The 144,179-nt window shown below is 35.1% G+C and overlaps 4 protein-coding genes across 4 annotated transcripts in view; 3 read left to right on the forward strand and 1 right to left on the reverse strand.

Moving 5' to 3' along the window:
* The first annotated feature begins 13,291 nt into the window (after positions 1 to 13,291).
* Positions 13,292 to 62,626, forward strand: LOC145668618 (mitochondrial 2-oxoglutarate/malate carrier protein-like). Its single transcript, XM_081736657.1, has 6 exons — positions 13,292 to 13,571; positions 25,088 to 25,330; positions 39,536 to 39,617; positions 48,520 to 48,733; positions 54,865 to 54,964; positions 62,241 to 62,626. The coding sequence occupies exons 1-6, from the start codon at positions 13,474 to 13,476 to the stop codon at positions 62,464 to 62,466; spliced, it is 963 nt and encodes a 320-aa protein (XP_081592783.1). The 5' UTR covers positions 13,292 to 13,473; the 3' UTR covers positions 62,467 to 62,626.
* Positions 62,627 to 87,424: 24,798 nt separating this feature from the next.
* Positions 87,425 to 117,356, forward strand: LOC145668619 (mitochondrial 2-oxoglutarate/malate carrier protein-like). Its single transcript, XM_081736658.1, has 6 exons — positions 87,425 to 87,768; positions 99,506 to 99,742; positions 101,584 to 101,674; positions 104,233 to 104,446; positions 108,910 to 109,009; positions 111,824 to 117,356. Exons 1-6 carry the CDS (start codon positions 87,701 to 87,703, stop codon positions 112,053 to 112,055), a joined length of 942 nt encoding a protein of 313 aa, XP_081592784.1. The 5' UTR covers positions 87,425 to 87,700; the 3' UTR covers positions 112,056 to 117,356.
* Positions 117,357 to 126,115: 8,759 nt separating this feature from the next.
* Positions 126,116 to 144,179, reverse strand: part of LOC145668620 (2-phosphoxylose phosphatase 1) — a 34,803-nt gene continuing 16,739 nt past the window's right edge. Inside the window, exons 3-4 of the mRNA XM_081736659.1 lie at positions 143,614 to 143,778; positions 126,116 to 138,321 (exon numbers count right to left, since the gene is read on the reverse strand). Of these exons, the coding sequence (XP_081592785.1) occupies positions 137,042 to 138,321; positions 143,614 to 143,778 (1,445 nt within the window). The 3' untranslated portion in view covers positions 126,116 to 137,041. The remainder of the gene's footprint in view (positions 138,322 to 143,613; positions 143,779 to 144,179) is intronic.
* Positions 133,639 to 134,085, forward strand: LOC145667814 (protein GVQW3-like). Its single transcript, XM_081735246.1, has one exon. It carries the CDS (start codon positions 133,639 to 133,641, stop codon positions 134,083 to 134,085), a length of 447 nt encoding a protein of 148 aa, XP_081591372.1.

Below are 144,179 nucleotides of genomic sequence, written 5' to 3' on the forward strand. Positions count from 1 at the left end.
AATTTTATAACAGTCAGTGATTACAATATGCTAAATTGGGAGGAACTAAAAGTAGAGCAACAAAAGGATGAATACTGTAATAAGTTAAGGAGATTACAGTTAGATAAGACATGTTTACATGAAGGAATATCATTCCTTAAAGATGATAGTAACAATAGCTGGTTGTTGGTAGTACCGAAAACTATGACTAAACAAATAATAGAAACAGTTCACAACAAAGCTCATTTCGGTTTGAATAAATGTTTAAATTTTATAAGGAGATTATTTAAGTGGAAAAATATCAGAGCAGATTTACGTCGTTATATAAATGATTGCATTGAATGTTCAAGAATAAAACATACTAATATAGTTATTTCAAAGGAGGAATGTCATATTACAGCCGTCAATACCCACGAAAAGCTTTGCATTGACATTGTAGGTAAACTGCCTAAAAGTGGGAATTATAATTATATTTTATCCATAATAGATGTCTACTCCAGATTTTTTAGTTTTCTTGCCATTGAGGAAAGCAAATTCTAAAGAAATAATTACAGTACTAAAATATAGATATTTTCACATAGTGCAATATCCAATGATGATAATCTCAGACAAAGGAGGACAATTTTCTTCTAAGAATTGGAAAGAATTTTGTAAAGTCACTGGTATGAAACATATAATGACATCTCCTTATTCTCCTTTCTCTAATGGAATTCTACAGAGAGCTCATAAGAATTTGAATCAATTGATAAGACTTCGATGCCACAGTGATCACACAACCTGGTCTAAATTTTTACAAGAGATTCAAGATATGTTAAATTATTCTATGTGTGAAACTACAGGAAAATGCCCGTCGGAGTTATTTTATTCCTACTCAACGGATATGCATCTGAGGAAAAAATATCCATGGCCAAAAGTTTTAGAACAAACACCATTGCAAGATAGACATTTTCAAGCAGAAATACATGTTCCAAACTTACAGGGAAGTAAGAAAAATAAAAATAAAAGAGAGGTAACCTTAAATGAAAATGATCTCGTGCTAATAAAAACGCACGAATTATCTTCTGCACTGAAACAAAAAACACATAAATATTGTTATTGTTATTGTGGTCCATTTATCGTTTATAGAATACTAAGGAATAGAGCCATTCTCAAAGATCTTAAAGGAAATGAAATAGGAACACAGAATTTTACAAACTTGAAGCTTTTTAACTGCTCAGAAGAGAAGAGGAATGAATTACTGAAAGACTATAAGCCCTGATTTAGACAGATAATCTATTGTATTATTGAGGAAAAGTACGTTAATTCTAGCTTCATAGGAATGCTGCTCTGAATAAAAAATTATTGTTATAAACATTAGTTTAGATTAGTTGTGTTTAAGATAACATTTATCGTGTATTCAGCGTTTGACAAATAGATGCAGTTAATGTTAGAACAATTTAAAATAATTTCATCAATTCACTAATTATGTTAGATTATATGAGAAATTATTTTTTCCCCCAGCGGGGGCTTTGTGGTTAACCTCATGGTTATTCGCTTTCCCACAATTGTTTTTACTATTAGTTTTATTTAATTTAAAATAATTTTTCTATTTTTCCTGTTATGATGACGTCATGTGATTTAATACAATGCCAGAAGTAGGAATACAATCAATTCAAATTTATTTAGATTTAATTTACCAAATTATTTTGCAGACTAATCAATTTTCCCTATCTTGAAAGAATTATTTATATAATTTCGTAACTAATTTTTATTTATAACAGCTAAATCAACCTCTGGAATTAAATGAAATATGAAATTATTTATTTAACTATATTCCATATGTTGCAGTGGGCGTTCCCTTGTTTGTACAGTTGTAGCCCCCTTAGCATCAGAATTAGTAAATTTTGCGTTTAGGATTACCGACTAATTCAGGAGATTTTTAAATGGATCAGACACTTAAGTTTTAACGGTATGTGGAAAAATTGAATTTTTCCCATTTTAGCTTCGACTTTGATACAAATACATATATATACGTGTTGAAGAAGTGTGTCCTTATTTTAGGCATAAGTTATTGCCTAATATTTGACAATTCACACAGTATGACGAGATAAACTAAGTGACTGAGTGTTCTACGTATGATCCATCTTTAACGGTAAGATTAGAACAATAGAAGCATTGATATTAAGAAGTTACTTGGTTGCATTTTAGTGTTTGATAATTATCGGTGGTGTTGACAGTATACTTGTCTTCAAAGAAGGAAAATACATTTACAGTATTTTTTCCTGATATTTACGTAATAAACACAATGCTCGGGTAAAGAAATTTACAGCCTCCCGTTTTCAAACCTAATATCGATTACCTGCATATTTCGTAATAGTACATCCGATTAATTCTGTAGTACGAATTTTACAGTATGTTTTCGATTAGTTAAACTAACCTAATAAGCAATGTGAAACAGAGAGATCTTGGCTATTTCAAAATTTTCTGTAAAATATATCTTAAGAGCATGAGTATTTACTAGTTGATTTTTGCATGTCGTTTTATTTCAAATTAGTATCGTATTCCAAATTATCTGAAATGTTAATGATTCAGCAAATACATACAGTCAAATCATTTCTTACGATTTCGAATCGCAGTTCTCTTTTGCTTAATGTTTTTCCTTATCAAATCTAAATAGCAGAATAATTCTTCGATAATAACATTTCTTTCTATTTCTGATTACCGGTAAAAATATGAACTTTGCAAGATATGTGGCCTACGATTATTTTATGGATATAATTGTGTTTATAAAAACAATAAGAATAATTAAAGAATTTCTTCGTGAAATAAAAATGTAGTTAATTTTTTATGTATGAAAAATGAATAATTTATAAAAGAAAAGAATTATGACAACCTAACGTAAGACAATTTTCGCGTAAGGTATGTATGAAACATGTTGTTAATAATTTAATGGCCACTGCAAAGTAAATCTGTACCTATAATTAGTATAAATTTTCCTTCTTGTTCACATGATTATCTGTACAATTGAATAATACGTAAATTCTATGAATTTTGAATATTGTATCAAAAGACATAACTGTTCTGTGTTTCGACTACATTATTTGGCAATAATTTTAAATCCCTTGAAAATTATGCATGCTTAAAAATCTCATTTATTTTTCCCTTTTGGAAATCTATAAACTAACAATTTCTGTAACTTCTGTTATGAAGTAGCAAAAGCAGAATTTACTGATTTTAATGAATTTCGACTGTCATAATAAAATGGTATTTGAAAAAAAAAAGAATTATATTATTTCTTAGACAGCATTGATTCAGTATATATATAACAATTTGACTTTCTTAAACAGCTATAGAGTACCCACTAAGATGTGAGAGTGCCTAGATAGGTAATTGAACATTGTAATCAATTTTGTCTTATTGTGTTATGTAGTCAGATTGCACAATTATTTTCCTTTTGCGGTAGTTATTTTCCGTTGCCGCTGGCGACCTATTTCTTGTAATCAATTATTAGTATTATTTTTCGATAATAGAAAGTAACTATTACAGAATGTTAAGAGAAATGCCTCGATAATTATTACAATCAATTTCGTCTCCTTTTTTGTGAATTGGAACAGTGATTGGTTCTTTCCACTCTTCTTAAATGTATTTCTTAGTTTTCCTTTCTTGTAAAAAAAGAAAAAAGAAAAGAAAAAGAAAACCTTTCGTAACGATATGTTGAATTCCTCTTGTTAAAAATTCAAAAAACTTCAGGACTGGATAAACCGTGATAGTGGTTATATATTCTAGAGCCTAGGAAACCACAAGCTCAGGTGAACAGTCTATTACGCATATGATACATGAACAGAAAATTCGGTACTTTCCGATTCTGAACAAGCTTAAGAATTCAGTGCATTTCAGAATTCGGAAGTTTACCTGTTTTGCGAATTCGAAACGCCTGATAGGTGGTAACAGATTATTACGTATGTGATCAATCAATGAAAAATTTGTTCGAAATATTCATACAATGTATATGACAATTAAAACTTGAACTGAAAAACTTCAAGAATGTACAGAACCACCCGAAACGAAGCTCTTGATGTTCAGCCTTTAAGAGTATTATATAAATGTATTTCTCTCATGTTTTACTTTATTTTGTTTCAGAAAGAGGGTGTGTGATATTTTGAAGTAAAAATACTACATACAATTTTGCTAGTTATTTGTGTATATTTTTTTTAAAAAAAAGTACTCACTTTTGTATATAAGAGGTTAAAAAATTATTGTATAGGGTGTTTCAAAACAATACTGACAACTTTTGGGAGGTGATTCCTGACACCAAGATAAGACAAAAAATATAGACGAACCTGGGTGCGCAAATGCTTCCTTCCGCAGTTATAGGCTGCCGAAAACATGAAAAAATAAATTTAAACGTCCATAGCTCTAATACTATGGGACCTACCGCAGTCAGGTCAAGACTTCACTTAAGTACTAATATGTGCCCTATCCAAATATCCATGTTTCAGAATCCTGCAGTACTTTCGCAACGATTTTTATAAAGGTAGTTGGTGAGTACTTCGAATTATATGCCTGTAGCCAAACTGACTGTATAAAAGTTGTTGCGTGAGTACCTTAGGATTCTCAAACATGTATATATTGGTTAATCCTTTGGAATTCATAATGTAAATGTTATGAAAAGTAAGCAGAGCTTCTGCAAGAAGTGAACCAACTAATATTGTTATGCATACAATCTAATGAATAATTAACATCGAGTTTCCAAATGAATTTTTCTAAGTTCAGAATCGAAAACTACACAAGGAGTTTGTGAAACAATTTTTCTTCTTTCGCAAATGAAATTTGCTGTTAGGAGTTTTGTAACTATTATTCTACATTACGCAACTATGTTGCTCGTAGAGTTTCCTATGGGTTTTTTGTAAGTTAACAGCGTAGCTGTTCTACGGATTATGCTCGGCATACGATTCAATAACTAATCAGAGCTCCAGCAGGAATTTTAAAATTTTCGCATTTTAACAGTGAGTGTTATACAAATAACACGAAAGAATCAATAAACTAATATTGTGTACGTTACGATCATATAAATAAATAAAAGCGAGTGTTCTTATGTGAAAGGTTTTAGCAGTGAACAAAATTACCAAACAAATTAAAGCAGTCATCTTTAAAATACCATTTTATTGTAGTCGTAATTGTTAATGCAGTATTTATTTATTACTAAAATGTTTTTCTTCATTAAGTATCAGTTAACGATATTTTATTTTTCTACTTAAATACTTTTCATAGTCATTTATATTCTGTGAAAATTAAAAATATCACCCTATTAGTAATTTACATAGAACTCTACTTTGAAATTGTTATACAAAAGTAATATATAATTCTTAATATGATTCCTTCAATGTATGAAACTCTTTGAATCTAAATTCAATTGTTAATATGATTGCTTGCAAACACGAAACTCTTTTATTTAAATCGCAGTTTGCAAAACAAAATGAAAAATGTTAAATAAAATGTAATTTTCAAAATTAAAAATACAAGTTGTAAAACTACAAACACAACTTGCAAATTAAAATTACAAATTGCAAATATAAAATGTAATTTTCAAAATTAAAAATGCAAGTTGCAAAACTGAAAATGTGATTTTGAAAATTAAAAGTGCAATTCTTTGTATGTTCCCTTGAAATGCGTTTCTTAATATTTGCACATTTTAATAACCAACTTTTTAATATTTCTGAATAATTTTAACAACGAGTGTTCTATCAACAAATATAAGCTGAGTTTGCACGGCAAAACGAATTATTTCTAATTTCACAGCGTAGCTGCTATTAGGACCTTGCTATGCAAGCGATCGAACTAAAGTTGACATCGAAGTTCTTGCAGAATTTAAATATATTCCTACTCAAAGAGTGTTCTTTTAAAAAATAAGCAGAGCTTCCATAAGAATTTTCATATGATCACAGCATAGCTGTTCTACGGAGTATGCTATGCAAGCGATCGAACAAAATACAAGTTGCTATGTATTTACTAACTATATTGGAAAGTTTTTCTGTTAAGCAAGTAACAATGTTCTGATTCGATGAAAGTGTTGCAAGATAATGTATTATAAGTTTTGTAATGTTCTGCAAAATTCGTAACATTAGTGTATGTTTGTTACAATATACTATAGAAAACGATCTTCGTAATATTACGGTTATCAATAACTTTAAACATATTTTGACGTAATTTTCAAAGCATCTGGGTACGAGATTACAAACTAAGTGGATCTGGATACGAGATTACAAACTAACTGCGTCTGCGTACGAGATTACATCTTAATGGTAAAATAAAATATTTTAAACAAAGGTGAAAGACATCTTAAGAAATAATAATAAAATATTTTTAACCGCATAATATTAGATTTACAAAAGAAAATTTTTCAAATAATTTACATACGATAAAAGTGATAACGTATATCATGAATAAAATTGTAAACAGTATATGGAATAAGGATATATAAAATGTTATAATCTACTTTAATTTTCTAATTTTGAATTCACGCATATGTAAATGATTTTATCATGATAAAACTTCTGTCTGAAATTCCAATAAGCATTATACACGTTTCACTAATACAAACAAATTAACAATTATAAAAGAAATCCTTTTCGAAGGAGTATTCTGAAATAAGGATGATATTTTCTACTTTTAGCAAAATATTATACAATGCATAAGTAAAATTCCAGTCGTCTGTTTCATTATTATGATATGATGAAAACATTTTATACAGTTCATCAGATGTTTCTAGTCGTGCCATAGCACGCCATGCGTTGTAGCACAACACTTCATAGTCTAAAGCAATGCATTCATGTTCATTTAAAACAATACCATTTTCAAAACAACCATAACACAAACATATATGTTCTGGCTTCCATCTTTAAAATAAATTCCAACACACACTGTTAATTCACAGAGAAAGAAGTACAACCATACATGCACTGGTTGTTTTCCATACACATTTTTATCTTTCTTTAAAAACAGTTTAACCAGATCACAAAGAATCTGAAAATGTAAGTTACTCATATGATAAATTAAATCGATTTAAAATCGTTTTATTTTTTCTATAAACCTCATCAAAACAATTACTGTTTCTTTAAGTAAAGTTCAAACACTGTCATGAGTCTTCTTCATAATTAGAAATTGCCACACATTTGTTTCAAACTATTATTAAACATTAACAAACATTCATGTAGATTTTCATCCGGAATTCGTAACGCACAAAGTTGGCAAAGAAAAGTTCACTTAGTTGATAATTCTCAAAAAGTTCTTTCACACACAACTCACTTATTTTTAGAACGATTGAACATACAATTCGCATTGTCTAATTCAAGAATTTCAATATGTGTATTAGGATACACTTTTTCAAAACGGATTTCATCATGATATCGATAATGTCTTCTAAACGATTCAACTATTTCCTGCCTAGGATATAATATTTTCACTTTATCTTGTTCTTCAGCAATATCGGAATCACATGGATGTTGAAAAATAATTTTGTTACGATTAGCAAGTTTGATCTCTCTCTTGGCGATATATACCCTCAAAAGAAGCAAATTCTTGTCTACTATACATCTTCACGAATACTATACTATTTAAGTAATGTTCGTATCTATACATAAATAAATCTGCGCATACGCACAAACATTTAACGAATGCTCATGCGTATAAGTTTCCTACAAAAGTTAAAAATATTTACTTGCATTCGTGTACACTCCATGCAAAAAAATCTTTATGTAAAAACATTTGTCACAATCAGACAGTACCAAATGAAATATAATACTTTCATAAATATTAAAATTCTACTGTATAAGAATACGTTCCTTCTTACTAAAAATATGTGATTCCATATATATTTTCATAATTTCTTTGCACGTGTCTTGATAAAATACAAAACAGCTTCGAAGTCCAACACATCTTTGGTTTTGGAAATACACATATGAATGGTATCATTTTTGAAATAATAATAATAATAATAACCAGCTGCACATAGCAAAACTGTTCGGTATGCACTTAATTAATGCTCAATTAACGCAATAAATGTGAATACTTGATTTCTCACATGATCAATTCATACTTTTATTAATGCACAAACACAAACTGAATAATAAACACGTTTCTTAACAGCAAAAACATCTAACAAGAAAATATTTTCAACAACTGAGACAAAGCATCAAAACCGTGCTTCTTTTCTGTACACCTGTTGTATGAAACAGTTTTACTTACTTATACAATTCCTTATACAGACTCTACACAAAATAGTGTTTGAATGCAATTCTTTATATAGTGTTTTATCTATGTTAAACTCAATAAATAAAATATTAATGTGAAAATTAAAATATGTTTATAAACAAAAAATGTAATTTTCAATACTTTGTATGATTCTTTCGTTATATGTACTCAATATTTCAAATGTATGTTTGCAAAATAAAAACGTTAATGTGTAATTTAAAAATGTGTATTTCTAGACAAATGTAAATTGCAAATTAAAAGATGTTAAACTAAAATATTTTGATCACTCATAATAAATTATTCGATGTAAACAAGTTTTATTTATACACTTCTTCAAATACGTGAAACTCATAAACTAAAATCTTAAAGTGAAAACAGTGTTACTTAGTTGTACAATGTTTTCCAGATAATTTTATTCTTTAACTGATTTCTTAAGATGAAATAAGATATAATGAAGATTTAATATAATACAAATATGCAAAATAAAACTATGCATCAAATAATATATGAAAATGAAAATAAGTATTAAAGAGATATTATATTGCAACATTTTTCTTCTTGAAATATTTGATAATATGAAAATCTAATATCGTTTTGTAAAAACTTCACAAAATGAATTTTCTTCTGTAATACAAATATTCTTACTAGTAATTTAAAAGTTTCTTCTTTTACTAAATATTTACAAACGCAAAATATAATAAACATTTTGACAAACACAAAACTTTCTTATGTACATGTATCGTTTTTATTCAACACTTCTATCTTTACCAAGAAGAGTATCCACAAGATTATTTAAAAACACGTTATTTTCAGTAATGTAAAGTATGTCTTATAAAATGATTCTCTTGTAAGCAAACCTTAAAAATGTGATTTTGCGAACGTATAAAATATATTTTCTTCCACATCTGTGTTTTCCATAATATCCTTTACTCGTGATTTCATGATGTTTTCATCCAAAAATAAGCATTCGTGTCCCATTTCGTTGAAATATCTGTAACTGCAAGCGGCACATAACAAAATGTCTTCTGTTTTCACTCATGTATTGCCTTCTTTATACAATTTATGTCTACTTTATTTACACCACATTTACACATTATATCCTTTTCCGAGAATGTTTATCATCCATATATGGTGTTATCATCTTATAAATTTTTAAAATAATTTTCAAACACTCACATACAATTTCACGTAACTGTACTAAACTGTCCAAATTTATTATTTTACTTTACCAATAAAAATACTTTAAGCGTTTTCCTTTAAACACCAAAAATACATTTCCATCACTAATCCAAAGTAAATGGTCTTTATAATTTTCAAAAATTCTTATTAAATCTTATAAACCATCGTTCGTATATTTTCGGTAATCTTCGTGTAAAATTCTTGGAATTAATTAAAAAGTCTAAGAAATACGAGGTCATTCATCTTTCTAAATAATTCAACCTCTTTTCCCGGAAATTCAAAACAATTTTCCCGTGCATACGTGTATCCACTCACGTAATCATTCCACCTACTTTCTTGAATATAGTCAAAACATTCATCCCCTGCGTACGTGCATCCAGTCACGTGATCATTGAAACAACATTCCTGTCAACAATATAAGAAATTAACATGCACCAGCGCTCCCTAAACAATTTTCTCCTGCGTACGTGACCATTCAAGGTCAAACGACATTCTGTCAACAAAGAACAAAGAAAGTCGACCTATCAATTATCCTAATTTATTACACATACAAACATCTATGTTAAATTCCATACATTGTTGCCACACGTACAAGTGTGTATACTCAAGGTCAAACGACATTCCTGTCAACAATAGAAAAAGTAACACACACTGTGTTCTATCTCTCTCCCTATCAATCATACACTTTTCTTAGAAATTCAAAACAAACTTCTGCGCACGTGTATTCAAAGTCAAACGCTATTCCTGTCGACAATAGAAGAAATTAACATGCACCTGCGCTCCCTATAAATTTTCTCTTGCGTACGTGAGCAATCAAGGTGAAACGACATTCCTGTCAACAAAGACCTATTGTTAGTATTTCCGGTGCAGGTGCTCATTTGCATATGCGTTTGTAGGAAATCTACTGAGGATTATTTAGGGCTACCTCTAATTGGGATAAATTAACCCCTTCATTGATTTAAAGATCAATGAAAAAAGAAAAAGAAAGAAACTCAAATAATCTCGAATTCCATTCTGTATTGTATACGTTTCTTTATTATTATTATTATTATTATTATTATTATTATTATTATTATTATTATTATTATTATTATTATTTTACGAAAGTTATCGTGCAAGTTCTTCCTAAGCAATTAATTTACTCGCTCATTCTTGATTGACTTTGAATGTGATGATTATGAAACCTCTGCGGCAAATTTTTAACATGTGTACACGTTTTAAGTTTCTTTTTTAATCAAAAAAGCTCCATAAGAATTCCGTACCATACTGATGTAACCAATTTATTATTGTATAGTTCTGCAACTGCATTCAAACCTTGAATTTTTACATTTAATATGATATTGGAAAAATACCCTGCTGGGGCAGTAGGTACACGTGATTTGGACTTTACTTCCACTATCTTTTATTAAAAACTTAGTTACTTATAAATATAACACAAATCACTGTAATTGTTGGTGAATAGGATGTCCCAGGGACCAGATGCTGCGAAGAAGTAGGGGTATGCTACCTCTCAAGTCCCAGTCGTAGCCAAGAGAGAAAATGGAATTATTAGGGCCTAGTCGCAGCCAAGAACAAAGAAAAGATGGCTTCTAGGGCCCAATCGCAACTAAGGGAGAGGTGGTAATCTCAAAGTCCAGTTCAGTCGCAACCAGGGGATTGGATTAAGGTAAATTTCTCCAGGCAAAGTAAGAAAGGAAATTTAACCATTGAAACTGATGCCGTAAATAGTCCTGGTGCAACTTTTATATCCTCTTCGTGGGTATTTTCCATCTCGTATTTTTGGACGATTAATTGATTACAGAAAATCCTTCTCACTATTTATCACGGGTTTTATTCTCGTGCGATCAACGTTAAAACAGGACGTGGTTGATTTTTGCCACTTCCGGTTTACATAGAGGGTTAAAAGTTAAGATGGTACCTATTCTTAGAACACTCAATCGATTCCAAGAAACCACTTCTCGCTATCTATTATCGTTTTAGCTTTATGTAAATCAATATTGAAACCGGAAGTTGTGTTGAATTTCTACCACTTCCGATTTCAGTAGAGAGTCAAGGATGAAGATGCAATTTATTTTTGGAATGCTTAGCCGATTGGAGAAAACAACATCTCTCCATCTATTACCATTTTTCTCTATAGACGTCAACGTTTAACCCGGTGATAGTTAATTTTTACTACTTCCGGTTTGAATATCGGCCTTGAAAAATAACTCGATTCCTAACTTTCGGTTCTTTACATTTCCATCAAAGAGTGCGGCCAACAAAGCATTAACTTTAGTCCCAATTTCATCTTCCCATAAATATGCTCGAACTTGAGTGCAAGCGATAGCGTCGATGCATAGAATACGACTCTGATGGAAACAGAGTGGTCAGAGGCACCGTTCCTGCGTTCCAAAGTGTTGGATGCCATGAGATGGTACCAGTATCGAGGCGCAGCTGCGAGATCGCCTCTTAACGCCTCGAGGGTATTTGTATAAAGTGTGAAGCTATCACGTTATAGTGGTCACAGATATAACTAAGTATAGTATTAAACTCGTTGATCAAGCTCGTTGTTGCGAGTCTGGAGTATGTACAATAGCATATTGTTCACACATGGCCAGGACGGCCACAACTGAGTTTGTTGTGTCCGGTCATCGATAGTCCAACGTTTCTCTTCTCATTGAAAATGTTTCCGATGATGAGGATGTTTCTGACTGAGTTTCACATACTAAAGGGCCACGTCAATCTCAACCTCGATGTTGGCCCACACTTATCCCACACTTTTGGAACGCGATATCTCAGGAACCGTGCATCTGACCACTGTGGTTCCTTCACAGTCGTGTTCTACGCATTGGAAACTATAGATTGCAATCACGGTCGGGCAAATTCATGGGGAGACGAAATTGGGGCTAACCTGGACGCACTCTTTGGTGTTGATTCAAAAAGAACATGTCTATAGTTCCGATACCTTTGTCGCACCAGTAATGACGTTTGTTTCTTTCTGATTTGAAGTTTGAGTTGAGTTAAATCAGTGTCAAAAAGTGAAAGATTTTGGTAAGGATAGGAAGCAAATGTAATTAGTTAAATAGAATAAAATTTGAGCAAGTAGTTTTGTGCTGTATAATAATAATGTATACAACACAACAAATTGAGTTTTCTTCCTTTTTTCGTTTTTCTTCTCTCCTTTTTGTGTGATTGGTAAGTGTTCCTGATGAGAAGTCTAGCAAAAGTTCGAGAATCATGGAGATATGAATTGCCAGTCGATAGAGGTCTGCACGGGCCAGAGCTTTTAGCCCGTACCCGGCCCGCCGTGAATTTATAATGTGAGGTCTGACCCGAGTCCGAAATATGTTTTAGCATTTAGACCCGAGCCCGGCCCGAGCTAGTGAGATAATCAAATGAGCCCTAAATAAGCCCGGATTACAGAAACGTAATAATTAACACGAAATTGTATTTTTATTTACAGCAATTAGAGGTTTAATTTTGCGTTTGTGCTTTAAAAGTTCTCCAGAAAGATCGGTCCAATAAACATCATTGTACAGTATATTTACAACGTTAGGCCCGAAAAGACCTAAGAACTATGGTTGTATATTTAAAAATTTACGGCCCGAGCCCGGCCCGGGCCCGAAGTGATTTATGCTTTGTCTAAAGGGCTTATAGAAACAAATCCTTTAGATATTACACTTCCTTTGTGAATTAAAAGATTTTTAGTAGTAAATTATTGTAAAAGTGGCTCAAATATTCTTAGCCTGCACACTTGTTTAATAACAAACCAAAATATAAAATTTGTCAAGGTTTCTTAAAATTATTCTTGATATATATTTTTTAAAGAGCATTGGTTTATGTAATAAATATTGACAGATATTGGCAACGCAAGACTTGCTTGTTCACGCCATTTAAATTGTCCCTTCTTCCAGAAGAAGAAAGAAAATTAAATTAGGACATGAATTTAAACATACTAACATGAAAAATGTCGTGACATATTTTTCATATTAAATCTCGGATTGACCGACAGGATGAAACCCAATAAATAAAACCATTAAACAATATGAAATTACTTCTCTTTTGGTAACATTTATAAATAGAAAGGAATAACAGTGAACTTCTACAATGGCTTCACAACTGGAAATACAACTGCTTACACAGGAACATCCATCTCCTAAACAGATACCTACTTACATGAAATTTGTGCTTGGTGGACTTGCTGGGTAAGATTTAATCCACAGTATTTGTTGTATTATATTTAAATTAAGAGCTTCCTGCTACATAAATAGTTCATACGAAGAAGTTTTGAATTTTATTAAAGTAAGTAACACGTTGTTTTAATTATTCCTTTCTGGTCTAGTGGCTAGCGCACATTCCTTTGTTGTATTGGGTCCCGAATTTGATTCGCGATGACAGAAAAATGAAATTCGAACTCATTACGGTGGTTCAGATTCCATCTTAAACTCCAGGTCCACGTCACATATATCCTCCATGGTGAAAGGAATCCAAACTCGAATTATTTCGTTTGATTTTCATGTTGTAATTGATTATCCCGATCAAAAGCTTCCTTGATCGAATTCTTCTGCGCCAAATAATATTTCATTTGGCTTGTGTATAGCCCGCTCCCCCCAGTTCTTTGTCACCGGAACTGGGAGAGTCACTACTACTACTTATATCGAGAACAGAACCCAACCAACCCCTGCGGGGCTTCTAACCCGTTCCTACTACTACTACTACTATTGCTACTAACTACCACTACTACTACTACTATTGCTACTAACTACTACTACTACTGATACTGCTACTACTACTACCGCTACTACTACTACTTTCACTAAAACTTACATCTTAAATCTTTATAACATGCGATTCCGATTCATTATGAACTAGTATGAATCGTTAGAATCACTATGATTCGTTAAAAATCACTGGGGGGAGCGGGCTATACTCAATCCTTTCATTTAAATAACATGTTATATGTAAGTTTATAGCACACATGATTCAATGTTACGACTCACTGATCTGGTTACAAGTGATTCGAGGGATAATGTTTAGCAGAAGTGATCCAGCTAATGGGTTAACTGCTGTATCGATGGAACAATTTTAGGAAATTTACCGGGTCAATTGGAAAATTTATTTAAGTTTGTGAGGAAGGATAAGTGAAAGTCAGGTAAGGGGAATAGTAAAAGTTAAGAAAGTGGTTGTATTTGTTAGTTGTTTTTGATGTTGTAAGCGGCACTGTATGTGCAGGCGGATGGACTATTTCGCGGAGAGGTGCACTTGTTTTACTATACGGGCCCATAGAATGTAAAATGTACAGAAAAAATTGGGCAAGTCTTTAATTTGCCCGCTTCATGTCGAGAAGAGACCCCAACCAACCTTTGCAGGGCTTCTAACCCATTCCTGCTACTATTATTATTACTACTACTACTACTACTGCTTATAATATGGATAAGTATAGTAAAACTGCACGCCTAATAGCGTAATCTAACGTAACTAAATGTAATCCAACAAAATATAATCGAATGTAGTATATTTTGGTACTTTTTTTCGATTTTCAAATTGGTCCGGCAATACAGCAGTAATGCCAAACTAATTTTTCTAAAAAGTGTTACAATTTCGGTAGTTTCTGTTCACATTAGGTTAGTTTAGGTTACTTCAGGTTATTTTAGGTTTTGTTAGGTTAGCTTGGGTCAGGTTAGGTTAGTTTATGTTAGATTATATTAGTGTAGGAATCAAGAATAATTTTCGAAAAAATTATAGAATTTCGTTTATTTCTAGAATTTCGTTTATTTGTATCAATATTAAGTTAGTTTAGGTTAGGTTAGTTAGATTTGGTTAACTTATGTTAGGTCTAAGTATTTGCATTTTCCATTTCTTCCATAAATTTTGTATTTTTTTTTACGTACTTCTGGACTCCTTCAGCTAAACATTAACCGATTCGAGTACATAAAGAATCACGTACATAAATCACAGTAATCGGAACAGTGAATGGGAACAATATAATCTTCCAGAAAACCAACAAACTTACAATAATTATGCATTTTCTAAATTGTAGATTCATTTCATATGAAAAAAAGAAAAGTAAACCATCCAAACCTAACCATAACCTTAATACTGAAAGATAATGTTCTACAGATTATTCAAATGTGCATGTAATAAGCTTATATTATAATCGACCCAATTAATCATTACGATAAAGAAAACTTTTTCCAACGAGAACGAAACTATAATAATTTTTGCTAATTGAAAAATACAAATCAAAGTTATAATATGTTAACTAAAAATACAAATTCAATATTCATTCATCATATTTCTCTTCATTAATGCGATCATGGAAACAGAAATCCAAATGTAAGTACCTATATTCATTACAACATTACAAAAATGCTAGATTTGGATCTTATATTTCGCGAATAAATCTGCTCTCTTAGGTACTGTCATCATATAAAAATTATTATTATTATTTTGCTAAATCGATATAATATTCTATATGGAATATATTACATAATAATAATAATAATAATAATAATAATAATAATAATAATAATAATAATAATAATAATAATAATACGCAACTTAACATATATAGTTACATTTTTATTAGGATTACGCAGTAGGACTTAAATATTGTACTGTGTTAGTATGTCCGACCATCTGTTACTCCACATGATAGCTCGCAACGAAAACGAGTTGAGTTGATTTTGAGTTTAACGCCCCATTCAGCAGCGAGGCTATATGAGACGTGACCTACTGATTAACGTGGAATCCGAACCACATGAGTTCCCGCCGAGAATCAAACCCGGGGCAACGAAAACAAATTTTTAAATTTTGTTTCCTTTTAATAGATAGGTAGCTCGATTATCTCGAGTGAGTTCGCTAATGGAGTCAATGCTTTAAAGTCTTCGTTGGTTACGGTGAGTATAATGTACTGAATCCATTATATTCCCTAACTTTTAGGCAACACGTACAACAGTAAAGCATTGTTGGTTGCCTATAATAAAATAAAATGGTAGCCTATTAACTTTTCCTATCGTAAAATGTTCACTAGCCGTTAATTTCGTGTGATCCTGCCTTGACCAGAGTGTTCTCATATGAACATCAACACATGAGCATCAACATATGAATATAGTACATGAGTATTAAAATATCACTAAAGAACTAATCATTTTGTAGCATATACAGAGATTAAGAGCAAATGAATTGATTAACTATTATAAACCAAGTTATATGATAACTAGAACCGGAACTGTATAAACAAAGAATTTATAAACTGAACAAATAGAACGGTATATGCCATAAAATATTAGAACCGAAATCAATGTTACAACAAACGAAGAGTTTTACTAGATGTCTTTTAATAGGTGTCAAGAAAAGTGTCTTCCTGTCTTAATTTTATTTCTTGTTTAACAATTGGCAATCTAGGAATTACAGTGTAGCATATTAAATAAAGTTATTAGGAATAGACAAAGCAATTGTCATAAAACCAATACTTAATATTAGAGTTCAGTGTAACATGAAAATGATTATTCATAGTATAAAACAATGCTGATTGAATAATCATATAGAATAACGATAAGTCATTGTTCATTTTAACACCGTAATAGTATCCTTGCTTCTAGTCTCCATTGTAATTTATAAGCTGAATCAAATTTTCTCGTCCTTCATTTGATTTTTCTGCCAGATTGGTGCGAATGAACTGTCCTTTCTACTACAAAACCTCGTTAATCGAAAAAGTTGCCATCTGTAACCACACACTTTTGCCATCGTTCAGCCAACTATTGATTTTAGGATTTAGGATTTAAATTTCTGGGCTTTCGACATTTAAGACCATGTATCCCGTCATGGTTTGAGGGATGACGTCCCTCGGCGAGGGAAGGAAGAAAGGATTGGCTTGGGATTTATGTTAGGTAACACTCCGGTATTTGCCTGGTGTGAATGAGGAAAGCCCAGGAAAACCTCATTCAGGGTGTCTGGCCTGAAAAAGCGTGTTACACTTTTTCGACCGAGTGCCCCCACTGGGAATCGAATCCGGGACCGCTTACACCGAAGGCGAGAGCGTTAGCGACTACGCTACGCGTGGCCACCAGCCAACTATTGAATCCCATGGCGAAAGAAGTCTGGAGTTTGCAACGTGAAAAAGTTTTAAACTGCATATTGCATCGATCAATCATCAGGGAAGGTTTTCCCTCTCGAGAAGTAATTGAAATGCAGGAAGACGTAATAGTCAGTGGGACAGATATCGGGGGAATATGGTGGGTGAAGAATGGTTTTATATTGCAACGCATGGCCATTCTTTTCGCAACACCATGATCGTTGGCCATTGCTGGATGCTTGCGGATAAGTTTGCGGTGCATTTCATGGAGTTCAACATGCATTGATGATTTCACGTCCTTAAGAAAGTCTTGATGGATCATTCCCATCATAGACAACTCTATCTTCATCAATACTGTCTATGGATGGAGACAGGGGTTTTAGAACGTTCATCACGATCCAACCATTGTCCTGAAAGTCTCTTGCGATTGGCATAGCATATCCATTTTTCACCTGAAATAAGAATTCGATACAGGAAACTTTCCTCGTTCTTCCTTGCTCTCAGAAAGCTACATACCTTGAGTTGGAGATTCTTGTTGGCCAACTCATGTGACAACCGTTTTACATTATCTACTATATGGAGCCGGCAACGACAGTGGTGAGATATATGCCTAACTCGTCTGATTGACAGAAACATTTCCGAGAGTCTGCTTTTATGGTGTTTCTGAGATACTCATCTGAACATTATGTTGATTGTGGTCAAATTCATTTTGAAATGCTGTGTCATCGGAACGAATGTGACAAACCAATGTCGAATGGTTGTTCATTTCATTCGCACCAACTAATGTTATATAATTCAATGACAAGGATAGTACGTAAATATTGTACACCCAACCACAAAAGTATCCCCCCCCTAAGTGCTCTAATTCCATTACTTGGGGTCCAGGCAATTTGCAGTTGTAAGAACGCCTGGACAGATGCAACCCAACGTACACGCAATTTTCCTCGGCACTGACAGCAGTTGGTAGTACTGAGTCAGGTCTTTATACCAGTAAAATTGTGAGCAGATGACGCACGAAACATTTCTCCATTCTGAGATGAATCTCTCTGGTTCAGAGCGTTTGTCCTATGAATACCATATATTAATCTCAATATTTCTGTGTATGTAATGTATTATTTCATTATATACTATATATTAGGGTAGAGCGTTTTGCACTTTTGTTGGAAACTCGATGACGGCTAGTGTGGAAAAGGTGCCATTAGTGGCACCGACCTCACTGATTTTTTTTTTTTTGGACAACCCCTTACCCTACCCCAACGGACTTAAAGTTTTTTAAGTGTTTGGTTAGGCAACACGCACAACACAAATGACAGAAAAGCTACTTGTGGTCGTTTTTAGAGTTACCTGATGACTATAATACAATTATTTTATTAAAAGAAACTTGTAGCAATGCCAGTAAATAATTTTAAAATGTTTATGATTCCAAGTACAACCATATTAGCTCAGTTGTAGGAATTAATGTCCAGATTTTGTTTGGAATGCCACGTTAACGATGATTATAGGCATATCTCTTGATATAACGCGACTTTCTTTGTGCAACTCTTCGCTTATTTTACTCTGTACGCAAAATAACCCAGAACTCACCACGTGGAGGTGGTTGCACATGGAGTTCCGCCCACCCACTCATCCAGTAGGCATACGTTGACTTTTGACCTTAGGTCACGTACTTCTTCTTGCTCTCGAAGCGAGGCAATCTTGTTCTAGACTTCAGTTTGGCTCTAACGTAGATATCTTTTGCGTTCTAGCCGCACTTGTTTGACTCTGCCTCGGACACCAGATTCACTGTGCGTTCCACAGCTTGACTATGGCAAGGGAATGTTGTTGTTAGAGTAGCTGAAGTTCGGATGTTTTCTTCAAGCTGCTGATCCGTTATGTTTCGTGTGATTGGCGGCTCTGTTAGACATTTAGGCCAATTAACCATGTCGTAGTATTTTTCAGCTGTAAAGTTTAATTTTGGAACAATGAAGTTACGTGGGCGGCTTGATTTCGGAGTCTTCTGGCTGCCGCACTTTTTTTTATCCTTCTCTAGCCTAACGTTCGAATGTGCGGATTTTCATCTGCTATCATCGCTATCAGCAGGTTTTCATGATGAGCGTAGTATCCGTTAGTTTATAGAAAAGAATGAACTATGTGTTATAGATTTTCTGGCAGAAAACGTGATAGCTTAACTATGATAAACAGATGCATGGCGCCCATTTCGCACGATGGATTTCGCCGTATTGAAAACCAGACGGGAGCGTATACTTTAACAATGTACTGGAAAAGTAGACACAAACTTGAACTAGGTTTGTCAGTACTGATGTAGTGGCGAAACATCCTACAGGCCAATGTAAGTCATCGTGAATGTGATAATGGTCCTGGTTTTCTGTTTGCTAGATCGGTAGTACACATTCCTGTAGCAACAGCTTTACAAATTTCAAAGAGATAATTCTGGTAGCTGCTTAAACCATCTGTTATTTCCATTTCAGGCACCCATTCAACGGGAATGCGTGTAAAGAGACGATAGGCGAACGTTCAAAATCCTTTAATTTCTTTCCGATGGGGCCTGAAAAAGCGTTGGGTCCGGTCGTCCCACCATCCAATTCGGTAACCAGGTGTCGAAATGGCAACTCGTTGGTATGAAGAAGGCAAGTGAGATGCTGCAATTCCTTTCCTAGGGATCTTTCTATCCGACTTATCACGCCGTTATCCTGTGTTCGTAGCTTTACAATCGCTGCCGACTGCCTCACGACTTGACACGTCGTACTGGTTCTTCTCTAAAAGCTCCAATATAGAGTCGGCAATATCCTTGCCAGTGCCTAACTTAGGTGTGGCATGATTCAAGTATTCTGGACCGGGCTCTGTGATATGCTTTTCTGTAACCTCTCGTCTTCGTAGTTTGCCGTTAATTTTTCTTGCACAAGAGTTGCATCATTTTTTCCGTCGAAGTAGATACTTGTAATCGCCCGACCTAGGTGAGCCTTTTCTTTCTGGATCTTCTCACCCAGTTTATCTTTTCCTCTTCGTACCTTAGATGTGTCAACACCAAGAGTTTTGTCCTCTGGCGTTATGAGTAGGCTTCGGATTTTTAGGTCCCAAAAAATTCAAATTAGGATTTTAAAAAGTGCATTTTAGGATTTTATAGGTTTTTAAAAACACGGTTTAGGATTTTTAGCGTTATATTACTGAAAACGGAATATTACTACACTTTAAACACTTTGTTAGCTATTTCATACTTAAATGGTAACCTTAATTTAGTAAGCTTTATGCTAACCAGTCTTCTGCGTAATAAAAATAATAAAACTCTTCTTACCTTGGATTTTTTTGATAGCTGAAATATAGTTTAACATATGTATGGCATGTCGTACTATAGTAGTAGTAGTAGTTTTTTTTTGTCAGTTTTCTTATATTTGAAATTTTATACACCACCACAAATATCACTTCACTTTTCTAACGATACACTGAGGAAATACGAATGTTCAAATATTGTTTTTCCGGCACTTTTCATGTTTTCTATAGCGCAAAAAGTGGTCACTTCATCCTCTGTCCATTGCTGACAGGGAGAAGAGGTCAATGCCATCAACTTGAACTTTCTATCGAATTTCCGCGCACCTGTTGTTGCTAAAAATAAACTTGCTGCCTCGCTTATTCACAATCGCAGCCGCAAATTACAAAGAAACATGCTGTGTGAAGGAAACCTTGTTATTGCATTGTTGAAAACTGGTTGACTACGTGTTTGAAAGTATTTTTCAAGTTAAAATAACTATAAAGAATCATTTAGGACGTTATAGGTTCTAAAAGCTAATTTAGGATTTTTTAGGTCCTAACCCCCCAATTAGGACATTTTAGGTCCTATAAAACTAATATCGTTCTACTTATAGCAACTTGAAATGTAAAGAAAATACGGATTTTTTGCATTCACTGTACAGGAATAAAATAGGTTCGAACCTAAGAATCCGGAGCCTAGTTATGAGTCTCGCCTCCTGAAGTACGGCAGAAGCTATCAAAGCAACCTGTCTTTCTGAAGCTCCAGTTCTAAACGCTGCCTCAGCTGTATTTTGAAGAGAGATGCGCTTTAGGCGATGTTTCCTCCTTGGTCGCGCCGCGAAGTCAGATCCTGACGTGCTTCCCGATTCAACAGCTTCGCTGGATTCCCCTTACGACGCCAGTATCTTTGAACTTTGCCTATGCCTATTCCCACTAGTTGATGGACTTGCTTCAACACTTCCAGCGTCTTTCTTGGTTGTCTGCCCCTTAAATCTGCTTTACGGGAAAACATCTTTGACAGAGATTTGCTTGTTCGGACGTCAATGTTACCAATGCTCATTTTCTGTGATGTTCTCTGGTCCAAAAGAAACTTGAATTCTCGTTTCGTAATCTTGCGTGTCCTCTCACAGTTGCAATCTTCGGCGGTTTTACATTTTAAAGACGCAATATCAAAAAGAGACCTTTCCACGTGTGCAACAAAATCTGCACGAAGTGTTGCTTCTTGTCTATGTCGACTGTATTACCGACCCCCAAGCCCATTTATCGCATCTAAGCCAATGGAAAAGACAATGTTAACTTTAAACTTAATTGACCAAGTCTCGTATATGAAAGAAAAATCCCGAAGCCTTCTCTCATCGCCTTGGTATGTTTTTGTATATGTGTTAGTGTGCATAGCTTCAATCCTACGGCCATATATGGTTAAAAAATGCGGACCTTGATCACGTGATCACTTCATTTGAGGTGACTATTTCTTTGTGTCTGATTTTCGGGACTATCACCTTCTACCCACGCTTGGCTGTATCTAAAAAAGCCATAGTAAGCTAAGGGAATCTCCAGTGGTGTTTCTGCTCGCATCGATGCACGAACAGTATTGATAGTTGGTCTGTAGGCTTCCCCTGCACATAAGTTAGGTGTGCCGTTCCAAGGTATTCGCGCGCCTGTGTTGCTTTAAGCCGGGCCCTTGAACAGTCCGTCCTCTTGGAAAGTGCTTTCTTCGTAATAGTGTATCAAGCGAGCTCTCCTTGTTCGGGTCGAGCATCAAAAGTTGGAATATTGTCCCATATTCAATAGTGAAGTAATTAACAGAACATTATAGGAAATGTGCTAGTTGATATTTGTTGGCACCTCAATACTCATTTGCATTTCCGGTTTCGAGTGATTAAATTCAACTCAATGCCCTCACAAGCTGGCTCCAGATTATTGAACGGGAAGGTGTAATTGCGACAATTCGGACGACCGTCAATCACTGCTAACGGAGTACCACAGTGGACCCTTGGAATCGTTCAACGTGGGACATTTGAGATTATTATGATCGCCACGATCCTGAAGGAGTTGACCAGTCGAAGATCATTGTGAGAAAAAATATAAATTAATTTATTAATTACGCCACACAGCCACTTCTATAAATAAATCAAAATGGCCGTAAGTGTATGGAGTAGAACGTTTGTTTGTTTAAGTATGTAATCCTTTGATGTTATTTCCAATGTAATGTAAATTGTGTTAAGTGTTATTACATTCTCTACTCATTTTAGTTAGGTTCTGTGATTTGCTCCTAAAGTTAATTTTGACCTATCGTTATTAGTTTAATTGCATGCACACATTTTCATTTTTACGGCACTTATATTCTTGTCTCCGGTTTCCCCAGCTCCGGGTTCGACGTGAGTGTAAGTATTGGTGAATCCATACTTCCCCGTGACTCCGCTGGGATGAAAAAGAGAAAGGGAGAATAAACAAAAATAAATGTTAAGTCTATGTTCACGGGAAATTCTAACCACGACGAAGACCACGGTTTTAACTGAAATGTTTTTCCTTGGTGCGAGACTTCTTATAAAATGTTTTCAGCATGTCAAAAACTCTCTTTTCTGAAACCACAGGAATGCATGTTTTACGCCAAATATGTACAACTCTTTGTCCAACTAGTTTACAAATGTCAGTCACTGGTAATTTAGTTACACTTTCGTCACCACTTAAACCACTTCAAAATCAATGATAATGTCGCATAACGCCAGCGTACGTGGGTAATTACACTTCACTCATTTCACTTGGAGTGCTAAATAAGCCTCGTTTCACACTTTCCCGCGTTGGTCTGCTATGAGGCTTTTTCTTTATCTTGCTTTCCATTGATTCCGAACTTGGAAACCAAAGTATACAAAATGTCTCTGAATCGTATCGCACTAAGAAGACTGCAACTTTAGGTACAATGCACAAACTCTCTGTCGTAACAGAAACAGTAGCGAACTAAAACCGTTAAAGCTTAAGCTGCAATAAACTGGCCTGTTGCATTCGTTGGCCGAAGTACGCAATATTTATACCACCGCCGAACTTCGAGCGAGAATATTCCAGAAACGTCGCCATAGGTTCTGGAGCCAACGAGGCGAGCGGGAGGTGCGCGAATCTTCTGGACGGAGCCGGACGTTGCGACGACGCTCGAAAAGCGTGGCCAAAGTAAGCAACCACGAAATTGTGTAGCCTGCCGCTAGATGAGATTTGCTGTCGGTGTACATCACAAGCGAAGAATTGCCAAAAGCAAATCATGTTATATCAAGAGCTATGCCTATAATCATCGTTAACATGGCATTCCAAACAAAATCTGGACATTAATTCCAACAACTGTGCTAATATGGTTGTACTAGGACTCATAAACATTTTAAAACTATTTACTACTGGTGGACCTTGAGTAGCGTAGTTTGGGCACTGTATTTTCTAAGTTACGGATCATAAAAAATGTGGTTTGGACTTTCGGAAAAAAAATAATAATCAGTAATTGCTATTTAGAACAAAAATGCATGGAAAAATCCCGTCATTAAACTTTAATTAGAGTCACTTCATAACAAAGAAAAATTATGTAGCGGTTGATTAGCTATGTTGGATATACAGTTTGTGCTCATAAAGTTTTGGTAAACATCAATAAAGGAAGATTATTTTTCTACTCAGGGGAAACTTACTAGCATATTAAATATTTAAAAAGCTACCATTGCTAATAGCTTTCAGGAAATTTTAGACTAAGAGGATATACAGTAAAACAACATTAATCCGGATCCCGATGAGTCGGATTTCGCTTAATCCGGACAGGCATAACATTCAGTGTATTATATATGGCTAGAAGTCATCAATCACATTACTCACCTAGCTCCTTGACTGTTAAAAATATTCTATATGTGCCCATTGTTGTGGTTACTGTATTCCAATTCCAAACTGTCCGAACGGCTCTGTAGGGCCTACTTCAAATAAACTTCCACAGCAAGAGTTCAAGTTATGTTTAGCTAGGTCCGCCGGATACATCACTATAATAGAGGGGATAACGTAGGTACGTACTGTATGTGCTATTTAATTTTTACTGTATAAGTATTTAGGTCTATGCCCTTTAATGCACCATAATAAACTGTTTGTTGGCTACGAACATAGTTTTAATCCACTTTCTACTGCTCTTTTAAGTTCTTTAAGTTAGTCTGTACTTTCGGTAGTCCAATCAACTTATCCTCCTAATTAGTCCAGATTAATGAAGTGTTACTGTCCTATTTTTTCTGAGTAAGTGCAAAGATATTCTGGCGAAATCTTTGAGTGCATAAAAGCTTCTATTGTTTTAGACACTTGTAACTTTCAAATAGAATAATTTGTTTTTCTGTCCCTTATTAAATTGCGAGTCAGTTAATATATTCTAGTTGTTTCCTCAAATAGCATGGGAGGAACACTGTTTGTTCAACCTTTGGATTTATTGAAGAACAGAATGCAGCTGAGTGGAGTGGGAGGAAGGGAAAAAGAACACAAATCAACTTTCCATGTTGCTCTGAATGTCTATAAAAACGAAGGTATTTTGGCTTTTTACAAGGGTCTTGATGCTGGTTTGCTCCGACAAGCAACATACACCACTACGAGATTAGGCATTTATACTTGGATGCTTGATACGTTCTCTTCACCAGGGTATGAAGTTTATTTGCTCTATTATAATTTATAGATTATCAATAAAAATATGATAAATACAGTATTTAACGAAACTATATTCTTAACATGACACTGACATAAAGCATAGCTCTGTATTAAAAAATGGAGGTGTATTGATTTCCATAAGGATTCTCTGGTAGCTAATACATGCACTGGTCTATTTTAACAAAATAGATTAACAAAACATCTAACTGACTTCCTAGTATTAGTTTATGTATTTTAAATGGGTGAATTAATCTATAGAAGTGAAAAGATTTTATTTAATACTAGGCTGTATAGAACGTTTATGATTTTTCAATAAAATGAAAGTCAATGCGTAAAACAAAATTGACTATATAAAGAACTATATGGTTTTTCCTTTAATGCAAAATCTGGTTCAGATGTATAGGACAACATATATCTCTTGAAATTTATCCTCTGTAAGACTGTATGAAACAAATAATATGATTCTGCATTGAATTTGAAATTCAATAACATGCTTGAGACTTTGCATATTAAAGTCAAATGTTGAATTCAGTTTTTTTTCCTCACGAGAAAAAAAACTGAAAGTCAAAGGAGAGGTTCTAAAGACAAGAAGTATACCAGAAACCATTAGTATTATATGAGGTAGTACACTGAACAGGTTTTCTGAGAGGGATAGGATGCTGTGTGAGTTCAGGGAGGATAAATTCCTGCATTTATGCTTGATTTAGATCTGTTTGGTCACATTTCTGGACCAACAATCTAAACAGCACTATGTGCACGATAACAGAAATTTCAGGAAATAGTATATATATGTATATATATATATATATATATATATATATATATATATATATATATATATATATATATATATATATATATATTCTGTTTACTTTAATTCAAAACCATAATCTAATTTTATACTTTTCGGCAAATGTCCCAACTTAACAAATTGGATTTAAGCCTTGCAAAGAGTGTCAAGAAATGGTAGAACCCACTTCAACTACAGTTCGATCAAGAAAATGGACTAGTCTTGTTCCAGATTTATGAATACTAAAGATGGTTTCCTTTGAACAAAAACATAGTTTTACATTATGGTATTAAAGATTCACCACATCATTCCTATCATTATAGCTATATATTATAAGATTAGATGGATATCCAACCCCCATATTAACAGTGGCCAAACTAGGAAAAGTTACATTAAAAATTAAAAACAGTATGTTGATTCTTTGAGTACGATATAATTAATAATGTATTCACAAATTCAACTTTGAATGTCTCAATTTCGTTCAAATGAAGATCTAAACTCATTATATTCAAGAGTTGTTTAATGGGCTACTAAACACAATTTTAAAAGATGCTTCAAAGTAATACCTCCGTTCTAGCCAGCGACGCAACTAGGTTAGAACTCGCCCGGGGCAAGAACTCGCCTTAGCGCCTCCCCCCCTGACCAACCAAACCAAAACGCTCCCCGACTACACCTGATATTGGCATTATACAGCAATTCTCCTATTCCATTTTTCTTCAAATGGTAAATCTTGATTTCAAAATTGCAGTACATAATTTAATTTTTAGTATTTAACAAGACCAAACATCAAACAAATTAAATAGTATTTGATTGCTAAATAAGTTGAGATATTCTTATAGTCTTATCATAATAACTGCAAATCACAATGCTTTTAGAATTATATCGGTATATGCATATGTGTAGAATGAATCAAGTCTGTTGCTTTAGAATATCATATTTAATTATGACAGTCAAGCTGTTGTCTCGAGTATTGTAACCACATATATTGCCTCAGTTCGTATATGAGTTCCATGTATCTTAATTATTACATATATTAGAAATAGTTACGCCGAAACATACACCAATCTCTATTCTAAATCACTACATTTGACAAGAAATTACTTATTTTGTATCACAGTTCAAAATCATACATCAAACTGTCATGGCGATTCTCTCATTTATATTTTTAAAACATCTCCTTGACAACTGTTACGTCACTATTAGCAACGTACAGAACTATATAGTGCTTACATTATTTCTTTCTTCTCCTATTTTTATGTCAAAATGCTTGAGCACTGCTACCCTAATTACAAACTAAATATATAAAATGCAATGTTATCGTTGTAGTACTATACTTGGACATTTTACAAATATCTTAAATCGATGTAAGTTAAATGAAAACACAAAGAGCTGGAACTAAAATTTAACTTTTGGCTGCAAAGGTTTTTACAATGTCTTAAAAATATAGCTTTGAAGCTAACTTATGCTCTATTAATATGATCCTAAGATTGGTGAATCGTTGTTGTCCTGTTAAGTTTCTGAAGTAATATTTTATGATCTTTAGTTTGCTAAAACTCTTTTCCTTGCCTTATAGTGAAAATAAATATTTTCCCAATTTTGCGCCCTCCCTAATCCGGTGCCCGGGGCACAAGTCCCGTTTGTCCCCCTTAGGTACGTCACTGGTTCTAGCATTTCAAACAATTATGGTAAATTTACTTTCAACTGGAAGAGAGTTATTGATATCGTACTAAAAAGAGAATGTAAACAATTAATTAGTGAAATGTTTTAATAAGCCCAACTTATTTTTATTTCAGAATTTCATAATTATTTCCAAATTTATTGATTCTGACCTCATTTAATATATTTTGAGGATTTAAGATGTAGCAGATGGACTGGTACCAGGTCCTTATTGTAAAAGACGAAATAAATACATAACAAGTAATCCACTAACAAAAAGAAATAAAAAATTGTTGTTCCTATTTGGGAACAGTGAGCTTAAATGGGTTGAAAAAAAGACTAAAGATGAAATGCATAGCTTACAGTCAAATTGTTAATAATATGAATAGTTAGTCAATTTAGAAGTGCCTTCGGATGCGAAGCTTATCTTTATTTCTCATCATGATTTTGTTTACCTGTCATATTTTATCAGTTCATGAAAATCTCTTATATCTTCAGAATACTCCTAGAGGATCTAATTTCATGAACACTACATACATCACAACTATATTGTGTCAAGTGGTAGATGCATTATTGTTAATACATAATCAATTTTATAAGAAACATTAGAAATCGTTGCTTCAATTCAGAATACGTTTCTGTTTCACCTCATTACATTAAATACGCTTAATACATTTTTCTTCGCTTCTATTATATTAATCTGCCAAGAAAGACAGGTTTCGCGAATTTCGTTTTACTTTACATTACCACCAGATTTATAGCATTGTCAATACAAGATAAAACTGTATTTTTAAAAAATAGAATTACGCAAGTTATTACATATTTCAATAACTATGTATTAAATGAAAACTTAATATATCACATGGTGTTATTCAGTACTATGAGCTAAGGATGCTACAGTACCACAAATACATAACCTCTGAACGCTTCTATTACAGTAATAATGTAAGTGAAACGGACATTGCAATATGCGCATCCAAATTACCTTAGAATCAAATATTATAAGGATTAGTCAGAAGTCTTGCAATATTCTGGTACACAACATACCTGTTTTTATTACAGTACATTGAAAGCAGGTTAAAGTATATCCCCTCGTGTTAGATTGTTTACAGCCACCTTCCTGCCAGTTCCTCGATTCCACGTCTTGTCCTTAGACGCAACGAAGTCAGTCACTATTGTTTCCACCTCCTGCTGCTTGTTGAAGCGTCGCGACTTCAGTAAGTGCACCATGAACCGAAATAGGTAGTAATCCAAAGGGACAATATCAGAACTACATGCCGGGTGTGGCATCAGTTCGACGCCATCAAGTTCCTGATTTTTTTTTTCGTTTTTGTTTTCCGTTAACCCATTGTAGTTTTCCTTTAACCTGTTCAACTGTGCGTGCTTTCGGTTCACTAATGCAGGATATTGTTGGCGTAGTGCAGTATATATGCGCTCCAACTGTTTGGAATAATGGTCGGCATAATGGCATTACCGCAAGGAATAAACTCGAAGTGAATCGCTTCGTAGTTCCATCACACACAGAGCACGACTTTATGCTCGAAACGTCCCTGTTTTACAACCGGCTTTGGAAGTTGGCTTTTGCACACTTGGATTTCGGAACACCCACTTTTCGTAGCATGTGACAATCTGTTACAGAAGACACACATCATGTGGATTTTGCAGGAGTTGTTGCCACATATCTACTCTTCTATGGGTCTGAGCTAGGGTCAACTCATTTGGTACAATGCGGCAGCTTCTGATGCCTTTCTCAAGTTCATGAATGTGACGCACTACAGTGAACTGGGACATGCCGAGTTGATTTGACAATTGTCGTGTGCTGGTGTTTGTATTTTCCTCAATGGCGTGTCATATGATCTTAGCAAGGATCTGCCCTTACAACAAAATCTTGGAGCCATACGTCACAGTTTCGCCACTCCTACCCTACCCACTCCGGCCAATAAGATTGCAATGTTTTGAGCCAACCATCATGGTGGAAACGAAAGTAGCCAATCAGACGATGGCATAAATGAGAGAAGCCAATTAGACGTGCCGATGCTCGGTTCTTTTTTTGAGCTTCATTGACTTAATAGGCTGGAGATACATATAGGGAGATTCTCTATTTTATAACATCCTTGGATCTTAGAATCTGTTACCCTGGGGCAACCGGATCTTGATCTTCAACATTTTTACAACCTCCACGAAATTTCTGGTACCAGCTAGTTGCTGTGCTATGATTCATTGGACCTCACTGCCACTAAAATCTGACTGAAGATAGTCACAGAGTGGCGGTTTCCATAGTAGTAATGGCGTTACTATAGGAAAATTTGGACTTTGACCCCGACCTTTGTGACGTCATAGGTCAAAGGTCAATGACCTTGGCCCGGGGTCAATGACCTAGGGGTACCTAGGACCACCCCCTCTAAATTTTGGCAGGGGTACCATGGCCCACCCCCTAAATTTTGGCAGGGGTACCTAGGACCACCCCCCTTAAATTTTGGAAATTGCCAAATCTAAAAATTTGGTATGGTAGCCTAGGACCATAGTATGTACCTCTATCAGTATTGGGGGTCTATGTCGTTCCCTTTTATGGGTAAAAAATTGCCAAAAATTCAAATTTCGGAGGTTTTTGACCTAATTTATCCCCTTTGATGAGGTGTTATTACCCTATATAGTTATATGGGCGTATATAGGGGTCCATTACCTTTTATAAGACATGGGTATATTAATGCATCCATTGAAAAATTTGGAAGGGGTACCTTGGCCCACCCCTTAAATTTTGGAAATTGCCCAATTTAAACATTTGGTATTATAGTATAGGACCCTAATATGTATTATGATAAATTTGGATGGTCCACCTCGTTCCCTTTTAGGGGTACCAAATTGCCAAAATATAAACGTAAGCAATACGTAGTACCACGTGTTTGGTTTTTGGTCGATTTTATCCCCTCTGATGAGGTGTTATTATCCTATATAGTTATATGAGCGTATACAGGAGTCTATTGCCTTTTATAAGACATGGGTATATTGGTGCACCCCGGGAGGGGTACCTCGGCCCACCCTTCAATTTTAGAAATTGCCCAATTTAAACATTTGGTATAATAGTATAGAGCCCTAGTATGTATCACTATAAATTTGGGTGGTCCACATCGTTCCCTTTCATGGGTACACAATTGCCAAATTTTAGTACAACCACGTGTTTGGTCTTTTGACCTAATTTATCACCTTTGATGAGGTGTTATTATCCTATATCGTTATATGGGCGTATACAGGGGTCTATTACCTATCATAAGACATAGATACATTTGTGCACCCCGGGAGGGATACCTTGGCCCACCCCTTAAATTTTGGAAATTGACCAATTTAAACATTTGGTATTATAGTACAAGACCCTAATATGTATTATGATAAATTTGGGTGGTCCACCTCATTCCCTTCTAGGGGTACAAAATTGCCAAAAATATAAACGTAAGCAATACGTTGTACCACGTGTTTCGTTTTTTACCTAATCTATTCCATTGGATGAGGTCCTATTACCTTATACATTATATGATCACGTATGGGGATTCATTTCCTATCATAAGACATAGGTACATTTGTGCACCCGGGAGGGGTACTTTGACCCACCCCTTTAATTTTGGAAATTGTCCCTTTTATATGTTTGGTATTATAGTATAGGACCCTAATATAAATTACTATAAATTTTGGTGGTTCACCTCGTTTCCTTTCATGGGTACGAAATTGCCAAATTTTAGTACAACCACGTGTTTGGTTTTGGCTCAATTTATCCCCTTGGATGAGGTCCTATTACCTTATATGGTTATATGGTCATGTATATATTGGTCCATTTCCTATTATAAGACATGGGTACATTGATGCACCCTTTAAATTTTTGGAAGGGGTACCATGGCCAACCCCTTAAATTTTGGAAATTTTCCAATTTGAGCATTCGGTATCATAGTACATGCCTCAACATGTATCATGATAAATTTGGGTGGTCCATCTTGTTCCTTTCATGGATAAAAATTGCCAAAATATAAACATAAGCAATATGTTGTACCATGTGTTTGGTTTTTGGCCCAATTTCTTCCCTTTGATGAGGTTCTATTACCTTATATGGTTATATGGTCATGTATAGGGGTTCATTTCCTATCATAAGACATGGGTACATTGACGCACCCTTTAAAAATTTGGGAGGGGTATCTTGGCTCATCCACTCGGTTTTAGAAATTGTTTAATATAAGCATTTGGTATCATAGTACAGGACTTCAATATGTACCACTATAAATTTGGATGGTCCACATCGTTCCCTTTCATGGGTAAAGAACTACCAAAAAAAATCAAATTTCGGAGGTTATTGACACCTATTTAGCACGTTATATGGGTATGTACAGAGGTTTATTACCTTTATATGTTTATGTTCCCTTTTAAATTTGGGAATTATCAAACAACAAAATTCGGTAAACGTTTTCTAGGACCCATTGGTGTTCCTCCTCATAGTATCTCATTCATTGGGTAAATCATTGTGATCACGTGATCAGTTATTAACCTATGATGGGATTAGGAGTCCAGGACATTGGTTCATTGAAACTTTGTAGGATAATTTGATAATGTGTCATTGGTTTTGATTATTCCCGCCAAATATAAACGTAAGCAAGACGTTGTACCACGTGATTGTCCTTGATGAGGTAGTGTACAGGGATTCATTTCCTTTGTTGTGGTACTTCTTAAGTTTGAGTACACACACACTTCTAGAAAACAGTTGGTTCTACTCAGGTAAACAATTGACGGACATTATTGACCTTATTGAACATATAATGATATGATTAACTCTAAGACTTAGGTATATCAAGAGAAGTATTCTTTAAATTTGGGAATGGTGATAAACAGAATTTTAACATAAGGTGCGAAATTTGAAACAATACATTGAACTTAAATCACAGCTCATAGTCTAAGATCATTGGTGGTGATTGATTTGAAATCTGATAGCTAACCTTATTGAATCTTATGACTCATAGACGAAAGGCAATACATGCTACAACAGTTTAAAATTTAATCATAAGGTGATGTAATCTGACACTAGCAAAGTTATTGTTAATGCAATTTGATTGGATGATCACTATCTTTCCTGCAATCTGATTGGTTGATCACTATCTTTCGTGCAATCTGATTGGTTGATGATTTTCAAATCTTTGCTGTATTCAGTTTTAAGTTTTGTTTTAACATTTAAAAAGTTTTTAAATTTTTTTTTGTTTGAAACTTTGGTTTGACATTTTTCGTTTCCAAATTTTTTGTTTAAAATTTTTTGTTTTGAAAATTTTCAAAATTTTGTTTGAAATTTTTTCGTTTGAAATTTTGTTTGAAAATGTTTGTTCGAAAATTTTGTTTAAAATTTTTTGTTTGAAATTTTTCGTTTCCAAATTTTTTGTTTGAAATTTTTTGTTTCAAAATTTTGTTTGAAATTTTTTAAAATTTTTTTCGTTTCAAATTTTTGTTTAAAATTTTTTGTTTGAAATTTTTCGTTTCCAAATTTTTTGTTTGAAATTTTTTGTTTCAAAATTTTGTTTGAAATTTTTTTTTCGTTTCAAAATTTTGTTTGAATTTTTTTCGTTTGAAATTTTTTGTTTGAATTTTTTTTCTTTTCAAAGATTTGTGTTCTAAATTTTTGTTTCAAAGTTTGGTTTGACACTTTTAAAAGTTTTGTGCACTTTTTAGTAAAGAACTGGAACTGTTTAGAACAAAAACCTTTGACAACATTGTGGTGCAATAGTACACGTCAGAACCTGGGGTTGTACTTGAAATGAAAAAACACAATTCATTGAAATGGATCATTTTATTACACTCCACATACATCCATACCAGATAGTGGTTCTGGATATTGTCGATACAATGTATTTTGAACTTCTTGCACTAGTTTGTCTTTAGCGTATAATTTTAATTCCAATTGAAGTCTTTTAAGGTCTAATGCAATATCAATTGGTGGAAACTCAATGTCCATTTGATCACAAATAAACTGTTTATCAATACAGGTATGCACCCACGAACGATGTTGACAACCATCACAATATCTAGATACATGTTGTACAATATGCATAACACATTTTTCAAAATAGTACTTTTTCAGGAATATACTAGTTTTGTTGCACACTTCCACTGCATGTTTCACACACTGAAATACGCTGATGAATTTGTTCCATTCCGTTTCCGTTAGATACACCATGTTGCGAGGGGCATGAAATGTACTCTTTTTACGTAACAGCACCATCTTCTCTTCGAGGACTGTACGCATCACCACTTCATGATTTGAGCCTAATGATTTGACTATGGTCACATTTAGCTCAACATGAAAATAATCGTTCATTTGGTCGATTCGTGAACATAGTATTTGCCATTCTTCACAGGTCAGTTGTACACCAAATTGTTCTGCTTTGCCCAATCGAATCACTGGTTCAAATGTTCTAGCACTGATACCAATCATCACATGTTTTGTTTGAAATATATTTATTGGATAATAGCTTGCGAAGATGAACTCTTTATCGTTAGAAGTACACATCTTTCCTCCTGAAAAGCACTTGCTCAAATGATTTCGTGGGATGACACTGTATTTGCTGGTTTATAATTATTGCTGACGTCATTGGAAAGGAATGTGCTGACGTTTGAATTCATGGTTTCATCACAGTTGCTGACGTCATGACGACCAACCACATTCATACAACTACGGCTGATGTGCTGACGTTTGAATTCATGATTTCATCACAATTTCTGACGAATCTGGCTGTGTACTAAATTCAAATTGATGACTTCGACCCAAGAATCCTTTGTAACATAAAGATACAGATCCATTATTTAAGAAACGCAGCATTTCTTCTTGTTTTGATGGTTCCATGGGTAAATATCTTGCTGGTAAAATTATATTCTTATCATTTTCAAGCTTCACTACGATTCTTAATCCAAACTTTGTAGGGATCATTTGGCTAGCTAAGATTCTATAAGGTACATTCTGTTGTAAATCAGTAATCTTGGTAAATGATTTTATCACATCACGTGTGTTTAGAAATTGCAGACAAGTAGCCATGATGACGTTATCGTGAATACTAACTCGAACGATACTTATATATGATGCAAAACTGATGACGTTGCATTATCATGTTCTGACGTGTACTATTGCATCACAATGTTGCCAGAGGTTTTTGCTCTAAACAGTTCCGGTTATTAACTAATGAGTGCACAAACTTTTAAAAATGTCAAACCAAACTTTGAAACAAAAATTTAGAACAAAAATCTTTGAAACGAAAAAAAATTCAAACAAAAAATTTCAAACGAAAAAAATTTGAAACAAAAAATTTCAAACAAAAAATTTGGAAACGAAAAAATTTGAAACAAAAATTTTAAACAAAATTTTGAAACGAAAAAAATTTTAAAAAATTTCAAACGAAAAATTTTTAAACAAAAAAAAATTTTTGAAACAAAAGTTGTCACAAAAATGTCAAACAAAATTTTGAAACAAAAAATTCAAACAAAAATTTGAAAGCAAGAATTTTCAAACAAAAAGTTTCAAAAAATTTTACGTTTCACGGTTAACCGTCAAACTTTATCCGGTTTTTAACTATTCGATTAACAAATAAACGGTTTTGATCATATCTATCAGTGAGTGCAAAATGTTGAACGAAACCAAGATTTTTAAATGTTAAACAAAACTTAAAACTGAATACAGCAAAGATTTGAAAATCATCAACCAATCAGATTGCACGAAAGATAGTGATCAACCAATCAGATTGCAGGAAAGATAGTGATCATCCAATCAAATTGCATTAACAATAACTTCGCTAGTGTCAGATTACATCACCTTATGATTAAATTTTAAACTGTTGTAGCATGTATTGCCTTTCGTCTATGAGTCATAAGATTCAATAAGGTTAGCTATCAGATTTCAAATCAATCACCACCAATGATCTTAGACTATGAGCTGTGATTTAAGTTCAATGTATTGTTTCAAATTTCGCACCTTATGTTAAAATTCTGTTTATCACCATTCCCAAATTTAAAGAATACTTCTCTTGATATACCTAAGTCTTAGAGTTAATCATATCATTATATGTTCAATAAGGTCAATAATGTCCGTCAATTGTTTACCTGAGTAGAACCAACTGTTTTCTAGAAGTGTGCGTGTACTCAAACTTAAGAAGTACCACAACAAAGGAAATGAATCCCTGTACACTACCTCATCAAGGACAATCACGTGGTACAACGTCTTGCTTACGTTTATATTTGGCGGGAATAATCAAAACCAATGACGCATTATCAAATTATCCTACAAAGTTTCAATGTACCAATGTCCTGGACTCCTAATCCCATCATAGGTTAATAACTGATCACGTGATCACAATGATTTACCCAATGAATGAGATACTATCCAATTACCAATTATTGATATGACAATAAGAAATGTACCCCCTCCCAAAATTTAAGATTGGTACACAAATACACCTGTGTCTTATGAAAAAGTAATAAATCCTGTACTTATTCAATAATAAAGCCGGTCAATAACCTTTAAATTTTGAATATTTGGCCATAAGAGGAACACCAATGGGTCCTAGAAAACGTTTACCGAATTTTGTTATTTGATAATTCCCAAATTTAAAAGGGAACATAAACACATAAAGGTAATAAACCTCTGTACATACCCATATAACGTGCTAAATAGGTGTCAATAACCTCCGAAATTTGATTTTTTTTGGTAGTTCTTTACCCATGAAAGGGAACGATGTGGACCATCCAAATTTATAGTGGTACATATTGAAGTCCTGTACTATGATACCAAATGCTTATATTAAACAATTTCTAAAACCGAGTGGATGAGCCAAGATACCCCTCCCAAATTTTTAAAGGGTGCGTCAATGTACCCATGTCTTATGATAGGAAATGAACCCCTATACATGACCATATAACCATATAAGGTAATAGAACCTCATCAAAGGGAAGAAATTGGGCCAAAAACCAAACACATGGTACAACATATTGCTTATGTTTATATTTTGGCAATTTTTATCCATGAAAGGAACAAGATGGACCACCCAAATTTATCATGATACATGTTGAGGCATGTACTATGATACCGAATGCTCAAATTGGAAAATTTCCAAAATTTAAGGGGTTGGCCATGGTACCCCTTCCAAAAATTTAAAGGGTGCATCAATGTACCCATGTCTTATAATAGGAAATGGACCAATATATACATGACCATATAACCATATAAGGTAATAGGACCTCATCCAAGGGGATAAATTGAGCCAAAACCAAACACGTGGTTGTACTAAAATTTGGCAATTTCGTACCCATGAAAGGAAACGAGGTGAACCACCAAAATTTATAGTAATTTATATTAGGGTCCTATACTATAATACCAAACATATAAAAGGGACAATTTCCAAAATTAAAGGGGTGGGTCAAAGTACCCCTCCCGGGTGCACAAATGTACCTATGTCTTATGATAGGAAATGAATCCCCATACGTGATCATATAACGTATAAGGTAATAGGACCTCATCCAATGGAATAGATTAGGTAAAAAAACGAAACACGTGGTACAACGTATTGCTTACGTTTATTTTTTGGCAATTTTGTACCCCTAGAAGGGAATGAGGTGGACCACCCAAATTTATCATAATACATATTAGGGTCTTGTACTATAATACCAAATGTTTAAATTGGTCAATTTCCAAAATTTAAGGGGTGGGCCAAGGTATCCCTCCCGGGGTGCACAAATGTATCTATGTCTTATGATAGGTAATAGACCCCTGTATACGCCCATATAACGATATAGGATAATAACACCTCATCAAAGGTGATAAATTAGGTCAAAAGACCAAACACGTGGTTGTACTAAAATTTGGCAATTGTGTACCCATGAAAGGGAACGATGTGGACCACCCAAATTTATAGTGATACATACTAGGGCTCTATACTATTATACCAAATGTTTAAATTGGGCAATTTCTAAAATTGAAGGGTGGGCCGAGGTACCCCTCCCGGGGTGCACCAATATACCCATGTCTTATAAAAGGCAATAGACTCCTGTATACGCTCATATAACTATATAGGATAATAACACCTCATCAGAGGGGATAAAATCGACCAAAAACCAAACACGTGGTACTACGTATTGCTTACGTTTATATTTTGGCAATTTGGTACCCCTAAAAGGGAACGAGGTGGACCATCCAAATTTATCATAATACATATTAGGGTCCTATACTATAATACCAAATGTTTAAATTGGGCAATTTCCAAAATTTAAGGGGTGGGCCAAGGTACCCCTCCCAAATTTTTCAATGGATGCATTAATATACCCATGTCTTATAAAAGGTAATGGACCCCTATATACGCCCATATAACTATATAGGGTAATAACACCTCATCCAAGGGGATAAATTAGGTCAAAAACCTCCGAAATTTCAATTTTTGGCAATTTTTTACCCATGAAAGGGAACGACATAGACACCCAATACTGATAGAGGTACATACTATGGTCCTAGGCTACCATACCAAATTTTTAGATTTGGCAATTTCCAAAATTTAAGGGGTGGGCCAAGGTACCCCTCCCAAATTTTTCAATGGGTGCATTAATATACCCATGTCTTATGAGAGGTAATGGACCCCTGTATACGCCCATATAACTATATAGGGTAATAACACCTCATCAAAGGGGATAAATTAGGTCAAAAACCTCCGAAATTTGAATTTTTGGCAATTTTTTACCCATAAAAGGGAACGACATAGACCCCCAATACTGATAGAGGTACATACTATGGTCCTAGGCTACCATACCAAATTTTTAGATTTGGCAATTTCCAAAATTTAAGGGGGGTGGTCCTAGGTACCCCTGCCAAAATTTAGGGGGTGGGCCATGGTACCCCTGCCAAAATTTAGAGGGGGTGGTCCTAGGTACCCCTAGGTCATTGACCCCGGGCCAAGGTCATTGACCTTTGACCTATGACGTCACAAAGGTCGGGGTCAAAGTCCAAATTTTCCTATAGTAACGCCATTACTACTTCCATGTTAAATAGTCCCTTCGCTACACTATCTCTTGGACCACTGTAACCTTGTACGGTCGATCACGGCGTGTCCTAACCTTATATCATTTCTATACCTAATTTGTGGACAATAACTGATTTCAGATTACGTGAAACTGATTTTCTTAAATAATAGCAGACGAGATTTTGCTTACAGGTCTAGTACATAATCTCTATCAAAAGAATGCAGTTAAATACGAGGAAGAATCAATTACTAACCCACAATATTTTTTTCACGCGATAATATACTGATTTACAACATAAAAATTGAAAGAGAAATGTTTTGAAATTTCCATTGTAATCAACAGCTGTTCGAACAGATGTACCTATAGCAGCAGAAGTGTGAACTACTGAGCAAAGACGATGCGGTATTACACTCGTCTACTTGTGAGAGACAGTGAGCAAAAGGACAAAACCCAAACAACATTTGTACAAATTCTTTGAAGAGAACCGTTGGAACCTTGCTGATTTGTCCCTTAACAGTATCAAGCGAACAGAATTTTACGGCCATTGAAGAAGCAGTTCGTAATGACCGACAAATTTATCTCGAACATGTTCAACATTTCATACGATGCAATGTATTATGTGCGAAATCTGAAATTTCGTCAAAAAATCGGTTGTGAGCAGATGACTATAGTCTCAAGAAACTGACTTGTATGAACAGGGTATTTTGAAACTTATGCCACGATCTTTTCTTCTTCAGCGTACCTCCAGGATATCTCATGAAAGCAGCAATTGCAATGACCGCAGGAGCTTGTGGAGCATTTGTAGGCACTCCAGCTGAGGTAATTTCTCTTAATAATAATAATAATAATAATAATAATAATAATAATAATAATAATAATAATAATAATAATAATAATAATAATAATAATAATAAATCTGTGTGTGTGTGTACGTTGTATATGTAGAAAATACATATATAGGAAACAGTATGTGCAATGAACATCTACACAATTTTCTTCTATTTCAACTGAATTTAGTGAAAGCCGTCGTGAGTTGTTACCTTTTAATTTTAGTTCTATTATTTTGGCGGGGAAAAAATATTGTGGTATCGAGTTCATTACAACAGAAATTCGATTAACCTTGCAGAGTAGAGTCCAAGTCCTTTCTGTCCAAATATATATATATATATATATATATATATATATATATATATATATTTATATATATATATATATATATATATATATATATATATATATATATATATATATATATATATATATATATATACACCCTCCATTCCAAAAGAAACCGAACTTTTGAAAACAAATAGTACCACTAGTGCCATCTGTTGTAATATTTTACCGGTAGATGGCGTAGTCCCTCATTGACAATTGGTATAAATGTCGTGACATTTGGATGCACGGCAACAAAGTTATTGCGTTTCAACTGTCAGTGTGTTGTGTACATCGGTCGGAAAATGAGTTTCAAACAACGAGCTGCAATTGAGTTTTGTGTTAAACTGGGTAAAACTTTTAGTGAAACGCACCAAATGCTACAAAATGCATATGGTGATGAGTGTCTATCCCGTACGCAAGTTTACGAGTGGTTCAGGCGATTCAAATCGGGTAGAGAGACGCTGGATGATGACGAAAGATCAGGCCGTCCCAGAACCGGATTATCGGAAGAAAACATCGAAAAAGTGCGTGAATTCATCAAACATAACAAAAAATCGTCGGTGAAAGTTATTGAAATGGAATTAGGCATTCCTCAAACAACCGCATACCGCATTTTGACCGAAGTTTTGGGCCTTAAGAAGGTTAATTCGCGGTTTGTACCACACAAACTCACCGAAGACCAAAAAGTTGATCGAATTGCGCATTGCAAAGGCATCGTTAAAAGTGCTCGGCAGGATCGAAACTTCTTGAAATCGATTGTAACTGGTGACGAGACGTGGTGGTTTGAATATGAGCCCGAAACAAAGCGGCAAAGTGCTGAATGGAGAGCGCCGGATGAAGGAACGCCCAAACAAAGTCGCTTGGTGAAGTCAAAAGTTAAGGTGATGCTGATTTGTTTTTACGATTCAAAAGGAATTATCCACAAAGAATTTGTTCAGCCCGGACAGACAGTCACTGGAGAGTTTTACTTGGGCGTCATGAAGCGTTTGCTGGCAAGAATTCGTTGTATTCGGCCCGAATATCGCGAAATCGGCAGTTGGACTCTTTTGGACGATAATGCACCATCACATCGTTCGCGACTTGTAACTGAATTTTTGGTCAAAAATCACATTATTCGGTTGCATCATCCGCCCTATTCACCACATCTCGCTCCGTGCGATTTCTATCTGTTCCCGAAACTGCATTTGGCGATGAAAGGAAAGTGGCACGCATCGATTGATGCCATTGAGAAGGCGACGACCACCGTCCTAAAGACCATTCCAATAAAGGACATGGAGAAGTCGTTTGACAACTTGTTGGAGCGTGCAAATATGTGTATCGATGCAGAAGGGGAATACATTGATTAATAAAAATAATTTGTTCCAAAATGTACATTGCTTTTTTGTTTTTTTAAAACGTTCGGTTTCTTTTGGAATGGAGGGTGTATATATATATATAATAAGTGGTACTGATGAATTTTAGCGATACTTTTTAATTTTTTTCGAAATGTCTCGAAAAATTAGAATAATTGTTTCAAATATTGCTTGAGTGGCTGAGTCATCCCCTACGTATTAGACAATCCCGGTTTACTCTTGAGCAAAACTGATTTCATACGATAAAGGCTCACATTGATATTGAAAATCAAGGATCTTATCCGCACAAGCGAGTACCGGTAGTTCAGTAGGTATTTTCAATAGGTATTCATGATGCAGGCTACATAGAACGCAAGCTGAAAAAAGGCGGCTAAATATGCCATGTTAGGATATTATTAAACTGAGATTAAGAAAGCTGTGTAATTATGTAAAATGAACGACAGAATATAATTAATTACCCTTCCCGCTGGTTTAATGGCTATTGCGTGTGCCGTTGGTCCCGGGTTTGATTCCCAGTGGGAGAGCATCTAATAATTTGAACACTTTACAGTGATTCGGGTTTCACCGCGAACTGTAGGTCCACGTAATCTCAGTGCTGAAAATGGACACTAAACCGTAACAAATAAACAAACGTAAGTAACTATAACTAATAAAGGAATATTGCTTCGATATCTTGGTACAGAGCATTTATACGAGGGCTTACTAGCAGACTTTTGTTCCTGAGGCGATAGGCCTTTAAATGTGGCTTGCCAACCATACGATAATTTAAGCTTTAATGCTATATATGATAATGCCTTTGCGATAATAGGTTAATATACGATTATTTTAGAACAGTGAGATTTACCTTCTTAAATTTTGAGTACATTTATTCATATATTTATCGTACATTCAGTTATGTATGTTGACTATGTTAAAATAATATAGCATGTGTACAATATTTATAATGTGTTTATATTGGTAATTTGTGAACTTGTGTTCTTTCCAATTCCTTTCCGCATTCCATTATCCGGTTCACTTTCCATAGAAATCATAGGAGCAGTTTGTGTTTTCCTGAATGCAGAAGGATATTGCACTAGATACATTTGTAACCTGTTGATTTTGAACACCCTGGTTTATTGTTTATGTGTCTGTTCACTCTTCTCTGGTGAAACAACCAGAAACAGTTCTTTACGATGGACATTCGACTAGCTACTGGCGCGCTTAGTACTAGTCCTCTTGCCAGCCTTTCTGTTGAAGCCAACGAACGTTCATTAATATATCGTCGTAGGAGGCTTCTCCTTAGTTATTCTGCACACGTGCTCTGTATTTCTAATCACCTCTGTAGATTTTTTGTGTGATGGCTGTGTTTACAACCTCTATGCTGTACGTCGTCGCTGCACACACCCATGGTACAACCATGTGTGTGAGAGTGTCCTTTCTGACGAATTTGTGTGGCTCTCTCTTTCGTTGCTTAAATTTATTGTTGTCCCGCCAAGGCTGCATCGATCACCACGGTCTGAATTACGCTTGTCTTCACACCCCAAACAGCATACTAATTTCCAGGTGTACCAGCAACAGTTTGCCGTACTCTTAGAACAGTACCCTAATTTTAATGTGTTCTATACGGATGGTTTAAAGAGGGAAATTCTGTTGGCTGTGCCTTTGTCATTGATGAGAGCAACTCAGAATATAGCTTACATCGCCTCTATACTGCTGAATTTGCTGCCATTACTTCCGTATATACTGCTGAATTTGCTGCCATTACGCTTGGCCTGGAACACCCTCTCACGCTCTCGTTCCGTCGTGTGCTGGTTTGCATCGATGCTCAGAGCGTAATTAGGGGCCTTCAGAAGTCTCGACTAAGCACGCCCTCTGAAGACATTCTTCTGAGATCCAGCCATCAGCTCTAACCCCAGGACTGTGTCATCGTTGTCTGTTGGGTGCCGGGTCATGTTGGCATCAGGGGAAATGAACGTGCTGCCACCATCGCCAAGAACGCCGCTTTGGCTGAAGTTGTATTGGAGCATATTCTTCCTTACTGCGATCTTCACTCATTTTTCCACCTTGATACGCACTCATTGGTAAGTAGTTTGGGACCAGCCTAATGAAAATGAATGCAGTTAAGCCGCTCCTCGGAAAGTAACATACATCTTCTCGCTCTAGTCATCGAGATGAAGTGTCTTCTGACGCGTTTTCGTATCGGACACTCTCACCTGACACATGAGTATTTGCTGCGTGGTTTGGGCCGTCCATATTGTGAGGATTGTATTGTTCCTCTGAGTATCCAGCACATTCTTGTGGAATGTCCTGAATATTCAGATCTCAGAGAACGTCACGGATTACCTTGTACATTTACCCGCGCTTTGGTGGATGATGATGGTATTGTTAGCTTGGTACTTCAGTTTCTTCATGCTTCTGTGGTTGCTCACATTCTCTGTGCTTTCTAATCTCTATTCTTTTAATTGCTACTACACTTTTAGCTATTGTTCTATCTTTTTATTGTTGTATCTATATTGTTCTTGTTATCTATTTTTATTCCATATATTTATTCTTTCATCATTTTTTGTTTTTAATTTTGCAGCACTTTTTGTTTTTGGTATAGCCTATTCGTTTTAGTTTTTCCTTGCTCTTCTATTGATGCAGTACTTGTGCTAGCAGCCGTGTCGGTCATGACACGGACATATGGCCTCAATGCTGACGTCCTCATTCGTCCCCCCCTCCCCAACTCAGTCATACATACAGATTACTAAACTGGTAAAATAGAAATATTAGAAAGCTGGGTACACTCTTCCCCTCAATGAATGCAGCCTAAATTCAAAAATAAAAAATGTGGAGCAACATTATTTTTACTTCTTCCTCTTTGGAGCTAAATATTTGAATACTAACTGTTTCTCGACCCATTACTTTCATAAGCGTCAATATCACTTTCATCAATCATTTGAAGTACATCATCCTGGTCAAGGTCTCGACCTGAAATGGAAATCGAAACAAGTTTCCTCTTTAATTAACCAGAATTGTCAAAGTTCTAGAGAAAAAATAGCTAAAAAAAACACGAAACTAACATTTAAATAATTCATACAATTAAATAAATACAGCAACAATTCCAGCTAGTTAAGCATCCAACCCTGGCTACAAGCCTAAACAATTATACAAACAATTGTTCAATATTTCTAGAAAGTAACAACAAAAATCAAATACGATTCAGTAGTACAAGGATTAGCCAGAATTTTATCAGTTGCGTACGATTGTTCAGCCGGCTGAACACGCCAACAATGACGTCTTATATTTACACACGTTAGTTCATATCAATGAAATGTCTTGCTAATAATACATATCAGACATTTTTTGATAAGACAGAAGCGAAATGTATTCCCTAAAACAGGTTTTATAATGAATAGACGTACCTTTGTGAAAGGACGATGCAGCTTCTCGCTTCTTTGGACGTCCAGCCATACTTCCGAAAACAAAACAAACAAAAGAAAAGCGAAACTCGCATGACTCACACATACAGATAAAGTACAAAGTTCAACGAGCTTGATGACGGAACTTGAGTGCATTTGGCCAGTTTGCAATAATACAACGTGACCTTGAAATTTGTTCAGCGGGCTCGACAAGGGGACTGAAGAGGTTATACGAGGGCTTACTAGCAGACTTTTGTTCCTGAGGCGATAGGCCTTTAAATGTGGCTTGCCAACCATACGATAATTTAAGCTTTAATGCTATATATGATAATGCCTTTGCGATAATAGGTTAATATACGATTATTTTAGAACACACACTTAATTTGGAAGGAAATTGTAGATGTGCATTAAATAATTATAAAACACATACACTGGTTTTTAACAGTCACTCCCACTAAAATAAATCAATAACGATTTAAGAATAGGTAAATAGCAACCCTACATCTAACGACCCGCTCGGGAGAGTAATGCTCCCGGAAGTACGTTTTTTCGCGCGCTACTCTAGCCAGCTGTTTTACGCTCTATCCTAGCCAGTTGTTTTAAGTTGGTCACAAAATTTGTATCATGGAGTACAAGGGGAACAAAACGAGCCTTATATCATGGAGTACAAGGGGAACAAAACGAGCTCTGCAGGGTTTCTAACCCCTTCCTACTACTATTACTACTTATCTGCACAAAAGTAAGTAAATCACTTTTTTGAGTATTATTTTCATATTATTTTAATTTAAAAAGTGTTATAAAAATGTAAAAGAAACTTTCCTCGGGCCGGGTTTGAACTCACGCCAAAACAGACATTTGTTATTAGTATATAACGCTAACCCACTCAGCCACGAAGACCGACAAGGGCAACTGTTTGATATCTGCTATTTGAATGCAACGTGGCAAGAAATGGATAACGTTAACCAATCAGAACTGTGTTTTTCGTTCCTACTTCCGTGAGCATTACTCTCCTGGGCTAGTCCTCTACATCTATTCTTTACATTCACCTACGTTTACGAAAGGGTGAAAATATTGCTGTTGTTCAGAGTAATGTTAATAAGGGCAAAGAATGGTGAGGACAGTGACTCCGATTTGGAGTTCGAAACTAAAGATTACTAGATAAGTTTATTATATATTATATATTATTAGTAGTATTATACTTGTTTCTACAATTATCACGTGCATATCGAATATACGATAATTTCTTGTAATATACGATAATTTTAAAGACGAAAATCGACAACGCTGTGTTAAATTTCTTGAATGTATAGAGGCAGTTACTATTTGCTGCAGGGGCGTCATTTAGGGGGGCAGGGAGGGGCATTTGTTCCCCCTGAGTTTGAGATTTATATAGATTTTATCAATAGAATATGGTAAAGGCGGAGCAAACGGACATGCTAAGCAGTTTTCTGTTGCTTGTATAATTACGAATGACCGAAGAGAACTCAAGATATTTCTTACAAACCAGTAAGCTTTATACAAAGTAAAAGTATAACAAAGAAATCAGTTTGTCAATTAGTCAAGGATATATTGAACAATTAGTATACAAGAATGCAAGATGTCCGTATGCCCCATGGGGTGGGGCAGAAGGACAAAAATAGTGGGGCAAACGGACAGTTACAGTTACAATTTATAAGCCACTAACATTGTTACAATGAATGCGTACAAAGTATGCATCATGACCATTTGGATCGCACTCTACATGGAACCAGAAAAAAACAACCTGTACACATTACCCAGTCTTCTCCCTCGAGATATCGTTTCCATGAGTTAAACTTCTAGCTGTAGCATAGGAAAATGATTGCGCTACACGCGCACTATATAAGTGTTTTGGGACGTTGTACTAAACCATGCTCCCAATCTTTACCAGCCATTTTTGCATCATTATCGAATATGTGTTTGTATTTGTTCTCAACAGCAAAGTTGTAGGCCATAATTCGCGTAGAGTTAACCCAAATCCCATTTCGTCCAAAGCAAGTAGATGCTTTTCCAATTCATTTTATGCTGCGCTGAAAATGTTGTATGATTTCCAAACTTTCAGATTATGTGCGATAACATAACGCGTCATCGTAGTGTATTACGAGGGACATTGAAAGTTGTCGCTGCAGTTGACAGGCATCTTGTCTTCACGTACGGCTCTAACAGCAGCGGTTATGGACTCATTTTCCTATTTGCATCTGTGTGTTGTGCGAGTTTGATAACGTACCATCTTTGGAAGAAATGGTAGTACAAATAAGAAACAAGCTTCTTAAGTAATATACATACACAGAAATATTGTTTTTCTACTTCATACTAACCATTTAGGTCACTGTCCGTTTGCCCCGCTAATTGCGTGTCCGTCTGCCCCGCACACACATTGGTTTCAAACATGTCTGACCCTACTCAATAGATGGCACGTAACATTCATTTACTTTAGTGGTGCGTGTGACTATCCATCTATTGTCTGCTGCTCCTCCCGCAAATGTTCAGCAGCTTTCCTTCCTTGTCAAATATTTAATTTCTGAAGTCAAGCTTTTAGAAATCACGTTTTGGGACACTTGCTTCTGTGTAATTGTTGCCAATTTCTTCGCAGTAGTGCTGTACACGTACGATATTCAGTGAATTCTACTCCTACGATGTGAAGCACGAACCATAACCAAACACCATACATGACTCAACTCACTGTTGCCAGGTTAGCATATTTCCTATTACTATATTTCTTAACTCCTGTCCGTCTGCCCCCACCGTCTATCTGCCCCGTCCTTACCATAGTAGTAACTTACTACTACTAGTAAGTCAGTGAAAAAAGCGAAATTTTACTTAGATCAAGGGGTCTTGCCCCCCCCCCCCCCGAGCCAAATCTGAAATGACGCTACTGATTTGCTGTTGTTCTCGCAATGCTTTCACATCAAGCTTACTTCCAGGAAACATTATCAGGAGAAGGCAGGAAAAAAAAATTAACCCTTATCCGGGCAACCGGGGCCTCCCAGGCCCAGTAGCTTCATATTTATTTTCGAATTTCTCAATAACCATACATATTTCGATGACATAAAATTCTGAATTCTTCTATCTTTAGTCGAAGTTAAAGTCATGAACATATCGAGTTGGTAAGGCTAATAGAGTTGGTAAGGCCCCAGTTGCCGTCTACGTTACAAAAATAGCTTGCCCGGATAAGGGTTAAAAGGTCAGAGACCTGTCCTAAATAGTACTTGCTAAAGGTTGTACCTTGTCAGCGGCGCAAATCTGTCTTCAACATTGGGAGGGGGGGGACAGGTTAGACCGTTCCCATAATCTTTTTTTTTTTAATCGATATTCAAAATATTTATGAAGTTGAAAAACAATGCTGTGGAGGATCAGGGGAGCAGAGTTGTCTTCAACATTGGGAGGCGGGCAGATTTGAGGCTTATTCTGCGGAGACATCAATTTCATCTCACTTTCCTTTGTGGTAATGGGATACAAATCATCACATTTCTTTCTCCCCCCCCAAAAAAAAACACATTTGAAATGGGGGACAGTGCCCTCAGTTCCAAGATTGGAGGGGACATGTCCCCCTCATTCCCCCCGGGATTTTCGCCAGTGTACCTTGCATACGAGTTACACGTAGTCGCAATTTAATTTATTTTAGCTGTGAGGAAGAGAACTCTACAGAAATATGCCTTGAAACACACTGCTTCGTATACACTAATATTTACTTTCTGTCTAACTTAACACTTAATCACCGTTAAGTCGAAATTAAATTATTTAAATATTGCCTTAATATCTAGGAAACAACTTCTCTGAACATTTAAATGTGAAAGGTTTCCTTTCTTCTAGGTGGCGTTGATTAGACTGACAGCAGATGGAAAATTGCCTCCAGAAGAACGACGTAACTATAAAAATGTAGTTGATGCTTTGGTAAGGATTGTACGAGAGGAGGGACTATTCACTCTCTGGAGGGGAGCTATACCCACAATTACACGAGCAATAGTTGTTAATGTCGCTCAGTTGGCAACCTATTCACAATCTAAGGAATTTTTGATAAATACAGGTGAACTGAGTAACAATATATAGAATTGTGATAACTCAAATATACGGTCGTACCTTGTATCGTGAAGTAGTTGTGTTTTAATCAAATAGTTTCAATGCGCGCTGATACTTTTCTCGATGACTTCTAAATGAATTGCTAATTTGACACAATATGAAGGTGGACCTTACTGAAAGAAAAGCAAAAAGAACCCCACATGTATGGAAGAGTATCTTCTCTGAGGACCAAATTTTGTGAGCAGCCCTTTATTTTTTTTCTTGATAATAATTTGCATATGAGCGTGGCTAAGAGCATACAGAGTGCGTAAAAAATCTACTACGGAATCCCCTCGCCCTTGAAATAATACGAGTCAGTATTTTTCCTGGGATCAGCAACGAATTTCTCCCATCTTACTTATGTGCAGCCAGTGTAGCCGCATAATCAACATTACATTGTATACAAGGATAGGCGTTTGAACGACTATTCTGTGAGTCAGGCTAATGCAAGAAAGAGCCAAGCCAGAACACGTGAATACGGGGTACATGAAGCATCATTGCTTACGTTATATTGCCAAATCTGTCATGGACACTAGCCAGGGTTGCAGACTCCATATTAAAAAAGCTAAAATTATTGTTCAGTCATTCCCCATTCCTGTACAGAAATAAATGCCCATATATATATATATATATATATATATATATATATATATATATATATATATATATATATATATATATATATATATATATATATATCTTCATATTAATTGGGGCTTTGTGCCTACATTAGAGAGCCTCCTCTGGGTTAAAGATATAGCTTCCCGGCAGGAAGTTTGCTGAACATAAATGACTATACAATCATTGTATAATATTTCGAAATAAGACATTAAAGAACTTCGTAACATTAGGGACCTCAGATGCAACATACTGCATGCAAGCATAATTCATTTTCAATATCACTGTAATGATAGGGGACTTCATACAAGTTAGAGACCTGCACGGACCGGGCTCGGCCCGGTCCGCGGGCCGGGCTTGGGCGGGCCAACTCTGTTATTTCTTTGGGCCGGGCCGGGCTTTTGCGGGCCTACACTGATTTCTCTTCAGGTCGTGCCGGGCAGGGGCCGATTAATTGCAATTCTTTAATAATTATTGACTTTCGTTAAACGATAATTAGAATAAAAGCAAACGTTGAAGAAGTGTGTCCGTGAAAAATTTACAAAATGAAACTTTTAAAATTTATCGGGCCCGGGCCGGGCTTGGGCCAAGAATTTTAAAAAACTTATCGGACCGGGCCGGGCTCGGGCCGAAAATCTCCAAAACTTTTCGGGCCCGGACTGGGCCGGGCCTAGGTACATTCGGGCTGGATTGGGCTCGGGCCGAGGTCTCTAATACAAGTATACCCTTTGCCTACGTCACTACGAACGAGAATAAATGTTTCAAGGTTTATCGTTTGGGGTTCCAGGTGAATCAGATAGTGACACAATTAAATGTATAAAACAAACTATCGTTCATAATCTTGGTAATGTGTTGGTTTCCAAAAATCGATTGTGGAACTAATTTTTACATTGTAGCATCATTTTTTCATCTCAGTTTCAAATCTTTGCCACTTGTAACACAAGTAAAGAGCCATGCAGTCAAACACAACGTAGTAAAGGATTCGTTGCAGCAGATAGAAGACATAGAAGAGTATACAATGGAGGAAATCTGTATGTATTACCTATTAGTCTGCGTATGAGGAAAAACAAAAATCACCAACAATTAACTGACATTTTATTTGGCTGAGCCTCTAATAAGATTTTAAGACAATTTCCTGAAGTGGTGGGCCGCAAATTGTGACATGGTTCAGGATTTTGAAAAGAATGGCCCATACAGAATCAGACACATAAGAATTTTTGACACGATAAGTAATTATTTTCAAAATGCCCCGTGGCAATGTTGTTGGTCATATGAGCTGTTTTCAAATATCTTCGTGGATCTCTGTTCGTAGAAGTAGTATTCTGTGTTATCTTTTGCTCACTTCTATAGAAGAGTAACTATGATTTTATGCGCGAATTATTCATAAAAACGCAATTTTTCCGAAATCCAGATTATATTCAAAATCCGGATTTCCTCCGAAATTCAGTTTTAATCCGAAAACTTTACTTTCTCCGAAACCTGTACTGCATGAATTTCTATTTTCAAATAGCCGAGATATGTAAAATGAGAACTATGCATATTTAAAAGTATAATTTTCGGTTGGTTACTATGGTTACAGAAAATTTATATTGCACCATCTGTAGGGTTCCCATTCATTCCGGAAAATCTGGGACTGTCACGGAATCGAGATCTGCGTCCCAGCGTCCCGAAAATATTTCTCGGGACGCTTAAATGTCCCGAATTTCAGCGAAGAAGAAAAGAAGGGAATATCATAGTTTGCTTGTTTCACCTTCAACTTCTGAGTGTGGCAATTCAAAAGTAGAAAAAAGCTTGAATACATAAAACATAAATTTAATTAAGTTCACGATGTAACTATTTCGACATTGAACGAAGCATTCGTTTCATTGGGCCACAGACAAAAGTTTTTACTCCTCAATTTTATTGTTATCTTCAGTACTCTGTTTCAATTTGCATTTTGCTTCTGAAATATTTTAATCAATAATTTCTGATCGATATGTTTGGTAATTTTTCGCTAACTATTCAAGTAGAAAAATGTATTGTTTTAATAGAAGCTTATGAGGTGGGAGAAAACACACTGAAAGCCACGAAACATAACAGATCCTGAGAAATTAAAAAAAGAAAATTGCTTACCAGGGGGAGGGGGTAAATCATCTGCTTAGGTTTGCTTAACTAGGAGGAGAAGGTCTATTAAATGACTAAAAATGTGATTACATAATACTTGAACAATCTATCTGATAGAAGAAAGTAAATTAGTATATAATACTAGTTTTCATTTTAAGCATTTCTAAGATTTTCGTAATTTAGTACATTCCGGGATTTTCATTTTTGAAATATGGTAACTCAAACCATATGTTATAAGGTTATATATTTTATTGTAATAATTTTCGCATACACTTCTTTGGTTCTTTTTTTTTTTATATAAAATTTTAACTCTTATAATACATTTTGATCAAGAAAAAGAGGTATTTTATTTGAAATAAAATAATTAGTACTACACAATATTAATTAATTATTTTTTTAAGCAGAAGTAGATGGTCCACCCAATTGTGAAAGTAATTGGAGAAATTGATTACAAGTTTTTATTAATGAGAAGAATTTGATATAAATAAGGAGGGTGAATGTATTTACTAATTTGTTAATCGGAAATTCATTTGTATGGTCAGATTGCATAAACATGTTGAATTTCTGAATAAACTATTTGAATTATTGGTGTTACGTTAGATTATTTCCCGTTGCCGCTGGCAATGCGTTGTTAAGTGATTAATTAATTAATTAATTAATTAATTAATAATAATAATAATAATAATAATAATAATAATTCCTATTTCTTTCTATTCTCAATGATCGAGGTACAGTTTATAAATAACTTTTACTTTTTGTCCTTCGTTTCAGAGTAAATTTGGAATTTTTTGATATAATTGTAAATCACTCTCCAGCTGGTTGGAGAATCTAACCACAAAAGTTATGTGCCGCATGGAAGCTACGTACAACTACTTCCACAGGAGTCAATCTCAGCTGTGAAAGTGGTCGTACTCCCTAAAGTATGATTGTTCCCCCTTTCCAGATCTGGACATCTGAAAACGAAACACACATACCTGAATAACAGAACTTCCCCTGAACTTCTACAGAAATTAGCGCCACTGTAAAATAAGACTGCATATTTGTGTTATTCGTCATGAATCCTATAGCATCTATCGTTAATATATTGTGATATTCTCATAAATTTTCTCGTGTGGGAGTGAAGAAAATCAGTCTGCAGTCGAAAGATCATGAGCAAACTATTATGGATTATATGGAAATACCCTTGTTTCAAAATCGTGTGGTGTCTGCGTAGGCAGTTTTAAATTGTTAGACTGAATACCGAAGAGATTTCCAATAGTTACTCAACTTGTTAATTTAAAAAAAATGTTGTGTCAATTTCCCAAGATCTGAAAACATGGCTATAGATAGAACTTATTGTCATTTTGAGTATAATTTTAATTTCTCCTAGAGTCAAGGTTGTATCGAGGGATAATCTTTGAAGTCAGTATGCCAAGTTTTGTAACTAACTAATTCTATGTCTATGGAACTCGGAGGTTCCATGCTGTGGTCACAAAAGCTCTCCAATGATTTCAGTCCTTAACCAACTAGTTCTAGTTTCTACTTTGTATTCCTTTTCCTGCGAGATTCATCGTAATATTGTCCTCCCATATGCGCCAGGTCTTCTAATGGACGTTTTCCGATTGAACTTCCAGTTAAAACTTTGAAAGCATTCCTACTTTCTTCTATTCTGGCTACGTGAGCTTCCTAGATTTGATGATCCTAACAATGTTTGGTAAACGGTATAAATTATGTAGTTCATAGTTTTGAAGTTTCCCCATTCCCGTTCCTCTTGGGTCCGAATATTCGTCTCAGGATTTTGTTCTCAAATATTTTCAGTCTGTGTTTTTCCCTCAGAGTACGCGACCATGTTTCACAACCATACAGCACAACACGCATAATTATCGTTTTATATATTGTAAGTTTCAAATTCCTCGGCAACAAAAGATTTTGAACTAAATAATAACACGAATTCTCGGTTTCAGTCGGCATTTGATTTCATTGTGGATAGATTCTGGTCTGTTGATATTGATCCCAGATATTTGGTAGTATACACTTTGTCGAAAGTATTATTTAATATTTTGACTTTCTCTATCCGTTTCCTTGTTTTTGTATTTCTGATAATAAATGTTCAATTTAAATCGATTTGAAGACTGGAGCAAGACTATATTCTATGAAAGCACTTGCTAATTTTTTGAACTTGTTTAAGTTTTGACACTTGTCTTCGCAGCCAATCAGAATTCGTAGAGCATATTCGTGGTGAGTTGCGGTACATTACCTTCCAGAAACGAGCCCATAAGGAATATGTTGTTATTAACAGCAGTTTAATCATGCACTTCAGTATTCAGCACATTTTTTTTCAGCACGTACTCGCAAAGCGTTATTATAAGCCTGTAGAACGTCTTTAGTATGTCCTAGTGATTGTTGTCTACTCGGTGCCGGGACAAGATCGTACCGGCACAGCAGCCAAGAACTCCACATTGGCTGATGTAGCACAGGAGCGTTTTCTTCCGTGCTCTGATCTTAGCACTTTTTTTCGTTGAGTGATGTGTTCTGCTGGCAAGCTAATTGGAACCAGGCCACTCAGTGATACCTATTTTGTGCAATTGGTAGACGTCGTCGCGTACTAGTCACCGAGACGATGTGATCCTGGCTTGACTTACGTATCGTCCCTCTCATATCACATATTCCTGTCTAGCACGTTGTGCTGAGCGTCTGTAATGTGAAGATCGTATCGTTCCACTGAGTATTAGAATCATTCCTGTAGAATGTCCGGAATATTCAGATCTCAGGAAACGTTTAGGACTACCTAAAATATCTTAATAAGTTTTTAGGGACTAATGTGGTCTCTAGTGACGTATTCACACTTTTCTTCATAAGATAAGAATAGTTAACTTGCTCTGAAGTTTTTCTTTTTAGATTTTTCCTGTTATGTACTTCTATTATTGCTGTTTGTTTCTTCTAGTTTTTTAAATTTTTTTATTATTTACTTTTTTAACCTTTTCGCGACCTCTCTTTTTAATTTCTATACTACAATCAGCTTTATTATTTGTTGACTTTATATACATGTTTTTTTAGATGTTTAATTTTGAATCTTAATCTGCAGTATGGTCGGCCAATAGCCTCGTTGCTGACGTCCCCATTAAGCTCTAACAATCAATCAATCAACAACGATTATTCACTATTTTGATGTGAATCACTGTTTAAAGCCGACTCTGTTCTTGTTACGTGAGTGGTGAGCCTGTAATTTAATAATGAAGTCAAATTGTAGCATATTTCCAAGTGATTTATTGCAATACGAGAAAAAAACTTTTAATGTAAACATATAATGTATAAACTTGGAAGTGATCCTCTCTCATCTGGATAATTCATAATGATAATCTGGATAATTCATAACGAAAAATGTATTTTCTTTCACAGGATATTTTGTGGAGAACCTCTGGTGCTACTTCTGTGCAGGAATGATATCAGGTCTTGTGACAACTACTGCTTCTATGCCAGTGGATATAGCAAAAACAAGGTACGTTAGTTCTACATAGTATAGTGTTACTCACGAGACGAGATGACAATTTTCGCTACGAGATAGAAGACAAGAGAGCTCTTTTAAAAGGAATAAAAATACTTTTCTAAACGAGACAGATCTTTCAAGAGACCTTTACGAGACGAAACAGCTCCAAATCTCGTCTCGTAGGTTACACTAACATCTAAATTTATATAAATAAAAATGAATATAACGATATTTGTTTTCTAAGCCCTTCTAGTCTGCTGCTCCGATTTTGATAATTTTGGTACACGAGTGGGTCCTGGCCTAACTTACGAGTTTAGCACATTTTCGGTAAGGGGGAGAAGTTGTGAAAGGGTGATATAAAAAAAAGTAATCGAAAACGACCGATATTAGTGTGAAATCTATAGTTTTCAGGGTCGCTGAGATGAAGAGTGACATTGCCGATGCCCTTTAAATCCAAACTTACCCTCCATTGACATGGGGCTGAGTGGTGGAGTTGGAAGGGGAGACGTAAAACTAATTGAAAACGATCCATATCCAATTCATAGTTTTTGGGCCCGCTAAGATGAATAGTGACACACCAGATGGGTTTAAATTCAATTTCAACATTCATACATACCCTAAGGGGGGAAATGAAGAATACTTTCCATAAACCTATTTTCCCCGTGCGAAGATCGGGCATTTCAGCTAGTAGACCATAAATAGAAACTAATGCTGTCCAAATAGAACTTTTGTAAAACCGAAAATAGATTTTTCAAAAATTTGAAAGGACCTCGCTCAGAACTTACGGAAATCCGGTTTCAATTAAATTGGCTGGTATTGCAGTATGTTGTGTATTTTTGGTCCCCTGATGAAGAATCTCAATGGGCATGAAGCCCGAAAAACCCACATTTTTGAGATATCCACTGATTCGTCGCTTATAATCATACGCACCCTCGTAAACTGAAAATAATAATTAGATCGATATTTTATCTATGAAGTATGAACGAGTTTCACTAGAATATATCTACTAGAATTTTTAGGGTCACTGATTCCGAACCCAAGGTCAGGTAACCTCAATCACTTTAGATTAAAAGTCATTTGAAGGTCAAATCGAGAGGGAATGTTCCAAAAATCTGAACAAAAAGCTTTTTTCTTTTTTTGAGTCGGTGGATCCGATTATGTTATTTTCTTGACCCGACAATGACATTTCAAGGTCATTGCAGGGTCATTTTATAGTAAACCGTGAAAAAACGTCGGAAAAATCTGGAAAAAATCATAGATACAATTATAGGGTAGCTGATTCTAAATCCGAGGTCGGTGTTAATCGGATTTAAAATTAATATTGTCCATTTAGTTTTCCAGTCACTCATTTGCAATGTCTTCTTCTCCAATAAAGGTTTGTTCTGCATTTCAAATCCCACCATTCTTGAACTTCAAACTCCCGTATTTCGCCTTCATTTCCATCGTTGTTCACATTACGATTATCAGCATCTTGTATGTATTCTAGTAGAGCTGGACTAAGGCATTGGATTTGTTGTTGTAGAACTCATCCTAAAAGCCATACGACACTGGCTACATATGCACAACCACCTAATGTTCTAGCACCGGACTTATAAGTGCAACAATACCCTAATATCGGCCATTTTCTACTTCCATGGCCGGCAATTCGTCATTTTTTATACTACCCTAAAACTTTATCTATGATTTTTTTTCAGATTTTCCCGATGGTTTTACAAGTTTGACCTTGAAATGACCATGCATTGATCTTGATGTGACCTTGTCGGGTCAAGAAAATGACATATTCGGATCAAACATTTATGTACTTTTTGTTCAAATTTTTGCAACGTTCCCTCCCGATTTGACCTTCAAATGACCTTTAACCTGACATGATGGAGGTTACCCGACCTCGCATTCGGAATCATCGACCCCAAAAACTCTAGTATACCCTAGTGAGACTCGTTCATACTTCATAGATAAAATGTCGACCTAATTATTATTTTAAGTTTACGAGGGAGTGTATACCTTTAAGTGACGATAATAATTTGCGGATATCTAAAAAACGTGGGGTTTTCGGGCTTCGTGTCCATTGAGACTTTTCATCAGGAGACCAAAATACACAACATACATACTGCAATACCAGCCAATTTAACGGATTTCTATAAGCTCTGAGCGGGGTCCTTTCAAAAATCGATTTTCGGTCTCGATTTTGAAAATCGATTTTCAGTTTTCGGTTATCAAAATCCATTTTCGGTTTCGGTTTTGAAAATACATTGATATGTGCTTTACAAATGGGAGAGAGTATAGCTTAAGGGGTCAATGGCGTAGGAAGATTGGTGATTATCCAAGCTCTCGATGAATTCCACTCCGTGCCATGATGATTCTACTAACACTACAAGCAGCTTAAAGATAAGTGGTTGGACTATCATAATTGTTTTAACAGCCTGACAGTGGTCTCTCAGCCGGCGAACAACGCAGAAAACGATTCAACTTCCACAATGCAAAACCATTAACTGCCGTTTTAGCTCGTTTTCATTATATTATCTGTATAAATGTTGAATGTTGAACACCACTGCGTTATATTCAATAGTCCTACATGAAGAATGACCTAACGAGGTTGCTGTATCGATTAAGTACATGGATGCACTGTCCCTGAGAAATACCGTTTGACAGTGTTGGATTTGAGTGTTATCAGTAAAACTGGAAAATCCTATTGTTGGTAGTAGCCTTCTTAAGTTGTTACTAGTAGACGTATCACTGTAGTTAAAAATATGAGTTTTATCTACAATAAGTGACATACACAGGTAATTCACACAATGAAATTAAACATTATAAGTCTAATTATGATTAATGAAATTTTTGTAGCTGTAACGTTCCACTGACAATTGTTTGCAGCTGTGGATCAAGTTTACTAGCTAATGGAAATTGTCAACAGCGGCTTCAAATCCTCATTTTAACTTGGATCTGTATTTTTTTTTTTTTTTTTTTTTTTTTTGCATATTTCATTTTAGAGTATGTTTTTTCCACACAGATAAGAGCAGTAGTTCCGAAAGTGGAAAGAATATCATGAGCAAATTTATAAAACTGATCAAACTACGTGAGTGAAATACTTTTATAAAATCCCAGTAATAACGAATTTCAATATTTTTCTTTAAAATCTCGCTACACTTTAAATCAATCATTTCCATTTGAAGTTCTACTGCAAGGGCTTCTATGACGGCGTTAAAAGATATCTCGATACCTCTTACCATTTATGCTTAATTAAATCAAAGAGCTGCCTCGTTCCTATATGGTTAGCGTACGCAAGCTCGTGAGTTCCGGATTCTTTTTCTAGCAGAAGCTCATGTAGCTCGAATCCCACATTAAGCTGTAGGTTCACGTTTCTAATAGCCTTGATACCGAAAGGGACGCTAAACCCCAATTAACCAACCAGCTAAAATCAATACCGAAACCGGAAGTAGTTTCCAACAATTTCTGCTTTAGGAGAGAGGTAGAGCTGAAGGTAATAAATAAATTTCTTGATAGATTGAATCGAATCCAAAAATCCACTTGTCACTATCTATTACCGCTTTTGTTCTATGGCGATCAACGTTGACGCTGGAAACGGTTAATTTATACCGCTTCCGGTTTTAATATAGGTTTAACTAATAAGATGGAACTTATTCTTGGGATGCTGAATCAATTCCAGAAAACCACTTCTCTATATTTCTTACCGTCTCTGATATCTGTCGACAGACGGACACGTTCCTCCATATAACACTTTCAATACGTACGTAGAGCATAGTTTGGAAGTCTAATAAGTTGTATCAACATAGATCACTGCAATTTGCATAATGTATATTTAAGGATCTGAGTATAGCGACATGGAACGTCCAATCAATGTTAATACCAGGTAAAGCAGAAGAAATAGCACGAGAAACAGTCATGAAGGACATAGATGTTATAGCACTTCAAGAGATAAGATGGGCAGACACGGGGAAAATTAATAACGAAAATTACACTATCTACTACAGCGGAACACAAGGAAAAACCGGTCAGTTTGGTACAGGCTTTATGATAGCTAAGCATGTCAGAAATAACGTACTACAATTCACACCAATAAACGAGAGAATAAGTAAACTAAGGATGAAAGGAAGATTCAGAAACATCACCATCGTAACAGCACATGCCCCAACAGAAGACAAAGACTGGGCAGTGAAGGAAGATTTCTACGAGAAACTAGAAGAGACGTGTAACAGGATTCCCAGATACGACATAGTACTAGTAATCGGAGACTTCAGTGCAAAAGTAGGAAGAAATGATGCCCGAATCAAGGTTACAGGAAAACATTCACTGCACGAGGAAAGTAATGACAATGGCAACCTACTTATTCAGTTTGCAATAGAGAACAATCTCACAATTAAAAGTACATGCTTCCCTCACAAGAGAGTACATCTAGGAACGTGGGCGTCACCGGATGGCACGACGGTCAATCAGATAGACCATGTCCTCATTAACAATAGACACTCCTCATCTATAATGGACACAAGAAGCTACAGAGGATACAACTGCGACACAGATCATTATCTGGTCAAAGCTAAACTTAGAGAGAAGATCAGTAGGAAATTGGTATATAGGGAAAACACGAAAACAAAATGGGACATAGACAAACTAAAAAACAAGGAAAAGGAAGAGGAATATAAACGCAGGATAAGGATAAAATTGGCACATAAATCAAGAGAAGAGAGAATACCAACAGTGCAAGAACAATGGAATAAAATCCAAGAAATAATAACAGAAACAGCAGAAGAAACGTTTGGACAATGGAGAAAACCAAAAAGACAACAGTGGTTCGACGAGGAATGTCAAGAGGCAATCGAAAAGAAAAACGAAGCAAGAAAGAAAATGATACAAAGATCAACAAGAGCAAGCATAGAAGCATATAAAGAAATGAGAAGGCAGGCAAACAAAATATGTAGAAAGAAGAAATGAGACACGGTAAAACGACGAATAGAAGAAATTGAAGAGATGAGTGGAAGAAACGAAACAAGGAAATTATACATAGCAGTCAAAAACATGAATAAAGGATTTCAGGCACAACCGATTGGATGTAAAGACGAAAAAGGAAACATAATATCCGATGAACAGGGTATCATACAAAGATGGACGGAATACTTTAAAAAGCAGCTAAATCCAACATCAGAAACAGAAGAAAGTGAAATACTACAATTGGAAGTAATGGAGAGAAGAAATATCATAGAGCATCAACCAGTAGAAATACCAAGTGATGAAGAACTAGAGAATGCTATCAGGAAACTTAAAAACAACAAAGCCCCCGGAGAAGACAACATAACAGCGGAACTAATAAAATATGCAGGCACAGAGATGACGAAAGAAATAGGCAACATGATCAGACGAATCTGGGAAGAAGAAACAATACCATCAGACTGGAAAGTGGGGATACTGCATCCAATACACAAGAAAGGAGACAAAACAGATTGCTCAAATTATAGAGGAATAGTGCTACTGAACACAGTCTATAAAATATTCACAAGTATACTGAATAACAGAATAAAGAGATTTACAGAAGAAATAATCGGAGAGTACCAGAGTGGATTTAGAATAAACAGAGGAACAACAGATCAGCTATTTGTGATGAAACAGGCAATAGAAAAGTGCTATGAACATGGAATAGATATACACATTCTGTTCATAGACTACAAACGAGCATTCGACAGTATAGATAGAAATGGTCTTCTACAGGGACTAGAACATTTCAAGATCCCCCCAAAACTGAGCAACTTAGTTAAAATAATCCTGGAACAAACTACAGCAAAAGTAAAAGTAGGGCACAGAGTAGGAGAAGAATTCGAGTACAAAAAGGGAGTAAAACAGGGAGACGAGCTGTCGACAACTTTATTCATAATAGCCTTACATATTGCAATACGAGAAATAGATAAAAGAGGCACAATTATCAATAAAACCAGCCAAATATGCGCCTATGCAGATGACATCGCCATCTTGACGAGAACGGAATACGAACTCAGGAAGCTCTACAACGAACTAGAAGAACTAACGAATCCACTGGGGCTGCAAGTAAACATTGAAAAAACAAAATACATGCACATAACATCAGATAAAAATAAGAGAAGAAACGGAAGGTTTGTAATAGGAAACAAAACATTTAAAGAAGTAGACAGATTTAGATATTTAGGAATGACAATAGATAACAGGAACAACATGACAACGACAATCAAAGAAAGAATTCTAGCAGGAAACAAGGCGTATTATGCTAATGCACAAATACTCAAAAACAAAAGCATTGGCAGGCAAACCAAGATGAAGATTTACAAAACGACAATTAGACCGATAGTCACTTACAGCGCAGAAGTATGGACGTTATCCAAAGAAAACGAAGAAAAACTACGAATATTCGAAAGGAAAATAATTAGAAAGATTTTCGGGCCAATCAGAGAGAATAACGAATGGAGAAGCAGAACCAACAAAGAAATAGAAGACATCCTAAGAGGAGAAGATATTGTACGGTTTATAAAAGCGCAACGACTGCGATGGGCGGGACACGTAGAAAGAATGGAAGAAGGACGACTAGCAAAGAAGATACTACATGAAAAGATATTCTCCACGAGAAGAAGAGGTAGACCAAAGCAAAGATGGTACGAGAATGTAAACAAGGATTTGAGAATATTGAAAGTTAAGAACTGGAAAGGAAAAGCAAAGAATAGAGAAGAATGGAGGCGCCTGGTGAATGAAGCCAAAGCCCACCCAGGGCTGTAGAGCTGTATGGTAAGGTAAGGTAAGGGAATATGGCAGGTAAACTCTCTAGTTTTCCAGGGTGACTTCATTTGTAGAGAAATGAAATAATTTTAACCCTTAAGTACTACGCATGTTTTTTGCCACATTAGTACTATGCGGAGTCTGTCAGACTACGAACAATAGATTACGGACCAACTAAAAACACGATGTTAATTTTCGCACACACACTAGATATAACCAAGAAGTTAGAGGAAGCGACAATCGGGAGAGGCGGTAGAACGGGAAGTTACGGCGGAAAGCGGAGTCTGACAGACTCCGCGTGGTACTTACGGGTTCATATTAATTAACAAGTTTAATGTAAAATGTGTAGTATTAACGTAAGTGAAATGTGTCTTCAATGGAATTATAGTAATAGTGTTACGACTTCCTTTCCTTATTCATAATGTTCCACTCAACACATACGAAATTATGCAATTTAAGAGCTCACTGAGTGTAAAATTGTTGCTCAAGACAGCCTCGGTTAAATAGTACATTCATTATATTTATTTTATTTTTTCAGGATTCAAAACATGAAATGGATTGACGGTAAACCGGAATTTAAGGGAACAGGCGATGTTCTTGTGAAAATAATACAGAAAGAAGGCATTTTTGCGTTATGGAAAGGATTCACTCCATACTACTGCAGATTAGCACCACACACCGTCCTTGCTTTGGTATTTCTGGAAAAACTTACCGTATGTTATAAAAGATACATTCTCGGAGATAAAAGCGGAAAGGGGATATAGACAATTGTTGATGAACATCAATAGCAGAGATAGAAGAGTAATTGTTATTTATCTTTCACAAGCAAACTTCCTGTTTTTTCCTATACTGCATGACCACGCTATAGATTTTTGTATGAATGCACCGTTGCTACAATACTGAATAAATGGTCTCCATTTTTTATTGTTGTGTCCATTACTTGCATAGGGTAATCTAATGAATAACGTTAAGTGATGTGTTAACAGAAATAAAAGATTATAAAATATATTTACTGATTTGGGGGAGTGGGGACATGGATTCAGTAATATAGCGTTTGTTTTTAATACAAAGTGTTATAGATTTGGTCTTTGTACATGTAAGCTTGTTTGTATATACATAACGGCGTTACCGTTAATTTTCTCAACATTCTCTTTCTAATTCCTTCTATGCCACCTTACTAGCATTCCTTGTCAGCACCGAATCTACGTGAGATGCGGATCTACAGCAATAAGCATGCAACTTGATAATACGCTGATAGTGTACCCGATAATAAGCCGAATTTTTGGTTGCGGGCCAATCATGAACCGACAATGACCCGATACAATAGCGTCCACTTGTTCATCGGCACAATGTCTCCAACAAACGTGTCGTGAAATTTTACAATTTAAAAATAAATTTACGAAACATTTTATTTTTACCTTGAAAACTTCAGTATCAAGCTACATCAAATTTGAGGTCATTAAGTTGGATTATTTATGTATCAAATGAATAGTACAGAACCTAATCTAAGTGTATCGTCAGTCAAAACATGCTGGAAATCACTGGTTTATAACATGGTACAGAACTACGTGAGCTACAACCACAAATCGAACCTTTTGCCTGGTGAGACCGCAGAATTTTGTTAGTTGTTCCACAATTGTTTTCAAAGCAAAGGAGAGAACGAAATTAATGCTGAAAGAGCCAGAAATTAATATTAACAAACCTTCATGCGTCAACATGATGTTTGTCTGTAGTGTGTGAATTGAATATTTTTCCAAAGGAGCCATGAATTTCTCGAAGACTCGGTTGTCTCTGGCCGGGTGGACATGTCCCTAAAATATTTTGGGTAGGAAATTAAATAGATCAAGCTGAAAGTACTTATGTAAGAGGAAAAACAAATGTCATATGTGTTGTTACGTATCATATGTTGCATTGTCTGGCTACATGAAAGTTGATGAGTTTTAAAAATAGCAAGTATAAAAGAATAGTGTCGTCTCCCTAATTTCGTAACACTATTCAATTTTGTTTCTTTGTTAGGAATATGATATAATTCTTCTATACTTACTATAATTATTATCTTTTTAATATATACTAAATTGAGGGACATACTCAGGGGGTGGGTCCTGGGGATCCTGACTCCCCCAGAAATTTCGACTTTTGTGTAAATTTAACCTAATTTTAGGGGCAATTTTAGGAATTTTAATATATAGTACCATCATATTGAGTTTGGACCCCTCCCGAAATAAATTTCTGTGTGCGCTACTGACTAAATTATATGTGGTTATCAATGTAACATGTACTACCATTAAACAACAAACATAACATTCATTTATTCTTTCTATCTCTACTAATAATTGTATTCAAGCACTTAAAACTTTGATCTATTTCATCTAATACATTTTACAAGTAATAATTTATTTAATTGTAGTAGGAGAAAATTACGAGAAAATAGAAGAAATTATAAATAGAAAGAAAATGACACAAGCGTAATTTTAATGGATGATACTTTTGTGGGGATAGAACAGGAAAATATAAAAGGTAAATATGTATTATGGAAAATATGAACGACATAGAATGACTATAATAATTCCAATTTTTAAAAAGCAGTTGAGACAAATAAATTAAAGAAAACATAATAACAACCAATTTATTGTTAATTCTTCCCCAAAGTATGTTGATTTGTAACAGGCCCGTGCTGGCCCACCGGGACATGTCCCGGCGCGCTCTCCGAAACATCGCATTATATATAGAGGTACATTTTATATAATAAATTCTTACATTCGTTATAAATAACCCATGATAAGTAGTGCGAACTTTACACGAGACGCACTTGCGAAAATACACAAAGATAAACGGTTTTATTCTTCTGTATGGCACATTTCTGTACAATGAATACATAATGTTACTGTTAGTAAAGAACCCGTGAAGGGTACAGTGCACCCTTTGCATAAGGCGCCCTTACGAAACCACATCAAGAATAAACGGTTTTATTCTTCTGTATGGCACAGTTCTGTACAATGAATACATACTGCTACTGTTGCTAAAGGCGCCCTTGCGAAACTACATCAAAGAGAAACGGTTTTATTTTTCTGTATAGCAGAGTTGTGTACGATGAATACATAGTTTTACTGTTGGTAAAGAACCCGTGAAGGGTACAGTGCATCCTTTACGCCCTTGTCCTGTGATTTTTTCCTGTGTGTTTTAGAGTAGTATTATAATTTTCAGTGCCTATTGTATTTCTAAAATATAGCTATATTGATTTATTAGTATTATATTTAGCTTCAGTTTGTTTGAAAAAAAAATCTTACAAGAACTAAAATTGTTTCTCTAGCAAAGAAATTTTCACAGTTTAGCTATTGACGTTATTAAACAAACCTTGGATTTTAATACATAAAATGGCACCCGTTTATATACAGGGTGTAACTTAATTAACATATCAAACTTCAGAAGGTGACTCCTGACACGGATATAAAACGAAAAGTATACACCAATCTGAGTGAAAAAAATGCCTCCTTTTGGTGCCTTGATCACACGAAAATTTGTCGGAAAGTAAGTAAAAACAGCCATAACTCAAGAACAGAACATCGGATCGAAGTCGGGCAAAAGAGAATGCCAATTATTTTTAGTCGTAGATCCCATTAGTGTACAATCGGATATAGTGCAGTGGCGACGCAAGGGTGACTCCCAAAGAAACTGGAGTATTCCTTCGAGTATTTTATCAAACGTTGAATGAGGAAAACGAACAATAATCAAGTACAATATTTTAACAATCGAAAATAATAGTACATCTTTCAAGTTAGAAGAACACTTCGAATTCGAAAGACAAAGGGATATACATGTGTGATTGATCTATTTTGTCTCAGCACAGAATAAACCCTCGGGAGAAGAATTTAAATGAAGTCTTTTAACGTATCACAGGTGTATCTTCTAAGCTAATGGTAATGGATGTCAAATGAACGGCTTTTTGTCCAAGTTACGAGTGTGTGAAAATAGAAAATATAACTGACCTAAAATAGGTTTAAAACGACTGTGTATTGGACAGTCAGGTGGCATGTAAAGAAACAACATGTAGTATCCAAAAAATGTAAAGATCATATATGATGAACGAGTGTACAAGAGGTTCTCCATATGACACAGGGATTCCCATATATTGCGTGAATACATATTGGGCAAAAGTAAGCTGCATTAAAATGTTTCCTCCTCGTAATATGCTATTTCGTGGAATTTGATACTTCTGTGCACAGAAGCTACATGAATGGACAAAATACGTGATATTGTGTATGTTGCATAACGATACAAAGAAATGCACTGGGACGGTATACTTAATTTATCCGTTAGGTAAATCTTCTTCCAGGGATATTTTCGAGGGACTTTTCCCTTCTCTTGGAGTTGGCAAACCGCCCCTTAATCCGGAGCTACAAAAAACTACACCCCTATTGTGAATATACCAAAATAGTGTCGTAGTGTATCTCACTTATATATTGATTTTTTCACTGCTGGAAAAATTTTCTAGAAGAAAACACATGCAACAAATTGTGTAAAATCTTTTTCGAAGTTTTCTATGTACTTTGGAGCTGGATGAAATATCTACACGGAGGAAAGAAAATGTGACACTTTTGCTTAGACGTATCGATAGCACACTTATCGGAATTATCGTCCCTTGTGTACCACTTGCGAGTGGCTCGCAGAAAGCTGTATAGCAGTTTTGATGTGGAAGGCATGCATTAGCGTGGCTATGTTGTGGTGAGCATCTAACGCAACTTGTGAGTGATATACAGAGTCCGATACTTTGGTATTACGTGTGGAATTGCCGTATAACAGGATATGAAGTGTTGCTTACAACGGTAGAGTGTTGTGTCCAAGTGTAGACGTTGGTGTTCAAGTAAAATTGATTATATTAATCTGTACGTGCCTGCGCAATGGTAGATTACCCTGTCCACTTGCAGGCAGATATACACTTCATTCATGGAGATGCAAGGGAAAATAGACAAGAGGCAAGGTGTTTATATCGTGACCGTCCCCCTCATAAGAGAGTAAGTAACTGTCCTTCTATTTTTTCCACGCCTTCATATTCGCCTTCGGGAGATAGGGTCTCTTCAATCTCTCCTACTTGAAATCGTACTATGTGGACAGTGAATTTGAAGACAGCGTACTGGGAATGATCAGACACCGTCCTGAAACTAGCAATAGCCATGTGTAGGGCGTAAAAATCCACATGCAACTCTTGTAAACGATCAGCAGAGAGATTTAGTGTGAGCACACGATGCGGTATAGTGGATAGTTTTGTGGTAGGGCCTTATTTATTACCGTCCTGCCTGTGTAGCAGTACGTATCTGTGGAAATCACTGTTATCATGTCAAGAATCACTTGTACTCTCGTTCATCATACATGATCTTTGCCGCCTGACTGTCGTTATAAACCTAATCTGGTTCAAAGTTATTTTTTTCCATTTTCACACACCCGTAACTTGAACAGAAAGCCGTTCATTTGACATCCATTACCATTAGCCTAGAAGATAAACTTGTGATACGTTAAAGACTTCATTTAAATTCTTCTCCCGAGGGTTTATTCTGTGCTGAGAAAAATAGATTAATCACACATGTATATCCCTTTGTCTTTCGAATTCGAAGTGTTCTAACTTGAACGATGTACTATTACTTTTGAAATCTTGTACTTGATTGTTGTTCGTTTTCCTCATTCAACGTTTGATAAAATACTGGAAGGAATACTCCAGTTTCTTTGGGAGTCACCCTTGCACCGCCATTGCACTACATCTGATTGTACACTGATGAAATCTACGACTAAAAATAATGGACATTCCCTTTTACCCGATTTCGATCCGACATTTTGTTCTCGAGTATGGCTGTTGTTGCATTTTCTCGAAAATTTTCGGGTGGTCATAGCTCAGAGGCATTTCTACACCCAGGTTGGTCTATTCTTTTTTTTTTATCTCGGTACCAGGAATCATCTCCCGACGTTTCATATATATATATATATGGGCGGCGATTAGGGGGGGCAAGAGGGGGCAGTTGCCCCCCCACTTTTTTGAAGTGACACCCTAATTTATATAATTTCATTTGGAAATGTAAAGAGGGTGTCCATACAATTTGAAGAAAAGATCTCTGACTTTTCCTTGACTTTTCCCTGACTTTCCATGACGAAAGTTCCAGATTTCCCTGGCCCCTGAATAACTTAAAAATATAGAAAAAAGAAAGAAACCCCAGCTTCCACACCCCTCAAAGTTTGCCTTGCTCTATTCCACTTCTGTTTCTTTCTTTTTCAATTTTCTTTCCAAAGGAATGTAAATTTACAAACATGTGCATTAGGCCGTTATTGATTAGGACTACATATTACACAAAATGTAAAGTTACAAACGAAAGTGTGCAGTATACAGAGTACTTAAGATATGAAAAAATTATACATTATAATACCAATTAAACAGCATTATAATATTGCCTATAGTAATAAACAGTTCATACATGGTTTTACTGATTATTAAAAAAAAAAATCACACACACATTATGTAACACATACTTTTGCTGGTGCAGTTGTTAAATGCAACAAATTTAGAAATTTGTTTTAATACTTTCTCGTATAGTTTTCTTCTCATTGATCTGACTATCCTTGTCTTCGCAGGTTAGTTTTCTTTTCTTCCTCTAGCTCCTTTAGCTGTTGCTGAATCTTCCGTTTCTCTCTCCTATTCTCGTCTCCAGCATTTATTTCTCTTTTCTTTTCCAAATACACCTGATATTGTTTCATTGAACTTCTCACTGAATTTATCACACCTCTTGTAATTATTAATCCTGATGATCCATCTATTCTCATCACAGAATCATATATGATCCGTTGAGCCACCAGAGATTCTTCTTGTAAGTTGTCAACAATGAGAATTTTATTTATTGTGAGACCACTTTTAAAAAAATGCGTTTCCGTGAAAGAAGATAAAACACATTTCATAACTGACCATAAGTCAACGAAGTTCTTTCCATTTCCTAAGACTAAGTAAAAAAAACTCATCAAATCCAATACTATCTCTATCATTGGCTATGAATTCATTCGAGTGTTCCTTAAATTCTTCAGTCTGAGCTTTCACTGTGAGCTAGAGATACTATTTCTTCGCGTTCTCAGCCACTTGTCCAGAAATCCTCTTGGCACCATGAAATTATTCTAGAACAGCGTCTACCCTTTTGAGCAAATATGCCAGGATGTAGTTAGATGTGTTTTTCGCAGAAAATTAGTTTCAACAACTATATCAGAGAACACTGACTCCCTCAATATAATCATTGAGAACACTACATTTTGCATCCAGTAACAGTAAAGAAATCAACCCTATTTCATAAATTCAGTAATTGAACAATGGACCTAAATCGATCTTTCCCTGACCAATCTGCCATTTCCCTAACTTCACCTGATACATTTTTACTTCCCTGACCTTTCCCTGACTTTCACTTATTTTCCAGAATGTGGACATCCTGGTAAAGGTTTTGTATGTATTACTGTTTCATAGAAAGAAATGGTGCCATATGATATTTGTCGTTGCGTGAGTACGTATTAGTTATTTGTCTTCCCATGGAGTTAAGAAAACTACAGGAATTGCGTTTTAATTGCAATTCAAAGCAATTAATATTGCAATTGCATATTTCTTTAAATGTCATAGCATATGCTTGCAGTACTTATTGTATTTCATTTTCTAAGATTAAAAACATTCATTTAATGCCATGTGTTGAATTAAAAGTATAAATTGTTCATTAATTCCCAGTTTGAATTTAACTTCTGCAAAACAGCCGTATTATTGATTACTATGATTAATATTATCCCTTCAATTTATTTGTTTTGCAAATTTATTAAATAATCTGACCACAGAATTTTCCAGACAGAATTTTAAGATGTTCATGAGCAAGAACTCAAATCTCTTCTTACACTTTCGTTGTTTAAGAGTATAAAGGGCTAGTACCTACCTGTATTGCCCTTATGAATTTACCTAATAAAATAGAAATACGGTATACGGTATTTTAAGTGAAAAAAGATAATATCCTATTAGTTATACAACTTTTCATCAAACAGTGTTAGAAACAACCAGGGAATCTAACATTGATATACAATTGTTCAGATCATGTCTTGCCCGCGCACTTCTAACGTCCAACCGCCGCCACTGTATATATATATATATATATATATATATATATATATATATATATATATATATATATATATATATATATATATATATATATATATATGTATATATATATATATGCATTGACCTTTCTATAGACGCTCTTTTGGTAACGTTAGAATCCCAGCACGGGCCTGATTTGTAATTAACAAATCAAATATTTTATATGTTACCCTATTCCAAGAAATTAATCCCTATACCAGACAACATGGCTACTAACTAATAATCCGTTATTGTTGGGCTCAGCAACTTCATATCAGATTTTGCTTGAGGTGGGGAAAGCAAGATGCTCAACCGATATAAGGTAAAGTATCACGTTTTTCATTAATATATTAGCATACTAGTAACTAAAATAAATAGAGTTGAAACTTAGGGAAGTAATTCCCTCGTCCCTGCCCAAATGACGCCTCTGGTTGAGCTGTCAGTGTCACGAAGATAAATCTACGGCTTAATGTGGGAGAGTAACGATTTATTAGAAGTGAAGTATTGTACCACGTTATCCGAACACTTTATTTCCAAAAGTTTGCATTGCTTAACTCTTAGGTATTACGAACAATGCCTAGGCACTTTAGTTCCTACTTTGCTGGTAAGATGTGTGTACGTGTACAGTCCGCGGCATAAAATTTGTTACAAAAATTCTAAGTCCAAATGAATAACAAACTCTTGCCCAGTTTTCTTATGCATTCCCGCAATACATGTATCAATCGATTAGTTGCTTCTAGTATTTATTCCAACTCCTCCCCGTCCTCCACCTCTCCTTGTCTAAAGCAGTGTGTGTGACGTAGTACACTCTTTCCATTCAGCTGAAAAAGAAACAGGAATCAAGTTTACAACGTTATAGCTTTAAAACAGTCTTTTCCATTCGTTTGTTCTGAAATATTTTTAAGAGCCTAAATTAAAGGAAAGTACACAATCTTCCCAGAGCTTCATAAATATCTTTAAATTCATTCTTTTCTTTCTTTAAAGAGTGCAAGCTAGTAAGATGCTCCCTAAGAAATCTATGGAAATTGCCAAGAGCTCTAAAATATCTACGGACAGAAACGAGTTTTATTCAATGATTCATTGAATTTCTTTTCAGTAAGTGCAAGCAAATGTTTCAGGGGCGTCATTTGGGCAGGACAGGAGGGTGTAATTCCCCCTCTCTTGAACTTCATAAATACGTATTTTTTGATCAAATCTATAGTAATACACTAATAAAAAGTGAAAATCTTATGTCGCCGGAGAATCTCTTCCTTCCCCCCCCCCCCACCCGAATAAAGTCTAAAAGACACTGGTTTTAACAACAAACCTATAGAGTTACGATAGCACATTGCTAAAGAGCTTACATTTGGTTTCAAGAGTCGAAGTTTTGATCTCAAGCCATATGACTTCCTGGGTGACATTGAGAGAGAGAGAGAGAGAGAGAGAGATTCAAGTATGGAGACAGAGAGGGATGATTTGTATACACAGATTTAGAATTGGGGACAAAATGATTGGACAGCATTCGTATTATGACGAAAAGTCTGATTTTGTGAAAGATAAGAAGGGAAGTTTTCGAACTGCGAGGATCACATTAGGCAGTTGTCGAATTAATGTGGCGAACTCTTTTTAGAGCATCAGATGATTACGAAAGGAGAGAAAGATCTTCAGAACTGAGGAATTAAGATTTTAAAAAATCTGATTTCGGCGACGGGTTTCGAACCACAAACCTTGTGGTCATCGAACTATGACTTTATCCATTCTCCTACAGAGGATTCTATTACTGGTTCACATACGTTTCCCTTAGCTGCGTTGAAAGCTACCTTAAGGGGATATTCCAAAAGTTGATTCGGTAGATGTCGTTCAGTTAGGACGTAAACCTCTTGTAACTTAGTTACAATGTGCAAATGAACTTCCTCTTCTTCAGGACACTTTTTAAAGCTTTAAAATTTGTTACTATTGTTTTAATTAAGTTACATTTGATAGAACCATCTGATAAAGTAGTGCTAAGCCCTGTGCGTCATTGTCTGTTAGGTGAATGGTTAATATAAGTTACTCCTACGTGGATGGTCCGAGCTTCCAATCAAGACCATTCTTATTGATTATTTTATTTGAGCTACGCTCATACTGTATATTCCACAAGTTCAATTTTGAAGTAATGTAGTCACAGCTAGTTTAATTCGAAATAATTTTCCAATATTATATTTGTTACTAAATTTATATGTCACTCCTCACTTGTTTGTAGCCCTGCATAAATGCAAAATTCTTTTAAAAGTATATTTTACTTTCAAGCATTATTGATTTTTTTAAAATTGTCCTTCAACTTTATTTTATAATTATTTTCTATTTCTTAATTATAACATATTTTCTATTTATATTGTATTCTATGTTACACGTTTATTATTTATATTTTATGTCTTACCTTTGAAAAGGAGCTTTTGACAATTCAGAGCAGCAGGGACATACACAGGATGCAGGCCTTTGCAATCAAGAGTTTTTGCCCCCACGAAATCACTACTTTTTTGTTTGTATATATATCTAATTTTAGAGATGATGATAGTAGGGGCGGATTCAGGGGAGTGCGTTCGGGCGATCACATCCCCAAGAATAGGGAACTTTTTATACTTTTTATTTTAAAAATAAAACATATCCTAAGTATTTTTCATCTTTGTATTATAAACTTAAATAAAAACCTAAAGTAGATAGGCCTTACTTTCTTAAGAAAGTTAATTCTGCAGAAGAGCTACTTCTCCTTTTCTAAATTTGTTCTTTTTCTTTTCTTTCTTTCTTTTTTTCTTTCTTTTTTTTTTGCAATCCGATTTGACTTGGATTTGACTTCGAACGACCGCGCCTCCCAAACAATCATCCTGGATCCGCCCCTGGATGATAGACATTTTAGTAAAATATGCCCTCAATCGCTGAAATAAATTCCTGTCAAGCTTTCGATCGCTGAAATAAATTTCTGTCTACGGCCCTGCAAAACAGTGACGATTTTAGGGAGTGATCAGTTAGTAATGCCTCCCTGGAGCAACGACACTTCCCCAGAAGTCATATCTCCGATAATTCAGAATGTGATTTGTGCATTATCACTTTTCACTCTCAGTGTCTTGAAACGCACCAAAAAGGAACTGTTCTGAAGTATTTACTGGTTCTCCCTATGACCCCATTTCAATATGGCCAACCTTGGAAATATACACATTTGAAATATCACCTTTTATGTCAGTGATCCCGAAAACTATCCATTCGACACAAATATAGGATATTTTCGATTCTTTATTCCTGTCACCCTCCCATTGTCAACTCGAAGCCAACCAAGGCTTATCTTGGACTTACGCAGCATCCACAGTGTCACTTTTCATCTTTGCATATGAATTCGACACTAATTTCGTTCATATTTGACTACTTTTACATGTCACCTTCACCTCTTGGTAGGGATTTTTTCAGTATCTCTCCCCCACAACTATGGAGAAATTTCAACCAACTAAGTATAATTATAAATTATCATCTGAAACACAACAGTACGGGTGATCTTTTTCGCAGAGGAATTCGTTAACTACTGTTTCAATATCAATGTATTGGCTTTTTTTGCTGTCCATGCTGAAGATTGCCAAAGGGCTAAACTTCATCTGCACTATTGTGCAATGAATATAGGTTTTAGTGGTTTAATTTACTGAATACTCGCTGAGATGTTGCTCTCGTCGCAGAAAAAGTGATATACAGTTATAAAAGAAAAATGAAATGAAATATCTATTTTTTACGTCCCACGATTATGCCGACTATGCTAATGGAGAGAGTAATGGTGAGAAATAAATGAAATTGTTTAATGAAAAAAGTGGGAGGAAACGGGAGAAACCCGAGGACACTCATGCACACGGTGTTTGTCCATAATAAAGTTCATTCGGCGTGAGCTGGGATCGAACCAAGGACCCCATGCACCATAGGTAAAGTTATAAAAGAATAGGCGCCTAAACAAATAAGGAACACTACTATCAATGAGAGTTATATAAGATTAGATTTTTAGTTATTTCATTCTAAGTTAAAATTTCAATCAATCTTGTTCTTCATTACTGTTCGAAAACTTAAAGTTGTTGCTGCAAGGACGTGATAAATCTTTTCAGTAGACTCCACAGTCCCCTCCACAGCTTCTTTTTCATGTAAGGCTAAAGTAGTCTCATTTTAGACATCGAGGAAAAATAGTGGAATTACGAATTTTCAATGGGTCCCGTTTTACTCTGGGCTCCCTCAACGCACTGCCGTTAGTTACGTCACTGTTCAGGATACATGATGCAGCTTCTGCTTTTAGGAATACTTTCTAGGGCAGTACGAGTTTTTTTTAACTGCTGTGTGAATTAAGTTGTATTTGCTAGAAGTGTCGGTTAAAGGAAACTAAAGATCCTACACTCAAACACAAATAATCTCTTTCGAAACTCTAATGGAAAACGAAACGAATCGTCCTAAACATGTTACGCTTTTGAAGAGAAAAAGAGCAAAGCAGTAGTTGCACATACGCTTAATGGTGTTTCTTGGATACAAATTTATAACTTACAAAAGTCATGTTCACGTCATGGTTTGATAGATGAAGGGTTAGTAAAAGGAATTCTTACGCTGGTGGTCGTGGGTTCGAATCTCTGCTCTTCTTGTTACTTTTTTCTCTTAGCTACACTTAGTTTGTGCATTCCAAACCTCGAAGTTTGGTTTGGATTATTTATGAAAGCAGGTAGAGGATTAATTATAGTCGAAATTATTTTCAAATATGAGATTATAATTATATATTTTGTCTTTAACTTATTACGTATTAATTTTTATATCAAATTTTCCAGTCTTTATTTAATTCATCTTCCGGTGTAATACAATGAACATTTGCAGAGCGACGTCAGTCGGACGAAAGTACTATATTCCATTGTTACTCTAATATACCTAGGTATTTGTTCATATATTTATAAATTGTTTACTAAGTAAAAACTTATGGCGGTCCACATTATGTGTCATATAATAGACCGTACGAAGGCGGACATAGCAGAAGGCGTATTGCAAATATCCCTGGTGATAAAAAGTAGGGGTCTTCTTCACTAGATTCGAACCACTGTTACAGGCGGTTTTGGTTTACATAGCAAGCATAATACCACTCGGCCACCAAGTCTCGCACGTTAGCCTCTTTATTAATGCAGAACATACTGAGACACTTACATTCACTGGTGTCGCGTAATGTATTTCATAAAATTTTGTTAATAAGTGGGTCGAATTAGGTAGCCCTTGAGAGGGCTGATGGTGTTGTGGGCGAGCATTTATTAATAGTGTGTATAGTCCCCTTGGGACTCGATTACAGCTGCCATACGCCGTGGCATTGAATCCATCAGGCGAGAGATATAGCGTTGGGTGCAACAGATCGACCACGCATCTTCAACACGCTCCCAAAGATCATTAGATGTTCGTGGAGGATTGTTCGACCAGGTTTCCCGCAATGTTCATGCAACAGAGGCCCACATATTTTCAATAGAGTTCAGATCTGCTCCATGAGGAACCCAGTCAACTATTTCGACATCAGGTTGCCTCTGCAACCATGTCTGAACCACATTTGAATTATGTATCGAGCTATTGTCCTGTTGCAAATATAATATGCCGTCACCTACATGAGCTTTTATTTCCGGAAGCGTTTCATCCAGATGTTCCACATACTTGTGGGCCTTTAGGCGCCGAAATTTGCAGCCTTGCATATCCATGCCCAACAGTGGACAGTTACAAGTCCCATTTGACCAGAACGGGAAACGTATTCAGAGGCATACCTTTTTCCAGGGGGGCGGTAAACACGATTCGGCCCGAAGTTTGCACTGGAAAATATTTTTTCGTCTGTGAAAACGACCTCGTCCCACACACGTGCAATATTTAACTGTGCAAACGCCAGACGGTCAACCATGTGGTCTTCTGTTAGTCGCTCCTTAACAGCTGCCCTGTATGATCTCAAACCAAAGGATTTGAGTCTACGACGGACAGTCGTAACATCGCCTGGGAAATTGGTTTCCTCTCGTAACTATCGGGCAGACATGAAAGGGTGCTCACGGCATTGGGCAATTACACTCTGGTCTTCTTCGGCAGAGGAAACTCTTTGTCGCCCACTTCCTCTTTTACGTCTTACATATCCTGTTTCCTCATATCTCCTCCACCACCTCCGTGCTGTAGCACGGTTAACGCCATATCTCGCGCCTGCCTCGCTATAGTTCATGCCCGCATGCTCAATTAAAGCAATCACGCTGCTTTTAACAGAAGCTTCGTAGTGAGCCATTTTCACACCAGAAGCAAAATGATAGCTTTGCTTAGGTGTTTGAACGGAACGTGCTTCATGTGACGTCACGTAACAAGGCGGAGTTTCCTCTCATTGCTGTAGACGATATCGTACGCCCTCTGCTGGGTGTTTCGTGACGGGAAAAGTGCTTTTAAGCAGTTCATGGCGACCGCTTTGAAATCAAATGTAAAGTATGAGAATTAAATTTGTCATATCTGTAGTTTGGTGTAGAGACAAAACAAAATTGGAAACCAAAGGTTTAAGAACAACTCAGATTATTAATATAAAACAAGTCAAAGATTATTTACTTGTATTATCATTCAAAAAATGCGAGAATTTTGAAACAAAGAAAAATAACTTACCAGGGATGATATCAAAACTGCACCTTGAATTGGGAGATATTCTATATATTTCCTGATAGGACATCTCGAGCAAGTTCCAAAACAGGTGTTCGTTTCTTGCCCGGAAGTGACCCCGCCTTTGCAGGGGCTAAAATATATAGAACATTTTGACCTATTTTCTATAGCAGGTGTACATAAAGTACGTTGCTACCCCTAAAAGTTGAAACCTATGCTAAAACGCCAAAACACCTGTTTCATCATTGTAAAAGCATAATTTAACGAAGTGAAAATATTTGCCCTAGGGTCTCCGCAGAGTCCCAGGTGGGGTCCAACTTAAAATTTGCAATTGAAAAGAGGGGCAAGTAGCATATCGTTTGAAAGCTAGTGTTAAAAGAAAAACTATAACAGAAGTCTCACAGCTCTAATCAAACTCTGTGCGAAATGGCGGAAGATTCAAAATTTGAAAACAGACTGCAGCTAACAGTGCATGGCCACCACTAGAATTCCAAAACTGTGATACAGGTGTCAAAATTCTAAAACACGTGTTTCATTGTGTGAAAAGTTCTATTTATTGAAATGATAATGGTTATTCCAGGGTCCCCACAGGGTCCCAGGTGGGGTCCAACTCAAACTTTGCAATTGAAAGAGAGGCAAATAGCATATCGTTTGAAAGCTAGTGTTAAAAGAAAAACGATAATAGAAGTTTCGCAGCTCAATGCGAAATCTGTGTGAAATGGCGGAAGATTCAAGATTTGAAAACAGTCTGCAGCTAACAGTGCATGGTCACCACTAGAATTCCAAAACGGTGATACAGGTGTCAAAATTCTAAAACATGTGTTACAGTATTTAAAACGTCCAATTTATCTAAATGAAAATGTTTGCCCCAGGGTCCTCGTAGGGTTCCACGCGGAGTCTACCTCGAAGTTTTCATTTGGAAAGGCTTCAAAAAGTATATCGTTTATAAGCTATCGTTCTTCAACTTTCCGACGACCCGTCTGGTAGAAGCAGTCTAGAAGATACGGCTCCGTCGAATGTTGTGGTCAGGGTTGCTGGCTTTCTAAATTCGTCATTGCAAACGTTCAATGTATAGAAATGAAAACGTATGTACTGGAGCCCCTATATGCGGGCAGCGGCCAAACTACACATTTTCAAATGGGTTAAGTAGTATTTTCTTTCAAAGTTTCTCAAAACAGACTGCGTATGGAACCAATCTTTCGTCTCTACACCAATCCTGTGCAAAATGGCGGGGTGTTTACACTACGTCTACATGCTGAATCTTAAAGTTCATGACCACCTCTTACACCTAAAGCTTTGAAACAAATTTCGAACTATGTGGTTCTTCACATCAAAACGACACTTGTAAATGCAAAACAGCCACGTGGTCTAGAGGTTTCTAGATCGCTTCTACCAAACGGGCTCTCGGTAAGTTGTAGCGGGATAGCTTTCAAACGATATGCTACGTGCCCCTCTTTTCAATTGCCAATTTTGAGTTTGACCCCACCTAGGACCCTGCGGGGGCCCTGGGGTAAACATTATCATTTTGATAAATAGCACTTTTCAAATAATGAAATACGTGTTTTAGAATTTTGGCACCTGTTTCACTGTTTTGGAATTCTAGTGGTGGCCATGCACTGTTTTCAAATTTTGAATCTTCCGCCATTTCGCACACAGCTTGATTAGAGCTGTGAGACTTCTGTTATCGTTTTTCTTTTAACACTAGCTTTCAAACGATATGCTACCTGCTCCTCTTTTCAATTTCAAATTTTGAGTTGGACCCCACCTGGGGCCCTGCGGAGACCCTGGGGCAAATATTTTCACTTCGTTAAATTATGCTTTTACAATGATGAAACAGGTGTTTTGGCGTTTTAGCATAGGTTTCAACTTTTAGGGGTAGCAACGTACTTTGTGTACACCTGCTATAGAAAATAGGTCAAAATGTTTTATATATTTTAGCCCCTGCAAAGGCGGGGTCACTTCCGGGCAAGAAACGAACACCTGTTTTGGAACTTGCTCGAGATGTCCTATCAGGAAATATATAGAATGTCTTCCAATTCAAGGTGCAGTTTCGATATCATCCCTGGTTAGAAATTTGCAACTGAAGACAAAAAAAAAAAAAAAAAAAAAACTAACTTAAACACACTAAAGGGTATGAGTAGGGGGATTAATGGGGACGTCAGCAATGAGGCAATATGTCCCCGTCTCGATTAACGCGAGGGATGGATTTTACCATTTCACTTTGACGGAATAACATAGAGCATGGAGAGGAGGGGGAAGATACATAACAGCTATAAATATAAAAATAAAAGTGACAATGTTCGGTGGTGAATATCTCTTGGACTACCCGATCGTTCTCAATCACATTTTGAACATAGATGAAATTCGAACCTGGGAAGCTTTTTGTTATTTTATTTTGATATTAGAACTTGCGGAAGAGGGAAGGGAAGATATATGAAAATGAATAAACTTAATAACTCTTGAACAATCCGACTGATCCCAATCAATCAAACATTCAATATAGATAAGGTTCGGACCTGCGATGTTTTCATTTTTTGCCTTGACGGTACAATGTAGGGGAGGGGAAGGGGGGACTATGTAAAAAAATAAAAATAAAAATGCTGTCTTGATGACTTCATCACGCTTAAACCACCGAACTGATCTTAATCAAATTATCAACATAGATGAGGTTCGGACCTGGGGTGGTTTTTATCATATCCCTTTGATGGTAGAACGTAGGGTAGGAGGAGGGGAGGGGATATATCTATAAAAGTGAATAAAACTTAACAACTCTTGAACCATCTGACCGATCTCGATCTAATTTTCAACATAGACGACGTTCGGGCCTAGAAACTTTTGTTTTAATATTTTCACTTTGACGGTAGAACATAGGAGAGGATAAGAGAAGGAGAGATTAATATATAAAAATAAAGAGAACAACTCTTGAACCATCCAACAGATTTCGATCAAATTTTCAACGTACATGACATTCGGGCCTGGGATAATTTTTGTCATACCGTGCCCCCAACATGGAGAGGGGAGAGGGATACATAAAATCATCGAAAATGACCAATATCAAAGAGTGCTTTAGTAATAGTAAAACCATAACATATTACTATTTTCCTTTAATTTAGCCCAGCGAAATCGGGGTGCGACTTAGATTCGAGGACGTCTTAAGTTCGAGTAGTTATCGAGAAATAATTAAAGATATTAACGTGTTATTGAATTACTTTGCTAATAATAATAATAATAATAATAATAATAATAATAATAATAATAATAATAATAATAATAATAATAATAATAATAATAATAACTATTATTATTATTATTATTATTATTATTATTATTATTATTATTATTATTATTATTATTATTATTAGTAGTAGTAGTAGTAGTAGTAGTAGTAGTAGTAGTAGTAGTAGTAGTAGTAGTATTGAAGATTTGATCATTCAAATATTGAAAGATCAAAATATTCAAATACCTTAAGACAATTAAACGTGTGTCATCGCCGACTAATGATCACCAAAAATTCTAAATTTAAACAAAATATTCACACATGGTTCCGACTTGAGAACCTCCAGATTATTAGCTAGCGCCTTGAGCACAGATCCACGCTCTATATGCGCTAAATGGTATGTTTTAGTATGTTTAAATTAGATTTCCTTGCCTCCAGTTACAAAATTCTAAGTTAGTATTTTTCGTTCTTTCAAAATTTCTTTCGATTTTTTTTAATCATATAAGTCAATAATCTTTGGCATAGTTTATATTAATAACGTGGTTGTTCTTAAACCTTTCGTTCGCTATTTGGTTTCTTCTCCACACCAAACTACAGATATGATACGTTTAATTCTCATACTTGTCATTTGGTTTCAAAGCAGTCACCATTATCTGGTAAAGCAATCTTGTTCGCCACGATTCATGAGTTTTGTAACAAAACACGTCAAGAAATGAGTTAAATGAAGGCTGCAAGAGTTTATATCAAAGTTCAGTATTGTGAGCTAGTGACAAGCATGTAATAACGTCTCGTATTTGAAAATAATGTTAGCTACTTTTAATTCACTAACTGGTATTAGATTTAATTCAAGCTTAAAGAATTGGAAAGAACAAACTCAGTGTAGCTTAAAGAAACAAAACGTAAGAAGGACGGACGAGATTCGAACCCTGGACCACCAGTACAAAAATCCTGTTCACTAACCCCTCACCTAACAAGCCATCAACTTCTATAAGTTTTAAATTTGCAAGCAAATGATACTATTATACGTTTGTGCAATCAATGTTTTGCTGTTTTCCTCTTCAAGAACGTAACATGTTTACGACGATTCGTTTCGTTTTCCATTAGAGCTTCTAGAGAGATGATTTGTGTTTGAGTATAGGATCTTTTGTTTCCTTTAACCGACAGTTCTAGCAAATACAACTCAATTGAAACAGCTGTAAAAAAAAAAAAAAACTAGTACTGTCTTAGAAAGTATTCCTAAAAGGGAGAAACTCCATCGTGCACCCTGAACAGTGACGGGAGTGCGTTGAGCGAGGCCAACAGCAAAATGGGGTCCATTGAAGATTCGTAACTCCACTTTGAAGGGTTTTAATTAATTTCACACTTTTTCCTCAATGTCTAAAATGTAACTACTTAGCCTTAGATGAAAAGGAAGTTGTGAAGGAGCTATAGACTGTGAAGTCTACCGAAAAGATTAATCACGTCCTTGCAGCAACTATTTGCAGCAACTATTTCCAGCAAAAGGGAATAAGTACATCAGACCTAAGTTTTCAGAAACGCTAAAAAACCTTCCCGATGCGTATTTGTATTTGTTTCAACAAGTGTATAACTGATTAATTGTAGCAAAATAACTGACAAACTCTAAGACAAGAAGAAGAATCTTGTATTGTAGCACTGCAATTGGTGAGAAAAGCTTAAAAGTGGAAAAAATATTTTTATGTACTTATTCCCTTTTTCCAATCAGTGGTTCAATTATGAGCCTATATTTTTGAGGTGTTATAAATAATAATAACAAGAAAACTTATTAACTGGTAGGTTACGCTGGACTCTTAATTGTTTATATGGAATAATGGAACGTGGAGTTATACAGAGGATTTTGGATTTGTGTTGGCGATCAATTAATGTTTACCCTAGTAGGGAATACTAGTTGGTGTGGATTTCGAACAGTAATGAAGATCAAGATTGATTGAAATTTCAACTTAGAATGAAATAAATAAAAATCTAATCTTATACAACTCTCATTGATAGTAGTGTTCCGTATTTGTTTAGACGCCTCTTGTTTTATAACTTTACCCATGGTGCATGGAGTTGTTGGTTAGATGCCAGCTCGTGCTGAATGAACTTTATTATGGACAAAGACCGTGTGCATGAGTTTTCTCGGGTTTCTCCAGTTTCCTCCCACTTTCTTTATTAAACGATTTCATTCGTTTCTCACCATCACTGTCTCCATTAGCGTAGTCGGCATAACGTGGGACGTAAAACTTAAATATTTCGTTTCGTTTTTCTTTTATAACTGTATCTCACTTTTCCTGTGACGAGAGCATCATCTCAGCGAGTATTCAGTAAATTAAACCACTAAAACCTATATTCATTGCACAATAGTGCAGATGAAGTTTAGCCCTTTGGCAATCTTCAGCATGCAGAGCAAAAAAAGCCAATACATTGATATTGAAACAGTAGTTAACAAATTCCTCTGCGAAAAAGATCACCCGTACTGTTGTGTTTCAGATGATAATTTATAATTATACTTAGTTGGTTGAAATTTCTCCATAGTTGTGGGGGCGAGATACTGAAAAAATCCCTACCAAGAGGTGAAGGTGACATGTAAAAGTAGTCAAATATGAACGAAATTAGTGTCGAATTCATATGCAAAGATGAAAAGTGACATTGTGGATGCTGCGTAAGTCCAAAATAAGCCTTGGTTGGCTTCGAGTTGACAATGGGAGGGTGACAGGAATAAAGAATCGAAAATATCCTATATTTGTGTCGAATGGATAGTTTTCGGGATCACTGACATAAAAAGTGATATTTCAGATGTGTATATTTCCAAGGTTGGCAATATTAAAATGGGGTCATAGGGAGAACCAGTAAATACTTCAGAACAGTTCCTTTTTGGTGCGTTTCAAGACACTGAGAGTGAAAAGTGATAACGCACAAATCACATTCTGAATTATCGGAGATATGACTTCTGGGGAAGTGTCGTTGCTCCAGGGAGGCAGGGGGGCGCGGTGGCTCAGTGGTAGAGCGTTCACCTCTGGTGCTTGGGGTCCCGGGTTCGATCCCAGCCCCCGCCAAGTGAACTTTGTGGTGGACAAACACCATGCTCGTGGGTTTTCTCGGGGTTCTCCCGTTTCATCCCACTTTCTTCATTCCACCATTTCACTCATCTCTCATAATCACCGTCTCCTTTAGCCTAACCGGCATAACCGTGGGACGTAAAACTCAAAGATTTCATTTTTTTCCAGGGAGGCATTACTAACTCATCACTCCCTAAAATCGTCACTGTTTTGCAGGGCCGTAGACGGAAATTTATTTCAGCGATCGAAAGCTTGACAGGAATTTATTTCAGCGATTGAGGGCATATTTTACTAAAATGTCTATCATCCAGGGGCGGATCCAGGATGATTGTTTGGGAGGCGCGGTCGTTCGAAGTCAAATCGGATTGCAAAAAAAAAAAGAAAGAAAAAAAGAAAGAAAGAAAAGAAAAAAAACAAATTTAGAAAAGGAGAAGTAGCTCTTCTGCAGAATTAACTTTCTTAAGAAAGTAAGGCCTATCTACTTTAGGTTTTTATTTAAGTTTATAATACAAAGATGAAAAATACTTAGGATATGTTTTATTTTTAAAATAAAAAGTATAAAAAGTTCCCTATTCTTGGGGATGTGATCGCCCGAACGCACTCCCCTGAATCCGCCCCTACTATCATCATCTCTAAAATTAGATATATATACAAACAAAAAAGTAGTGATTTCGTGGGGGCAAAAACTCTTGATTGCAAAGGCCTGCATCCTGTGTATGTCCCTGCTGCTCTGAATTGTCAAAAGCTCCTTTTCAAAGGTAAGACATAAAATATAAATAATAAACGTGTAACATAGAATACAATATAAATAGAAAATATGTTATAATTAAGAAATAGAAAATAATTATAAAATAAAGTTGAAGGACAATTAAAAAAAACAATAAAACTTGAAAGTAAAATATGCTTTTAAAAGAATTTTGCATTTATGCAGGGCTACAAACAGTGAGAAGTGCCATGTAAATTTAGTAACAAATATAATATTGGAAAATTATTTCGAATTAAACTAGCTGTGACTACATTACTTCAAAATTGAACTTGTGGAATATACAGTATGAGCGTAGCTCAAATAAAATAATCAATAAGAATGGTCTTGATTGGAAGCTCGGACCATCCACGTAGGAGTAACTTACATTAACCATTCACCTAACAGACAATGACGCACAGGGCTTAGCACTACTTTATCAGATGGTTCTATCAAATGTAACTTAATTAAAACAATAGTAACAAATTTTGAAGCTTTAAAAAGTGTCCTGAATAACAGACAATGACGCACAGGGCTTAGCACTACTTTATCAGATGGTTCTATCAAATGTAACTTAATTAAAACAATAGTAACAAATTTTAAAGCTTTAAAAAGTGTCCTGAAGAAGAGGAAGCTCATTTTGCACATTGTAACTAAGTTACAAGAGGTTTACGTCCTATCTGAACGGCGCATCCACCGAGTCAACTTTTGGAATATCCCTTTAAGGTAGCTTTCAACGCAGCTAAGGGAAACGTATGTGAACCAGTAATAGAATTCTCCGTAGCAGAATGGATAAAGTGATGGTTCGATAACCACAAAGTTAGTGGTTCGAAACCCGTCGCCGAAATCAGATTTTTTAAAATCTTAATTCCTCAGTTCTGAAGATCTTTCTCTCCTTTCGTAATCATCTGATGCTCTAAAAAGAGTTCGCCACATTAATTCGACAACTGCCTAATGTGATCCTCGCAGTTCGAAAACTTCCCTTCTTATCTTTCACAAAATCAGACTTTTCGTCATAATACGAATGCTGTCCAATCATTTTGTCCCCAATTCTAAATCTGTGTATACAAATCATCCCTCTCTGTCTCCATACTTGAATCCCTCTCTCTCTCTCTCTCTCTCTCTCTCAACGTCACCCAGGAAGTCATATGGCTTGAGATCAAACCTTCGACTCTTGAAACCAAATGTAAGCTCTTTAGCAATGTGCTATCGTAGCTCTATAGGTTTGTTGTTAAAACCAGTGTCTTTTAGACTTTATTCGGGTGAGGGGGGGGGGAAGGAAGAGATTCTCCGGCGACATAAGATTTTCACTTTTTATTAATGTATTACTATAGATTTGATCAAAAAATACGTATTTATGAAGCTCAAGAGAGGGGGAATTACACCCTCCTGTCCTGCCCAAATGACGCCCCTGAAACATTTGCTTGCACTTACTGAAAAGAAATTCAATGAATCATTGAATAAAACTCGTTTCTGTCCGTAGATATTTTAGAGCTCTTGGCAATTTCCATAGATTTCTTAGGGAGCATCTTACTAGCTTGCACTCTTTAAAGAAAGAAAAGAATGAATTTAAAGATATTTATGAAGCTCTGGGAAGAATGTGTACTTTCCTTTAATTTAGGCTCTTAAAAATATTTCAGAACAAACGAATGGAAAAGACTGTTTTAAAGCTATAACGTTGTAAACTTGATTCCTGTTTCTTTTTCAGCTGAATGGAAAGAGTGTACTACGTCACACACACTGCTTTAGACAAGGAGAGGTGGAGGACGGGGAGGAGTTGGAATAAATACTAGGAGCAACTAATCGATTGATACATGTATTACGGGAATGCATAAGAAAACTGGGCAAGAGTTTGTTATTCATTTGGACTTAGAATTTTTGTAACAAATTTTATGCCGCGGACTGTACCATGTTTTCTTATATATAGTGTGTATTTAATGTTTACTTGTAAAATATTCTATCTAATGGACCTTTATTCTAGATTAAAAAAAAAAAAAAAGCTTTTGGTAGGCTTTTGTCCAACCTTTGGCAGTTTCGAGTGGGGTTGTCCTAGTCTCCCTTCTGTTTACATTTCCGTAAGTAAAAACCTAACCAATGAGAATTTCTGACCAATGGAAAAAATGAAATTTCCATGGCTCCCAGTTTAAAATGAATTGAAGTTACATGATATGATATACAAAAATCAAAGGTGTTTCAAAGCAACTGAAATTGTCGGAAAAATAATTACTATTAAATTTTCCTACCCCTTTGTGAAGATTAGGCACAACAGGAAGGAACCTAGTAAGGTAAACCAGCTAGGCTTTGTGCTACCCAGTACTAACACGAAATTCACTGCCTCCTCTCCGCCTCAAGGTTAGGCAAAAGAAGTGTTGTGTAATTATATCATTGCCCTATAAATTACATTTTAAATAAAGCAGTTACACCAATTTTTCGAGTGACAAAAATAATTTAAGATATTATTTATATATTTTTCAGTTTATAGTGAACTCATGATATACTTATCATAGTCTGGGTCTGGCACCCTCCCAGGTTTTACTTTTTAGACCCGCCACTCTCAAGGAATGTAGAATATTTTCAGTACACAAAAAATAGCTTCCTCCCAAAATTTCTCTAATCCTTTAAATATCCCCCCTCGAAGAAATTAGTTTGCTTGGTCCCTAATTTAATGTATTGTCCAGCAAACATAGCGTTGGAAGGGATGGTGGAATGAAGATAGGGGACAGAAACGGGAAAATTTCGAGAAAACTCTCGGACAGATATTATTTACTTCTCCAGCCTAGGATCGAACCAGAGCCAATTTGACAATACCACTGAGCCACAATGCTTAGAGGGGCACGGCGATTTAGTGGTAGCGCATTTACCTCTGGTGCATGGGATTCCTGGTTCGATTCTCGACCAAATAAGTTTGTGGTGATCTGTTTTAGTCTGAGTTTTCTTTAGGTACACCCACTTTCTCCCACAACCTCATTCAGTCTTCCATCATCGTTCACTTGTCTTAATTATCTATCTTCTTTACAGGGCCGGATTTCCCAATAGGCCCGGGCCTTTGGGCGCAAGCTCCCAGGGGGCGCACGGCCGAGAGAAAATAATAAATATCTAGAAATAAAAATAAATAGCCATAACTTAACATATTTTTTGAATTGATTTTAGAAATCAGGCTAATAAAGCATTCTGATTTTGAAGTTCATTGGAACAAATAATTGTTGGTAAAGTTAAACTATTTTTCAACATTATGCATCAACTTCGTTACAACATTGATCTCAAAAATATCATTTTCTATACTAGTACAATTTACTCTTTGTACATACAAAATATCTAGTTTTACTTTAAAACACGGTTTTTGTGTCACGTTATCAAAATACTTTATGTTAGCTGTGTTTCTGAGATTAAAACTATTTTATAATGTATTACAGATTTTTTTTTTATTTGCCCAAATGGCTAAATTGAACAAAACCAAAGTTATTCACCAATCTTTTGTTAATATATCAACGGTATTTTGTTGAGCCCAGAACCAAGTAAATTCCTCAAAAAACTTGCAATGATAAAATTGCATCGTGGAGTGGTGTTTAAGCAATTAACATATAGGCCTCATATAATTTTTTAATAAAGGTTTTTAGGAAAGTAACTTTAACCAGACTAGGGGGCCTAGGGGCGCCAAAATGCTAAATCCGGCTTTGCTTCCTTAGCCTAAAAGGCATAATTTTATTGTGGAACTGCATTTCATTTCCACCACGCCTCCATTATTTTTAGGTCAATGAGAACACAACATTAGAAGTGATAAATTAAACATTATTGTTTAAGTTATGTTAAAAGACGTCGTTAATATTTACTGTGAATAATTAGCATATTCTGTTTAAATTGCATGAAAGAACACTTCCACTTTAAATGGTCTATCCGTCTCACCTTCGCCAAGGTCGTAGGTCGAAATGTACCCACGCTTCCGGTTTTAAGTGAATCAGTTAACATTTTAAAATGTTACATTTTGAAACATACATTTATTTTCCGAAATTAAATCGTTTACTTGCAGTAGTAGAAAAAGTATTTTAACTTTTATCGTACTATATTAAAGGATTTGTATTTTTCTTCTTAAACCCTAAAGGTTGAACTGATGCAAGTTCTTATTCGAACACTTCCGAACAGCTGATCCTTACACGATAATTGTTAGCTCGTAGTTGTATAACGACGGTCAAAACTAGTGATCTTTGAAAATAAGATTTGCCATTAAATTTTAAACATGGCACAACAATCAGAACCGAAAGTTATTCCAAAATCGGTGAAGTTTTTGTTTGGTGGCCTTGCTGGGTAAGTGTGCTTAGAATGATAATACAGTTTATTCTTGATCACTCTTCTGCAGCGTGTTTCGCACACGGTGTAAGTTTCTCAGGTGTACATTAGTTTTTATTGACAGACAAAGTATGTTCGCTCATATTTGAAGCGATGTTTTTGTGTGACATTAATTTTTTATTGAAAAATAAAGATCAAAAAAGCATGCTACAACCTTGCACATAGAAATATAGTTTAGTACAAGGAATATTCTTGTTTAATTGAATTACAATTAGGGTTGCCAACTCTGCGAAATAAAATTACAGGCACCTGCTCACAATTCTCAAAACAAACGAAGAAATGTTATAGCGTTAACTTACAATAACTTTTGCTCCAGCTGGTATACTCACTAAGAAACGAGAAATTACACACTATTAATTTTATGAAACTGGATCAAAACTTCTCCAACTCAAAGCTAACCCGTTCCTACCCCTACCCTACATATCCCTATCTTAATCTACCCTACTCTACTATACCCTTTTAAAGCGGTCCTACTTATCGATGCGCAGCTGGAGCGTGTATTGTGAAGTTTACCCATACTATATATTTTTTAACCTTGAAATATATAGTTGAGGCTGATAAAAAAAATAGCAGTGTGCCGGTAAAAATAGCGGCCAGTTGGCAACCCCAATTACAATATCAGTCTCTATTTTTGAAATTAAATAAAAAGGTTTACAGATTAATTTTACAATGTCCTTCTAGTAAGTGTTCTTATGCAGACACGAGAAATTACACTCGGTTAATTTTAACAAAATGAGTCTGAACTTCCCTAACCCTAAGCTTACCTGATCCTACTCTGTACTGTACTGTACCTTACCTTACCCGGTCCAGATTTACTGTACGAATCCACTGATTTGTGAAATTTACAAAAATTTTTACGGTATTAATATTTTATTAGACTAGTACGCAAATAATCTAAATATGTTCTTACCTGTGAGATGCATATCTACGTAAAAAGTACATTAATGAAAGTCGAACCTGTTGTACGCATGAACTCATAAGTAGAGCAACCCACATTATGCTTTATTTTTGTTTAATTATGCTTTATTTTTTCCAAATTATACTTTATTGTGCTTTATTGTTAATTTCAATCATTGTTTTACATTAATCATGTATAATGTAGAATATTTACAATACATAAATAATCTAAATATCTTGATCTATTTATTAATATTTTATGAAGCAATTTCTTTCATATTTAATGAACTTTCTACTTAATGCACTGTAAAGAGATATGCTTTGCTTCAATCAGTTTTTTCTGTCACTTGTGTGCACCTTAGAGGTGCATATATACAGAAAGGTGCACAAAAAGTACAGAAAGTGCTCAAGTTCGAGAGGCAAACATAACAATATGGTGTGGAGTTCTTGTGTACTATTCATTGTTGGCGGAAAGTTTTTGTTTTCCCACATCAAAGGATTACACCGAAAAATTTACAGAAATAAAAGTAAGCTTTTCATTGTTGCATTGTTATGTTCTCAATGATTTTGCATTGTAAATTTTTTTAAAAAAAATAATATAGTATATGTTAAATTCGCAGTTAAATAGAATATCCAAGAATTATGTTATATATTTTAAATTATGCTTTATGCTTTATTTTTTAAAATTATGCTTTTAAAATTAGTTTCTTCTGGACCCTTAGATAACCACAACCATGTTCAAGGTACCAACCATATGTGTAGATTGCTATTATGCTTTTTATGCTTTTGGGTTGCTCCATTCATCAGTTGCCCTTCCATTGATGGTATTTTGCAAAGCATGGCACAACAAACAGTCCAACTTCACGATCTGAATGCTAGTACTCTGATTTCTTCCGCTGCCCGTGGTGTGAGCAAACAATATATCTGGATATCTGATAGGACTTTTTTTTTTTTTTTCATTATCAGGAACGAAATGTCGCTCAACTAACCTATTTACTTGAGCTTTGATGATCTCCCTCCTTGTAATTTGTTAGGAGATTGGTTAGTAGCAGTTAGTTCCTCAGCCAGGGTTACCAGGAATTCCAGTCTTTTCAGCTTTCCTCCATTCTTTTACAAAAAGTATGTGCATTTAGACATGTTGCATCGAACAAGAGCTTGAAAATTTTCATATAGGGATTCTTTAGACGATCTTTTGCCATCTTGAAGCTTTGCAGTTGTGCATCAGGTTCGTTAGCACGTCCCATCGTTAGTCAAAAACAACTGGCTTCGTAAGAATCTTATCAGTTTTGACTTCTTCCATTTCATCTCTATGAAACGTACTCACCATTATAACATCTCTTCTATGATTTGTTTCTTTCGATAGGCAGTGATGTATTCTTTCTTCAGTTGACTTGCTTTACAATATCTGGAAAACATTTTCTTCTATTTGCTCGTATAGTTCCAACTACATCTGTTGCTCTATCACATGCTGATGATGGAGAAATGTAGCAATTGTCCAGATAAAGATAGAGCCTTTTTCAAGCAAGTCATATGGGCTAATCTTCCGCAGATGGCTGGCCCGAATTAGATTATGTAAATAGCTGGTAAAAAATTGGGGATAAAGTTCCGTAGACGACATACCTCCGTAAAGGATTCAAAACATGGTAGCAGTACTAAACCTGCCATTACCTAATCTACTACTACTATCGCTACTGTTACTATTGCTATTGCTACTATGGAGCTTCACCCAAATTTGAAAAATGTAATTCAATAGAAGGCTTAATCCTAATCATGGTAATAATGGGCTTTTTGTTTATTGTTATGTGGTAGTGCCATCAATGTAAATATGAAGTATAAATTACAAATTGTGTTTCCTAACAGTTACAGTTTAACTGTTAGTAATAGTTTCAATTAGTTATTAACTATCAGTTAGTAATAGAGTCATAGTTTCTTTTTTGTTGCATTTCAATAATTTTTACAATTTTAATAATGTTCTTGTCGAAGTCTGTTGCAACTATGTTGCCTAATGACTAATAAAGTATTCTATTCTATCCACATGAGCTGTTTTCAACGTTGTGTTGCTATTTATTACTTACTTTAATATACCTTACCGAAAATTGCTCTTCTTTCATTTCCGTCGTTCACTTTGAACTGTTAGTCACAAATACATCTTATTTTCATGCTTTCTTTGCTCTTCACTACATACGTATTCATCTGTATTGTATTACTGCGCAAAATAAGTACCTTCCAACTGTAAAGTGTGCAAACTACGCACTGTTCAAAACCAACGAAAACAATTCTTATCTTCTCATGTTTCTCTAGCAATATGAACAACATCCGATTACGGTATTATGTAAATATACTTCTAGAGGGGAGTTTGGAGACAGTTCAAATACATGTTCCTGGGACATCAAAAGTTTCAAAGCGCGTATGAAAATACTTTCCTGTAGTAGGCAGCCACACAAGAGAATACTTATGTTCATGAAATATGAACTTCTTGTACCAGGAAATGGACTCTTACTGCCTCAGAAGGTGATTTTTAAGGGAGGAGTTGCATTAATGGGTGCAGCTTGCCTTTAAGTGGGGTATAACTAGAGCGTTTGCACATATGATATAAAAAATGCAATGCATATAACACAAATCAGCTTTAAAATATGAACCAACTTGTAATAGGTGATCACCAAAAAGCATGAACGTTATCTGAGTCAGCAGGGGAAACCGTAGTGCGTCCGTAGAGAGCAAGCGCGTCTGGGACGGTGAGTTTATAGATAAACGAGGATAGTGTAATAATAATTTATGTGGCATAAAACACATGCCTTGTATTTTTCACAACTTTGTGACACTTTGGACACCTCCTTCACAAAGCACTTCACTTTATCAAGTTTTTATGAAGCATTACGTGGTAAAGAGCACACTTTCAATTTCATATTTCTCCCTTGTTATACAGGTAAGAGTAACATATTTCTTTCGTGAATTTTACAAATGTAATTATCAGGGTGGATTGATTTAAATCAGTCTGATTTAAATCACGATTTAAATCAAGATTTAAATCACTTGATTTTTTAAATAAAAATCGTTGATTTAAATCGAATTCCTAAATAAATTAATTTAAAATGAAAATAAGTAAAATCCCGTTTCTGTTCTGTTATTTCGATTATGGAAGTTAATAATCATAATACAATGAGACTCAAATGTACAGTATAGTATGAAAACAAGTGTCATGCAGAGGATGATTAGGGAAAATCCCGTTTTGAACAGGTAACGGAGCAATCCTTCTTTCTTCTTTTCGTAACATTGGGTTTGGGTTTTAAAATCGTTAACTATTCCAACGGGGAAATCACCATTGACATTTAAGACGAAAATTCTTTTTTGTGCGTGTCGGTTTGTTTGTCCTCAGATAATAGGGCGTATTTAGAGGAGTCCTATCCCCCTTTTTTTTGTAATTTTTTAACTTTAGGCGAAATTTATGTATTTCATGCCGCAAGCTGGTTTTGAGTTTTTAAAAATAGCCCCTGCCAAATATCAGTAACTTTTGTGGAAAAAAAAAAGTGTCTTTTTGATAAACGTTGCTGTACTTTTTCCTTAATGCTTGACCTTTTAAATTATATCACCTATTTTTAGGTGATAGGGTAGAATCTTCATTATTCAATTTAAAAAGTATCAATAAGGCATTTTACTTCGTTTTCTGTAAGGCTGGAAGCATTTTAGAACACGTTACATATGCTTTCACGCAGGGTTGGCTGGTTTAAACCATGCAAAAAACGAAAAATGTTTGTAAAAGTGTAAGTTTTCGTGAAATCTTCAACACACACACATTAGTGGGTTATCGCATGTCACTCCCGCATATTATTCCTATTATATTCAAATTTAAATTCCCCATTCATTACTCAAAGAAATTAGCCCTATACTATAAAAGCAACTTTTTTGTAAGGTTATGAATGTTTCTTTTGTGATTTTTTTAATAGTTTGTTATTATTGTTATGCAATTGCAATCAAAGGAAAATTCTAAATATTGTATCGTTTTAGTAATGTTTACTATTGATAATATACATCAAAATATCGTACTTTGGGGAAGGGGGGTCATACAACCCCCCCGAGAGGCATTTACTGAAATTAGAAATATCTTTGGTATCTATTTATGTATAAATGGGTCAGAGCCAAAGTCGACTCAAATAATTCTTATTTTGTTCACTTTTCTTACTGATATGCAAATTACGTCGTTGTATTTCTTTAACTTGGACTAATCAAAGTCGTAGTGAACTAATTTGGACTAAATTAGTTCTGTACTCTGCAGTATTTTGAAACTGTCCATATGTAATTCTGTATAATGGTTTCAATTGTGCAACTGTTTATCTTTTTGTCCTTCTGAAATGACTCTTGACAATTAGACAATTATATTAAAAGTATGTAAAGATCAGTACAACGTATCAGGAGTCCTTCGTGAGTGAGTCGGCAGACGTATCGTATTTGTGGCCAATTAGTCCAGTTTTCAAGTTCAAATGGAGGACAATATGTTTCGGATGTAAGAGACGAGAAACGGTTTGGACTCCGCTTTAAGCTTATGTGATCCGTTCCAGCACAACCCGGTTGTTGCATAATAACACCAAAGTGAAACAAACTTATTTCTGTTCATATGTGATATAAATACATAGAGTAAATTATTTAATTAAAAAAAACTGGTTTAAACCAAAAAAAAAACAGGTTTAAACAAAAAAAAACTTTTTTTTCAATAAAAACCATGGTTTTTGCCTACCCTGCCACGCCTTTCTGCGTTGAGGCATAGTGTGTGATGATGTCATAAATTTAAAAAGATATTTTTTGTTATGGGTGTTATTATTATTATTTGGCGCGTTACATTTTGCATTCAGAAGACTGAAATTTTGCACACTCGTTCGGTGCACCCCTTAATAATTTTCAGATGTTTTCAGATCTCTGCGTGAAAACAGCGGGGTCCAGAGGGGCAAAAATGTTTTTAAAAAAAAGGATATTTTTAACAAAAATAGCTTTTTTCGTTATTTTCCCGTCTCAGATGAAGACATATGAATGGTACCGTTTGAAAGGCTGTTCTATTCTGAAGAAAATGATGTACGTACTATGCTCCTAGGATAAATAGGGATGTCTCAGGAAACTGTTACCTGAGATCCTGTTTTATACGGGAATCTGGGGTATTTGGGGAATATTATTTTTCACGGGCTTACTTTTGCACCTACAAGATTAAAATTTTGCACATTTACTCAGTGCACCCCTCAGTATTTTTCAGATTTGTTTCAGATCTCTGCCTTAAAACAGGGGAAGGGGTCCACAGAGGTATTAAAAAAAAAAAGACATTTTTAACAGAAAATTCCTTTTTTCGTGATTTACCCGCCCCAGATACATGATGGAGATATTTGAAGGGTACTGTTTGAAAATTTGTTTTATTCTGAAGAGAATAATGTACAAATCATGATCTTAGAATAAATAGGGATGTCTGAGGAATTTTTTATATTAAATCCGGGTCATCTGGGGCATTGTGGGAATGTTCTTAGCTCATTGTTAAAAAGTTTCTTCACTCTTACTACTCAAAAGAGAGGCTTGAAATTTTGTACACACATTTAGTACACCCCATTTCCCAGTTGATTTTGAGATCCGTGCTGTAACAAAGGGGTATCCAGAGGGGACTAAATTAAAAAAAAAAGTTTAAAAAAATGTCGATTACTCTCAAAATTTCCCGCTTCAGGGACATGATAAGGAAATGTGAATGTTACCGTTTCAAAGGCTGTTCTATTCTAAAGAGAGTGATGCATGTACCATGATCCCAGGATAAATAGGGATGGTGATGTAGCTGCTTGACTGAAAGTCTATAATTTACCTTTAAAAAGATCCATAATTTAAAAGAGTTAAGAAACATTGTTTGGGATTGATATAGGTTAACGATTGGGGATAATTCAAAATTCAACCCCAATACTTTCACTTAAATGGCATAATTAGCATTTAATACTAATTCCTAATGCTTTATCTTCAATTCGCGACTTGTATTATACCAGGAGAAAGATTTGATTTAAATCAAAAAAATCGATTTAAATCAAAAAAATCAACAAAAATGATTTTTATTAAAAAAATCATGATTTTTTTCCACCCTGGTAATTATGCCCCCCCCCCCCCCCTTCATAAAATGAAATAGCATCCAAAATTTTGCCCCATTTCACCACATTTGGTTCAGATGCAACTCCCCTTTTATTAATTTCTGCTCTACATTTCTGTATTTCACTCCATTACTGCAGCATAGACGTTCTAGATTAGTTAATAAGGAAATGAGTTTAAAACGCTACCATATTATACTCTGTTGCCTGTTTACCTAATATCGCATCAATACGCGAACTCTTAAATTCAGAGCTTAACTTCGTTTTTCTTGCTAATTAATCAACATACATTGATGATCTTTATTACTTTTTTTTTTTTTTTTTGTTACTCTCACGCTGACATTTCGTCTCATTATGTTCATTTCTGCGTAAATTTTGTGTTTCGGAGCCGCTAACCCATCGTTCACTAACTCAAGATAACCCCCGTACTTTTTTTCAGTTGCAAAGTTATTTGAAAATTCACTGTCTTTTCCAGTATAGAAAAGAGAATAAATTTCATTATGTAGCCAGAATCAGTTTGAAACGACTGAAATATTTTCTCCTCAAATCGACTCCTTTTGGGTGGTACATACTGTTTCCTGCTAAGACGACCTTTCCACAACAACAGAAGTACATTTCTCTTGTTAGTTTGTGCAGTATCCCTTGCAAAAGTAACAATCCAACCAGCACCTTCACTTCATTGACATTTGTATCTTTGCGTACGAGATGATAGTTCTAGATTAGGATGAGAAGCACGACGTTGTGCAGCATAAATATTACTTTGCGTAGCTACTGTTAGGCACATATCATTTCCACAGAATCTCTCAAAATAATCCACAACACTCGCGTCATCGCCAATTTGTATTTGGATTCTAGAAGTTTGTATCAACAGAAATCTGTTTCTTGTAGAAGTAGTAGAGCTTCAAGTCATACTCATCATTGTCACTATCATGATCACAATTTTTACTTTCTGAATCAATGTGATGTCTGACTTACTTTTCATACGTATTCAATCAGTCATCATCTGAATAGTCATCGTCCAGCAGACTGCGAATTGTAGGTTAGCTTTATCACACACAGCTTCCTTGTTCTTTTTCCTTGTATACGCCATCGTTCCTTTTTAGAATTATAAAATCGTAATGTGCGCTTCACTCACAGACAAATATCACATGAAATACAGAGAACACACTGTGGGCACTGTAGAGCAAACTAGTGACTTGTTTCTGATTTAAATCTAATAAGAAAGGTCTTTCAATGGGAAACTCTACATAACCGTTGTAAATTAGTGATTTTATCCTCAAAATGTAGTACTACTTCGTAGCCGTTTTAACAGCCTAATGGCCATGACGTAATACTACTACGTCATAACCAGTTAAAATTCTTTAACACTTAATGTTCTCTCATACGCTATACAAACAAGTGCGAAAACACACACCAATCTCTTTTAGGTGTTTACTACAAGCTAGCTTTATATCTATTCCGGTTCAGGTCAGGGCGAATCTGTGGGTAGTGTGGCAGTAGAAGCAGGTACGTTAGAGACAGTGGGTATTTTCGTAGAGAAAGACAAGTGCGAAAAGCAGCAACCTATGCTTAATGGCCATTACAAGCTAGCTTAGCATTTCAAATCCATCTCGAGAATAAAACTGTTGTAACTCTAAAATGTCAATTTTATAGTAAGTCAGAAGAATTGTAGTATTTAAAAAGTTTTATTATCTTATTTGTTTTTAGGAATTGTAACGTTATTTCAATATTATAATATTAATTGTTGTCAGTGGCGTATGCAAGTGGGTTTCGAGGTTTTAACTCGCAAGATATTTATGCAAAAATAAATATTTACCATATTCAGATATGTATACAAAAAGCTTCAATTGTATGACAGGCTGGCGACAAACCTGGAAAACTTTGAAAAGTCAGGGAATTTGAGAAAACCGGGAAAAGTCGGGGAATTCTGTTAAGAGTGAGTTAAGAATTTCGTAGAATGAGATTTTATGGTCACTTAAAATGGAATTTCTAAGATGATTTCAGATATGGTTGAGTGCTTGTTTTTTAATTGCCAGCTTCACACTTAGAAACTTAACTGTGTTTCCCACTAATGATGTGTAACAAACTTACGTTCTGTAGTTGTGCACATTATCTTCTGCTTTCGCTTGTAGCAAAATACTATATTGGTGAATCATGCACAAATTACAGTTGGATCAAAGATCCAATGATAAATTCATTTTCGATACACGCACAATTCCAAACCTTTTCCGCTTTCGCTCCCACTACTTTCGATTTTACATGATTACCTACCTTCACTTAATTTATTTCTGACGTATCAAAAATTTTAAATAGCCCATCAAGAACATCTCGAAAATTCTACCTGACATTAAGTCTCTCATCAACGCGAACCAACTACACTTAGCATCTGTAGACGTCATGGATATGTACAATTCTATTTCGATTGATTTTGTCGTCCTATGCACTCAGCAAAAGACAAAACAAGACTTCTGATCTGGTAATTTATGAGATCATGAAATTATTAGAACGTTGTTTGAACAATAATTACTTTCAATTTGAAAATAATATATATATATATAAACATGAAGGACTGACAATATCCCCTCCGTTATATCCCCTCTTGGGCAACATAGTTATGGATCGTTATGAAACGAACATTTTATAAAAAGAAGTATAAATTCATCAGATATATCCGATATGTTGATGACTTTAATTATGTACAAGAAAGAGATGCATTAGTGGATTTATTTGCCGAATTTAACAACATCAGTAAAAACATCAAATTCATGTAGAAAAATAAATCAACAACGGAGTAGATTTTCTATACATCCACATACAACGCAAAAATATTAAGTTCTGCACCTCTATATACAGAAAAGAAATTTCCTTGGAAATGTTTGTCCATAAAAATTCAGCAGAGTTTCATCTCAAGGACAATATTTGGAAGAACATGTGGAGGTTTCCTCTCCTCTGGCATTCCTGGTATGTTTTTTCATCCTCATCGGGATATCATTTCTATGTAGACCACACTGCATAAACAAGACACGGAATAAATCACAGGTAATGATAATTTATCTCTAATAATTTTTATGTTCTGAACGTGAATTTTCAAGACTTGTTTCAGATTTCACTAAAAAATTTATTCCGAAAGAGTGGCCTATTTTCATAATTTTGTCAGAAATTTTTGGGTAAAGTAACAGAACCCACCTGTTGTTCACTTTAATTGTATTAACCGTACTGATGTAACATTCTCACGCCGAATTATTCCACTTTTTGAATGTGTAGTAATCAAATCCGCTCTTTTTTTCTATAATATATAATTTATGAATGTGATTTCGGAAATAATTTTCTTCTGTGGTGTATCTGAATGCCCTCAAAAAGAAGTTCTTCCATATATTGCCCTTGAAATGAGAATGTGCTGAATCTTAATGGACAAACATTTCTGAGACAATTTCTTTCCTGCATACAGAAATGCAGAATTGACTTATTACACTCATGCTCCAACCTCGTTGAAAAGAATGCATTTGAATCGTTTTTCATTATGAAAAAGAATCTAAACTTTAATATAGAGGGGGAAAATTTTAGATCCTGATGGAATTGTATAATCGAGAACTAAATAAAGGACTAATTCGGGACAAAATGTAATTTTATTCTTAATTTTGTATATACGTAAAGTATTGTTATTTAATTTATTAAAATAATAATAATAATCCCTCAATCGCATCATCTTGTAACAGTGATGTACACACAACCAATACTTGTTGTTCGTGTAGTGTGACATTTCTATGACGGAAAAAACATGAATATCCTATTAATATCCATAAACATTTTTTTACGTAAATGAATAGAGAAACTGGAGTAAAAAGTGCGTTCAGTGAAAGAAGCTAGCGAGAAGTGAAAGTATTTCATAATATGAATCTTCGTATACACACGGTTTTTACACCTAAAGTGAATGAACGTAATCTAAAGCTTTTAATGTTAAATATTTATAGTACTTCCTGATTACTCGGAGTGCTTTTTTATTACATGACCAAAAACTACATAATGTCCCAATAATTTGTACAAGTTTGCAGTTGGAAAGATCGCATCCATGGCATCACCACGGGCCAAAATATAGGAATTAATAAGTTTGAAAAGATATACAATAGCACCAAATGCAAGGTGATTATTTTCTATGAATATCAAACAGGTAAAAAATAATATAAAAACCGGATACCGTGTTCACTAGTGCAATTGCTTCAAACAGTTGAAGGATTAAAATTTTTGTTTCAGGATCATATTAAGGAACTAAAAGGTAATGATAGATGTGTGGCAATTAATTGTGTTATTTATAATTTGAGGCTAATATCGAAGACGAACATTGCCAGTCAGTCACGACAAGCAATAATAACAGCAATTAGAAACATTTAGTACTGGACTTGGCATGATCTTACGTTGATGCAAGAAAATGTAGGGGCATAATTTATAATTATAGAGTGAGGTAACACAAAAACTTCATTTATATACATTATTAACGGAAATCTAATTTTAATTATTTTTGTTTTTCGACAGGATGTCTTCATCTAGCACATAGTTAATTGTCTTCGGAATTTACACCGTGATTTTAATGCATATAGTGAAATTTTGATTGATTGCTTTGTTTCTCTACATACTTATAAATCAATTTTAAGGAAAATGTATATATTCATCATTTACTATTGTATTTACTTGTGTCTTTATAGAATGGGTGCAACATGCTTCGTCCAGCCTTTAGATTTAGTTAAAAACCGAATGCAACTCAGTGGTGTGGGCGGCAAAGCAAAAGAGTACAAAACAAGCTTCCATGCTGCAGCTACTATTTTTAAAAATGAAGGCATTGTGGGGATGTACTCAGGTCTTTCTGCTGGATTACTCAGACAAGCAACATATACAACTACGAGGTTAGGTATCTACACTTGGCTGTTCGAAAAGTTTTCTGGGTAAGTATGCTCTTAGTTTCAATACAAATGCAATGTAAACAATTTGGATAGTGAAATGTCGTAATTAACTTAAAAAGTAACTTTGTGTGTGTGTGTGGGGGGGGGGGGGGGGCGGAGAGAAAGAGTATTAAATAAATAAGTAAATTGAATGAATGATTGATTGATTTCACTATTTTCAGGTAAGAAAATATTTTCTATTCTCGCTTCTGGTTAGTTTGTTCCAACCACATGATAATTTTTGATTAACTTCTTTATTAATTTTAATTTTTCAGTCCTTTTTCCATACACCTTGCAAATATTTTTCTCTTCATTTATTATTCCCTTGCTCTCCTGTACTTATCCTAATAGTTGCATCTTTCTTCATTAAACCCCATATACTTAAAGCCTGGTCACACTATCACTTGATCACGTGTTCCTGCATTCCAATATGTAGCCCACCTGGAGCCTTCTCAACTTTTTCTCTCTTTGTTTTTGTCTCTGTACTTCTTCCTATTCGATGAATATTTTGCCAAAGAGCTTAGAGTATACATTCTGGTGTTTGTAATTTCTGATAAGTAATTTATTACTCGTATGTGTATATATAAAACAGAATCAAAGAACATAAGAAGTGCAAAAAAGGAACATCCAGCTTCTTGACTGTCACATTATTTAAAGTGCAGGAATTCGCGTAACATTACCCCAACAGTTTATATGCAAATCTAGTAAATGACTGTCACATTATTTTGAAGTGCAGGAATTCGCGTAACGTTACCGAAACAAAATTTCTAAGCAAATCTAGTAATAATTAATGGGTGCATGGTAGCTCAGTGATTGGGCACTCATCTCTGGTGTGATTTCAAGCAATGTGAGATTGTGGTGGTCAGCATAGTTTTCATGGTTTTTCTCGAGGTTCTTCCGTTTCCTTCCACAATTTCATATAACAAATTATTTGGTAATTTATTAACGTATGCATTTTAACGCACAAACTCATATGAAAGAGTAAATATTATTACCTATGTAGTGCGTCGGGGAGTTGTATTTTGTTGCTGTGTTTCACATATCCCACAGTTTTCTTTATTCAGCAGATCTGTTTCTCTGGATTACTTCTTGAAGTGTTACATATTCATGTTATACCTCTTGTTTACTGGAAAAAGGATTATTTAAGCACTTAATCTAAATTAAGTATATTAGTGCACCTTCCCTCTTTTAGGAATTGATAAATTGTATGGTACATAGGCCTAAAATACTTTTATTCTAAATGAATGAAGCAAACAGTGCGAGGTTTGTGAAATAGCAGCAAAATACAACTAAGGACGCATTCCACAGATAACAATATTTGCTATTTGATAATTATTCACTTTCATTATCCATTCGTCCCTTTTTAGCCTAGAAAGCATAAAAAGTGGGACATAATATTAGTTTTTATTGTATTTCTAGTAGTAATACAGAAAGGTTAATTATGGAGTAATTTGTTATTCACAGTAATAATTTTGAATGAATTTTAAACACGGATGATCTCAGTTTTGGAGTAATTTTCCGAATGTGGGCGGCGTGCTATCAATTCCGAATGTTACAACCATAAAGCCAAATAGAATGACTATATCAACATTTTAAAGAACTAGGAAGACGTTTTTGATAGTACATACACTTGGGACGATACTTTTAGATTTACATTGTGATTCTGATTTTTTTTTCTTTCTTTCTTTTATTCTTTCAAAACCTAATGATGAACCCTGTGTATGTTCAGAAGGTTGTTAGTTATACAAAAAGGATACGATTAGTAGTAATTGATTACCGAGATACTACTCGCCGTAATATACTAAAAATAGGTTTCGCATTATTTATTTGTATTTATTTTCCAGTAAAGATGGTCAACCTCCAGGCTTTCTAATGAAGGCTGTGCTTGGAATGGCTGCGGGAGTTTCTGGTGCCTTTGTTGGTACTCCAGCTGAGGTGAGTGTGAATAATTAATGATAGAATAGAGCAGAAGGTATGCTTTCATTAACAATATTTAAAAAGAAAATGTGTTGGACTATTGGAGAAAAGAACTGTCAGGTAGTGGTTATACTTGTGTAACCAATAAATGTCAAAATTGCTGTATTGATTTTGTACTAGCTCACTATGAAATCTTTTGCTAAGAGATGTTCTAAAGGTCTTCATATTTGAATTCAGACTTATATGTGTATGTGATGTTTTGAATTTAGTGTTGATCGGTTGGTTTGCAGATTTTATCTTCTAATAAGAGATACTTCAAAGGTCAATCTTTATATTTGGGTTCGAATATATGTATGTGATGTTTTGAAATTAGTGTTACAATCATTAGATAGGCATATATTGTGAAACACAAATTCTTCCCTACATTACTAAGGAATATCTACAAATCACGTTCTTTCGTTATTCTGCAATAGCTTCTGTAGTGTATGAAACTATATGGGAATGAAATGAAAAGTATATTGGTATGGCGAAGGACAACATTAAAAATCAGAACATGTACAATATGCAGAAACCTGTACTTATATTCTGCTTAGCCTTACCAAGAAATTAGATTATGTAATAAAATGGAAATTGATTTTAGGAATAAACTGACTGCGTGATGTACGTACAATTACCAAACTTTCCAAGAATCAAAAGAAGTAAGTATTATCAATTCGTTTTTCTTTTTTAAAAGCTTGGATAATTTGTATCACAAGGTAGAACGAACAAAAATAGGATTTGTCAAAAATTGTATGGGTTACTAAAACTAATTGCTTCCTGCAATGCATGTCTTGACTGGGTTGAATCGGGACATTTTAACCTAGAACGTAGTTTGTTAATCCTATAGTAGGTTTCTTAATCTAATCTAAGTTTCTTTAGTGGTGGGCTACAAATTTTATAAAAACAATAACAACTACTACTACTAGTAGGAGCAATAATTGACTGCGGTCATTAGGGGAAGCCCATCATTCCTTGAAACCTTTGTAAAGAGTTTTCAGGGATCTTGGATATAATGGAGTCAGGAGAAAAGGCGAAGAACGGAATTTGACCTCAGTTCAATCTGTATTATTTCGCTTATTTTTTAAATATGTGCTGATAGATTGGATTGACTGCGAGTCATAGTGATACTTAAATGTTTTCTTCGAACCACAATAAAATTTTCATGGATACAGGAAATGTAAGAGCAAGAGATGTGGGGTACTAGTTAACCCATATGTTTTAAGTCATAAGAACGTTAATTATTACCTTTTTGCTGCCCGGATGATAAGCACAGATGCTAGGTTCATTCTCTTTATTCTTTGGCAGTTGTTAGATAATAGCACTGCATAAAGTATTTTTCTCTTATTTATCCAAATATTCTGCCTTGTAATATTGGCTAATCTCTCGTACATTTTTCTGTATATACACTACGCTGATATTTGGGTTCCACCAAATTAGGGTGGTATGAGCATGCATACAATACAAGTGATACCATGGCGCGCGGATGTGGCTGTGAGGATTGCGTAATTGGAGATTGAAATGTGTGTATATAGCGCACAATCATTGCTGTGTTACATATACAGTTAGTGACTGTTAACAGGATTATAGTGCAGTTCAAACGGAGTGAAAAGACATGAGAAGACCCAAGATTAGTTTAACCGAGATCAATGCCTCACCTGAAACATATAGTCGTCTGAGTGCAAAAACCTAGCCATTTATACCTGGTGATGATCTTGCAGCCGAGGTTGACAGATCAGCACAAATCGTCCTGTGGTATTTGTATAGTAAGGGAATGTATCAACGCGTCGTCATTTAAAATTGTCCCATGCATACATAACCACAAATGACATAGAGACGTAATATAAGCAGCAAGCTACAACACTTTTGGAATTATGCATTCTTCGATGAAAGCCTACTTTTTCCATTTCGCAGACATCGGTCGACAGGGTATGTGGAAGTGATTGACTCCCAGAATTCCACCATCCTGTAGTCATGGGGTGCAATTTCGAAAGATGGTCGTTGTAACTTGCAGTAATCTCGTTTTCTTCGACGAGAAAGTCAATGCTGATACGATGAATTGTTACCCTTCTTCGAAATAGACGAAATATCTCGAAACACCACTCAGTTCATAGATAACGGGGCACTATGTCTTAGATCAAAGATGACCACCCACTGAAAGAGTCAAAATGGGGTTCAAATTGTGACGTGGCTTGAACAATCCCTGGACGTGAATTTTATAGGAAATGTTCTCCATTTCCTATAACTAAAATTGCGCAAACAACCACACACCTTGCACATAAATAATTACTTGAGACAATCTGTGATAAATGACATTACCTATAATATTGGATACCATGGCTGAAGCTTTACATGCTGCCAAAGAGGCCTCCACCAAGTAGTAACTTCAGCATTAACAATGGTTCCTTCTGTGCAATGGTACGTAGCAATGATTATAGACTCATTTTTCGGATGTACATCAGGGTAGTGTACATATTATATGTTATTACCCAAATATTTAGGAAGAGAAATTTATAAATTGTGCTGAATGTTTTTTGTAGGTTGCGTTGATACGAATGACTGCCGATGGCCGGTTACCTCCAGCAGAACGACGTAATTACAAGAATGTAGTTGACGCTTTGGCTAGGATAGTAAAAGAAGAAGGTCTCTTCACGTTATGGAGGGGAGCCCTTCCAACAATGGGTAGAGCAATGGTTGTGAATGCTGCTCAGTTAGCATCATACTCTCAAGCAAAACAATTTCTCCTTGGTACAGGTAAATGAAATTTATTTATTTTGGAAAACGTTCAGATACAGTACTACAAGGGTATTTTATACGGAAATACTAGGCAACTATGACCTATCCAATGAAGTTCAAGATGATATCGATTTGCGGAATATCGTAGTTAAGCAGTATGTAGATCATGAACAAATATATTAGTGAAAATTCAATATTACCAATAAACAGAGAATAATATGACTTAACTAGTCTAATCATGGTGTGTCATCTATATTCTGCGCTACGGACTTTAAACGTTGAAGAGATTAGTATTCTAATAGAATGACTACGGAAAGTTTCTCAGTACATTCTATCATTTAAACATACTGTAATGTTATCTAAGGAGACAGAATTTTGTATGGTATATATATGATTCGTGTTTATAGCTAACGTGTAAATTTGCGTCTCCAACTCATTGAACAATCAGCAATTGTTAAATTTTTGCTGCCTTCTCTTCTCAGGTATCTCAGGTATCATTTGAAAACAAAGTTAACCAAAAAGGAGTTGAATAAAGGATAGTTATTTAAAGAAAATAATTGACGCATTAAAATAATAATAATAATAATAATAATAAGTGAGTACGTACTTGGTTTAATTGGGTCTATAAGTTTTCTTGAACTGTTTTAGCCACTTGGCCTTTTCAACAGCTAAGTCATTCATACGAAGATCGAATGACTTGATTGAAAGCTTCTTACACTTTTGGTACAATCACTGCAGTGGCGGCCCGTGACTAAATCCAGCATGACTCGCGTGGCACGTGACCATATTCTTGAGTTGTCCAAGAATTTAATTTTCTGATGGACTGCATAACTAATAGGGTATTACCATGTTCTACTGGATTGATTTACACAAATTTAATGCAGAATTCGGGTGCTTTCACTTTGACTATAGCCATAAAACATATCTGTATACCCTATTACCATCATTTGATAGCTTATGTCCTGTACGTTGCAGTACAATATAGGAAATGTCTGTGCTTTCATCTGTTTTCAGACCTGAGACAATAGGGTGCCAAAATACGATTTCCGGAAACTCTCCTTCAACGTATTTAAACTCGGTCACAGAGGAACCTAAACAATTCGAAACATTAATGAATGCACTTTGTAAATTAAGATAGAGTGAATGAATATATATATAATGCAACGCCGTTCCGAAAATTATTTAGTGAAATCTCATGCTTGGAAGCTAGAGAAGGTCACGGGTCTCGTTCTGTTATTGGGAACTACGAATTGAAGGCGATTACTGAAGCAGATCGCGGAAACGAGAGGTTACAGAGGAACTCTGCACTGATCATTCGACCATTTGGAGAAATTAGAAAAGGTTCAACGGGCAGAAGAAAAAAAAGCGTTTTGAGTTCTGCTTTACTTTACTGTTGCTTCTGCGATATAAAAGTGACCTATTTCAAACACACACATACAGGAAAGGAAAACATAACACATACAACGGACACATTCTATCAGTTGTTGGATCGCGCTTTTTTGCAGATGACCTGCACCCAGGGTAAGAGAGTAAGTACCTGCCAAAAAAATTCGTAAATCACATTGAAAATTCAACTTTAAAATTACACATTCCTTCCACTAATATCAGATGATTTCACTAACACGTGTGTAAATAATTAATCCCTCTTTTTAAGTGTTCTTTAAAAAGAGTATTGAACGATACAGATGTGAAGATCAAATTCAATAAGATTTATATGTAAGGGAATTATTACGTAGAATAGAATATAATGATTGATAAATGACAAAATGCCTAGAAAGGCTAAATTTATATATAATGTCTAAACGATAATTACACTGGCAATTGTCGTATGATAATGTCGAGAATTAAACTGGCAAGATTGATTTTTCAATAGAGAAGCAGAAGTAATGGTATCAAAACTGCAGAAACGATGTTACGACTGACATTGTTGTTGTTACCATGATAGCCAGTTCTAAAATCAGAGCTCCTTCGTGGCTAAGCGGTTAGCGTACGCGCCTTTGGGTTCGATTCCCGGCGGGAGCTCATGTGGTTCGGATTCCACGTTAATCAGTAGGTCCAGTCTCATATAGCCTCGCTGCTGAAAGGGACGTTAAACTCAAAATCAAATCAACTCAATCAGTTCTAAAATCTTCCACTTCCCAGTTCCGCGCCACGTCTGAAGAAATGAAATCAATTCTTTCAGTTTAACGTCCCACGATTATGCCCTTTAGGTTAAGGGAGACAGATGATTTAAGGTAAGTGAATGATGATGGAAGAATTGGTGGAATGAGAATGTGGAAGGAAGCGAGTATTCAAGAACAACCACGGACATGATGTTGTCCACCACAAGTAACGTCTGAAATGAAGCGCATATCGTATTCTTAGAAAGGTCGAATTGTCGTTCGGAACTAAAGCAGTGGAAGAATCAGTAGTGCCAATAGTTAAGATTATAACGAGTATTCGATGGCAAGAGAATGAAAATAAACATGAAAAATGTAATTTTTTATAAAAATATATAACATTTCGCGATTTAAAAACCACATGTAAACAACTTTATTCAGAAATTGTGTGACTCGCCGAGTCAGTACCGTCAATATAAGACCGCCACTAATGGAGTGACCTCGTGTTAAGTGAACATTTTTGAAGAAAAATTGGATCGCGGTGGCCCAATTGTAAAGCTCTCACCTCTGGTTCGATCTCAGTTCGCGTCAATTGAATTTTGTGGTGGACAAACACTGTATATACGTGGATTTTTTCGGAGCTTTCCTGTTTCCATCCACGGAGTTCATTTCACCATTTCATTTATTCTCATAATCACTGTCTTTCTTTGGATCGGTGCACATCGTGGGATGTTAAATTAGAAATTTTATTTCGTTTTGAAGAAAAGTTCCTACTGGAGATATAACAAGTGTTAGACCCAAACTATATATGAGTTTTACTTAGGCATTACGTCTTTATGACTTAGGAAAAAAAACGCACAGTAAGTGATTCGGTGTTCATGTCAGTGACTTAGCTGTTCAAAAAGGCTACAGAACAAATGGCTGAAACAGTTCAGCAAAACCCTTACAGTCGCAATAAAACCAAGTAAGTACTACACCTATTATTGTTAAAATAAATTGCAGTTAATTATAAGTCGATTGTGAACTAGCTTTCCAGCTCAAGAGAACTTCAGCAATTTATTATTAATCGTAACACGATGATTTAAGATTTTTAGTAAGTGAAACACTGTTAATAAACATATCGATATCAGATTTGGGTTTCATATCGCTGTAATATTTTGACAACACTACAGAACAAAGTAGCTAATGTCTTCGATGTATTATTTATGAAATTCCGTGGAATTCCCCACGTGAGACCAAATTTTAATCTTACATAACTGAAGAAGTAAGAGATAGTTTTTTTTATCCAGAGTAGTTACCATTTTACACTGTAGCGATCAACGTTGATTGCTTCCACGTTCGGTTTAAATAAAGACTTAAGAGAGAAGGTGGTACCTGTTCTTAGAAAGCTAAATCGAAAAAAAAAAAAAAAAAGCTTCTCGCTATCTCTGATCATTTTTGCTCTATGCAGATCAATATTAGCCTTACATATAGCTTTAACCTCGACATGTAAAATAAGTCAAAATAAATAAATAAAAAAATATTGAAACCGGAAGTTTAAGTAGATTTTCTATCACTTCCAGTTTTAGTAGAGAGTTAAGGATGGGAATAGAACATACTCTTTGAACGCTTAATCTCCTATTGCAGAAATCCTCTTCTTGCTATCTATTGCCGTTCTAACTCTTAATGGTTAACATTAAAACCGGAAATGGTTGATTTCTGCCACTTCCGGTAGATGGATCATCCCATCAACGAACTCGATTCCTAATTTTTTACCCTCTACAGCATGGCCAAATTTGACAGTGATCTATCAAGTAGTTCTTGATTTTGTTTGTTTGTTTGTTTTTGTCATCTGGACGGACGGACAGGATAAAGGAGTTTCGGTAAACCAAACCCCTTAAAAATCAATTTTTTTTTTTTACACTACGTATTCTAGAAATTGGAATTCCATAAATTCAAAGAATGTAAAAATCAAACCGGGATACAAATGTGTTTCCGGCTTACTGTGCCAATGTGCTACGCAATTCGATCCTTGATTGGCCAGAAGGGTTACTTTTAAACTTAATGTGCAGCCATCCAGTCCACATAGATTGTCTGTTGTAACACAGCTATAATTCAGCCTGGAAACTCATTGTCTATGTGAAGTAACACCTATGAAGATTGGATTATTAAACGGAGGAAACAGTCATTTATTGTTGCACATTATCCTTTGTATGTTAATTTAGTAAAATTCAGAGTTAAAAATAAAAGTTAAAAAACTGGACAGAATTCTAAGTTGATGTAACATGTATGTGCAATTTGGATAGTAGTCTTATTTAAGTTTCTTAAGAGAAAGTTCCAGGGTATTTTAACGAAAGTTACAAATTACTGCATTGAATAAAACAATGCTTATTATTGTTACAGGATATTTCCGGGATAACATTTTCTGTCACTTCTGTAGTAGCATGATTTCTGGTCTTGTGACGACAGCCGCTTCTATGCCAGTAGACATCGCAAAGACAAGGTAAGCAGATTAATCAATAATTCTTTATATTTTTGTTTTTCTAGGTAGAATGGAATGAATTCAGCAGGTGAATTAGGACCGTAGCGTAAAAGTTAGGTTAGGAATTAGATTTCAAGGTTTTCGGTCTATGGCCATGTTAACCTGGTACGTATGAGGGATGACATCACTCGGTGATCACACTATCCGGGAAATTAGGGAGAAGAAAGGAACGGGGAAGGAAGGAAACGGCTTGGGACCATTGTGTAAGATACTATCCTGGCATTTGCCTGGTATAAGGTAAACCTCATTTAGAATGACTGGCCTAAAAATTTTTTTACACTTTTTCAACCGAATGTCCCCACGTGAAATCCAGCCCAGGAGCAATACTGTGGTCTTCTGATAAAAACTTGCTCGCACTAAAGGCGAGAGCGTTAAAGATTACGCTACGCGAGACCACTATCATAGCCTAAAATATGAACATGAAATACCATGATAGAGGTGGGGAAGTATAAAGTTCAGTGTTTTCGTAGTGATTTATTAATTCATTCATTCTCAAATTCGAATTATTTTAACATATTATAACCAAAAAGAGCTGCTAAATAAATAAATACTTACCAGAAAATGGTAAACGCGATTCCAAAATTAACAACCTTGACACTACTCAGCTTCTTCTCCGTTCTTTTTCTTCCTGTTTCTTCTCTCCCTATCTGATAAAACGTTTTAGCGATTTTTTTTTCAAGTGTTCTGTTCATTTTCTATTCATGCTTCGTTCTAATTTTATATGTATATATTCAAAATTACCACATCTATAGAAATTACGAAATTAATCGTTAGTTATTGTGAATGACATTGTGACATCCTTGTATAAACGCAGTGTTTCTGCGAGGTGCTCAATCACGAGATGAAGAAATAAAGTGTATATTATTATGAGCACTTATCAATGAGTAGGGTTGCTTTATGCTTACTATGCAGTAAATACCTTTCATAGATTTGTCTGAGGTTAGTTTTTCATTGCTGAATCAGTTCTTATATCCTTTTTCCTGTACATGTCAAGAAATGAACGCTTTGTAAGTTTATTTTCTGTGAAACTTTGTGTTAGTGTTACATAATTTATGTTTTTATCAGTTAAAGTTTGAAGCTCAAAATTAAGATGATGTCTGTAGTAGGACGAGTAAAGATGTAAAATCTCAAATATGATAAATTTGTTTTCTTACGTGCAATGAGAGGGTTTTATCAGAAGACCACAGAACGTGCTTTTTCTACTATTGGCCAGTCCTATTCTGAAAAATAGATTGTTATCGTAACTTACAAAAAACATGGTTTTTTATTGCCATTACTTCACTCTTACAATCTATTTCTTTAGTTTCACCTTTGAGTGAAAATTTAGCTTTCGATTAGTGAAAGATACTACAAAGTGAAGTTTTTTTTTTTTTTTTTTTTTCAAAGAATGATGAAGGATTCTCTGAGATAATAACGTAACTAGGGCGCAAAATTTCTAGTCGCCAGGTCGCCAATGGCGACTAAAAAATTTAGATCTGGCGACCAGTGTTCAGTAGGAATGGTTTCTGCCTAAACTCACAGGGCTCACTCATATATTTGACACTTTGCGTTGGCCTCCTAAAGAAAAAATCTTTGAATTTGGTATGGAAGAAATAAAACTGCTTTTCAAGTACTTGCAACCAGATTTATACAGTGAAGAAATGAACCTTGTCTTAGCAGAATGGGCAGAATATAAACTTTTGTTTTCTTCACTGACGTTGAATCAGACACTGAAAAAGATTTACAGTGAAAATTTCATTACGAGATTCTCAAATTTGCTTCCAATTGTCACGTTTTGTGTAGTTTTCCTATGTGTACTGCTTCATGTGAGAGAGGTTTTAGCAGTCTCAACAGAGTTAAGACTGCCTACAGGAATTCACAGAAGACTGACACATTGGATGATTTGTTGATAATTCCTATCTATGGCCCTTCACTTAAGGACTTTGATTCGAAAACTGCGATCGATAACTGGTACTTCAGTTCAAAGCGAGAGCACTACACGTGGTCTTAAACGTGGTCTTAAAATAAGATATTTTTAACATGTATATGAATTGTCCAATTCAAAATTGATTGTCCTGAATCTAATTGTCTGGGTTTGGAGCTTTATGCCCTGTTGTAATATATATATATATATATATATATATATATATATATATACAGTGGCGGATCCAGGATATGATCAAGGGAGGAGCTAAACCATAGTTTGCCGTTTTATCCAATGTAAAGCAGGATTGAAGCCCATTTTATCCAGTGTATACCTGAGCTTCAAGGGGGAAGCTATAGCCCCTATAGCCTCCCCCTTAGATCCGCCACTGTATATATATATATATATATATATATATATATATATATATATATATATATATATATATATATATGTCAAAGGGGGGTGGTGGACATAATTTGTATGTGAGAGATACTGGCGACTATCATTTTTGGATTGGCGAGTGCGTTTGACTTTGAAATTTTGCGCCCTGGATGTAACACATGAATTTCTTTATGTGCCTCCAGAAAAAAAAATAGTAGCCAAGATAGAGAATCTCTCAGTAAACACAACAATTAATAATAATGTGCAGAACCACTTCACATTTATTTAAAGAGTTCAGATATGTAAACATGTCAAAAAAGGATGTATACTAATGATTCCAATTTTTGACCAAAAGTTCCTAATTTTTCTACTTTTCTATCATTGAAAGTCACTTGAATCTCTGTCATAGTATTTGTGAACATATTGTGAAATAGAAATTTTAAACTAATTTTTCCAGCTAAATTTTATTACTTTCTCCCTCTGTTTAGAATACAAAACATGAAGACAATCGATGGGAAACCAGAATTCAAAGGAGCAGTAGATGTACTAGTGAAAGTAGTAAAAAATGAAGGTTTCTTCGCTCTCTGGAAGGGATTCACACCATACTACGCTAGATTAGGTCCACATACTGTGCTCACATTTATTTTCCTTGAACAAATGAATACGTTTTACAAGAGAGTCGTCCTAGGGGATACAAGCGGAAAGGGAGGTGGTTTGTAGAACTTGATATTTGTACACAGTGAGAAAGCATTTTTTTAGATGAGAAAAGATAGACAATTATTGAAATTGTGTGATTAATAGACATTTACAGAATAGTTATAGCTTGTGTGTTATGAGAATGATGTCTTCCATCGGTTCCTGCATCGAAGTCTGGAATTGTGAGGACTGCAGTGTTAAAATGCATTATTTTTGTAGAAGGTTTTTCATGACCAGATAATTCGTTGAGAATTTATTTGTTATGGGAACAATCAAGGTTTAAATATGTTTCCTAGTCTGGTAAAGTTTACAAGATTTCCTGTTTAGCGAATGTATGTTGTTGGATAATCAGAAATGCCCAGTGTGTACTCTATAAAATACATGATGTACAGCTTTTGTCAAGAAAATAATATGTAATAGCTTTTTTTCGTATTTACGCTGTGTTTTCTCGTACTAACATGTGTGTATATATATTTTTAACAATTACATGAAGTTACGATACCAGTGATATTATCACTATCAATATACAATATATATATGTTTTTTATAAAAACTGTGTTGGAAATGGTGTGTAATGAAATTGTTGATGATTTTGTGATCATGTTTTTCCAAATACGGATTAGGATTAGCTAAGGGAGATTTATTTTCTAGCAGTTCTTCGTAGAGGAAATAATAAGAATTATTCTTATTTTTATTTTTATTTTTTTTAATAATTGATTTTCAATATAACCTGGGAATGGTTATAGAGATGATGAACTGATGACTTTGAAATAGAATCCAGGAATTTAATGATGTATATGGGCAATAAATAAATACAAGAGCAAATTCAACACAGCGCAGAATAAAAGATTAAAAAGTGTTTAATATTTCTTAGTAAAAGAATTAATTTAACCTTTGATAAACGTATGTATTATTTCCAGTAAAATAATGAATTGTGTCTTTTAAGAGATTTTTACTTTGGAATGCATAATATATGTATTTTGATTGGTCAGGTTTGCAACGCATAATTTTAATGTTTTTGTTCCGTCTGTCCATTCTAATACGTCAATATTTATAAGATAGTATAATGAATTATGTGATTTTATATATAAGTAAAAAAAAAAGGGGTGGTACTTATTATTTGTGTATAGATAATAAATGTATTCAAAAGTGTGTTATTCAATTCTGTAGTAAAGGCGAATACTTAGTTCAATATACATGTATAATACAATATTTTAGAAATATATAATAAAGTAATATTGAGTAAGTTGAATGAATTTCGTAATCAAATTGGAAGAACAGTCAAAATATGCTAAACAAAGTCAGTGCTTAACTATTACAACTATTCAACAGATAATAAATGAACTATTAAAATGTGTAATTAAAATTTTTTTATTCCATACACGTAATTAAAATGATGTAAAAAATAGTTTATTCTTAAAATTTGCGTTATGTTTTTCTGGGTTTGCGTTTAAGCAAATTTGAGAACGGGAATGATATTAAAGTAGTCATGATGTTGAAGTGAGTGACAATATATCGCAGCGGCTGTGGATAAGAACTGAAGTGTAGTACTTAAATTAGAATATACTCTAACAAACCAGTATAATATTTCAAATTAAGTGTAATATAACAATCATTTATGGAAAGCTGTATCAGATTGATTTTAACAAAATCAAAGAGTTTGATAAATTCAATTAAATATCTTTACTAAATAGTATAATGGGAATTTGATTTATTAAAATGGTAAATGGACTGATAAGTCTCATTATATATTAATATTAAACAGCAGAAAATATAAAATAAAAATTAAACAATATTCAAAAAATACTTCGACAAAGATAATTTTCAATGAAGCAAATAATGTTAGAAGATATATTTTTAGAAAAGTTAAACGTTATATTCTCGCAGCCTGTACATTTACAAGAATTCCGTGAAGCATATCTGCACTGAAAGTATTATCATTGATTTTTTACATCACTGCTATCTTCATACACCTTACTCGACATATTGCTTGGGAAATTACTCTTTGTCTCAGTAGGAGAATGAGAATTGCATAATAGAATGTTATATATGTGTACAAAATTTGAAATTGTAAATATGGATTTAACAGGTATGTGAATACTTATGTCACTTTTGTGATCAGGTTTTCTGAAAAAGAAGTGTTATATGATACTATTGTGCCATATATATTTGACTTCGACCGACTTCTGCTTGGAGTACCATTGCTTGGAAATATTAGAGATGGGCGTCATACATATAACAGGCTTTCCAATGCTCCTACATTTCCTAAATTTTAACGAAATCTCCTATATTTTTGTGGCATTGCAACTTCCACTTGTGAAAATAACTTAAGGAAATAAGGTGTGGATGGTTGGAGGGCCTTTTGTCTCCACAGTAGGGTGGTTGAGTGGAGACACTTTTGTGTTTCGTCCTTTCCTGCTCATTGTCTAAAGACAATTACACCAAACAATATACAGTTAGCGCAAAATGTATTCATACACCTACAAAATGGAACAATAAATAAATTAGTTTCGTCATATTCATTAAAAAGTGCTGTGGAGTAGTGATTTTAAAGACATAAATAATTTATTTAGGTGTAACAATACTTTTTGCACTAACTGTAGGCAAATAATTGAAGAATATGTTTCACATAATCAAATCTTACCTTAAAAGCACCAGCTGCAGAATGTTTACATTTCAGATAGTTTTTCCAGGAAGGGTGAATTGGTTTCTGCGTCTTCCCTGTAGCGTTTTCAGTATTCCATTGTCATTTCTACGTTTTCTGTTCTGTCATTCCTGTTCTGATATCCAATTTTCTGTTTCAGTGACATCTATTGAGTGTACAGGGTTGACTTTATAAGGAAAGATGTAATTTCCATGTGATTTTTTTTTTTTATTATTATTATTTCTATCTATTGGATAATTGAAATGTTTCTTTTTCACAGCTTCACGAAACCTATATTTTTTCGTTGTGATTTCTTATATTTTTTTTCATTAGCATTGGAAAGCCTGATACAACTAAACTATATTTCAAATTTAAGTTCAGTTTTGCCTATCTTATAAGGATGAGACTAGCAGCATAATCATTGTGTTCACTGCACTCTTATCGTGGATCGAACCTAGAAATAAGTATGAATATTGGAGTGGTTCTACAGATTTATCATTTATTCGTTGTTTAGGACTCGATTGTGAGTGATCTATAGAAAGTTCAATATTTCATCAAAATTGTTCCGACCTAAAATAGAATTATACGTGAAAATTTTTAGCTAGTTGTATATTTTGTAGCACTGCCCCAAGCATTTGCATAAAATACTGAATGCTAGAGTTCAAATATGTTTTTAACTGAATCTAGTAGAAAAAATACATTGGAAAACTATATATAAATAATGAAGACATGTGAAATACGCGAAGCAAAATTAGAAACGAATCAACGGTTCCAAGTCACTTGGAAATTTATGTTGAGAAAGGGAATCCGTCAAGAGGTTAAATTAAGGTCACCGAGAGAGAGAGAGAGATCAATCATAAACTTCGTGGCTACATGGTTAGTATACGCGTCTTTGGTACGGGAGACCCGGTTCCGATTCCCGGTTATAGCTCATGTGGTTCGGATCCCATGTTAAGCTGTAGGTCTATATCTCATATAGCATTGCTGCTGAAAAGGACTGTTATCTCTAATTTAATCTAAATGTTAATCCTTAAGTTCAACTGTCAGTTTTAATTATTTTGTATTAGAAGTTTGTGAAGAAGCTATACTGCCTAACATTTATTAATAGATAAGAATAAAACTACTATTTTTTGTAAGAATAACTTCTGTTGTTTCAAACTTTGACCAATATGTACCTCGAAGTCTATTGTACTACTAACAAAATTAACATACATTATAAATATGTAATTAGTAGTACTTTAATACGTATGTATGTGTATGACAAAAGACACATACATACGAATTAAAGATGTGAAGTGAAGCTTTGTGAAGTAAGGTATGGCAATATACAATACAACTAAGAATATATTAAACGTTAATCATGAGTGCTTTTAGTATGCTTAATATTAGTAATAAATTATGGATATCTTTATATCCATATCTTTATATAATACTGATTTGTCCAATGTCTTAATTTCTGTAGGTTGCAGTAAAATAATTTAATTTTTGAAACCGTACACATGGTACTGTGTACAGCATTAGGTAGAAAGAAAACTAAATCAAATCAAATATGAGCTTGTTGCGTGGTTATATTTAAAACAAAAACATGTAATGAAGTAACCTTTATAACAACATCAAACTCGGTATAAACATGTGTATATTTTTCAAGAAACAGAAAACTTAGTCTGAACGATACTTAACACTTCCAGAAAAGAGGAATTCTTGCTCTGTATGATTGGAAATATTATTACAAAGTTTCGTATCACATCATTCGACAGCATAGAGATAAGTTTTAACCAACTTTGTGAGTTTGTATTACATAATGTTCATACATTTTGTCAGAAAAGACTAAATCATACACAGATAAGATTGATAGTACGGACAGAATCGATTTCAGTTAAATACTAAAGAAGCAATGGAGGCTACCTCTGTAACTTCGTAATTTGCTTAAATTTACGGGACTTCCTTGAAACATTTAATTTGTAAATGGCTTCTTGCGTTTAATTTTATATCTAGCCAAGAGTGGACAATTTAGACAGGTGTGACTGCATATTAAAATAATGAAATTCAAAATTACTAAAGAAATTGTGTTCAAACTTTGTGATGTTAAACTTTGTAGGAGCCGAGTGTTAAATTTGGTGTTTTCCTGACATTTTACAGCAAAGAAACCACTTGTTGAAAAGCTCAGTGTACTTTCGCAATCCGACACGAAAACTCATATTTGCGAAATTTAATTTAATCTCTCTGTAATTTCATTTTAAAATCATGCTACTTTTAAACTACATTTGCTTACGGGTACTGATTTGTATGCAATTTTATAGTTAAAGTATATCTTAATTATATTACCTGAGGAGATAACGGCTTTTTGTAATGTCATTAAGAACATATCTAATTCATCTTCTTTCATTTTTGAATGTTGATGAAGGTAATGTAAGATTCTTCATAACTCCAGACATAATGGAAGACTGCACTTTGTAGTAAATTGTAAATGCTATAATAATACGATAAAACAAAATGTAGCAGACACGGTGGCTGTCGTGAAATACATTTACTATCAGCTGCTGTTGTCAAACACTGCCATGTGGAGAATACACAAAGGAAAATATTTTTAAATACAGTGTATATTTAGATATTGTTGTTAATGCTGTGCATCTTTGTAAAAATTAAAAAAAAAAAAAAAAAAAAAGTGATGTGCTAACTTATTTTTGTTGTTATTTTAATAACACCGGCATAAAACAAGGAATATCACAAACGTAACTATTGTCATTTAATCGATTTTTCCTTACTTCACAGTGGTCTGTTCCAGAATTGCACAGAGTCGAGGTTACAAACAAAACTTCGTGTAATACAGATGTTTAAAAAAAACTTTAAAAAAAAAATGTCTTCCCAGAAAAGGTATGTCTATTTAGGTGCGGAAACGTCACATTATACACTTTCACCGTAAGAAAACTTTAGAATATTGTGATATTATGTTCATTGCATATAACAAGCATTGCCTAATGCTGGCGTGCTAATATAAATAAATAAAAAAAAAAAAAAATACACCAAAACTTATACAGATTTTTATGGTATGTGTCGTTTTGTTGTGTGAAAGACAGCTGCTTTTAAACGTCCACAGCCTTTACTAAGACTTCGGAAATGCCCACATAAAAATAGAAGACATCATACAGACGTCAGTATCAATAAGCTGATCACAGAAATACAACATGACAGGAAGCTACACAATACTGCAATATACCAATGGGAGATGTGCTAAGGTACCAAAATATATATGTATCAAAACTCTACCTGTTTGATTCATTTTTGTTGATAATAGATGACCACATTGGTAAGGTTGTATACTTTTGGGTTGCTGATTCACACATACGATATGGTAAATTTGCACTCATTATTTCAGTGCATTTCTAACCTTCCATGAGACGTGTACCTGATATTGTACAGGGTGGCTATAAATTCAGGAATCAATAGGAAAACTGTGTAATAGTTTAATAGGAAATGCGCTTTTTATGCACTTCACGAATTTCACCATACCACCTCAGATGTTCCATCATTTTCGACTACAAACTGATTGTATCTCAAAATTTTGTAAACTGCGCTGATTTACTGACCTTCGAGGATATGTCATATTAAACTCGCCCTCTATTATCTTTCCTCTGCGTATTCACCAAGAATTATCTCCATTCAAGTCATTTTTCGTCTTAATTTCAACTCACCTGTAGCAAAAGTTCAGTAAGCCATAGCACACGGTTTCAAACTTTCTAGCCACCTTGTACACAGGCTGAACTCAGTGTAACCCTGACAGAAAGTAGAACATTATAAATCCTATCCTAATGAACACTACTTGCCTTGAAACTATGAAGGTTTTAAGTAAATTTATCGGAAGAACAGGAATAACCAATACCATTCAATTTAGTTTCCTAAAATTGGACTTCTAAATATCCTTCGTTTGAGCTTTAGCTACGTGATTAGGTTAACTATTGATAGTTTTTTTTTTTTTTCAAAGATTATTAACTACTATTAAAAAGGTATTAATATTCAGATAAAGGAATTTATATGTCGAACTAGTTATGTTGTTCGCGCGTTTGCCTGGTTCGTGTATAGACAATTAGAACTACTGGATTTACAGGTTTGAATATGATAGACCGTAGACATATATAAGTAGCGTCTCCTGTCTTCGCTCGTGGATGTTCAACTTAGGATTTACAGAGGTTGCTTCCGATCTATAGTGACAATTTCGAGATGCCGATGGTGCTCTGCATTCTGCTATCGTCCGACATCGATGTTTGTTTCCATTGGCAGGAGCTGCCACGTAGTGTAGACATATCCAGTCGCAACCACGTCACTTCACAACAGTGTTGAATTCAGGCATGTTCAAGGGGGTGGTGGTGGGCCCTCCTAGAATATATATGCGCCCCCTAAAATATCTATACACATGCGTTGAAATATTTGCTTTTTCCTGTTTAATTTTTCGGAAATAAAAGTGTCTTAAAAGCAAAGATTTTTTTTTTAAAGAAAATTAGTTTCTTCTTTTGCCCAACCTAATTGTTCTAATTAACAAGCCACGTTCTTGTATAAAGTTGAAGTTAAATAAAAACTTGGAAATTAGATACAGTCGCACACAAACGCTTGACAACGTTAGTTAGGGAAAAAAAAATGGCAATATATTGGTATTATTGCAACCGACCAGATATAAAAAGATTGGGAGGTAAAGCACTACAGTAAGGACTTGGTAAACAAAATAAAATAGCCCCGAATAAGGTTCAAATTAATCTTCATCCTTCTGGCTCATTCTTCACATATGTATTGCGTAGGTTTCGAGACGTGCTGTTTTAGAAGCCTTCTTTCACTGTTGGGAGCAAGGGAAGAAGGCAAAAGGTCGAAAAAAAAGTCTCTCACATGGAGGTGTAATGTGAGGGTTTTCCATACTGGTTTTTAAAGAAAGGTTTGTGTTTTTTTGTACTTTTTATTCGGCATTCGCTTGGTGGGAGTAAGAAAATTCTTTGAAAAAAATTGAATTAGAATGGCTTTGCCGAACCAAATCCGGAAGTATTTTCTTAATGTACCCCTTCAATTATCCCCTCTCCCCCCCCTTGCACAAAAGTCTGAATTTAACACTGTTTCACAAGCTTTTCAGAGATTAATGGTGCGGAGTTCCACAGCTGTGTGAAGCCCGTTTGAGAAGACTGAAGGCGCAAATCCGTTGGTAAGGCATCTTAGAATTTCATTGAAATTTTGCTGAATATATATATAATATGGCATCAGGATGTTAGTCTATGATAATTGGGATTTGGCGACACGATGCATCTTAACTTTCCATTATAACAAAGGATCATAAATATATTGCTTTTTTTTTTTTTTTTTAAACCTTTAAGGTACCATGTTTGGAGTATTTAATGCTACGTTCGTTTTCCTTTTCTTTTTTTAAAGCCTTATAAAGTTAAGATACGATGCCTTGGCTCAGTGGTAGAGCGTTCACCTGTGGTGCTTCGAGTTCCTAGTTCGATCCCAGCTAGTACCATGTGAGCTTTGTGGTGGATAAATACCCTGTGCGTGGGTTTTCTTGAGGTTCTCCAGTTTCTTCCCACTTTATCATTCTACCATTTCGTTCATCATCATCATCACTGTCCCCCTTCGCCTCGGTGCATAATCATGGGACGTTATTAAGCTAGAAACTTAATGTAATTTCACATGCTTTGTTCAGTGTGACAATGTATTTTACCTGCCTTCTGTTAGATGGCGCTCGTAAAACTTTCAACAATTGATGTGACGTACTACAATGCGGTTTGGTAAGAGTTTCTTTCGACGCTTCTCCAACCCCAGATCACGATCTTAGGGGATAGTCCAACATGATTTTTAATACTTCTCTGTCTACCGCAGTCTTTCCTGTGACGAGAACATGCATTTTCCGAATAGAATATGTGCAAGGCTAGTAGCAGAATGAAGCTGGCTTGTCCTATCCTACTGGAATCGCTCCTTTCCTGTCGCTTTGAACACACGTTCTATGAAATTCAACACGGTAACTCTACATACGGTGCATATTTTGATTATGGCATTACATTTCTATTTGGCATCAGAAAGCACCATTATATAGCCTTCCCAGTAGGGATCGGTCTTCGGTAACAATCTCGAATGCAACTCCAAACAATATATTTATTTCGGAAGATTGGAGGACGTTATATATACAAGATAACCAAAAAAAAAAAAAAAAAAGTTATTGCCGTTTTTGACATCCCATTAATCATGTGCTCACAGAGAGGAAACTAAATGACGCACGTGTCTGCCAAGTGATCGGAAGTTAATCTGACCATCGACCTTCAGTAATACAGGCACGTTGCGCGAACACAGCTGTCATAGCTTATCCAATGTCGAAGAGAAATGGAGGTATCGAAGCAGCTTGCTTGTGTGTATTTGTTGTGGGCCTGTCAGCTGCCGCATATGTCAGGGATTTGGGGAGAATGTCGTGAACGAACGCAATGCCAGGTACTGGTTCCAGAAATTCCTTTCGGATGACCTCACAGTGGACGACCACATATGTTTGATGACGTAGTCCTGAAAGCAGCCATTCTGGTGTGAACGAGGAAAACCTCACTCAGAATGGCTGGCCCGAAAAAGCTTTTACACTTTTTTTGTGGGATTGGGGACCGATTGTCCCCACCGGGAGTTGAACCTGAGCAACAGGGACTACGCTACACATGGCAACAATCCGGTGTGGCGTTTTCTCGGTGTTACCGCGTTTACTGGAGATAAACAAATAATCGGAGCAAAATTTATTGTTTTAATTTTGGCTCACTCAAGTACTCGTACAAATAAAAATGTCTCATAGGTTTAACTATATGTCTTCACTGCGCTCCAGTACGAGATTGAAACAACAGCACCACCTAGCGGATACAAGAATCTGTTGAGTTTACCGGAGAAAGGAACGAGCAACTAACAGGTTGCAACATCTTTTATACATTTAAGCAGCATAGAAAGCTACACCCACACGCACGGGCCTGCGCCTACGATCGTCATCGAAGTTAACCGCTGAAACTTGCGAGAAACAAAGGCTTCTGCTACCCTCCTTGCGGAGGGGGAAGCGGTTCTAGTGGTTGTCAAGACATGTCATGAACACATTTGTACTCAACAGCAGACCAGACGACAAGAAATATGCTCCTTCCTTCTAAACAAATAATTATATGAGTTTTAGCACATTTTATTGTATTCATTAAAATTTGTTTCCTGTAATACCTATTTTGATTTCTGCAAAAGACACAATTAAAGTGTAAAATAAAGAAAACAAATAAAAAAAACCTACGAAACTGAATTGTTTTTCATACAACTCACTTGTGTTTTGTTTCTATACTACAATGGGTTCCTTCTTGGACATTGGCTTCCTCCAAAGTGGAACAAGTGGGGGCAGAAGGTACAAAACGAAGAAAGAAAAACTACAGCAGGGTAGCATTTGCGATTGTAAGCTTCAGTTTTGATTGCGCGTTGTAGTAGTGAACGTTTTTTCTTTCTTTTTTTTTAATTTGGGTGTTTTTATTGCGTAGAAGCAATAAAGTTGAATTTAAGTAGCCCTTATTTGCCCTGAAGAAAAGTGTGGATCTTCGAAGTGCATCGTAGATTGTCATTGTGATATACGACAGCTTCGGTAGAGGGTTCCGTCTCCTCCCTAAAAACAAGCAAGATTACTGTTGATTCACACAAGGACAGGAAAGCCTCTATTCCTTAACTCTGATTTTCATTGAAAAACAAATATTCTGTCAAATGAAACAACATGTACGCTTCGAATTTTATGATGGTTTTACTCCGAATTTACAATGGGGAGACCGGATTCAATTCCTGGCGGGAACTAATGTGGCTCGGATCCCACAGAAGCTGTAGATTCAAGTCTCATATAGCCTTGCTGTTGAACGGGACGCGGAACTCAGAATCAAATCTAACGAACTTTACGAGAAAGACCACGAGATTGGAGTTTGTGTTCAAATAATTACAAGAAAGTAAGAGGAAACAGACTTCACACTTCATGGTAAGTTATTAACTATTTTATTGTGTCTACCAATAAACAGTATTCCATTTTTTTAAAAAAATTTATTTTTGTGTTTAATGTGCAACGTTGTTTAATGAGTACGCGTCGAGGCTAAATGAGACGGTGAAGCTGATGACAAACAAAACGATAGAATGAAGAAAGTGAGAGTAAAAGGGAAAACCCTGAAAGAAACCCACACATATAGTGCTGGTCCTATAGAAAGCCCACTTGGCGGGCGGGATCGAACCAGGAACCCCAACACCAGAGGAGAGCGCTCTGCTACTGACCCACCCTGCTGCTGTTTATCTATTTGTGACAGGGCCTAACATAAACTAAGTTATAATTAGCATATACATTCCGAATAGAGTTCTTATCTACGAATGCAGATAAGATGCTCAGAAATATAGGATATAGGGAGAACTAATGTTGTACAGTTAAGATATTATCCTGTCCAACCTGTGGTAAACATTAATAAATTTTCAGGATACGCCACTGTTCATAAAATCATCTCACGGTAAATACGGGATATTTTACAATGTTACTAGCGTTTAGCGTAGAAAAATGTCCAAATATAAAACATTTAACAACCAATAGATTTCATTGAGCTGAACAAAATGATATGGGTGAGTAAACTCTCATGCGTAGTTTTCGAGAAAATTGAGATCATCAAGTTTCTTTTGTTAACTTAAAAAAGTGTATGGTATACGATAATCACGTCACTTATTAAGATGAAACTGACTGAAGTATACACTAATCAAGCTTTTCATTATGAATGTATATAGTATGGTTAATGTTATATAGCCTAAAATCATGACCACCTTTTAAATGTCAATTTTTGGTTTTGTACTACGAGATTGTCCAAAGATAAGACATACGAGGAGCAGTCAAAATGTTCTTGTAGTGTTGGGACTTCTAATGCAATCACAATTAATCTTGCAGTTACAGTCCTTAGGTTGCCTAATTATGAATCTAACAAATGTCAACACGTCTAACAGGCAGTGTACGAATAAAGTGTAGCTGAACGGAGGAGTGTGCAGTAATCATTTGGCGCAATTTCACAGATCGAACAACGCTCAACCATCAAGTTAATGCAAATGAGGAAAAAGCAGCTTCAGAGACTCGGATAGCTTTAAAAATGGTTTAGCACCAAGGAATGTTTGGCTCTTCCCAAAGCTAAAAATGGACCTCAAAAGTAGCCGTCAAAGAGATCGACGGTTGAACTTCAGAAGATACCAAAAGAGAACTTTAGTCACTGTTTCCAGCAATGACAGGAGCGGTGGAATAAGTATGTATGTTCCGAAGGTACCTCCTTTGAAAGAGCTTAAGTAAATGTCTACTTATATTGTAGTAATAAAGAGCTACAACAAAAGTCCGGGAACTTTTTGACTGCCCTTCGTATATCAATCATTAGATCACATCGAGATGTACACTCATGTCCAAAATTATTGTCGCATATCTATAACTGTCTTCTTATAAGAATATAATTTGATAATGATTTTGCAGAATACTTTTAATACTGATACTATGTGTATAATCGGGAAATGTATATTTTTGGTAAATTTCATAGGAAAATAATTATAAATACGAAAATTATGCTGAGTAAAATGAAATATTGCTAAATGGACAAGAAGGTTTTATTTTCGTTTTGTTGTTCTTATTTACTGCTTTTTTGACTTGAAATTTGCCACATACATATCTTTGCCGATTATACACATATTAACATTGTAAGAAATACCGGGCGAATTCTTTAGCAAATTATATTCCTGCAGATACATACGTATTTATACACATGCGACAATAATTTTGGACATGAGTGTACATAATGACATGCTTGAAGGTAAATTATCATGCATAGTTTTCGAGAAAAACAAATTTTTAAGGCGTTGTAAAGTATGTCGTATGATACCAATCAAATATATTTGATACTTTTTATTCTGCTGGAAAAGTTCTTTGCTTTTTTTTAGTAACTTCACAAAAGAAATAAAAAACAACCTCTGAACAAAGCAAGTTTTAATTAAAAATAATAATTGTGTAACAGTTGCGCTAACTAACTACCTTGGTACTGTGTCTCATGAAGCCAAGATGTTTAGTTAGTTGGTGAAACTGTTCGGCAATTATTATTTTTGATTAAAATTTGCTTTCAGAAATGTTTATTTCTTTCGTGAAGATAGAAAAGTTCTTTTTTCATTAACTTAACTTATTAACTTTTTATTGTTAACTATGTACGAAAAAAAATATGAATCGTTAAGTAGTAGATTGAGTGTACTGTTGCTTAATTTTTCTTTACAGACGCATATGCTTCTTGTAAATATTTCTGTAACACGATTCAATTAAAGAAATACGAACAGGGAAGTTAAGCGTGGAGACAATACTCTTCAATAAAGTATGAGTTCGGAAGCTACTTCGTATGTTCTACTTAAAAAAACTAATACAAACCTCGTCAATTATTATTATTGTTATTATTGCATTTACTCAAGAGCACAAGATTAAATTCAACTAAAGAACGTATAGAGGTAGGAAATGCAAAATGTTAAATGTTTTTAAATTTATGTATTTTCCAAAGGTTGGATGTTAAAAATTAATGGCAGTATTGACTTCTGAATGAATTACCAAAGGAAGACTTATTTACATTTTTCCAATGAAATCTTCCCCAATGTTATCACCTTCTATGGTATTTATTGCTGCCATCATACCATCGATGGGTTCAACTGTTAATGCTCTGCAAATACTGCCCTAAAGGATAAAAATGGATTTCTTAAGTTCGAAAGTTTACCCTGTTCTTTGACCTTGACAAAGCGATCATAATCGCACGAATTCTTAACGGGTCAATATGGCGGATGTGCCAATATCTCCTCTTCAGCAGTGCCGAAAGAGATCTAGAGTTCGTCCTAGGTGGATTTAGTCCTGAACATTTTTCTTGCCTTAACAGATGCATCGTCACAACCTTTAGAGATCTCAGTAAACAGCCTTATGCAGTTTCCAAATTTTTACCTAAAAGCTGTTTTATTTTCATAAATATGTCTTCAGGGCTCTTGGACAATCCTCTAGAACAGTGATCGCCAAACCGTCGATCGCGAGCTACTAGTAGCTCGCGGGGACATTTTTGGTAGATTGCGTTAATGCTCCGGTTGGCTAACTTTGATTCCTCTACTTCTACTTCATAGGTAATAAACAAATGTAAGATTTTTATTAAGAAGTTGGTAGTTTTTTGGTTGGTAGCTAAGAATCTTCATATGTTTGGCGACCACTGCTCTAGAACTTGACAAAACCATATCTTGCAATTAAACAATTAAATCGCATAAGACTGTCATCCTCGCTTGCCAAGCTTGTGATAGTCTATTATGAGAATACTGCTGCCATATTTTGTGTCCAACCCTTGGATCAGTATCCTAGAAAACGGAAAATTCAGAATTCTAAAATAAAATGTAACGACATTCTAAACCGAATATATATATATATATTTATTTATTTTACAATCTAGTTTGTCATGAAACTTGACTATTTGCATCACAGACATTATTATACACGCAATGAAAAGCTACAACTAACAGTCTTCTGTAAATACATATTTATTTACCTTTCTTATACCTGTATCAGATGTGCAAACACACATCGCCATCTATGAGTTCATATCGTTACTGGAATTCTCTTAATAAATAATTTTAGAAGTGATTATACACATCATAGCTCATCCTTACATACACATATATTCTTTTTTAAAAAGTTATGTCTGTTCCACATACAAGAAATAGTAAAATATTCGCCTATAGATTCCATACACCATCTTAACAATAAAAATAGTTCATGATTGATTTATATAGGGAAGGTATTTTTCTCTCTTTTTTGTAGACGAAGCAATCTTGAATTCAGGCATATTTCAGTATATTTTCTTTCTTTCACTGGAAAAACAAAACATTAATATACTTTTGCACAGATATCTATAAAACTCTACATATCAGCTCATATTGTATTACTGATGCGCTGAATTCTGGCTTTCAATCAGAATCTTCAAAAATTTCCCTGGATTCAATTTTTAATTCATGGTTATTTTAACCACTGTTTTCTAGAAATTAACAATAATTATATTTAAAACTAGAAATTTTATATTTGAAAAAAAATCTCCCGATATAAATCAATATTTTCCAACCTACATCCTTGATAATTCGTTTGATCATTAAAATACGACGAATATCTGAAATGCATATCTAATACTATTATTACATTAATTGGCACCTTTAGATTAAAATTTTAAGCACAAGAAATATATTGTACTTTGAATTATTGTAAATTCCTGATCTCGAACATGAAAACACTTGTTTTTGCTATATATATATTTTTCTTTTTTTTTAATATAAACATAATTGGTACTTAGATGAGAAGTTAAGGAAGATTATATTAACATATTTTTAGGTTGTTGACAAATAAGGTATATCTTGAACATTATATTGTATTACACACGCACACATTCAAAACAAAAAATCTAACTGAAGATTTCTGTAAAGGAACAGTAACTCAGATTTCTGACAACAAATTTTTCAACTCTATGATCACCCACTACTATAAACGTGGTGTTTTGACGTGACAATATCTCACACAAATAGCCATATCATCAACGTAAGTTTGTATAATGCAATACATGGAATAGCTTTACAATACATACGTGTGGCTACAAAACTTATGAGAAATTAAAAAATAATAATAATAATAAAAAAAATCTGTTTAACATTGAATATAATAATACCAAAAATATGACAAGATAAATTACACATTTTTGTTCAGTTTTATCTGACAACCTTTTGTAATACTGAAGTATCTAGCACCTGTATCGAATTTGCAGAAAATAAGAAAACATACGAAGCATTCACTATGTATCTCTTGCACATCAGAGGAAAAGAAACAACTTTTTCTTTTCACTCCTCATCTAGGTCAATCCTTAGAAAAAGAAAATGGAGAGAGAGAAAGGGAGGAGACCCGAATCCTATCCACTACCTTTCTTCCCCTCTCATCATTTCTGCTGTGCTTCGGGTTCTTTTTCTCCTGCCTCGTTTTCTCCAGTATGTGACAAGGAGGGGGATGCAGGGTGAGTTAGCAAGATCAAACGACCGAAAAAAAAAAAAGCTGCGAATTTAGTGATTATTTCACTAAATGTGATGCCTTTGACCTCTATAACTGGAAAATTTTTGCATCTAATGGTAATAAATGGTATTCAACAAAAGTTTGCAGGGCTTAGAAACCAATTAGAGACCATTTAAAGTACAGGTGAACAATCTAACAATAACCCACCATATTCCTCTCAAAATTGGCACTCTTACTAAAGCTTAATTATAACAATGGTTAATCTAATTAGTAAAGAAAAAATATAATTAACACCTTTAATTATGAGATAAAGTCGAATGGGATATATATATAAAACCGACGTCTTGTTCGAGAGATTAGGGTAAGTTTTTATCTATGAGGTTCAGTAGGCTTTAAGCCGGCCCAGTAGGAAATTTTCGTGACGTATTGGCAACATGATAAAGTCTGCGCGGCTAAATCATTCTCAGGCGCCTTGAAAGTAAGCGGAACACCTTTGAAGTAGCCCATATGTTTTTCTTTGTTGTATGAGAAGACTACTTCAATAAATCTTTCTAGGTATTCCGGTTAACCTGCTGAAAAGAAACATATTGTTGCAATTTGTTTATCCTCTTTCATAGAAAACGATGTAGGAACTTAGTTAACACGTTGTTTGATCTTTATAACTCCATATTTAATGTATTGAATTACTTTAAATTGAGTACTTTAAATACTTTTTATGTTATTACATGTATTAATCTATATATATAAAAGAGAACGTACAAATCCTTTGTTAGCTCATCACGCTAATACGGCTGAACCAATTTCTTTCATTTTTGGGGGGTTATTAAGATTTGGACCCTAGATGGTTTTTATCATATCACTTTAATTTTCAATTACCAGTGTCTTGAGATAATTGACCATTCAAGTGTCCATAACGTACAAATCCTTTGTTAGCTCATCATAGCTAAATCTAACCGTATTTATATGCAACCCACATGACCGTGTCACTCGGCGGGTTAACATAAATGACAGGCGATATACAGCGGAAAATAGCTTGAATCTTCTGTTTAAAATTTTTTAATTGATTTGCTTATTTTTACAGACACTTTTACAATATGCCAGCACCGGGATGACCGCAGCGAAGCGGGGCGGGTTAACATAAATGACAGGCGATATAATGTTAACATTTACTCCAATCTTCTATGGTTTTTATCATATCACTTGAAAGCGAAAAAGTAAAAATTATCTAAGTAACAAAGTTTATTGCGTTCCGGGGTGACCCCAGCGAAGCGGGGTGAACGCTGCTAGTGATACATATTAGCAAAATGTATTTATTTTCAATGCAAGTTTTGCGATGGCAACAACGCGTCTCGTCGACACCTTACTCGTGCCGTTTATAATTTGTTTGGAGTGATATTTATGAATGTGGTTACAGTAAATTTTCTGCTGATAAAGGAAACCAGCTAGGGACGATTTGAGCGTGGCAAGTTTAAAGAATCATTTTGAAGTGAAACACTGGTCAGTTTTGATGATTGGATTACTCCAGTAACATCATTAAGCTTCACACATTATATCTTAAAAGTTCAAGAAATGATTCTGCCTTAAAAATATTGCCGTGGTACTACCCTTGCATTCACATTCTCCAACCCTTAAGAAAACCAATCGCCTCTAACGTGAGCAAAGGCTTCCTAATTAAAATAAGAATGCTCCTGCCTGCTACATCATAGTACTTCTTTTCTCTCTAGCAACGCATCTGAAAAATATGAAGCACAAACTTTCTGCGGTTATGAGTACACGTAATAGTAGCAGAATAAGGTACGTCCTATTAAGATATTTATTGACTATTAAGAGATAATTAGTTTGATCTAGGGTCCTGAGAGTGTAAAAATAATAAATGGTACAGAAAATATAAGATATTAAGTTTTTTTAAAAATGTTTTAGTCTCTAGGTTATGTTCTTTAGGCTACAGAAGATGGATAATTAATGAACGTGAATCAGTATGAAAGAATTCGTGAAATGAGAATGTGGGAGAAACCTGAGAACTCTAAGAAAACGTATGAATACGTTGTCGTCCACCACAAACTCAAATCTCCTGGGATTGAGGCAAGATAAAGCTGGAGGGACATTAAACAGATATGGAGATACTATACAAGGTCAATGATTAGCTATCAGATGCAGTCAATTCCAAGTTGAACAGGATAAATGACTACGTGAATAAATGATTGTACCCCAGCGTGTCCTTCACTAGATTTAATTCGATGATGTTTTTAAATCCTTTTTTTTTTTTTTTTTTATCTCAATAGATTAGTAAATTATTTTCTTGTTAACTTAGTCACGGACCTATTTGAATGATTATTCTGAATTTTTACATACTGTTGCCTGGCGTCTTAAGTTAAAATAAAATTTGTTGTTCATTGTCGTACTAGTGGAACGTCCGTTCTTCGCACGGAGACAACAGGTTTGTGCGAAATATTTGAAAGATATATATATATATATATATAAAGCTTTTTTTCTCTTAGGATACGTATTTTATACAAATGGAGTGGTCATAACCAAGCTCATCCCAAGCGCTAAATATGTTCACTTGTTTCCTTCGCTGTCTAGCAGCTTCCGTGTAATTTCCTCTTCACCTGCTGCTCAAAGTCTGTCGTTGGTCATACAGCGTGTCTACTAAAATTCTAAAATGAAATTCGTGACTTTTTCGTGACCTTTTCTTTGCCAAATCATAAAATTTCCTAACATTTTCAAGAGCGAATTTGGGTACGAATTAGGTCGAATTTTCATGCATGCGATAGAAACGTACTTTGCTTGCGATTTGGTAGCGTCTAAAGCCGACTATAGACATTTTTGGTGGTGAATTTTGACGTTTTATAGAACAAAATTTTTCAATCTGTACTTACATTTGTACAGTTTAAAAAAATCGTGACCCAAAAGCTAAATTCCGTGACTTTCATGACCGTTTTCTGATTTCGTGACTTTTTTGTGACATTCGTGACCGATAGACACCCTGTCATAGTATACCAGACTTTCCCTCCTAAATTTGTTCGTTTTCTCGATGGTATTGTATGTGTTAACTAATGAATTCACTGTTGCGCCGTGAAATATTCTTTCTGTTTTTGGCAGGAAGTTTTGACCTCCCTTATTATCCACATTTTAATCAAAATGACACCATAAATATCCAGTTCGGCCGCGATGCGATCGCAAACAAGAATACATTTATTTTATTAATGATCTCACTTTATAATGTTATATATCTGAGAAAGCTAATATTTCTCCCCTTCTATTTTTACAATGTCATTTGAATTACTTGCAAGCACATGTAAAACTACAGAAACTTTGAAATGTATTGATTGTATATCATCACAATCTTGAAATCATCTACTCACTTTCAGTACTCAAGATATCTTCCACTAACACCTAATATAGTATTTCAAAATTACATGTTAGTGGAAATTCGTGGTTTAAACGGAAGTGAAACATAAATAGGAGGCCCGAGGTTCGATCTTCGATCCAGTCGCAATTTTTTCACTGAATTTTGTTAAAATCGCACCTATAAAGAACACGATGAAAGGGCAGACAATTGTTATTTGCTTCATTCATAAGATGTTTTACTCATTTGTTACTTATGATATTACTTTCCTCAACTCTTTAATTAATTTCATTTGGCAATTCATCGTCCGCCATTCACTTTTCTGTAGTTTTACTTTCAAACGACAGTAGAAGTGAAATCTTGTATTTGTGAACAAAACTGAATTCAAAGTTAAACAGGTCTGCAAATTTCATGAGGCTACATGCCCGAAAAATAACCTAAAGGCTACACACCGTCTAAAATATCGACTCAAATTTTAGACTCAAGATTTTAATAAGATTCTCCAATTGCTATTTTCTTGACGACAATCTTCTTCATGTTTCATAAATATACTATTGACACCCTATAGTGTAGCACTAGATGTTTCGTCCTTAAATAATAATAATAATAATAATAATAATAATAATAATAATAATAATAATAATAATAATAATAATAATAATAATAATAATAATAATAATAATAATAATAATAATACGAAGAAGAAGAAGAAGAAGAAGAAGGAAGTTTTACTTTTCTTTAAATGATTTTCTTGAGAAACGATTGTAACATTTTCATAAATAACTAGCTTAACCTGCGCTCTCTACATAGCGCATCATTCACATATGAGCATGAATCTTCTTGTTACAGCTTCTTCACAGCATCTGTACATGTCCCTTTACAGACACAAGTGGAGGATGTCTTGATAAAAATCGGCAAGGGGTATCATAAAGGGGAGATTTTTTTTCGATTTTTTTTTAAATATCTCGCACCGTTTGCAAGATTTGAGCCTACTTCCGGTTGGAGATTCCAATTCATGTATGATCAGTGTTTTCTTTCTCCTTGCATGCAGTACGTAATAACCACATACATTACACACACAATTAATTATAATGTCAGTGATATATGGTGTTCATTGGGCAAAACACTCCATACAATAAAGACTCATCTTAGACTAGAGCAATGGTTATCCTCTGTTCTTCGTTATCATTTGGCCATGAAAAAAAACGCCAGAGAGATATATACTATCCCGTATACAAATGTGTAGTGTTGGAATGTATAACTATGAATGAAAAATTTCTGCACTACCAGTGTACCCTTAAAAATGTAATTAAGAAATAACGGCCATATTTTTAAAATATTAAATTAGAACTGAACAATCTACACAAAAATTGTTCACAAACGTATACACTTTTCTTGACTACAAACATATAAACCTAGAATTTTAATATATAGACACTTCATTAACAACCCTACATTATGGCATAAGCAATTGCTCTCTTGACAGATCCTGAAAAAATCCACAAGAGAAGTTTCATTGACAGAGGTGATTATTTGTTGGGACTTAATTTTTCTTTATTCGAAACGGCTATAATTGTTTTGTTTACATGACTCATGACTCAATAAAAATAAATAAATCGAGAAAGTTTGCGCGGTGCTCCGCAAGTTTTATTTAAAATATTGCGGCGCAATATAAACAGTAATTTTCTGGATGACTATTTAGTACTTGCAAATTATTAGGTGGCATTTCGTAAACTGTACCAATATTTTGACAAAAATGGGAAAATGTACGTGGAAATTGATAAGTAGTCTTAATTTGTCATAATTTTTCATAGCAAATAGTTCAAAAAAGATTGCAAAATTTCATTAATATTAGCTTACAATTTTTTTTTTTTTCAATTGCAAATTTTAGACATGATAATCAACATCTTGAACAGGAACGAAACCGTACACTTAATTTGAAAACTAACGTATTTGTACAAAAAATAGCTACCTGAGAAATATCAATAAATCTAGAAAAGAACTAGAACAACTAATAATAATAATAACAATAATATAATATCGAACAAAACTAAACGGTAATAAGCTTGTAAAGAAAGATTCTCATTACCAAATATATTGTATATTATACCAGGCTACAAATATACAAATGTACTTAAGCTACCAGAATTGCAAGGTAAGTTTGTACTTAACATGTAGTAACTATTCACCTTAATAGTTCAGTTTTTCAGAGAAACACTGAAAAACGGATACAAATGTATAATTATTTGGGATGAATAGTAGATACATGATTAAAGCTGCTCGTTAATATATACAGTCGCACATTTATACACACACATATCTTCATAACCTAAAGATTAAATCAGTATATTGTAACCACGAGTTGAGTAGTATACGTTCGCATATAAGGTGTGTCCCAAAAGTCACGAAATACACTTTTTTTTGCCGCGCTCTGACAGGTCGCAGAACTTTCGGCGTGTTGAGTTAGGTGGGCGGACTCTAGTCTGCTCTGAGCATCGGTAGCGTCAGGGATCGCTGATTTAGTGCACCCCTGTTTTGAGACCACGTCATGGAGGATACTTTCGAACAACGTTGGGCGATCAAGTTCTGCACAAAACTCGGCAAAACCAATGCAGAAACTCATGAACTGCTTAAAGAAGATTACAGGGAGTCTACTCTCATTCGTTATGTGCAAGTTACGAGGCAGATAAAGAACTTTAAGAGGGGCCAGGAAGGAGTAGATGATGACCTCACTCTGGATAGCCATCAACAAGTCAAGATGATGAAAGTTGATTCGTGTGCGTTCAACAATGTTGACTATCGAATTAGTGTTGGGCTATTAGCTGACACTCTGAACATTCCGAAAACCGTTGTGCATCGCATTACGGAAGAATTGAACATGCGAAAGATGTGCGCTAAGCTGGTCTCCATATTGTTGACAGACGAGCAAAAGACCAATCGGGTGTTGATCGCAAGTGAACTGAACAAGGTGTGGAATTTGAACCGGATTATTTGAACGTTATTACCGGTGATGAAACGTGGATATTTCAATACGACCCAGAGACGAAGCGTCAGACTGCGAAATGGCACACTCCGGCGTCCTCGAAACATAAGAAGGCGAGTATGAGCAAATCCAAATTAAACATGTTGATTGTCATTTTCGATGCTAAAGGGTGTGGTTCACAAAGATTTTGCGTTACCGCAGTCGCCAAGGATAGGCCATTACCGCAGTCCACTACGTGGGTGTTCTGGAAAGATTGAGGAAAAGTGTCATTCGCGTGCAAAAGACATCGCCTATACCTGGCTGTTGCATCACGACAATGCGCCCAGCCACACGTCTCTGCGCATCCGTGAGTTCCTGGCAAATCATAACATGGCAACGCTGCCGCAGCCATCACACAGTCCCGACCTCGCTCCGGCCTACTTCTTTGTGTTCCCCAGAATCAAGAAAGTATTCAAGGGACGCCGTTTGGACAGCATTGAGGCTATCCAAGAGAAAATGAAAATGAAATGAAATCTTTGAGTTTTACGTCCCACAGTTATGCCGGTTAGGCTAAAGGAGACGGTGATAATGAGAGATGAGTGAAATGGTGGAATGAAGAAAGTGGGAGGAAACGGGAGAACCCCGAGAAAACCCACGAGAACGGTGTTTGTCCACCACAAAGTTCACTTGGCGGGGGCTGGGATCGAACCCGGGACCCCAAGCACCAGAGGTGAACGCTCTACCACTGAGCCACCGCGCCCCCCTAGGCTATCCAAGAGGCTGTGACAACAGCTTTAAGGGAGAATCAAGTCGAAGCCTTCGAGGGGACGTACCGGGCATAGGAGAGTCGGTGGAAAAAATGTGTAGATACTCATGGACAGTACTTTTAAGAATATTAACCATTTGTACATATCTTGTTACTAAATCCTTGTTTAAAAAATATATTTCATGGCTTTTGGGACACATCCTGTACCTATCCATATATAATATAACATATCTCTGTAGACACGTCTCATTCCAAACTTGATTTACAAAGTAAGTGGTAATTCGATTACTTTTTAAACATCTTTTGAGCGATTAGCAACAAAATTGAGCGCACTGCATGATATGGATCTTTTTAGTTAATAATATATCTGAATATAACACAAACGAAAAAAAAAAAAACCGAGCAAACGATATATTAGTAATTATACAAAACTGTATCAAGAAAGAAAAAATAGGAAAAAAAAACCTGATGTTTGAATGACTCGGACGTATACAAAGGATAACATTTATAAATTCGATTTTTAAGAAATGAAATTATCTACTGTAATGGATGAAGATCGAAAAATATTGAGCGTTTGTATCTGAGATAAAAAGTTGTACAAAGTTTACAGTTAGTTTGCTATAGTTCAGAAATTATTAATTAATGAAGTACTACAACTTCTCTTAGAACTGTAGCAATACAGCTAAAACACTTTGTACAGTCTAGTTAACAATACGTGCCAGCTAAGCAAAATAATTTTTTTCAATAAAGACGACGTACTTGGATGATTATTTTCAAAACGCCGTGAAAAAATATCTGGTTTTTCTCTCAGTTTTTCGCTAAGATTAAATCCTTAGCATAACCGGAAAGTAATGGCAGTAAACAAAATTTAAATAAGGTGTAAAAAGAAGTGAATGGACACAATAAGGAATGTCACAAGACTTGCTATCTAAAATGAACCCCTTTGAGAACATAACTTCAACGCTAGTCTAGTGGCTAGCTAGCGCTTGGGTCTTTGGTTCCCACGGGGTCCTGGGTTCAAATTCTAGTGGGGGAAATTTGAACGCATTACGGCGATTTGGATGCCACCTTAAATTGTAGAGTCCTCTCTCATACAGTTTCTTCACAGGGACACGATAATCCAAGCAATTTCAAGGCAATCCAGGTACTTTACAGTAGAAAAATACCCCCGGGTCAATTATACGAGGTACGTTCAGAAAGTAAATTTCCCTACGGTCGGTGGTGAACACAGAAAAAGACACAATGACCTTGAACATTTATTGCCACAGACAAAACGCTGGGGACACTACTTTTCAATATATTCATCACCGGAATTCAGACATTTTGTCATGCCGTGGGATCAACTTTTGTATTCCGATGTCGTAAAGTAAATCGATTGAGAGTGGAACCACTGTATGACAACTGCCTGCAATTGTTCATCATTATCAAAATGTTTACCGTTCAGGAATTTCTTGAGGTTTAAGAAAACATGAAAATCACTCGGAGCCACATCCGAGACATATGGTGAGTGGTCAAACACGTCTCAGTGCAACGACTGCAGAAGATCGGTTGTCATCCATCGTATAGCTCGGATCTTGTTCAGAGCAATTTGTATGTCTTCTTACATCTCAAGATATTCCTAGCTGGTAAGCATTTTGGCAGTGATGAACAATTGCAGACGTTTGCCATACACTGGTTCCATTTCCAAGCGGCTGACTTTTACGATACCGGAATACAAGACTTAATTCCACGGTATGACATGAGTTTCAATTCCGGTGGTGAATATGTTGAAAAGCAGTGTCACCTGTGGTGTACCTTTGGCAATATACGCTTCAAATGTCATTATGTTCTCTTTGTGTTTACCACTCTACGGAAATTTACTTTCTGGCGTACATTGTAAAGCAACTGAGAAATTACTTGAACCAAAAGATATTGAACTCCACTATAAAAAGCCAGAATAGAAACATACAATGGAAACCGACATGCTGACCAAATTATTAGGTGAATTCATGTAGAACTTACTGACTACTGAAATAAAAGGGAACGTAAATTTGAATAGGACTGTGTTATATCATCATCTTACACACATGATTCTGAATAATTGGTTCTTCCACAATAGAAAATAAATAACTTAATAACTTTGATCCGACAAATATCATTACATAATTTACATTATAACTAGAAAGAACCTGCTACACAGTTAAAAGAGCATTCTTAAATTAAAGGAGTAGTAACTTGGATTATTTACTGAGAATCACGTACAACACAAGAATCCTTGAAATTAGTAGCGTTAAATATATGAAAATAATCATCATGTAAGAATCGAATAACAGATTCTATTGGACATAGGTAACTTGATTGTTTTCTTGGGAGTGAATTATTGTTCATTGGTATTTTGTCAGGAATATATTGAATTATTGAGTTTTTGCAGAAATTAACTTGGCTTGTTAAATCTTTGCCATTAAATACAATTCTAAAATAATACTCTCTCGCAACTGGGCTCTCTTTTTTGGGTTTGCCTTTTCTTCGGTACAGCTCGAAAATTAATCTTGAGGCATAATGAGGTGTTATGCCATCTGAAATGCCTAACGCAAAAGTTAAGTATTGTAAGGTTTTATCATGGCCGGAATACAAAACAATTCTTGGCTTTTTCTCAGATACAATACGCAAAATAAAAGAAACTATGTTTCTCAACAACCCATAAGCTCGCAATAAACAACTTTTTCTAAGACTATGGCTTTTAAGGTATTGTCTGGATTCCCAATCAATATACGTGAAAAGACTGGAAACATGTTCTGCTCGAACACAGAGATCCTGTTCTCCCACAGAATTGAGGCACGGCAGTGGAGAATTATGACAAATATAGGTTAACAACGCATCATGTAAGGAATGAGGATTTGACGCCATTGTTTCATGTGGCATTTCAAATACAATAGACGTCACAAACTTTACCAATTTCATCACTGCAGGATGTGAATTTAGATACTCCGAACTCTCTACGGTAAATATTTTTCTATACGTTTCAGCAGCTGGACACACACAGTCATTGAAACAAAATGCCAGACTTTGACTTTCTTTCAGGACAACACGTTGCATGTCTTCTTGTGCTAGAAATGTGTATAGGAAAGCTAACGTACTCTGGAATGTCCGCCTATATCTAGTGCTATATACAACGATATCATCATTTGTTAAAGTACCATTTCCTATGCCTAATTTATCACTATACACCATTCGTAGCACATGTCCAAGTTTATGAAGCTGGGATACACCTACCAAAGTCAGCTGCCCAAGAGCACATTCGTTCGACGGGAGAAGAGGGAAATTGTGAAATGGTCCTAGAAACTGAGAAAACCCAGGAGCTTTAGTGATATTCTGAAGAAAATTACTGTACGCACGAATGGAGGTATAAGACGACATTGCACAATTCACGGAAGATATGTTCCTGATATGTGATAACGGTCCTCGGTCTCCATGCCTCAATAACACTAGAATACCTTCCAGGGTGTAATTGTTATTCACTTGACCTACAAAAGAAGAACGTATCTATATTTAAACTAGGTTTTCTTTAACACTTTCTTAAAATTATGAGTACATTCCATTTACAGTAATTTTTAAACACTTCAGAACAGTAAGTACGGTGCAGTACAGTTCCCACTGCAGAAAATTATTACAAAATCTTCCTTATCAAAAACAATAATAGAAATTATTATCTTTCTTAGTTTCGTATCAAGGATAAGCCAATTAATTTAAGGCAACAATGCATGATATGTATTTTTTGTAATTACATAATACTAATAACTCTACAAAGGTTAAAGTTTTAGTAATATTAGCATAGGGTGACTGGGCTGTTAGTGGACACCCTTAAGGAAATTTTGATTTTGATATTTTTTCGTCACTTGTGTTTAAATGTTACAGTGGTGGTTTTTATTCATCTAAAGGAAAACTAAATTTTGTTCTCTTTCAATGCAAGCACAGCTTTCATTCATTAAGGGAAGCATTAAGAACATGTGCCAATTTTTCATTGGTAAGAGAAGTTTTGTTAGTAGTGGCCACTTCTTTCTAGTTGTAGTCACTTTTATATTAAGTAGTGGTCACACATTTTAGGTGACATTTATTATAGGTTACTGTGTTTATTCGTATTACATTTTCTTGGTAAAATTAAATTTACATTGATATGATCACTACTCTAGTGTTATCAAAGTAATATTGTTACTAAGTATTATTTAATTAGGTACAATATTCAATGAAAATAAAGAATTGCATAAACATGTAAAAGGAAACTACAATATGATTACATTTTAAGTAAAATGTTACATTTATAAAAGGAAAAATATGTGAAGCTATGCTTATGTACCTTTATATTCATACATAAAAGTCCAATCTGGCAGAAAATCATATTTTAAGGGTCTTCCATACAACGAAGTTAAACTATCACTAATTTTAGTTTTTCTGTAATATCTTCGAAACAAACAAAAGAATTCGAGAAGTGGGAACGCGATGCGGTATAGAATATTATTTTGTATGTGATATTGTTGTCGTATCTCTCTATCTGCTATCGCTTTGAAGCTCTTTATAGATCTGGCATTTATTCGCGGGTGTATAAATATCTGCACAGCAATAGCAGATAGGTAAGTCATGATAACGGTATCACATGCAAAATAGTAATGTCTAGTGCACTGCGTTTTTACTTTTCGATTATTTGAAGTTATTATCGAAAAACTGTAAAATTCGCTGTAGAACCTACTTTATTTTCACTGTATGAAAGACCCTTTATTCTACTTTATAGGAATAGGAAGCAACTTTATTCTACATCATTGAACAGATATCACTTCAGTTTTCATTTAGCTATCTCACACAAAAAAGTTTCTTTCGTTCTCAGAATCGGATTCAGTCATTTTATGAAAATAGAAAATTCCAAAATCCTCACAACGTTTCCTGGATACACAACTAACATGAAAACATCTTTTACATTTAGTACACTGCACCCATCTTGACATATTTCCGGAATGGACGTGCTGAGATCTTACATTACTCTTTTGACACTCACGTCGTTCGATATTTATTTTCTGTATCAATTTCACAAATTGCTTTTGCCTCACGTGAACTGTTTCAATTCTTAGACTTCGCTTTTGCTTCTTCTTCTTCTTCTTCTTTTTTTTTAACATAAGAAGTCACTATGCTGGTTTGAACTTACTACAGCAGGGAATCGAAGCTCCTCTTTTTGGAATTTTGTTTTTTCTCTGAAATTTTTTGGTCAGAACAAATTTCTTTTGAATGGACTAGACACACAGTTTTGCCATTTAGAATTTACACTGGACCTGCATTGGCTATGACATGTCGCACTGGTACCGACAGGCTAAGAGGCTGTGACTTGAAGGAGATGCATTGATTTTTTATTGATATCCTTCATTAGACTTACAAGATAAATCGTTGTGGGTAGGTTGTGTACCTTGAGTAGGATCGCGAAGCAGTTACACAGACTCCGTAAACATAGTTTGCATATCATCTGTTACATGCTCTGAACAGAATTTCTCCCACACATAAAATAAATCTTGAAATCTTCCATCTCTATGCTAGGTGTCACCTGCTTCCTTGAAACTTGTTGACGTTTGCTGATCAATTTTAGATTTCAGGTAATGTAAATGATTTGGGGAGCAAATCGTATAAACAGACTCAGTCATCTTTGTACATAAATAATTACTTTATACAAGGCATTTCTTTAGTTTTGGAAAAATATTTAAAAAGAACATATTGATTAGGAATACGGTAGAAGAAAGAAAATAAAGAAAGTAAAATAAAAAATGAAGAGATATTACGCCTAAGATAGAAGAAGAAAAAAGAATTTCAAAAGTATTGTGTGACCGTTACTAAATAAATATTTTTATTCGAGATGTGCAAAACCGGTTTTATTAAAAACCGGAAACCGTAAGTCGTAAGAAGAAGTATTTAAGGATTTGTTTGAGAAAAACATTGGCTATAAAACCCTATATATAATATCTGAAGTATGGGAAGCCAAAATACAAGTGAAGTTGTTAGTGTGAATATTTGTGATATGCCCTTTTTCAAATACGCTATGTTAACATCGTGTGATGTAGAATTTATTTTTCTCAATATAAGGCATTACTCTGTGACAATAGGCATGACTTTACGATGGACAATTTGAAAAAGTCGTTAGTTATTCACTGCAATGCCCATGGAATTTCGACATTGATGAATAGGAGCTATTTGTGAGCACCAGTATTTTTTTTCTTTTTTTTTATGTTGGGCATTTTCCCATATTTTCCTTGTTATTTTTGTTAAATATTTTTTTGAATTTTTAGCAAATATTTTTTCATTTTTTAGCACATAAAAAATAAATATTTTACAGTTTTTTAGCACATAAAAATCTGAGCCCTAATCATAAATCACAGCAAACAATAAAATGTTACAGTTATTGTCACTGTACCGAAACATTCGATTCAGCAGACTTCACTAAACATTCATCTAGTTCAATGTTAATGGATATGAAAACATTATTGGAGTAAGGAAAATGAAAGTTGTGTCTAGTTTTCCTATTCCTTAGTAAAAAACTATCGACCGACTTTGAATCTTAAGTGCTAAAGTTCTTTTTCACGAGAATAAAAAGAAAAAAAAGAGAAATGGTAACTGAGAAGCACTTCAAGAAATAATCCGAAGTGAATAAGGAAACAGTTAAGTTTGTGAAATATATAGGGTGATTCAGGAGTAATGTCACATAATTTGTGAGGTGATTCTGTGAAAATAAACCAAAAAAGTCCTCTAAAAATGTGTCCGATTTTCGATAGGTACGGAACTGAAGCGGGTTGCATACTTACCGAAATACTGTGTAGGCGCTGCGGTGGACTGATGACTGATCCGTCCTACAAGAGGTGTTCTAAAATCCCCACACATCTCAATGCACTTGTCAACGCGTTGGAGGGTGTGTTTTGTTGCACATCGAACATCATCTCGGCAGGGTTTAACGTGGGCAACAGCGTGGGTAATGCCAGCGACAAAGAATCCACCTTCGTAGCGCACACATCCTCCTTTAACCAGCCCTATAAACAGAAGTCTAATGGGTTAGGTCGTGTGATCTGAGAGGCTAGTTAATGGGTCCGCCACGGCCAATCCATCATTGAGGAAATGTGTTCTTCAGATACTTGTCTGGTACAGTGAATTGGTGCTCCATTATGTTGCACGAAAATTTGCCGTCGTTGCTCTAATGTCATGTCTTCCAAAAGTGCACACTGGGCACACTTGCAGCTGTCCCTTCGATGCGACGTCACCGTGCTGCCTCTGTTGGAAAACCACCACGCTTCTTGTAGGATGGATCAGTCATCTATCCCACCATTATTCTGTCCACCACAGCGCCTACACGGCATTTCGTTAAGTAATATTCACACCTATCTTCATAATCATTCATGGGTGTGTGTGGTCTTTAACCCGCTCCATTTCCGTAACGAAAATCGGACATATGTTCAGAGAACTTTTCGGTTTATTTTCACATATAGAATCACCTCACAAATTATGTGACATTCTTCCTGAATCGCTCTGTGTAATAGAAAAATAATAATCATGACGCACCAGACAGACAACAATATTTGCTGATAGGGATATATATGGATGGCGATTTGTACCCTGAAAGGTTGTGCAGTGCTGTGTTCCGAGTGTGATATAAAGCCCCAAGTCGAAGGTACAGTAAGTCTAATTAGAGAATTTCTGTTTTACAAGTTTGAGCATCTTTAATAACATCCTAATAATAAACAGGGAACAGTAATATCGTAAGTAATTTTCGTAAGTAATATCCTAATATAGTGACTGGCAACTCTAACGATGATTTAATTCTGTAAATACATGTGCAAAAAATACTTTTGTTATTCTCAAACGTTTCCGAGCGTATTTTACGTGTGGTAATCTAAGTTCGAGGAAATTTTGCAGTGGACTTTGAAAAGTTCCGTTCGTGACACTCGGTTGAAAAGCATCAGTAATTATCTACTCCATTCAGAAAAGCATCAGTAACACTTCCAGGTTATATACTCCGTAGAGGATACTAGTGATAGTGAAAGAGGCATCGAAATTACGATTTTATTAAAAGGTAACTGGAAATTATTTAGTCTCGTATATGTACAAGTGTTTTCATTATTCTGTCTCAAACTTCATGAAATACTTTATCAGATCTTGAACGCAGAGTTCGGAACTATACACTATTCACTTTATTTGATTTTTTTTTCTCGTTAGTATGACATTAATGTAAATGAAATGAAATTTCTGTAAATAAATGAAATCTTTAAGTTTTACGTCCCACGATTATGCCGGCTAGGCTAAAGGAGACGGTAATGATGAGAAATGAATGAAAATGGGGAGTGAATAAAGTGGGAGGAAACGGGAGAATCCCGAGGAAACCCACGCACACGGTGTTTGTCCACCACAGCTGAACGCTTTACCACTGAGTCACCGCGGCTGCCTAATGTAAATTAAGTCCTCATAAATAGATACATAACAGATGTATACAATACACGAAACAACTGATTTTTCCAACATCTATTTGCCTCTACAAATAAAATTACATTTAGGAGTTTAAGATGAAGAATTTATTTACAACTGAAAAGAATAATTTTATAATTATAAATATCCAAGACTTTTATTCTAGCATATACTTAACACCCACCTACTCATATAGTCTGAAATAAAAGAGATTAGAGTAAAAAAATATCAATTGTTAGCTCCATAAATTTTGAAAACAGAAACTTTTCATCACTATTGCTTATTAGAATCAGTATTTCATTTCCTCTCTCATCAGTAACAAAAGAAACACTTACCTTCACTTCCAGCAACAATTTCTTCTGGTGAATTGCAGAACTTAAATATTCGTTTTGTTTTGATATCTAGTTTTATACTTCTTTGGAAGCTTCTGACCGGTACATCATTTCCAGTGTGCCGTGACGTTGACCCAGGTTCTTCTTGTCCAATGTACTTGTACATTCCTAGAAATCATATTTACATTTAATTTGTGAAAGACGTGGAAGAACTATTATTCAACTGATCTGATACTTTAAAATCACACAATAAAATTTTATTTTTGATCACAACTTTATGCAACACTGGAAGACAGTTTTGTTAGCGACAGAAGCAAATTGTAGTTACACTTCTTCAAAGCTTCAATACATATATTTCAAAAGATCTGAAAAACCAAAGAAAATAAAGAAACGGCAAAGAAAAAAAAATACAATGATTCTTTACGAAAAATACAAAGAAAATAATTTTTTATTAATGTGTTTTGCAAGTATTCGAAGAAAGAGTATCACATACAGTTTTACTGAATTTTATTCCCCAACTGCTGAGGAAGATAGAATATTATATTTAGCTTAATGTTCCGAGTCGCTAA

The sequence above is a fragment of the Thermobia domestica genome, chromosome 13 (assembly GCF_964235325.1).
Source record: "Thermobia domestica chromosome 13, izTheDome1.hap1.1, whole genome shotgun sequence".
NCBI classification, from domain to species: Eukaryota; Metazoa; Arthropoda; class Insecta; order Zygentoma; family Lepismatidae; genus Thermobia; species Thermobia domestica.

Excerpts from the sequence above, each read along its gene's own strand:
- LOC145668618 (XM_081736657.1), top strand. The coding sequence starts at position 13,474 with ATGGCTTCACAACTGGAAATACAACTGCTTACACAGGAACATCCATCT. Across the intron at positions 48,734-54,864 it reads GGAATTTTTGATAAATACAG|GATATTTTGTGGAGAACCTC; the intron begins GTGAACTGAGTA and ends TTTCTTTCACAG. Across the intron at positions 54,965-62,240 it reads GTGGATATAGCAAAAACAAG|GATTCAAAACATGAAATGGA; the intron begins GTACGTTAGTTC and ends TTATTTTTTCAG.
- LOC145668619 (XM_081736658.1), top strand. The coding sequence starts at position 87,701 with ATGGCACAACAATCAGAACCGAAAGTTATTCCAAAATCGGTGAAGTTT. Across the intron at positions 99,743-101,583 it reads CTGTTCGAAAAGTTTTCTGG|TAAAGATGGTCAACCTCCAG; the intron begins GTAAGTATGCTC and ends TTTATTTTCCAG. Across the intron at positions 109,010-111,823 it reads GTAGACATCGCAAAGACAAG|AATACAAAACATGAAGACAA; the intron begins GTAAGCAGATTA and ends CCCTCTGTTTAG.
- LOC145667814 (XM_081735246.1), top strand. The coding sequence starts at position 133,639 with ATGGAGGATACTTTCGAACAACGTTGGGCGATCAAGTTCTGCACAAAA.